Source organism: Platalea leucorodia, assembly GCF_965183815.1.
Source record: "Platalea leucorodia genome assembly, chromosome: 1".
Classification (NCBI taxonomy): Eukaryota; Metazoa; Chordata; class Aves; order Pelecaniformes; family Threskiornithidae; genus Platalea; species Platalea leucorodia.
The window spans coordinates 70,808,122-70,936,078 of record NC_138823.1 but is presented as its reverse complement, the minus strand read 5'-3'; the positions used below and the strand labels follow the sequence as shown (position 1 = coordinate 70,936,078).

General features: G+C 40.0%; 2 protein-coding genes across 5 annotated transcripts; both read right to left on the bottom strand.

The window, feature by feature from the left end:
- Nucleotides 1-11,669: 11,669 nt before the first annotated feature.
- On the bottom strand, nucleotides 11,670-40,666 carry CLPTM1L (CLPTM1 like). Of its 2 annotated transcripts, XM_082317010.1 has the most exons (17): nucleotides 40,454-40,666; nucleotides 39,656-39,756; nucleotides 37,473-37,662; nucleotides 36,478-36,620; nucleotides 34,415-34,493; nucleotides 30,374-30,491; nucleotides 28,160-28,254; nucleotides 25,939-26,023; nucleotides 24,154-24,257; nucleotides 21,498-21,563; nucleotides 20,343-20,393; nucleotides 19,618-19,700; nucleotides 17,841-17,875; nucleotides 17,480-17,535; nucleotides 17,354-17,398; nucleotides 14,605-14,720; nucleotides 11,670-13,800 (listed from the first exon to the last, which is right to left on the bottom strand). In XM_082317010.1, exons 1-17 carry the CDS (start codon nucleotides 40,628-40,630, stop codon nucleotides 13,716-13,718), a joined length of 1,629 nt encoding a protein of 542 aa, XP_082173136.1. In that variant the 5' UTR covers nucleotides 40,631-40,666; the 3' UTR covers nucleotides 11,670-13,715. The 2 variants fall into 2 exon arrangements, with proteins under 2 accessions (XP_082173136.1, XP_082173137.1); XM_082317011.1 differs by lacking the exon at nucleotides 21,498-21,563.
- A 3,666-nt stretch (nucleotides 40,667-44,332) lies between these two features.
- LPCAT1 (lysophosphatidylcholine acyltransferase 1) lies at nucleotides 44,333-111,788 on the bottom strand. Of its 3 annotated transcripts, XM_082314442.1 has the most exons (14): nucleotides 111,589-111,788; nucleotides 104,124-104,266; nucleotides 102,384-102,598; nucleotides 92,557-92,669; nucleotides 90,923-90,983; nucleotides 88,298-88,356; nucleotides 82,966-83,000; nucleotides 80,248-80,302; nucleotides 76,728-76,810; nucleotides 67,131-67,256; nucleotides 59,887-60,040; nucleotides 58,827-58,925; nucleotides 55,806-55,944; nucleotides 44,333-52,585 (listed from the first exon to the last, which is right to left on the bottom strand). In XM_082314442.1, the coding sequence occupies exons 1-14, from the start codon at nucleotides 111,703-111,705 to the stop codon at nucleotides 52,401-52,403; spliced, it is 1,584 nt and encodes a 527-aa protein (XP_082170568.1). In that variant the 5' UTR covers nucleotides 111,706-111,788; the 3' UTR covers nucleotides 44,333-52,400. The 3 variants fall into 3 exon arrangements, with proteins under 3 accessions (XP_082170568.1, XP_082170570.1, XP_082170569.1); XM_082314444.1 differs by lacking the exons at nucleotides 76,728-76,810; nucleotides 80,248-80,302; XM_082314443.1 differs by lacking the exons at nucleotides 80,248-80,302; nucleotides 82,966-83,000.
- Nucleotides 111,789-127,957: the final 16,169 nt, after the last annotated feature.

The window sequence follows — 127,957 nt, the reverse complement described above, 5'->3', positions numbered from 1 at the left end:
TCGGCTTTTATCTTCAGAAATGCAGCTTTGTAGAATCTCCTCGGTGGGTAACTCATGCTGTGTAGCTTCAGGGTGCTTGGGATGGTGTGAACCGCAGTCAAGAAAGGTGTTGGAGAAAGTTTTGAAGGTGTGGAAGAAGTTTTTGAAGTGAGTCTTGCTAGTTTATTACGGTAGATTTCCCCTGGAAGAAACCAGGAAGATTCCCTTCCAAGGAACCCCTTTTAGGATCAGCACTCCATAGAGGATCTGTCTGAAATAAGAGCAACTGTAGAAGAGGTTATGGCGGAGGTGAACAGAGTAAGCGGTAAAAATAACCAACTGGCTGGTCCTGGGCCTCTCATCAAACTCATGAACGAAGAAGCCAAACGGCTTATGGTAGTGTGTAACCTCCTACTCAAAACTTTCCTTGGTATCTGAAGACTTCGTGGTAGCAAACTTGATGCCAGACTGTAAAAGGGATTGCAATGGAGTTCTGGGGAACTGTAGGTCTCTAAGGCTGATGTTTATTCCAGGTAAATTAGCAGAAATAACAGAAGATGATAGGATTAGTAGATGCTGGGAGAAACAGAAGTTGCTTAGTCAACATTGCTCCCATAAAAGGGAGTCCTCTTTGAGTTCTATGAAGGGTTGGGAAGACATGAAAATTATGGTGATCTGGTTGATATGTTCTACTTGAATTTCCAAAAACCTTTGCAAGGAAATGTTATTAATAATAATTAAAAAAATGCAAGATGCTGGTACAGATATATTATTGTTAAAAGATAAGAAATAGAAGCAGGGATAAATAGTCAGTTCTTTCAGCTGAGGAAGATCCCCACCAGAGTCCCACATTAGTCTGCACTGTGTAACTTTCATAAATGACCCAGAAGTACTGTAAATAAGCAGTAAGTGGCGAGATTTGCTGATGGGATGAAGTTATTCCAAGCAGCAAGGACAGAAGCAGACTAGAAAATTGCAGAAGAACTTTACAAGACTGAGTAGTTGAGCAATTGGATGGCAGATGACATTTAATGCTGATAAATCAAGTACGGCACAGAGGTGAAACATATTCCTAGCTTCATATATAAAATGATGGGTACTGAGCTGATTAGTAGCACTCAGGAGTGAGACCCTGCGGTTACGTGAAACAAATAGGCATTGTGCTCAGCAGCAGTCAAAAAAGCAAATCACATGCTAGGAATGACTGGGAAGGAATAAAGAGGATGTCATTATGCCATTGCATAAATGCATGGTTTGCCTGCACCTTGAGTGCAGTTCTGGTCTCTGCATCTCAAAAAGGATGTACTAGAATTAGAAAAGCTTCAGAGAGGGACAATCAAATGTATGGGACAGTCCTGTATGAGCAATGACATGGTGGGCTGGAGCTGGAAAGGGGATAACTTGGTGGGGAAGGGCAAATGCTGCATGCCATGATCCATCTCCTGAAGCAGTTGGATATGTGCCCTGGGGCCTGGCAGTCCTACAGGTCACTCAAAACATGCTGCAAAGGCATAGATCACCAAGTTCCTCTCCAAATCCAACTCTCCTGCTCCAGCTGCTCTGTCCTGATGATCTATAACATACAGTCACAGCAAAAGACTCGGGCTCTGACTACCAAGACACGTCTGCTGATAAGGCTGCACTCCTGGCCCAGGGGGCTGTTGGTGTTAAAGATTAAGAACAGAGAAGGGTGGCATGCCGTATGGCATACCTTCAACAAACCCAGGACCTTTAGGTAGAGGTCCAGGCAAGATGGAGTCAGCACTCTACCAGGGATGTTGGTGAGGTGACTGTCTTCTGTCTAGGCTTCCTAGCTGGATTGCTGTGAGTCTCCTGCAGGAACATGACAGCGTTCTCTCCTTCCCAGAGACTAGAGAGTACCTCATCTTTGTGAGGAATCATCCAACAGCTCCCAGCATGGAGAAGCGTTTTTTTAGTTGTGTCTCTAGGTGAAGGGAGACGTTAGTGGCCCTGTGGCCAGGGACAGCCCTGTCCCTGATAGTGGTGGTGCCATGCAACCAGTAATTCTCACCAGTGGCAGGGACAGAGGTGTAGAAGTTGAGGGCCTGCTGAGACAGGGCAATTTGTACCTTCCCTTCCTCACGTGAAGCCTTTACAGACTAGGGAGTGAGGTCAGCATCCCGCTGCTCATTGACGACTGGCCTACTTTCCTTCTAAAACAATTAATCTCTTCCAGGGAGAAAAGCAGCTCATCTCCTGACATCAGCATGGCTGAGGGGTCAACTCCTTGGCACCTTATGGCCTTCAAGTTGAGGCATTCCTACATCACTCCCAGTTCAGCATTGCCTGCTTGCCAGACTCCTTTACCCCTTGACACAGATAATAGGCAGCAGATGGCACTCCCAAAGGAGGGAGAGTGATAACACCAGAAGGTTTCATGGGACCTCAGCAATGCTGTAACTGAAATATTGCACTGCCACTGCATACAGCAGGGGATTTGGAGATGAGGCTGGATTCATCAGCAGCTGCATCTAGGGGAGAGTAAGGTTGATGGCCTTGGTCTGACCTCTGGTGGGTCTATTTTGCATGTACTTCTCCCCTCCCCACATTGCTCCAAAGGTGACGGCACCCTCAACGTAGAATCCAGCGGTGATGTCTAATGCAGGTAGGCATGTGGCAAACACAAGGTTCACCGTTTCCTGTGAGGAACGTGTTCAGGAAGAAAGAAAGAGGAAGAAGAAGAGGAAGAGGAGGAAGACAAAGGGATTAATTCACCTTGAAATGACAACCTGACCCCTGACTGCCACGATGGAGTCCTCCTCAGCAGCCAGTGGGTGGACACTGGAGAAAGCAAGGGTGAGGAGGACCCTCTGTGAGATCTTGATGTTTAGGGTCTCCTTGAAGAGGTTGACATTGGTCTATGCTTTTCTATCAGTGGATCTTCCTTAGGAGGTGCAGCCCCAGGACCAGTGTACAGGGAAACAATTGGGTTGTGGTGGTAGTGAAGGACGTGCCCACAGCTGAGAACATGCTGGTTGCAGGCGAGGCTGCAACTACATGGCTCTAGCTCTGGTGGTGGCAGATCCATGTTCTCAAAGCTGGTTGACATGTCCATCGCAGATGGCTGGGTTGTAGGTGTTGCTGCAGGCTGAACTTCTGAAGAGGTCTCTTGACCCTTTCTACCAACTGTTGGTAAGTTCCTCAGTAAGTCCCTACCTGTGCCTCTTGCTGATGCCTTCGTGGTGGCAATGACCACAGCGGTGGTGGAGGGGGAGAGGAGGGCTGCTGCGGCCAGGATAAGGGGGTCTCTTTCCTCCTGTTTCTTTTTACAGGTACCACATGATTTTCTGTGTGTCTGCCGTTGGGCTGGGGAGAGAATTCAGGAGGGAGTGGGGGAATGAAGTGACATGGAAAAGGAATAAAGTTATTTTTTACAAGGGTGACTAAGGAAAAGAATAGAATCACAGAGTCATAGAATAGCTGAGGCTGGAAGAGACCTATGGAGGTGTCTAGTCCACCCCCCTGCTCAAAGCAGGGTCACTTAGAGCCCAGCAGATTGCTCAGTGCCATGTCTAATCAGGTTTTGAATATCCCCAAGGATGGAGACTCCACAAGGTTTCTGGGCAACTTGCTCCAGTGTTTTATCACCCTCAGAGTAAAAAGTTTTTTCACGTTTAAGTGGAATTTCCTGTATTTTAATTTGTGCCCACTGCCTCTTGTCCTGTCACTGCATACCATTGGAAAGAGTTTGAATCCATCTCATTTACATCAGCTATTTATACACTTTGATATGATCCCCACTGAGCCTTTCCTTCCTGGGGCTAAACAGTCCCAGCTGCCTCAGCATCTCCACGTTGTCAGATGCTCCAGCTCCTTAATCATCTTAGTGGCTGCTAGTGGCAAGTTTGCTGTGCTCACTCCAGTATATCCATGTCGTTCTTGTACTGGGAACCCAGATCTGTACAAATAATGAAGTCACAGTTCTCCTCAACAAAATTTATCCTTCAAGGCATACTTAGATCTTATCCACATCCTGCTTTACGGCCAGCTTCTGTGAAAGGGAGTTACCCTGGGAATGGATGATGATAGTGCAGTGATAAAAATAAAATGCCATTTTTATAATCCAACAGTGAAGTGAAAGGAAATAAGATGTTATGTTTAGGTCTAGCTTCAGTAATGACTGTTTAAAACACGCTTACTGCAAACGTGTCTCTCTTTTTAGAGGTCCCTTTGAGAAGACTGAAAGGAAACTGTTATGAGAAGTGTCACAAGAAGAAGAAAGGTGTCTTTCAAAAACCTGAAGCTGTGTTCAAACAGAAAAGTAAAAAACTAATAAAACAAAATCAGAATAGTTTGATGACTAACTTTCCAAAGCTGAAAGAAACATCAAACATCGGCAGTGGGACAGCTTGCCAGGAAGCCCATAGTGTAAAAGTAGAGAAGGAACACTTAGGGCAATCGTGGCAATACTGATGAAATTACATAAGGAACTTGAGGGGGGTCCTGTGTCAAATCTTTGCACACAGCATGATCTGTCTCAAGCTCAAGTACTACGAATTATGTTGTTCAATAGAGAGGAAATGTTCAAAAATCAGTGAGTCTCCATGATCAGATGGTATCTACCAGTGAGTTTAAAGGAACTCAGTGACTGAACAACTACCTGTCTCATGCCTGAATGTTTTGATATCACAAGCCATGAAAATATGATGCCAAGGATCCCAAAGGAGATGATGGGGACTACCTAATAGTAAGTCTGAGAACTCTGCTGTGGAAGTTGACTACCTCCGTAACAGAGAATGGATTTAGTGAACGCATTGATAACTATCGCATATTGGAGGAGTCAACATTACATTTGCTGAGGATGAGGTTATATGGTACAGAATATCCCTTTGGTCAGTTCAGGTCAGCTGTCCCAGCTGCATCCCCTCCCAGCCTCTTGCCCACCCCAGCCTACTCGTTGTGGGGGCAGAGTGGGAAAAAAGAAGTCCTGACACTGTGGAAGCACTGGTCAGCCATAGCCAAAATGTTGGTGTGTTGTCAACGCTGTTAGTCACGGATTCAAAGCACGGCACCGTACAGGCTGCTGTGAAGAAAGGTAACTCTGTCTCAGCTAGAGCCAGTAGTTTGTCAGAGTAAGACTCCTTAATGATCCATCACGTCCATCAGTCTGAGTCATCACTGACTGGGTGATCTTCAGCCAATGTGGCTGACCTTGGTCCCCGTCTCACCCTGAGGCTGCTGCTTGAGCTAGATCCGTACAGTCATATGCTGTTAATCAAGGACATCCCTCCAGTTTAAACAGCTACTCAGTGTAATCACTTTTTCGGGCTCCCATACCTGTCATGGCTTTCACCTGCTGTGGAATGAAGCTTTCCATGACAGTGACTTGCTCTCTTCTCTGCTGGGCTGCATCTTCAGCCTTGGTTGCCTTTACAGTGGTCTTGCTAACTGGAGGTGCCATTTGTTTCTCTGGCCGGCTTCCTGAGTTACAGAGCTCATCTTGCAGCGGGACATGTGCTGTGGGGGAACAAGCCCTTTCTAGCACTATTACTATTACAGTTACCAGACTTACACGGGTCTGGCTCTTCCCACGTGTCTTTATCCCAATCCTTTGGATCAGGACTCTCCCTGAGAGTTGCAGTGGTCCCTTCTCCACCTTTTAACTGCTTTTTCCAGGCCACTGTGTGTGTCTCGCAGTGTGCGTGATGGTGCCTGAACGGTGCGTCTCTGTTCTCACACCAGCCCCAGCCTTTCTGTTTGAGTCAGCTTCTCCCTTCTTGCCTGTTGCTCCTTGAAACAGATGTTTAGCCCTTCCTTCTCCTCCTCCATTTGCCTCCTCAGAGTCATGGTGTTCATTGCGTCAGACACACCCTGTGCTGGTCAAACTTTGAACTTTTCCCTTCAATTCTGTTTAATCAATGTTTAGTGTTGCTTTTCACCCCTCAGTCCCAATATTTCCTCCACAAACTCTTTGATCCTTTTCTCAGCCTCTTGGCTGACAGCCAGCCGTGCCCAAGTGCATTATACTTTGCTCTTCCTCGGGCACACTCTTCCTCACTGTCTCACACTGCCTTTCAGTATTAGAGAGTTTGAAGAGAAATTCATTTTCCATGTGTGCTGGTTGGCTGGGATAGAGTTAAATTTCTTCTAGCTAGTATGGGGCTGTGTTTTGGATTTGTGCTGGAAACAGCGCTGGTAACACAGGGCTGCTTTAGTTGCTGCTGAGCAGTGCTTTCACAGAGTCAAGGCCTTTGCTGCTGCTCACCCCGCCCCACCAGCGAGGAGGCTGGGGGTGCACAAGAAGCCGGGAGGGGACACGGCTGGGACAGCTGACCCCAACTGACCAAAGGGATATCTCACACCATATGACATCGTGCTCAGCATATAGAGCTGGGGGGAGGCTGACGGGGAGGCCGCTGCTCAGGGACTGGCTGGGCATCGTTTGGTTGGTGGTGAGCAATTGCTTTCATTTGCATTACTTGTCTTTCTTGGGCTTTATTTCCCTCTCTATTATTTTTTTTCCCTTTCTTTTCCTTACAATTTTATTTTTTTAATTATTATTTCTTTTTAATTATTAAACTGTTTTCATCTCAACCCATGAGTTTCTTTCCCACTTTTATCCTTCCGATTCTCCCCCATCCCACGAGGGTGGGGCAGGTAGCAAGTGAGCAGCTGTGTGGTGCTTAGTTGCTGGTTGGGGTTAAACCACGACACCATGGGTTCAGTCCCTACTGAATTACTTCTTTGTGCAAGCTCACACTGTGTTGACATGCCTCTGTTCATGCAGATGAGACTCATAAGTTTTGAGACCTCCGCACAAACTCGTTCCCTCTGGCGCAGATCTCTTTGTAGCCCAGGTGTAGTCTGTCGGGTTGCTCTCAGGCTTTGACTCCTACTTTAGTGCTGAAGATGCCTGCATCATCCACCAGTTTGCATCCAAATTTACTCTGCCCAAGTGCAGCATCTGTGACCTTGTTACATGGGAAAGGTAGAGCAGAAAATGTGTGCACAGTTGGCTCCCTAAAATTTTTATTTTCTCAATACTTTACATCTCACTGGGTTATTTTTTTTACTATGTGATTGCAGAGCCTGCAGTAGCAAAAGGTGACTCAAAAAGCAATGCTCTTCCTTTACCGGAGGGGCGGGGAACCTGCTGGCAGTGAAGAGGTGGTGTTGATCAGACACAGCGTCCTTACCTGGGGTTAATGCGGGAGCATTCTCTCCCTGTTGTAAATTCTTTCCTGTTCTTGTAGGGGGCTCTTGGACCATCTTTTATGCCTTGTAATCCTCTGCATTTTCACCATATATGGGAGGTTTTTCAAATGGGTTCTTTGTTTCATTTTTGTGTCCAGAACCTTGTTCTACCCAGCCCCTTGGATGGCATTCCCCGGTGACCATTAATAGACCATCTGCAGTTTATGTACCTGTTCTTGGGTGGTGGGAACTCTGCTCCCAGTCCTGTGCTTGTACCCCTGGGGGAGGCCAGCTGTGTAAGAAACAGTAAGTGTAACTAACTCAACTTTAATATCCTAACCCTGACACTTAAATCCAAGCTCACAAACCTACAGCATGGTGTTACCATACACGAAAAGGCTTGTCTCATTATACATGAGTATTTGAGGGAAGGAGAAAGAAAACCAGCATTTCCCTGCAGAGGCTGCTTGGTACCTGCCACCAACCAGGAGCACTAGCAAAAAAAGTGCCTTCCCAGGGTTACATTTGTATGTGTAATGCTGTACACGTGCTCTAAGTTTGCTTAGTTTGTGTTTGTGACTCGTGCCAGAAGGCAGAAGTGTAAGCTGCCCGATGCCCAATGTAAAGCAAGTCCTGCCCCCGTGGCAGTGGGATGAGAGTCCACGCACGCTAAACCTTAGTAGCATCCAGAAATGGTCCAGTGGTAGAAGAGCTCTGCGTGCTAGAGTCTAATTCTGCTCATATAAACAAAACACTTTCCTCAGCATTTACTCTTGGCCTTGGCAAACCGAGGTGTTACTATCTCACTTCAAAGACGGTCCATTCTGATAAGAAATTTTCAGCCTGACCCTAAAAAAGAGTTGTAGTTGGCCGTTGAAGAAGGGAATATCCTTTCACTTCTCTGCTGAGTCCTTTGGAGCTCTGCCCCGGTACAGTGATGCCAGGATACGTTCCCAAGAAAGAACTATGGAGCTACATTTAACCTGGGAGAAAGATGCTGGGGAAGAGTAATCTGAAAGAAGGAAAATATACAATCCTGCTGATAGCTGAATGTAAGAACAGATCCTTCAGCTGGTCAAATCTTCAGCAGAATGACGTACTTGTTTTGTATATAAACTAAATTAGCGTTTGCCACTGGGAGACTTTCAGTCAAAGACTGTGCTTCCTTTAGAAATGCAGAAGTCAGCAGAAAAGAGCAGCTTTTTTAAAAAGATTGTTGCAGACTGAGAATAGCTGTAGCTGATGAGCAGGAGAAGACCCCCATCCTTTCTGAATTCCTGGGATAGAAAACCAGAAAGTCTAAGGGACTTGTTTGGCATTCCAGCTAGAGGTATTTATAAGCAATCATTTAAAAACACAGCATAACCAAAGAACACTTTCTTCTTTTCCCCTCTCCCTTCCCCAAAAGGGATGAATGTGGTTTTGTTCCCTTTTTGTAAGCAACAGCTACTTCTTGAAATTCTAATTCTGTGAAGTGACGGGTTGAAGAAAGCAGTAGTGAAGGACATGGATGCTCGCAGAGCCTTGTATCTTCGTCTGCTTTTCGAACTGCTGTTCAGTGGAGGTTTTTGATAATAAGCAAACAGATCCATCGTATACTGCTGGTGCTTGCACATTTGGCATAACTAAAGAGGATCAGAGGTAGCCTGCATAAGGCTGCAGAGCAATGCTTACTGTGTTCCAGGGATAACGGAGTCAAGGTCTGTGACTGGGATTTTTTCAGATTGCACGATCCTCTGACACTAATCTTCTCAGATACCCAAGTTTAAGAAATCAGAGTCGGCTTGAAACAACACAAATTCCTGGTTCAAGTTTTTGTTCCTCCTATGTATCTTTGTAACGACTTCTGGGACGGCAGAGAGGGTGAGGCTAACCGGTTCTTTCTCAAGCAAGTTGATGAAGGGTTTGTGGGGTTTAGGTTTTACCAGATGAAACACTGCTTATTCCTTTCTATTCTCATGGTCAGCACTAGGCAAATGAAAGGCCTGCTTCTGATGGCGACTAAACAGCCGATATAGCAAGGGTTGAGAATTTCAGTATAGGAATGTAAATTGCTAAGTCCAGTTGGAAAAGTAGAGGCTGTACTCCAGTAGATCCTGGGGAAGTCAGTCCAAACCAGGTACCTGCGACGACTCTTTGAGCTGAAGCTTGCAAGTGATGCAGATGGGAGGTTGCAGGGCAGCGAGGAGGCGAAGCGTGCTGGATAGCTGCCGCTGGCTGGCCGCCGGCCAGGCATCGAGCGTTACGCGGCGCTGAGCTGGAGCTGTGCCAGGCCTGGCGTTCTGAATGGAGCGAAGCGCGTAGCTGCGTTTCCCAAGTCTGTGCTCAAGGGCTCTTGCTTCAGCGGCCAGGTGGTTAGCTGGACCAGAGCATGCAGATGAACCACGGCAATGAAACATCTACCCGGCTTTAGGCTGCTCAACACAGACTAACAGGTGGCTAGAGACTGCTAAAGGCAATTAATGCCTAATAAAAATGTTCAGAGTGAACTTTTCAAAGTCCAAAAGAAGAGTAAGATGGATGAAAACCTGGGAGACATCACAGTTCCCCCTCTGTACTAAGAGGAAATTCTTAAATGTGTCTATAATTGCAGGCGTGCAAGACTCCATTAGTGCAAGAACAGAATGGAAAACAAATCATCATAAAGGCAACCATCAAAGAGCTCTGTCTTAAGTTAATAAGGATTGTGGAGCTGTGGATAACCGAGGAGAACGTTAGGGGCCCAAAATGGAGAGGCTGGTACACACTACACACAAAACAGCTTGCAAAAAGTTTTATGGGTACCATACGGGAAGGACTGAAAGGAGAGAGTACTGCCAAACAGAAAGCTGGGAGGAGAAGGGGAGAAGCTATCCTGTTCTTTAAACTGAACATAGGCAGATGTGAGCCAGAATCCCCCAGTGTTAAAGTGTTTGTCTTCTGAATCTAAAGTGGTTTGTTCCTTTTGATTTATCAGGGTGGGGGTTAGGATAAAAGAAAAAAAAGAACACAGGATTTTTGGGGACCCGATATTAAAAGGAGCAGTAAGAAACAGGAGAATTGCATAAAGGAAAAACTGGAGCAAACTGATTACTCCAGATACCCTTAAGAAGGAGCAGTCATATTTAACGCAGACAGATGAAAACATGGGAGACAGTGCAGTTTCCCCTCTATACTAAGAGGAAATTCTTAAATGTGTCTGTAACCACTGGAAAAGCGCGTGGATCCTCGCAGATACAGAACCAAGCCTCTCCTAGCGTAAGAGGGGAAGCAGTCAGAGACTGTCGCTGGGCATCAGGGAAAGCTGGGCTCTTTCTGCCTTTATTTCTCAGCTCCTACAGCTAGATCTATTCCCTCAGGCACTTTTACACAGGACTGTCAGGAAAGCCTGATTACTCTGTAAGGGGCAAGGTGGGGAAGATGCTGTGCTGGTACTGGGTATCCTCCTGAGGTGCTTTTACGCCTGCGTTATTTTAGACCTTATGATATTGAAAAGCCAGAAGTTGTAATGTAAAGAGGAGCGGCATTACTAGTAAATGATCACGTTTCACTTCCTCAACACGAGATTTGTCTTCCGAGGAAAAAAAAATGGAAAATGTGATGTTTAAAAGCAGACAAATTACAGAATTATCTGTCTTAACGCTTCTGGTGCCAAGGTATAGATGCTGGAGCTGACAATTTCTGGAGCGTAATGCCGTATCAAAAGGGAACATATACTTGTGCTGAGTCTACGCATCAGCAACGTATACGGCACCTGCTCTCGCAGCGACAGCAGCGGAGCAGGGCTGGCTTCTTGCGCGTTGCTGCTAAGAGAAAAACTCTCTGTGCTGCTGCCCGTTTCGTAATTCATGGCTCCAGGGAAAAAAGCCGTAAGGCCAGAAGGTCACCTCTTGGAGAACGCCGTCAGCAGCGGGTGAAGACGAGCAGTAAATCGCAGGGTACGGCACTGGAAGACGTGTGTGGGCGTACGGCGCGCTCTCCGTAACGCAGCCAAGAGGCGCTGAGCCCGCGGAAAGCGCTGCCAGCTGCCTTTCATCGCTTACGTCCCTAGGGAACCGTGACTGCTGTGTTATTAGGCCCTCGTCAGTGCTGTGCAAGAGCATCTTCCAGAAGCACAGGATGATTTGCCCAATTAACTCTAAAACAGCCCCACACCCAACCCCACATCGCTCCAATATTTTAACTTCCAAAGCCATTACAAGATGAGCACGTGAGACGGTCACCAAGTTGCTTACCACCGTCACCCTTACTAGAAGTGAGGAAGTTTCTAAGTTCCTCTTGATCTCTTCAATGGATCACAGATACCGATAATCCGGCATGAGCTGCAACGCATCCCATGAAATGTTATATATAGGAAGTTTTTCTCCTGCATTAACCACATATAGAACCACATTTTTGTTTTCAGCTGATGTCATTTCCACAACTAGAAAGTTAAAACATTTAGTATCTCGAAAGCTACGCTGCTTACGTAGTTCTTCACCATCTTTCCAACAACAAACGGTAACTCTCTATCCCGTATGCCAAGTCTTTTATTTGGAAATGGAATGCATAAAACAATGACTTGAACAGGAAAGCCTCGCTCATTTAAAAGATTTAAAATGTCCTAATTTTATATTCTTTATGACTACTGTATGCGATATTATGAGGTCATTGTCATCAGAAATGCAGGACAGAATACCAATAAACTCACAGTATGTAAAGGTGCAAGTGATTCTTCAACAGCTACATACAAAAACGAGTGATGAAACATTAGAAATACCCGACTATGGTATCCTGGACTTTCAGGAGCTATTCTAGAAGAACCAATAACTTGATTGTTTTGAAATGGCACAAGAAGGGAATCTGCTATGTGCATTATTTATATCAGGAAAAAATTTCACACACATTTTACTATTGTTATGAAACAGGAGTCCCAAATTAGTTTGCCTAACAGCAAAGAGCTCCTTCCAAACAAATCCACATCAGGTACAAGATGACTCCTTTCCATTGCCAGTAGCATGCAAGGAGGACTTCAGTGTAAGACAGACTGTAGTTTGTGACAAAAGAAGTTAGGCACATTTCTGTATCTTTCTGGGACCAGCGTTATTTATACGTTCAGACTTCTGCAGTACCAGAACTGGGTAAAATCCACTTCATAAAGTAGTTACGGACTATAGATCTGTGTTCTTCAAGGTTATTAAATTAATATTTTCAGTCCATGACAAATTGAAGTTAAATAGCCTCGCACAAAGAGCATGCAATTTAATAAAGAAACTTAAGAATCATTAGGGTTAATTTGTAAACTTAGTGACCACAGCAAAACTAGAATTGGAAATTAGAATTCTGCCTTTTGGATTTTTTTTAATTGCATTTTATTTGCTGCTGAAAGGAATGCACTCTATATTTCACTTATTAAGAAATTTGCTTTTAAAAATCTAGGACCACGGTTTCTAGATATAGCTGTGAAGTTTGAATTTTGGTATAATAATTCAACCTGATTATTTTTACTAATTTGAAAGAAACAGATCAAAATACCTCCCTTAATGAACTGCTCCCATGGAATATGGATTTTAAATTGTGTGAAAGGAAGACACCTGTTCTTCACCAGGCTGTTTTTTTTTCCTCTGTATCCAGGTAGGTTGTCGAACCTGTATTGTGTCTGAGCAAAATCATTCCACTTGAATGATGTGTGCATCTTATAAACAGAAGGGGGTAGGGAGGGAGAGGGGAAAGACCAAGGAATTATTCCCTTTGAAACATGAGAGAAATGGCCTAGTAGGTCACTGGGGTACCACATGATGAAGAATTTAAGATGTGTTAAGAGACTTTCCTAGCACATAAAATGATTTGCATTATATGAATACCTGCTATGCCAAGAAATCAGAAGGTTTGTCAACAACGCAGAAGGATTTATAAAAACTTGGATACGTATTGAAAGAAATCATGTTACAGTTTTTTCACATCTTCATTCAGTTTAAGACAACTGAAACCCTCTGCCATGTTGTGGGCTAAGAATGTGGCAGAATTTGAATTTTAGCAACCCCATCTCTCTCATCCTATATTTCCAACAAATTTTTTTTAAGCTATGAACTTAAATGCCCACATACAACTTACAACTTTAATCATGATTTCTAGAATTTCCATTATCTCCATTATCAAATGAGAATGACTTGTAATTAGCATATAATCCATTATATTACACATTTGACAGCCTCCAGTTTGGCAATAATGCTTGCTTCTGCCGTAACACACTGGCTTGTTTTTTCACTTTTCATAGCCTAGTGGCACAGGCACCACAATTCCAGTTAGTGAGTTGTCTTAAAAACATAGATTTGGATATAATTACAATGGTCAGGACACTTAGGTTTTCACTGAAGAGAAGTTTAACTGCAGGAAGTTTATTTAATGACATCTGGGAGACTGTGGACCTTCTGAGGACAAAGAGGATCTTGAAATAGGAGGATATCAAAACTAGATTTTGGCAATATAGAAGATGTATTGTCCATGTAGTTCTGTCATAAGCTTTAAAAATACTCTCATTAAATAAGTTTTTCCTTCCTTAAGACCAGATAATACATGAAGCCAGTAAGAGTCCAGGGGTCAGAATCTTCTTCAATTCTTAGTTATTCTCTATGAGCTTTTTTTTTTGGCTTTTCTTCGTAAGATTCTCCATACTCATTCACTCTGCTCTTATCCACAGGATAAAGCCTGGCAGAAAAAACAAAGGATTAGTGACAATATTGTCTGCTACCTGGAGGAATTAAGCAGTTCTGCGCTGCTTAATTTTAAAAGTGAATTTCTTTCTCACCGTATTCTCTATTCCCATTTGTGGCAAAAAATACAACAGTTTTAAAGATCAGCTACAGATACATCAGCTTCTTCACATTAAGACTTAACCAGTTGTCTCATAGCAGAGCCTCTTAAGAGATGTATTAGCTCCCCTAAAGCCTGGCTGGATTATTTCTCAAGCAATCCAGGATACTTCTCAAACTTGAAACTAGTGTCCAGCCCCTATCAGAAGTTGTTGAGCTCTTGATTTCTAGAAAAAGAAGGGGACCTATTTTACTGCACTTATGTGTGATTATATAAACCCAAAACCGAAGCTCCCATTTAGTATTAATGATTAGATGTACATATCCATATGTTCTGGTACAATGTGAACTAGGCTTAAAATTCTTGTTTGCTCCACATCTAAATATTTATTCTTGGGAACAAGAATATACCTTCTGTAGCTTCACTTATGAACAATATTTCAATGATGACTGCATATAGCCTTCTTCCCCATCTGATTTTAGTTACTTAAAGAATCTGAAACTTGCCAGATACTCAACTTACAGGAGAACCTGATAACTTGTGTTTGGAAACTAGATAAAGAAGTATATATACTATGGTGTAAGTATAAAAATTCTGCTTGAAGTCTATCCCAAAGTGTTTCATAGTTCTTTATAGCAATAAGACTGCAACCACCTACAGCGTTGTAAAAACTCTGATGAATATTAAAGAAAGGCATACCATCTTTGGTAAAGATAGACCAGGAACACGACATCATCTCTAAAGCACGCCAGCCTATGAGATGTTGGCATAGTGATGATAAAAGCAAATATATCATCAATAAAGGTGTTGAATGCCTACAAATAAAAGAAAGTATACTTCAGTTGACTGTGAAGAAACTAAGTCATCTGTCATACAAAGCTACAGGAAACAGGCTTCCTAGAACTATATTTTTCAGTAGGAACAGAGACTATTTCCGTATTTCTAACAATACTTAAGGGTTATGCTGAAAAACTAATTAATGCAAACTTTAAAGTGCTTTAATGAAGACCATGCTGCTGTCTACTCCAGACCACACAATTATAGTTACAAGTAAAAAGGAAGTAGGACTACTTCAGGTAAGTAAGAGTACTGCCATGCGAAGGGAAAAACATGGATTCAACTTCAGTGAAATCTTTAGAAGAAACTGGTAAAAAACTTTCATTCATTCATTACTCAAATGATTTAAGATTTACAAAATGTCAGTTCACTTTCATTTTCTGTGAAAATTTGAAATTTGTGAAAAACTTGTTAATGTACTGCTCTTAAGAACATTAACTTGACAGCCTTGGAGAGATTTTGAAATATTTTCAGTGCTCTCCTGAAAGTAATCATCCAACTCTTATCCAAGACGTAATTTTCTACAGCATTTCCACTCAACTAGGCATACTATAGGTTCTGTTTCTGAAGCAATAATGAAATATTTTCACACTATTTCTTCCTGAGTAAGAAAGTTTAAATTCCCAGACATCTGCTGGGAAAGCAACGCAAACAGGCTTGGAGCATGCAAAGACAACAATATTTTGTCAGAAAAGGTGAAAGAAAATAAACAGAAGGGCAACTCCTCTGGATCTGGCTCTAGCCTACAGGGAGGACTAGAAAGCAACTTTTACAGTGCACCAGCTGTAGTACTCATCACATGGTGCAATAAACTGTTTCAACTTGTTAAAAACAGCAGGAAACAAATCCAGCAAAGAATACTCACTCTGTTGGGTTAACGAACTGAGTCAGTAACATGGCTTCTCCTTTCAATATCAGCAAGCTGTACATTAATCCATACCATATGAAGGGGGAAAATAATGTATCCTCTAAGCAGAGGACTCACTCTTCAAAATGAACCCATGTTTATATGATGAAACAAAGCATCAGCAGAAGATGATGGGTGTTGGGCAGGAGAGAGCTCTGAATAGTTACAACAGGAAATCTCTTTCTGGCAAGTCAAAACAAACCTATCAATCCACAGGGATCAAAGGATATGGACGGCACTTCTCAAGCCTGTGCAAAGAAGGTTTGTCATGCAACGAGAAAAACCTGGCAAGTTGGAAAAGGCGGCCTTTCCAAGTTAACACCCTAGTGAGTGATCCTACAATGATGAAAGGAAGAAAAAGCTAAATGCTCCATCCTTCAGGCACTTAGGCAGTCCTCATAAACCACTGAAATTGAATGCATCAAGGCAGCCCATCTAACAGTATTCAGTCTAGCTAGTTTTCTTTTGAAATTACCTCATTGGAAGGTAACTCCTCATAAAAGCATGAAGAGCATAAACGTAAAGACTACAGAAACTGAAACGTTAGACTGATCTTCACGTTTGCCAAGGTCTTCCAAAACAGGAAAGAGTTCAAATTAAGGAAAAAAACAAAGCTCTCTAAAACAACAATGGCAGATGAGGCCTCAGACTATACTTTCCACTCTTCAAAGTGCAGAAGAGAGCAAGCAACTTTAAATAACCACTAGGAAAAAGTACATCACCCCCTCCAAAGACCAATAAGTTAAACATAATTGAAAACATCATATACTTCTTTCTACATACACACAAGCCTTTGTTGTGGGTAGCCTCTGGCATCTTAACAGGAACCATAAATTCTCTGTAAGAAAAGGCTGTTCACCCAGAGAATTCTACTGCTTTAAAGGTTACTTGCTTGAATACTGTCCCTTTGTTGTCTATTTAACTGCTGATGTGTCTGCTCAGTTGTTGTATTTTGTTGCTGAATTAAAATTGTGGAATTACTTCACTAATATACCTTTTACTCCCCTCCTATTAAGAAACATGCTGATTTGCCTAGTATATGTCTGAAACACTCAATGTTTATTTTTATTTTTTTGACTGTATTTCCATATCAAACACTGTTTAGTTGCTATTCTGCTATCAGCTACATTTCAATCTGTTTTCCTAGATGCCCCACGATTCCTTAAAAATATTAAGGCAGCAGAAATTTGGGCTATTGCTGTAGGCTCACAGAAATGGAAAAGCTATGAAAGGCACTTCAAATTTTAAGATTTTAGTTCTTTTGTCCCAGATCATCTGTTCAGAATTGGACACCATGTCTTGAGCAGTTTTTAACAGTTTCTTTTAAAGTACTGATGTTCTGGAGAATTGTAATACATCGGCACAAAGGAAGAATAAATGAAAGCATTTATGAGCGGAAGCAGAAGAAAACATTAGTTTATACGCAGGACAAACATTTGCACCACCCAAGACAGCTGACAGTAGAAAAAACAATATTATCATCAAAACTAGGATGCAGGTATTCTCATTATATGGAAGTCATTATGAAACACAGAAATCAATGTTCCTATTTTTTTTTTTTAAGACATTTGCAACCAAACGTGGTTTTACTGTCAGTTTAGTTCTTAAAACAAACAAACAAAGCACTATCAGCCTTAAGCTGTTTCTCACAGAAAATTATTTCCAAAATGACTGCACCAATCTTTAAATTAGAGCTTTACTTACTTTGTATGTGAAAGCCTTCCACGGTAAGTGTGCAACAGATTTCATCTAGGATTAAAAATATCCATTTGTAATAAATTTTGGGAGAAGAGACTAAAAAAGTAGTCTTTTATCACTTTTCAATCTTACCTTGTAGTTTACAAACAGCTGGGGCAGCATAAACAGGAATCCAAAGGCATACACTCCTAAAGATAAAAGATGGAAAACTTACAGACAAATGCACAGTAGAAGTACATCACACAACTATACTTTCACAATTAGAGACTTACACTCATTTTCCTAAAGAGAGAAGATGCACCAACCCTTTTGTTTCACTTTGGGTTGATTCTTCTCCCTTTCTCAATCACTGTGATAATTTTGGAACCTACAGCCAAGTTATTACTCTATTTTACACTGATCCAGCTGATAGCAGTTAATTTCCTACTTTTGAGTCTTGGCCTCCATTTGAAGAAATATGAATAGAAAAAAAAAAACGTAAGAAGGGACTCACCATTGACAAAGCTGTTAATCAACCAGGAGTACCAGCTACAAACAAAGACGACAGCCCAGTTATTTTTTCACCTCAGCCAAAAATATGTAGCTGTACCATCCTCTACATGACTGTATGCTGACTAGTCCAAGAAATGGCTATGTTGTGAATTACTTTACACAAGAACTAAATACCTTGCATCTTCCTTTGATTAGGAAGGGCTCCAGAGAAGATGCTAGCAGTTTAAGCAAAGGATGTTTATCAGCGCATCCGACAAGTTTGGAGAGCTTTATCAACTGCTTTTATACTTTTTTAGAACATTCTAAGACTTCTGCACCCAAAATGACATCAGATAATACTTATCAAATTTCAAACAACAAATACCGTTCAGTGCAAACCACTATAGTAGGCACTTAAAAAAAAAAAGGTAAATACAAGGAATCCACATTTTTCACTCCTCACGTCTAAAAACCCCTTCCAGATGTTCAATGGAGCACAATCTCAGCAACATAACAGTAGTGTTACAGATAGTGGGCAAATTCCATCCTTCTGCTTGTGGCAGTAAGCACAGCTAGTAATTGTGATGCTCGGGTTACATAATTTAAAATTAAACTTGCAAGGCTGTGTTAGTGACTTGTTAATAGCAACATTACAGCTATAGCAGCATATCACTAATCCACAAGCATCTAAAAAATGCATCAGAAAATGCCTGCAAGATTAAAGGATAATCCACTGTTAAGATTACTTGTTCCATCACATTTCCTTAGCAATAGATTTAACAATGATAAAAATTCTCTATCAGTTGTTTTCACTTTCTTAAGCTACAGCTCACAGAACACCTGGCATATAATATTTTCCAGTACTGAATGAATTTAAGAATTTTGTGAGAAAAGCAGAATTTTTGAATGCTGCATATTTGTTACTCCTTACTAAGACAAGAACCTTTTGAAAAAATTATTTTTCTAATAGCCCAGAAATTGCCCCAGTTTCTAGTACAAGTGCTACAGCCCACATATGCAGCAACAGTAGCTCTTTCTGATGTTATTTTAAGCTACTGCCTGCTCTCCCTCCCATCCCTTCGGGGCCTAGGGGCTATTAAAAAATACGTCTGCATGGCCATCACCACGCTTGCGTTTGCAGATTTTTTCTACAACACAGTCTCATGGCTGCATACTTGCTTGCATCTCTCCAACACAAAATGAACTAGCTGAAAGTGGACAGGAGTTTCACCTTTTCATGAAATATTGAGTCTTCAGCTCTTGCTGAAGTATCAATATGTTGCTGTAAGCCCATGGCTCTAAAGGAATACAGAGTCCTTTCTTAAAAATGCTTGTACTTGCTTGCCATCCTAGCTATCATATTTAGTAAGAGAGGAATCTCTTGGTCGGAGCAAATAATTTTGGGACAGTTTTTGCTTCTTTCTGTTATTGGACAGGTTTCACCACTGAGCTCCTCTCATCTCTCCTGTCACCTCATCAGTCCTCCAAACATCAGTGGCAGCTTTCTTCCTTCTCTTCTGATTCACAGCTTACTCATGTATGTCAGCTATTGAATTCTATACTACAGTAATATCAGGTTACTTGCTAAATACAACAGCCTGTAGCTTACAGGACATTAAAAAACGAGCTAGACTTTTCAGCTTTATATCATATAGAACAAGGAAGTCTCCAGTTCCTAGCTTATGAATCAAGCAAAATAAAATAACTGATTTCCGTAACCCATCATCTCCAATTTACTAATACGGGAAAAATGGGGAATGCTTCAGTTCTGTGTAAGATTGTTTATAGATTTACAGTACCTTTTGTATTTGACATTCAGCAAGGAGTAACCTGCACCTCCAATACACAGTGGATAGAGCAAATATGACAAGTATTTCATAGCCTAACAGACAATGAAAATAGTTTGTTAGCTTACATTTTATATACAGCAGATTTGTCATGGCATTAACCAGAAGACAGCCACAATTTTTTTTTTCCTGAAAATCTTTTCCTATTTCCAAATGTCTACTATGATTTCCAATATGCTTCCAGTTCTAGAGAAGGTGGTGAAAATTCCAGTGCTCAGTTCACACCACCAAGGAACTTCGAGCATAAGCAACAAGAGGCAGCATGAAGATCAGAGTCTAAAAGTAGCTCTCTGCTTAACTGCCTGACTTCGTCAACTCCTTTCAGAAATCAGGAAGCACATGAACATTCCTCCAGTATAAATAACAAGTACAAATACAAATTTTCAAATTTGTGAATGAAGACCCTTTAAGATATTTCTCTTCAGATAAGTCACTTGCAATTCTGCTTCTCAGAGAAATGTTTCAACCAGATTCAGCTAACAAACAACCCCTTCACTGTTTCTTTTCATAAATTATTAGAATGAATCTTCACTATCTGATCATCCACATAATCATGATCCACTTGACAACTATGAGAAAATGGAAAATGCACTTGTAGCAACAAAGAGTGAAACAAGTCAATCAGCAGGCCACATAGATAGACTTTATAGATCAGAAGTCACAGGAGTCCCTCTTACCTGGGTATCATACTCCTCAGTTTTCTTTTCAGAGTCATTGTATGTACCAAACTGCAATACATATAAAATGTATAATCAAGTCAGAACTGGGGTAAAAAGCACTTGCTATTCAACTCCCTAAACAGAGATTTAAACTGCAAACTAAACTGCTTAGACATTACACTAGGTAGAAGTTCCAAGTTCTTATAAGCTTCTATACAAGAGTCATATAAATGCCCTGTGCAGCCTGCCAAATACAGGGTAGGTAAAAAGTTTAATTTTTCCCTTCATATTTTATGCCAAACATCCAGGACTTCTTTGCTTAGGAAAATGCCGTTGAGACAGCAGAGTTCACAAAGCAAAAGTAAAGTCAAGTGGCTAAGAATCTGGCAGATACAGAAAGCCATTATTAAAACCCATAACCACCTTCGTGCATGAAGAGGTCAGTTATAGATTATCTCCACATCTCCAGAAATTGTGACTGCTTAAACACAGTTCCATGAATACTGACAAAGGAACAACAGAGCTATGAGCCACCCAAGATACATAGACTTCAAGCAGCACAAAACGCCAGTACTTCTTGTGAAGTAAACACTGAAGATTAGACAACTGTTTCTCGTATCAACCAGGGAAATTTTCAATGTAGATTGTACTTTAAAGTGTTAATTTGAAGCCCAGCTGCCTCTGCATGTCCTGCAAACGGTCTCAAGACTTAAATTTTTACCCAGAGGATTTATCAAAGACTGTCCTGTCCCCAGAACACGTCACGTCTTCTACTAGTTCCACAATGGGGAACTTACACCTACAGCTTCATGAAAAATTCAGTTTCTCACTTCAAATCATGATGCCAGTTAAGAATGCCTTTCCAACACAGTGGCAGGAGCACAGTCCCACCTGTTAAGACTTAGCAGGACTGACAGAGGAGCTCTCAAGTTTCTCACACCATAAATACAGACAAATAGCTTTTTCTTCTACAGAATTCATCAAAGTTGTTAATAAATTTGAAAATGTTCATCCAGCTTTTGGATTAAGCCATCCATAAAGAGAAGATGTACATAGGAAACTTTTATAGTTTTTTTATAATCTTCATTTCACTGAAAGCTAAGTTGCACAGTAACCTGGAAACAGATGGAAAGCTCAAGAGTGTAATCATTAACAGCCCAATGTCTACTGTACCTGAATTTTGGGTCTCAAGCCTTGCCACTGGATTGTCATTTTCAAAGCTTTCTTCACTTTCCAGAGCTGTGATTAGCAAAAACAAAATGTGTACATAAAGAATTATCCAAAGGAATGTCTTATGCAGGATTCAGATACTCAGAATCAAGACCCCAGAATATCTGTTTTAAGCACCCACTGCATAAAGCAGCAACAGCATGACTGCAGCACACTGCCTGTGCCTCTATGCAAACCAAATGCTGTGTCACCAGACAAGTACAGCACTGGGAGCATGCACTATTAAGTCTCCATATCAGACGATGTACTTTAAGTGAAACAATGTAGTCCTTCCAGGATATCTGGATTGCAGCACTTAGGTGGGGGTTAGCGGCTCTCAGCACGAGCATGCACCCCAGGCCAAGCATTTAGAGAATTCTCCAGTAACCACCTGCCAAGCAAGTTTTTACATGCCTTCAAGGTCAGCTGGGATCTGCAAGATGAAGGTGGCTCAGAACTCCTAACAGTAATTAAGTGGGCACTGACATGGTGATCTCATTTCAGTAGTGGGCTACAAGCAAAAGTCAGTGAATCCACTGAATTGTCCGGCTACTTACTGTACAGCTGCAACGGGCTGACCCTAATGTAACCAAAGGTTCAGTGCACCCGAAAATTTACTTAGTGTACCCACCCTGCTATACAGATTCAACAACTTAGGCAATGCATTAAGCTCACCAGCAGAGCTATGCTCCATGAAGCTTTCTGTAGACAAGGTTTGTTTGTTTAACTTTAGATATACCAATATTCTCTTCTCACCCATCACATCTTCCAAACAACAAAGTGCAATACGGTAAAGACAATCCTGTACCATTATCTTTGATGCAAGTGAGAAAATTACTTATTACAGAAGCAATGTCAGTATTAGTACTGCATGAGAAACAGGTGTTAAGAACGAGTTGTGAAAAAGCTCTTCCCAGCAGACAAATTCCTCTGAGATGTATAGTGCTTATGTTCATTCTCACCTTGAGACAACCATGTTATCTCACCATCAGTTGAGAGGAGAGACACGTTACTTTAACAGAATCTACAGAACATTTCCCTTCCATTTAAGTGTCCCCCCTAGTCTTCGTATATAATCCTTTCAACCCAGTTCCCCCAGCCTGCAATCCAAAAGCAACATACTGGAAAATAAGGCACGTGAGAAAGACGATCGGAGCCAAACAGTCATAAGGACTACAGATCTCAGAGAGATGTATTTAACAGATCTTTGGGCAGCTCCAAGAAGAATCTCAGACAGGCACAATGACCAAATGAGATCTCGATCTGCCTGTGCTTAGCTAGTGGCAACTGAGAAATCCATCTTCATTATAAAAGAGAAATGCAAATTCTTAACAGTTTTAATTGACCTTAAATCCTGTAGCATAGCTGAAGATTCGTGTTACCCTAGCACACATGCCTGATCTGGTTTCCACTAAAACTTCTTTTAAAAAAAAAAAAAAAAGTGGTTTAGAGACCAGAGCTATTTCTTCTTCCCCACTAGAAACAAACAAAAAAAAGCATAATTTTTCTTGACCTGATCCATTTTTAAATCATTTGACACTTTTGAACTTCTGAAGTCTTTAGATTCAAGGATTTTTTAAAATTTAGTTATTTAGATATAGGATCAAAAGAAAAGATATTCTACAAAAGGAGCAGCATATATATAAGCATCTATATTTATCCCTGAAACTGTTAAAATTTCAGACAGCTAAAGAAAGTTTGAAATATAAGACTAAATTTCTATTTATAGGAACAAAACCATCACTAAATCTGATACAGAAAACTTAACACACAGAAATACATCAGACCTAAAAATCTCAACTTACTGAAAAATAATGTTAGTCAATGAAACGGTACTATTTAGGACACTACTGTTCATAGTTTTTGCAAGACCTTAATCTGTCTTATACAATAAGCTGAAATTTAAGGATCGCTTTGTGACTTTGCATTCAACAATTTAATCACTAACTAAAAATTCGGAACGGTTTTGTTTCCACAGGGATTATCTGCAACTGTAACAGATGTGTAGCCAAAAATTGCACATGAGAGTCCTGAGCTTATTTTTAAATACTGAGAAGTAATTAGATCTGCAAGCAATCTAGGTAGAGAGATCTCCCCTTCCCTATACTGCTGACTTCGTGCTTTACTACACATAAAGCAAGCTTCTAAGCAGTACCTGCAACCCACTGACTGGACATGATCTGCTGGAATGATGAACGCAGCCAGCAGTCTCCTCCTTCCCCAAGCACCTCAGTCATGGCCAGGGAGAAAGCTGCAGACCTGCGGCACTGCCTGATGGCACACAGCCGGCTCTTTGACAAATGTTTCCGTGAAGGCTTGTTGACGTGGTTATACATGCCCGGTCAGGAGTGATGCCTATCACATCGTGTGATAGGAAGGAACCTCAGCACAGCTCTATGTTTGGCTTCCACAATACCAGCTGGCCCATCCCAGAAAAACTTGCTACTTCCAGTTTAGTTATTTGATAAAGGGACACAATCTCCTCTACCGCTGAAAGCCAGTTAAACAATGATGCTAAGACAGCATACTACAACAGCAGTATTTTTCCAGTAACTAGTATAGCATTCTTTTTCTGTTGCTGCAAATACTGGTATTTGGTTCTAGAGCTTTAAGAACTCACCTCAATCACTGCACCAATGCCTGCTGGGATCAGTACCAATAAACTTGTTTGTTCATCCAAAAGGAAAAGAAATATTACCACAGTACTAAAGCACCGCCAAAGCACTAGATGGAAAAAACCAAAAATGAAAGGCTTATTAATATTTAAATGAACAGCTGAGATGACAGAAGACTGTTGGCCTATTTACTGTAATTCTGCCTTACGCAGTTTAAGCGTGAACTTCTCCTATATACACCTTGATACATAAAGTTGTCCTAGAAACAGCCAGTGATCTGTATACCTCCAGGCAAATAAGGAACAAAAACACTCTATGAAATCCTTATCAAAAAAGATTAAAGGAAATCAGAATATTTAAGGAAGACTTCTGTATTGCAGCAATTCAGCAACTGTTATGAACTACACTCATGATTCTTGTCTCCAGGAAGCTGAAAGGCTGTGAGGTAATGTAATGACAGTCTTTGAAACTCTTGCAACTAATTTCATGTTTGTAAATGTTAAGAAGTATATTTTAGGGTGATTTTTCAGGTTTTGCAAAACCTTGGATGCTTACAAGTGTCTAACAACTAATTCTTAGATTCGAATATCCATCCCCCTAAGCAGGAACAGAAAGAGAGAAGAGCTACAACACACTCAGACATCAGCAATTACACTGTACCATTCCAGAGCCTGTCCTTCTCCCTCAGGGCAAGAGGGAGATACAGGCAGAAAGGTGACTAAGGCTTGCTAAAGAGAGGATGGAACCATTAATTACTGCAGACTGATACTTTGATAGTAAGGTTAAAAACCCCTTTATCACTCAGTCTTTCCAATTTGACTTTACTCACTTTTTAAACTGGCAATTAACACTTAAGTCTGAAATTTCATGGACCATTTTGAATTTTTACTACCTTTTTGGCATAAATATGCCAACAGCAGTATAAATGCCTTACAAAAACAAAGGCACTCCGGTAAAAATGATAAGCAGATTTTCCACGAGAAAAACATGTTGCTGTTCATCGTAATTTAGAAAGCCTACTTTTCTTCACGGTATTGATACTCCTCACATGTTCTAATCAATCTGTATATATGATAGAATTAGGGATAGTCTCAGAGGTCAAGTGACTCCAGGTTTATAGTCAGAATGGAAAAATCTATTCGAAAAACAAGCACTAAGTATTAGCAAAACAAACAAGGCTGGGGAGTGGTGTGTTAAACCTCAAGCGTCCAGGGCTGGCTACTACCTTCATCTGTCTCTAGGAAGGCTTGGCAGGATGTCAGACCACTATGCTTCTCTCATCTTTCCAACATCCAAGTCAACTCAACCCTCCCATGCTCTTCCCCCTGTGCCCGGAGCTTCTACTGCTCCTGTTCACACCAAAGCCCAAATCAAACACCAGCGTTACACTGCAGCATTTTCCCTCCCAAATACCTACAAGGAACACATGGGACTCACAGGACAGCATTACCCATGATAGCACATTCTCTCCACCCACGGGATTTTTTTCTGATCCTCATTCTTTTCTCAAAGTATTTTTCTGTTCCTTCAGCAAAGGAAATCTGGTGACCGACTTAGTATTAAACTTATTCTCAACTCTTAAGACAGTCAAACCTCAGAAGTGACACAAGTGCTTAAAAGTAAGTGATACTTGAGCACAATCCTAACAGATGTTAGCCATCTTTTCACACACAAACACATCTCATTTTGCCATCTTGGTGAATCTACAAAGTTTCAACTTAGAATAAGACTAAAACCACACAGTATATATTAGATAGCACACACACAACACTTTGCATTCTGGCCCATACCTGCTTTTGTAGACATCCCAATCATGCTCCTCTTTTTCTTCCAAAAACTGATGTCATTTTTGAATGCAAGGAAATCAAAGAGAAGCTGCAAATAGCAAGAAACACACTCATTTGTTCAAACACGCACTAGTTAAAGACTACCACCTGAACTGTCAAAAATGCACTTAAGATGTAATTGCAAGGAAAAGCTGGTTTAGAAGCCTCAGAAATAAAAATTAAATACCACAAAAAGCTAAAAAGAAAAACTGTTTAAGAAGCCCAAGGCCCAAAAGCAGTGCAAAATGACAGGAGGAATTCCAGGTGCTGCTATGACTACAATGCTGCATCTGGTAAAGAAAGTTAGTGATCTAATACAGGGTAACACATGATAGAGGATGAAGAACCGAAGACCCTGAGGAACTGCTCACCTCCTTGGCAAACCAGGGAAAGCCACACTAAATTAGATTCAAAGTGCTTTGTGTTGGATCGATAGTCAATTTAGGCTTGGATAGTACCAAAGTTTTTTAAAATTTCTAAAATACAGCAAGTCATTTTCTCCTCTCTATTTCATCAGCAAAAAGTTGATCTGAACCTCAAGGACATTTTAGCATTAAATGTATTTGTACTGAGTATTTTTTCCAGAATTTTCGGTCTTTTTGTTCAGAATAGAATAAAATAGAATAGTTCAGTTGGAAGAGACCTACAACAATCATCTAGTCCAACTGCCTGACCAATTCAGGGCTGACCAAAAGTTAAAGCATGTTGTTAAGGACATTGTCCAAATGACTCTTAAACACTGACAGGCTTGGGGCATCGACCACCTCTCTAGGAAGCCTGTTCCACTGTTTGACCACCCTCTTGGTAAAGAAATGCTTCCTAATGTCCAGTCTGAACCTCCCCTGGTGCAGCTTCGAACCATTCCCACGCGTCCTGTCACCGGATCCCAGGGAGAAGAGATCAGCACCTCCCTCCCCACCTCCCCTCCTCAGGAAGCTGTAGAGAGCAAGGAGGTCGTCCCTCAGCCTCCTTCTCTCCAAACCAGACAAACCCAGAGTCATTAGCCGCTCCTCATAGGGCATTCCTTCCAGCCCTGTCACCAGCTTTGTTGCCCTCCTCTGGATGCATTCAAGGACCTTCACATCCTTCTTGAATTGTGGGGCCCAGAACTGCACACAGTACTCAAGGTGAGGCTGCACCAACACTGAATGCAGAGGGATAATCACCTCTTTTTACTGGCTGGTTATGCTGTGCTTAATGCACCCCAGAATGCAGTTTGCCCTTTTGGCTGCCAGAATATTTTTCAGTATTTCCTTTAAGCATTCACTGTCTTAAAAAAATGCAGCATGGATTCAAGAAATTCTTGGGTCAGAGAATTTTAGTGAAAAGGTGTGTTTTTTTAATTTGGGCAAACGATACACAAAAGAAAAAAATATCAGAAGAGCTAGTCCCAGCCTACAGATATCTTACAACCTAATAAACAGAATGGAAAAAAATAAATTAAAATGGCTGGCAAGTCTAAGGGTTTCCAGCCAAATTAATTTAATGTAATGTAAGTATAAAGAAACACAACATGCCCAGCAAGTTGTTATCTATCCCAGACTACGGGAACAGTATTGAGTGTAATTGTAGATGACAAAAATGTTCAAAGTAGAACAACAAAGTCTAAAAGCTGTTCATTAAAACAAAGATTCATATTTTAACCAAGACACACACAATGCTGATAGAGAGACACAACAACCACCATGCCTAGAGCCACAAGCTCTGCACTTTACAGTGACAATTTTTTGAAGAAATCTAGATCAGCTGATCTAAATTTCTCCAGGGGTTAGAAGTCAGAGACTCAATCCCTACTGTTGGTGCCTGAGCTATACCACTGCTGCAGTAAACTTTGTGATAACTCAGCTTAGCAGAAAATGTGAACCAACATTGACAGGTATATTAATTCTGGGGGCTTTGGTCCAGCAAAAAAACATGATGATAATGAAGTTAAATGCTTTATATTTCAGTCAAGACTGTTCAGTTTATACCTAGTTATCTCATATTTCCATCTTCTTTGAGATTTTTACATTAATTGGAAATATTGGAAATACAGCTGACTTGTACCAGAAACCTCTTCTATTGTTCTACCGAAATTACTATTTCCAAAGACAGTTCTCAATAAACGAAACAGCTGAAGTTCAACCCACCCCTTTTTTTTATTTTATATGCTGTAATTCCCCAAAAACAAAGTTTCTCCACTTACATGAAATGCTGCTACGAAGAACGTCAAAGCGAGAAAGTACAGGTTAGTGTCAACAAAAATTCCTTTTACTTCATCTGCATCCTTTTCTGAAAACCCTAAGAGAAAGAACACGTAATTTTGCAAGAAGTACTAGACAGTTAATTGCTGTTATGCTAGAGTCCAGTATGAAAGGAATCCTATTTCACATGCTTTATTATGGAATGCTTTATTTATATTATGCACATGCTTTATTAAGGAATCATAAATCCAAAACAAGATGTCAGCTTTATTGGTAAAATCCAAGCCTACCTATATTTTGGCTAGTTATTTGGCTTGCCTTAAACAAAGCCCATCAGTTACAAGCAGACTGATGTGCCTTTAACATGTTTTGTAACTACAACCCAAGCTGAACACCAGACACACAAATGGTGAGACACAGGAAGTCATTCTGGCCTGAGTGGGAAGAAAAAGGATTATTCAACTTGGCCTCTGAGCTTTTATTTGATATGTAAGAAAAGTGAGCTTCACATTAAAAACCAAAAAATGAGAAAAGGACTACACTGTGGAGGACAATAAAGGTCAGTGGGAAACATGGCCGTGTTTTCCAGGCAGAGGAGGTACTCCTAGGATGATAGGTCTTGATATATGTGTCCATCACAAGACAGCAGAAACATGGAACATGAAAATTTCAATTATGCCATTCTGAGGAGGCTCATGAAAATTTATGGAGAAGTGATGGTGGTCAAATGCCCCACACAAACTCTGAGCAAGCCGTTACTTGATTCTTTCAAGACAGTTATTTTAAGCAGACATACTTGTAGCTTTGATGTACATTAGCCTGAGCTAAGGAGAAGCAGCTGGATTCTACTTAGGATGACCTTATTCCTTACCCGCCCTCCCTTCCTCGACAAAACATGAGAAAAGCTTAGGCTGCAAAAGAAATGGAGAAAGTCTAGACTCTCAGGTAAGTTACATTGTATACAGGTACTGTGTCTTACAATACTACACTCTGAAACCAGTGCTGAACCAGAACAGACTTTTTTTTCCCAGAGGAATCAAGGCCTTAAATGTTAAGTTGTCCATCATAAAATATTAATTCCAAGATGACAGTGAGTAACAAAACCCTCTTCCTCTTACTGACTAAATGTTGGTGAACAAAGAACAACACTGAGTAGTATGGAAGCAGCATTACCCCTGCATGTGTCTCTTGGGAAACTAGTAGAATACTGCATCTATCTGCATTAAAAAAAAGATAAACTGGGAAGGATTTGAGAATCATTAAAATAATATAACACAGAAGCTTTTAGGATCTCTTGGCCTAAAAAAAAGTTCAAATTGCTGTCTGAAGAGCTCAAAAAGAGAGGATCAGAAAAAATCCTACATTCATATACATCAACACCAGTTCAGTTACGATGTAGTTCCTTACTCTAGCATAAAGAAGCCAACTACAGTCTAGTGAGAGAAAACTAAGTCAGCAAAGTTAACCCTGAAAATAAGATGCGGATTTTTAAGAGTGGTGATTAGACTCACAAAGGTGTGCATCAGCAGAACAAACATTTAAAGACTGTAAAAGCTTGGCTATGCCATCACCAACACAGAGCATATGAACTTCAGAGTGAAAGTGTACACTTACTCTATGGCACTGAAGCGAAACTCAGAATTTAGTAGTTTTCAAGAATGTAAAGCCTCCAGTTTATCTGAACTACCATATAAATTTGTAACTGAGCCAAAGTGAGAGGCGAGCCAGTTCTGAAGTGTCAGAAGCAGTATGATCAGAACCCAGATTCCTTAATCATGCTCAGCTTGAACCCAAAGACTTTGCTGTGCCTGCCTGTATTTCACTGTAGGTATACGGCTACAGTGACCAGCTATATCTAGCTTATATCAAAGCTTATGTAACACTGATCCAGCTTTTCTGTTCCATGGATGATAGGGAAAAACTGTGGGAAAATTCTCTCCTCTATTTTGGCCTCTTATGCTTTTACAGTAGTATTATCCAAATAAAATTTATTTTAAAAATGGTTAATTCACCTCTGTATTCTTGTTTCCTACCACATGTCAACATTTTATTTCCACCTTTACCTTAAGGTAAAACAATATAAGATCTGTAGCATTAAACCTTTTTACTAGCTAACCACAAAAAACAGAGTTGTCATCTATGTACTTACAAGAAAAAAAATTGAGTGGTTGGTTTTTTTTTTTTTGACCTAAGGTCATTAAAGATAAAAAACATACCAAACTGTTGGAGGGAGTACACAGCATCCTGCATGTGGATCCAAAATCGGAGTTTTCCAAGAGATATTTTGTCATATGACACTGTAAGAGGTAGCTCTGTTGTTGAACGATTTATAACCTGTATTTCAAAAAGACATAGTTTCATTTTTAATCGTAGAAAAATTGCTATAATTATTTCCATTCAATTTTTTAAAAATAAAGGAAAGTGATTATATCACACTATGATTTAATCACACAATTTTAAGAGGTCAGTTTGTTTTTTGAAAGGGAATAAGATCTTAGACTTCTATACTATGCTTGAAATCTGGGGTTTTTTTCCAAGAAATGCTAAATTAGCAGTTTGTTCTGTTAAAGTTCTTATAGCAGCCTCACTGTTACTGTATACAAATGCCTCTGAGATGTTTACATGAAGTTCCCCCTGCTGGTCCCAGCTCAAGTGGGAAAAGTGTGCTTAAGGTAATTGTCTCTTTTGACAGTTCTTCTCTGAATGTATATGCTAAGATTACCTAAGCTAGACAATTAAAAAAAAAGAAAAAATCCTATCCCAAAGGCCACGGTCACAACTTTATCAAATTGAGGCTGGTTTTGGGAGAAATTAAAGTTACAACAACTCATACCAAAACAACAGGTGGAGAAGCAAGACGATCCTACTTGCTCAGACTGGTGAAAACACCACAGCTAAAGCTAAGCTAGCTACCCTGCTTGTAAAACTTGGGATATGGGGTGTCACAGAAATCTTCTTCCTGCTCCAAGAGAAATAAATTTCAGCTCATCTTCCTCTATCATCCACACTTTAGTTATGATGAGAACTACCTGGGTCTTAAATTGCCTCAGCTCCTTCTACATGACAGATGACTGTCTCTCAAGTAAGCTTAAAACAAAGAAAAAAAAATTGTCCTCACAGATGTTAGAATTCTCTACAGCTACCTAGGTACAAGCTCAGGCAGTATGTTTTGAACTTTTAAGGATAGCTCAAGACTGCAGACAGGCAGGCACTCTGAATTGCAACAGTTCAAGATCTATTGCTCCCAGCTCCTAATTACTAGCCAATCATAATTCACATCTCAGAACTGCTACTCTACACTGCATCTGTTTCTACAGTAATTAATTAGCTGACACTTATCTGAGATGAATAGGCTTCTTCTGATCCTTATGTAACAGAAGATAGTTTTAGCCTCCCCATGTATCAGGCAGGTGTGAACTGGGGATTACGTTCACTCTCCCATTCACTCTTTTCTCCAGTGTGTACGAACAATTCTCGATCTCACCACCCCCCAAGACCCTGTAAGCTTTTCAGACAGTAGCAGAACACGCATGCATGCAAGGGAGAGAAAGGGGAGCTGAGAAAGTTTTACAAATGCAGCAGGGAGAAAGCTTGAGAAACTAGAATGGTGCCAGGGATCCCTGAACTGTCTGGAAAAAAAAACCCAAAAACAGAACAGGATGAAAACAACGTGGTTAGAGCTGACGGTAGAGAATGCTGGCGAGATTCTACAGCTGTTTACCAAAAGCTACATAAACACCTTCCAGGCTTCTTCTCCTTTTTAAAGGATGCCTATAATCCCTCCACTCTCATTCCAATTTCTCAGTCAATCAAAGATAGCATCAACATTTCTGGGAGAAAAGGAAAAATTTCCTGTGCAGGACAGATAAACAAAAATTTTGCAAATGCATGGGTAACTAACATGCAGCAAGTGCACTCACATAGACAAAGCACTACTAAGGAGTTAGGGGTAGCGCAGGGAGAAAAACTGGATTACAATACAAGACAGTGAAAGGAATTCTTCAACACCAAAAGCAAATTAAATGAACGTATAAAGATTGGAAGAACGAACTCTTCCTCAATGAACAATTAAAAGTCCCCAAGAGCTGCCTCACAGCCTAGTTGAGTGTAGTGGTTGTTAAGCCTCTGAAAAGTTATCAAACCTCTGCAATACAACCTACTCTTGTAGGATGGCCTCAGAACATCACATATTGCTTCTAGCAGTCTACTTTATCAGTACTACAAAACAGTGTGTAAATAAAGCAAATAAGTTCAGTGGTATGAATTTTGAAGTTTTCTTTTTATTAACTCAGAATCCTGTGCAATCCCCAAACCCCCAGCCTTGACAAGAATGTTTAAGAACATGAGGAACACATAACCTCTAGACTACGGTACTTACCATAGAAGACCTACATCTGGGTCAAAATAATACTCAGTTCGAAGTCTACGCAGCCTAGCCTAAGCAGGGAAAACGCATCTTCAGCTCCATGACTTTAGGTCGGGCATACCAAACAGACAGCATCTATGCCCCTATTTACAGTCAAACGCCAACCTTGCTCCACAAAAGCTGTATCACCTTCTTCCCTTATTCTTTCCTGCTCTTCACTTACCCCTCATTATCTCACAGTATGCGTACTATTAGACCACTGTTTCTGCAGGGCTTGCGAGCAATTTGGCAAGTCACTACTGAGAAGTCACATAAGCCAGTGCTGAAGGGGAAGCTTGCTAGTTTTGATGGAACAGTCTTTGCAGCACTGCTCAGGATCTTTAACGACTTTAAGGCAGTGAGTTACAATAGCATTAACCATGACATGCATGACAGCTGCAGGGATGTTACCAATAACATGAGAATGCTGAGTTTATTTGTGAACAGGGTACATGACTTGACCAGTCAGAAGCTCATATGAATGTACTGAACTGAATGAGCTGTGGTAAGAAACTTAAAGGACAATGACCACTGATAAAGACATCACGAAAGTATATCTAAAGAAATTCTGGACAAAACCATCTGCTACCAAGATTTGTAACAAATGCTCAGGAGTTTATTTTACCAAACAAGCTTGGGGCGGAGGGGATACAAATTCTTAAAGAAGATTCTCCCCAACACTAAGTAACAAAATTCTTTGTCTGAGCTGAAGTTAATGAATTGGAAAGACAATTTAGAAGATCTATGGAAAGTTTACATCTACCGAGAGTTCCATCTACAAGATGCTGAATCCAGGCATACTGATTTAACAGTTTTGAGACATTCCCCAAGACTTTTGTTCTCAGTAACTCTGATCGCTAAATTCCAGCCAGTGCAATTGAAAAGAACTTCAGGGCTTAACTAAGAGCTGCCAAGATGAACATGGTTTAGATGCAGGGGACTGCCATGTGTAACTTGTAGTAAAAGAACTGAATGATTTCCCACAAGAGAAGAGTTGAGCAAAAACTGAATACAGAAAATTCTATTTAAATGTATAAAAAAACACCTTTTTTTTGTTTAACTGCAGGGGCGACTGAACACTAGAACAGGTTGCCCAGAGAGGCTATGGCATCTCCATCCTTGGATATATCCAAAACCCAACTGGAAAAGGTCCCGAGCAACTTGCTCTAGGTGACCCTGCTCTGAGCAGGGGCGTTGGACTAGCAGTCTCCAGAAATCTCATCCGATTTCATCCTTCTGTAATTCCATTACTGAAGTTTCTAAGTTCTGATTTGTTTGAGTGCACAAAATCATTGGATGTACTGCAACACCAAGCTTTCAGGTGCTCAAGTTACTCTAACATGATAGAGAGCACCACCAGAAAATTTAATCATGAGTGAATTTTTTGGAGATAGAATAGCTACTGACTTATCTCAGTGTAGCTCCAAGTATCAGCTGTGTTCAGTATGCTCATTTCCCTAGAAGATATCAGAAGCCGCTCTGGGATGCTAACACAACTCCTTCAGCTTAGGGAGTCAAATTGCTCATGAGACTGCTCCCACCACAGCTGGTGCTGCAGCGATGTCCTCCATATCCACCCAAAAGGCAGAAGCAATGGAATCCAAATATCTTCTGGTGGAATAGAAGGGAGGGCTTGGCAGACACTTCTGCCAGAGGGAGTCTCAAAACCCAGATCCAGCCTCTGCAGTTACCACAGTTGACCACATTAAGTTAAACAGTCATTGATAGAGTCCTGTTGTGAATTTATACTTTTTCATTACAGCAAACAACCTATGACAAAATCTTAATTAAAACAACATGGAAGATTACTGTTAAAACTGTTAAATGTAATTAAAGGTATTCTATTACTCACCATCAAATCTTTCACTCTGTTGCTTAGCTGATCAATAAATAATATTGGAAGGTAATGCACTGTCTTCCCCAACTGAACCCTAGGATGTTTAAACATGGATTTTATGACTGTAGTGATCTAAAAAGAAAACTACTTTTATTCAAATTAGCACTCATTCATCACTTTCAGATCTACCCATGTAGATATTTCCCACCATCTTTTCAGGCACATTTTCTTTTAACACACAGCAAGGAAGAAGCCACTAGCCTAGAGTCTTTCACTGAGAGATGTCTGTATAAAAAATTAGGCATGTCTTATTTCTCCTTTTAGTTTGTTTTTACTTTTTGGTAGAAAGACTGAATAAGAAAAAAGAAAAAGGACAAATGAAATTGGTTGTGATGATGCTGAAGCTGTTACATGACCAAGGGTAGAGGAAATTAAAAAAGTTTATTGAGGAGAAACGTGCCAAAGTTTACTACTATATATTTGCATCCTTTGTCTCAAGTATCCCTCTCCTACCACAACAATGAGAACTGTCCACCATCTCCCCGACTCCTCTGCACCCCCAATGACATCTATCAGGTCAGCAACAGCGCGTGCTCTAGCTAGCATGGGACTATGAACATGATGGCTGGTATGCACACAGGAAGGCCAGTACTCCTGGGGAGAGTGCACAAGGAGCAGAAATCTTCTCTGCCTTCTCCTCAACAGAAGCTCTCGTTTGGATTGCTCTACCACATCACCAACCTGCATGAAACCAATAGAAACTTCCCAGCCTTTGAGCCCTCTACAAAATTGATCACGGGAAAGTTATTTAGCAAATTATGACCTATACGCAGTTGCGTTACCAGAATCTTAGAAAAGCATTTAGGCTAATACCCTGAGAGACAAATTCTTAAAGTTCTTCACTAGAAAGGCAGTTATCTACATACATTGTGATGTTCTCGGTAAAAGCCTATGGAACTAGCACAACGGACCTTTTTAAAGCCTGAAAGTTGAATTTTAGTTGTTCATAAAAGAAAGAAGTCTCTATGTGTGCTAAGAAAGACTGCATACTAAATATGCAATGGGCAATACTAATATAGAAAAGTACTAAATCGAGGCTCCGAAATACTGCTTCGTTATTTAACTGAAGAGGTTTAGGTTTTTATATAATAACTACAATCAAAGCTACCGTTAGTGGAATTGGAGTAAGCTATTTCATATCCAAACTATTTCCTGTATAATGCAATGAGAAAACAGCACTGATGCGTATCTAAACACGACCAGAAAAAACATCCTCGTTCATCAACCCCAGTCCAACTCCTTCTTGTTATGGGCCTATCTTACGAGTTACTAAGTTTACCTATTCTGGCTGGGAAGCTACCCCAGAACCCCAGGGTCTGCTGATTAAGCAACTACTTCTGGATTTAACAGGATACTTGTAGAAAAAGGCATCAACATACAGCAGCACAAGCCAATACAGCACTATTTATATGGTTAACACTGGAAGTAATTTAAGCAAGCTGTGAACAGAAGCTACTGCCTGCATTTAGTGGCCTAAAAACCTATCCCTGCTTTTTAGTATTTTCTTGAGAAAATGACATAATGTAGGAACACACGTCGTCAAAGTTAAATAAAGCCGATCATAGAGGGAGAAAAAAGATGTCACAGGAGACCAACTGTGCTTCTTCAGCACTTGCAGTTTGTACAGATAATTTGCTGATGAAGGATAACTAGAAAGGTCAAGGGACAGTAATTGCTTTAAAGGCCAGAAGTATGATTTGAGAACAAGGGGGTATGAAGTCTGCTGTAGCATTTTTCTTGTGTCTTTGTAGTTCTCCTTAGTCTTACTATGATAACTCCATACGAAAAAGTATTCTAAACTGTGAGCTGCCCAGGAACAAGATATCTTCAATAAGGTTTTCTAGTACATAATATCTTACTAATTGTCACTACTGAAAGGCAAGCGTTGAGAGTATCTATTCGTGTCTCCTCAGCGCCAATTTAAACATAAAATACTAAGGGAGGCCAGGGAGGATTTTTGAAGAAATGTGCAGTAAGTTCATAATAACAAATCTAGCAAAATTAAGTTATCGACTTACATCTTCATGTAACGGTGAACATCAGCAGGGAGGGATGATCCATCAAACACAAAATCTTCCACCATGACATTTAAGGTTAATCTTGACCTCCAGTGAGAGACAGGTTCATCTAGAGCATTCGTCTGTTTTTCTGCTTCAATTTGCTTTAAAAATACAATAAACATACATACTGTTAAACAATACAGAATTTTGAATAGGATAATACTCTAACTCACAGAAACTATGAAGTCATTAACTATATCACAAAACAGAAGCCCACTAAGAAACACTTTACCTTAATTTTGACCAGATCAAGTATTTTGCTCAAATATGGCAGAACGGATTGTAAAGGCCCACCATAATGTGACACTGAAAAGCTTCAGTGCCCATTCATAGCCTTGTTCATTAAGAATGAATATTCAGCTAATTAATCTTAATGCCTTAGGCATGTGGATACTAGTCAGAAAAAGTCACTTTGAAATAAGGACTGTAAAGTAATCAGATATTACTTCAAACCAATCAAAAGGATGTGGATATCAACCACATTAATTTGCGGGAGTAAAAAGATCAGACTCTTTGTTTTGAACTTCTGAGCTTCCAAATGCTGTCTAAAGCAGTGCTGAAACTGAGTACGACCTTAGCTTTCAGTACATGCTTATCCCCAGGGCATTCTACTTGCTTTTCTTTGGATGAACACCATCTGTTCTGACTTTTAGTGCTGGATGCTAGCCTCAACTCATTTTTAACTTTATTCTGACAGGATTTAGAAACAGCACTGCTGGCTACAGGTATATTTCAGGTTCCAAAGAATAACAGAGTGAAATTCTCAAGCTCCACTTAATATGAGGCGCAACAGCTATTCACAAGTATTTCATTAAATAACACTACATTTTTCCGCGCGGTGAGTCATCATAGCATTTGTCAAAGGATGTGATCTTATTCTCTTGAATTGAAGTGGAAAGTATGAACATCCTAAAGGAAAAGAAGCAATTTGACATTGGTCATTCACCACCTACCTGTGTGGCTGATTCTCCAGTGAGTAAATTAATCTCTTCTGGTTTAGGGACCATGTATGTGGTCAGAGGGCTCACTATATGCACCTGCTTACCGTCATGCCAAGGCAAAATGCCAGCATGATGAAGAAATATATATGCGTATAATGTGCCATTATTTCGGGTTTTCTTTGGTACAGAGACATTCACTGTCCTAAAATACAAAGCAAATACATTATGAGATGACATAAGACATGCTGAAGTATTTAGCTATTCCCTATAGGGATCACTGAAGATGTTCTGGAAGCAAGCAAAAAAAGGTTGGGGACATAAAAAAAAAAAAAAAAAAAAAAAAAAAAAAAGAAGAGACATTTGGGTTGCCTGGCACACAACAATTAGTTCTGGCTAATATGCCCTAATGAGCCATGGCTAGATGGGATCAATTTATATACTCCAGTATGTATCACAATATTTGCATTTCCAAAGCTTTACTATTATCTTAAGATACTTTAATCTTTCTCCAATTCATATTTTATTACCCTAGATAACACAGGACTGCATCATCAGTTTCTTGTTTTCCCCTGCCAATAGGTCATAGGGCCAAAATTATCACAGCACTTGTAGAAAACAGCCTTCCGTGTGCTGAATATGTGTCACAGATTGTATACATGATACAAAGTTTAAAAAGAAAATCACAAAGTTTTGCCAAGCACTTTGCATTAATAAAACATCTTCTCAGCCATGGCATGGCAAGCACAGAACTCTAGACAGGAGCCCCAAACTTGTCACTCCCCTTGTGCTAGCCAAGAAATCATCCTACTTGCAACCTTGCATAATGCCTCCTCTATTCCTGTAAATTTGCTCAGGTTACTTTGCTCTGAATACTTTCGATGGCTTAGCAGATTCTACCAGTAAAACAATTCTTATATTTTCAGGTCTGTCAGAGATGAAGCTTAATATGACCTAAACTGCAGATCAACGTGTTCTTTAATTATAGAAAACAAAGAATGTGAAAGAACCTGGGAGACTGCAACAACAGAGTCAAGAATAAGGTGACTATTTTAAACAAACAAAAAAAAAGCTAGGGAGCAAATATGAAGCACAAACAAGTAGTTCTAATCATTTTAATTGTATAGACACATACGTAAAGTGCAGTGTTACACTCAGAAATTTGTCTAAGGGCACAATCTTACTCCGTCTTAGCACCAACGTGCCTTCACAAGATCTCGAAACCCTAAACTACCAGAAAAAGAAGGTTTACTTTTACAATTATTAGCACTGAAACAGTTACAGAAAAGCATGTTACTAAAACACATGTAAAGAAAACACGGTTTGACTTCCAAGTTCTATTCCAGGTCTGAAGCCATGGCTATTAAGAACAAAACATCATGTACCTAGGAGACTGGTGACACGTTATGAGAGAAAAGTCTGAAGCATTTCCAGGCACTTTGACTTAGATTTTCACAATGAAAAGTCATTTTTAGTATTATAAGCAAAGCACGCTTTGTAAAACATTTGTCTATATGGCTGAAAACAGTACGCTGATCCAAACCAACCAATACTTAAGTTTAGCATGTCATATGCACGTTACTGATCTAGCAGAGCTAGTAAGATGAACGTTTAGACTGGAATCTGAATATGAAGATAGACAATGCAGGACAGCATTCAAGATTTGTAAAATCTGTAGGAGAGAAACAAGCATTTCTGTATTTACTAGTATAGCTTTGTTTTGCAAGCTTTGTTTCTTCCAGCTACGAGATGATTTTCAACGTAAGAAAAGTTTGTCTAAGAGCCTATTCCTCAGTGCCAGGTGAACTTAGCACTCCATTTCCATCAAGACAGACACTTTACCAATGTTTAATTCACGAAATATTCTAGGAACCTTTACATAAAGGGAAAAATACTGTTTTTATTAACAGCAGCACTTTGTCCTCAACTCTAAGGCTGAAATCCAACTAACATTTTCCTGCCTTAACATAAAAAACATGGTTATTGCGTTATGAAAACAAGTGTGAACTGAATAGCCTGTACAGCATGCAGAAATAACTTTAACCCCAAAACAAAGAATGCAAGAACAACTACTATACTCTTTTGACGCAACTATCACAAACAGTCTACACTGCTTCGTGCATACTTCCATACATGTAACTACTAGTTAGGATACACACTCCAGAATTAAACGAAGAACTCGTAGTTCAGATACCTACCTTTCAAATTTGGACTCAATATCAAAATCCTCCACATTCAAAACCAGATCTATATTACTCTCAGCACCAATGTTGGACCGTGTGGTAGTATACACGCTTAACTGGAATCAAAACACAGCACAGAGAAATCAGAGTACAGAAATATCAAATTCACGCACCAGTACGCTTAGGGTACCGATCTGTGTTTCAGCTTCACTAATCTCCCCCGTCACACGATGGTTACACACAGTGGGAAAGAAAACAATGTTCTCAGAAAAAAAAAAAAAAAAAAAAGCCTAAAGCCGCTTCCCGCTATCCCTTCCCTCCTTTTGGGGGCAGGAACACCGCGGAAGGCAGCGGCTCAGCAGGCCTCGACAGGATGACCTCTTCTTGAAGTCGGAGATTCCGAAGAGGCCGAGGCGCTCCTCCAGCCCGGCTGCTCCCTCCGGCGCCCGTGCCAACAGACCGACGGAATCCAAAACGACACCGCGCTGTCGCCCCCGCCGCGGGCAGCCCCCGGGAGGGCGGGAGGCCCGCGGGAGCCCCCGCCGTGCCCCGCCGGTCTCCGCTCAGCACCGCGGGGAGGGGGGCAAGGAGGGCGCTGCCCCCCCGGGCGTGACGGCGGCCCTCAGCCCAGCCGGCGCGGCGCTTCCCGCCCCCGGGCTGGCACCACCGCCCCCGCCTCCGGCCCGGAGGGGCCCGTTCCGCGGGCGCTTCGCTGAGGGGCCCAGGGCCGAAGCGGGCCACCGGTGCCACCGCAGGCCGGCCGCTCGCCGCCGCCCGCCCGCTCCCAGCGGCTGGCCGCTGCGCCCCGCTCACCTGCAGCTTGGGCCTCCGCGCCAGGTAGGGCCAGACGCACCCCGCCGCGCCGCCGCCCCCCGCCGCCGCCGGGCAGGGCCGCGTGTAGACGATGCCGTACATCACCCAGCACGTGTGCGCCACGTAGACGGCGAACACCCCCACCACCAGGCTGGTGAACGAGCTGCGGCTCAGCATGGCGGCGGCCGCCCCCCCCAGCCCCGCTCGGGATCAGCCCGGCCGCCGCGGGCCGCCCCGCCGCCGCCGCTCGCGCATCCCCCACGCAGCCAACCACCCCGCCCCGCCCGTTCTGCCGTCACTTCCGGCGGGCGGAGGAAGCGCCGCCCCGCCGCCTAGCAACCGGTTACGGGAGGCGCTCGGCCCGGTGACGGCTTGGCCCCTGGCGTGACATCAGGGGGGCGGCGCCCGCCGCCGCCAGGGGGCGCTGAGGGAGGGGCGTCTGCCCGTCGAGGCCAGGAGGGGGCAGCGGGGGGGCTCCGGTCCGCGTCGTGTTCTGGGCGCCGAAGCGTGGGGTGGTAAAGGGGGAGCGGGGGATCCTGTGCGGCCGTGAGCCCCTACCCCCCCCCCCCCCCCCGCAGCCGGCTCCCAGAGGAGGGCAGCAGAGACACAAACAAGTAATAGTAATAGAAAAAGTCAGCAGTCGCGTAAGAAATCACCTTCGGTGGACAGACTGAGGGGCAGCGCAATATGATAAAAACGAGCTAGGGAAAGGAAGGGAGCACCAGGCGCAAACCCAGCAGAGGGGAGGGAGCGGCGTCCCCCCAGGCCGCCGGTCGCACCGGGCTCTCGCAGGCCCCAGCGGCCGGGCGCTGCCCCTCAAGGGAGCCGCGAAGGCTCTTCCAGGCCCCGCGCCCGGAGGGGAAAAGGAGCGTTTCGTGTGGTCCTCACCTGTCCGCTCACCTGGCGTCGGCCAGGAGAAGGCGGTGACGGGGGCACGTACCGCAAGCACGCCTCGGCCGAGAGCTTGGGGCAGAAAAGTGGCAAGCATGCGGTAAGAGATGGCTGCCGCGGCAGCTCAGGCGCACCGGGGAGCTTGCCTGCGAGGCAGGCGAGCGGGGAAACGGGCACACGGGCAGGTGCAGGGCTGGAAATACCACCGGGGAAGGTGAAGGCGGGTATCTTCTTTAAGAGAAGAAAGCGGTGGAGAGTAATAGGAGAGAAAGGTGGGAAGACGAGGGTGGGGAGGGAGAAGAGGGCACGGTGTGAGGGCTCGCAGCTCACGCTGCTCCCTTAGCCGATCACGTCACCTGAAAAGACGCCGAAACGAGAGCAGCGAGGAAGGGCTGGCTGCGGATTCAGGCCCGCCGGCTCCCTGTTGAAGCCAGCACCGCAGCGGCAGGAGCAGCGGAGGGGGGCCCTGCCGCTGCACAGGAGCAAGGTCGGGGCTATAACCTGTCGCCTCTGGCAGGCCTCACGCTACCCTGGCAAGAAGCAGGGAAAAACAGGGTTAAAACCAGATGGTGTCAGGTAGGGGAATCTTTACCCTTGGAAGAAAGAAATCTTGCATGCATTTTGTGCATTTACACATCTGTAATATTTCATTAATAATGTAAATCACTTCCATTTTGTAATGAATAAGCGTTTGTGAAAGTGTACCGCATTCTGATAGCATCCTCTGGCATTAGTTAAAACATGTTCTAGTGTAACCTACTTTCATAAGTATAGAGCAAATAAGTTATTTGCATTTTAGAGCAAAAGAAAGGAAGAATATATTTAAGCAGAAAAACGTTCAGGTTTTAAAGCTTTTCTTTATAAGAAAGCATTCCACATTGCTGCAGGACCAGTAGGACTTCACTGAAAGAAAGAAATAGATTAAATTTTGTTTTGGGCAAATACAGTATTCTATCTTTTTTCTTACACAGAATGAAATTATACGCATTTGTTATCACGTACAGATGTCTATTCTTTCACACAAACCACTGCATGACTAACCTGACTTGGGCCAAAGAAGGTACTCAAAATCTGCATCCACCCCATAACTTGAAATTAGAAACCAACATTAAGAAAAACATTAACAAGTCTTCCCTTGAAATCTTCGTATCATGATGAACGTATGTCATTTCTCCGGTAAACTTTCCCAGTGTTTCACTTGTATTCTTAAAAATGTTCATATTAATGGTTCAGCTTATATCCATGGGACATCATTATGCCTTTTTCCACCCTCCATTATGAATTTCTCATGTATGTAGGTATCTGGAGTGTTGGATCATTTCTTGTCTGTCTCCTGGATAAATAAAAGTAGCCAGAGCTACTTCAGGCCAATTCAGACAGACTTGTTCTCCAGACTTCTGGAGCCTCTTTTTCTGAATCTTTTTTGATCTTTTGATATTTTTCTTTAAGCACAGAAAACAGAACTGGGGCCAATATCCTTGTCATCCTTAGGGGAAACAAAACAAAACAAAAAACCAATAACCAAACCAAAACCCACACACCCTTACAAAAAAACCCGAACACTCCAAACCCAAACAAAAAACCCTTAAAACCCTGTAATTTCATATTCCCAGTTGTCAGGTAAACAAGCACTGTTCCCCTACACACACTGCCACAGAGAACATACATCAACAAACTGCACCTAAACATATATGGACCCAGTCTTATTCACAATTATGATTTGTATCCTTCCCCTTATTGTAAATCTTGTTGTTTATAAAAACCTTAAATCTAAAAACAAAATAAAACAAAAACACCCAAAACCCAAAAAACCCACAGGAAACCAAACATATTTTGTTTCATTTTTAATTTGGCTTCACGCTGAAAATTCAATTTACAAGCCATTCATAAGGAAAATGTCCAGTTGGGCAGAATGAGCCATGATTGTATACTGCACATCAACACTTGTAGCGCATCATGTAGTTCCCTTTTAGTGAATCATCATACGACTTTTACAGTATAGTTTAAGTGTCTACATCATTTGGCTCAGTTCATCACACGCTATAGTCCATTTCAACCTATCAGACAACTAACAAGAAAAGAATGCTCAAATTGAGGTATTTCCTTTAAGAATTGACTGATCACTGGTATTCAGAGGTAATGTTAAATCATATAGTTTTAAACATTGAAAAATGTACAAAACCAAGTTCATTTTTAAAAAATATTATCCTTAGTCCTCCATGCATGTTAATAAAAAATATAAAAATCAAATTTGTAGCACTGAAGCTATACTTTTCGTTCTGCAAAAGTATTTCCACAATTGGAACCACAAGCTACAGTCATCTTTAGTACACTACTTGTTTTTGCTTTTCAGTTATGAAGTATAGTCAGTTCAGTGCAAAGGTAATAAGTCTATGTACACATACCATAGGGGCCATAGGAGGGACATTTACAGCAGAAAATATGCATTCAGATTATTATTATCCAGTAGCACTATATATTGTTACAGATTTACGCTGCATATCCAAGGGCTAGTACAACAAAAAGCTTGCAGCCAATACGCGTCTTTAAACACACCGGCTCTGCTTGAGCAGCCTTGAAGTCAACAGAAGTTGCACCACTGATGGAACAAGCACATAACACCTTGCGAGTGAGTTCCTACAGAACAGCTTCCTGCTCTGTCAGCACAGGTTTGCAACAAAAAGCATCCTCTTCGTGGCAGTGCCTAACTTGGATTCAGTAGCAGTAAGAGAAAATTCCAAAATTCGATCATGTAAAAGGTTAACTTTTTTGCTTTTGCATTTAAATTCTCAAGTGTGTTCAAAAACATGGCAATTTTTTTTTTCCAAAATATATAAATTATATCCTCAATGCAAGTTTAACAATAATTCAGGAAATCAAAAACATTTTTTTTTCTGAATTATTTCTCAGCTTGTTGATAACTCAATTTTAGTCTTCCAAAAAGATGAACTAGTACCTGCAATCAATTAGAAATGTATTGCACACCTGGAGAGATGCTGGGAATTACAAAAAGGTTTAGAAAGTGGTCCCATTGAACAGATGCCAAATACTTTCAGCACAATGCCGCAACACTGAAGTTGTATAGTACATAATACAAGGTTAGCAGATGCTTAGTCTTGGTCCTCCTCCAGGAAACAAAAATCTATCACTTCTAAAGAAATTTACTTCTAACATTACTGGTTTACAGAGAGCTCTTAATACCCTTAGAGCAATTGGAGAAAGCAATATAAACAAATCACCAAACACAACCAACCATATAGACAAGCAGCTGCAACGGTTTCGCTTTTTGTCTGAGTATATACAATTGCTAAGGAGAGATGTTCAACTTAAGGAATTCTAATCCACATATTTAAAAATACAATTTCATTTTTAGATGTTTACTTAAAAACTGCTTTTGTAGTCTGGAAAGTACGCACTGGCTAACCTAAACCTCCCTTCTGAAATAAGAAATATTTTGCTTGAACTTCACTATAAAAGAAAACATAGGGCAAAAATAGATACTTAGGGCATACAAGATCTTTACAAGTTTATTTCTTCAGCATTTAAAATACAAAAGTGTCTTCATGCTAGATAGTGAATAAAAGACATGTATTTGGGTTTTCCCCATATACATTCATAGACTTCAAAATAACCTATTATCAGATGAATTTCATTTCCAGTACCATGGTAGGATGAAAAGTGTCTGAGCTTCAGCCTTCTTCCGTATCCATGAGGAGACTTTGTTTGCAATCACATTTCTAGATGCTGCATTCAGAACTTGGAAGTAAACAGGCACACACTGAAAGTGACATAGTGAGTCGGAAGTCAATCCAATTTAAGGTTTCATAGTACTATATTTCTAAATTTAATTTCTTACTGTTCATAGGAACAAGGAGAATCTCATAAGCTCTTTCAGACCTGCTGTCACCTGGACACACCTGCAACGGTTCAAGCGTGGGACAAGAAAAAGCCATCCTTTACCCTGACGGCAGGCGCAAGCTGAAGCAGCACCCGGTCCCTTCACTTTGGGTGGCATTACCAGAACGTGACTTTAATATTCACCTGCTGCTTACGGCTCAGGAAGAAAAGTCCATGAATGTCACATAAGCTTAAGAGGCAGCGAGCTCTCCCTCAGGCTGCAACACACCCACAAAGAACAGACAGCGCAAGCAAGAGCAGGAGATACAGAAAACTGAGTTCACCGGCCCAAGAGGCAGAAAAGACCCTTCCGTACTGTGGGAAAAGGCCAGCGGCACAGCGAAAGCTTTGCTGCCACGCTCGCCTTGATGGGCTTTTCTACTTGCTGGTTCAGGACCAGAAGTTCAGCCTGATTTTTCTCCAACTGACTCTTTGGCTCAGAACTGGCACTCTCAAGTAACACCCCACTCATAATATCAAAATAATATTTTTATATTATTATTAAAATTACAAGAGTCATTATGCCTTTTCTCTTGTTTCTAACATTTTTTGGTCAAAGAACTGAAGCTTAATGCTACATCCACAGGTTATCATACAGCACCTTTTTTGCGATCCCTAAGCTAACCTCAGATAAGCTGGGATGTTCATATGGCCCTGTGCAATTTAGCTCAGAATAAAGCAGCATGACTACTATGTTGGTAAAAAAACCCCAATGAATAAGTCAATTAACAGGAATAACTTGGGTGAAATCTGTGCTAAGGTGATTCTACCATTTTCATTCCCAGAGACTGATCATTTGAAAACTGCAAATACGTCTTTTATCGGTTACAGATGGCCTCCTGAAGTGAGCCTGCACAGGAGTACTCTGCTCTGCCACTTTGCTAAAGAAAATGGAATAAGCAGGTGCTGCCATCACACAACTAGTGGAATTATTTTGCCTAAGCAAGCCTGCAAGACAATCTAGGCAGTGTCAATTGCTGCAAAAAGGTCTCGGCGTATTTGACAGAACCATAACCCCTTATTTTATAAGCCTCTTAAATCCTCTGCTCTCTTGGTATCACCCACTTGAGTTTAATCCCATTACACATGATAAAGCACGTCGTACCATCTGGGGGAAAAGCAGCTGTTTTCTACAAAACAAATCATTCCACCACTCGTAAAAGACAAAATAATATCTTGAAATAAACCTGAAAGGTTTCCTAGGGAAAGAAACCTGATAACGGAGATGCAGGCAATATTCACAGATGCAAGTCCAGGCACATCTAATGGATGATCTCTTTGCTGCTGCATTCTCTCAGTAGTTTTACCTCAGGATTACATAATTTAGGCCCATTTTGATGACAACGTGTTGGTGACTAACGTGTATACCCAGTTCACTGCCTTGGCTATAGCACAGAATGACTGTGTTTGTTCCTCAGGTGGTGCTGGAAGATTTTACCCGTAAGGAGGTCTGACAAGGTTCCTGTCACGGTTTGAATACTTTTTTCCAGTCTTCATAGGAAAAAGGCCAGGAGAGCAGATGAAACCTCACCGGCTGTGCTGCCGGTGACCAGGACATTACTTGGATACACAATGCTGCAGTACCTTCAAGAAATCCTCCTCTGACCAAAGAACAGCTGGCTTAACTTCTACCCAGCTGGGACTGCAAAATTACCTGAACGACAAACTTAGTCTTCCCGCTCATTTGTGAAACAGATCTTGTGATTTTGCTGGACTGTTTAATTATTAATTTAATTAATAATTATCAATGGCACTGATTACAAACTCTTACTTTCCATTTTGAACTGTTGGACCTACTCTTCCTCCTTTTTTCTAAAGGATCTAGCCATATTAGTTAGGTAATTGAAGTTTTCCAAATTAGCTGAAGTTCAAATACCTAAAAAGTAACAAACCATCTGAAGTAGTTGGTTCACAGGGAACTTCTGTGCTCCAATATGAGTGTAGGAGCAGAACTTAAATTTTGCTAATGTAAAACTCTTGGTCAACATATTTCTAGTTTCTTAATGCTAGGATACTCATGAAAGTGCTGCTAGAAAAAAAGCAGAGGCTTCACATTAAGCAAAACGCAACATTTTAGAAAGTCTTATATCCCACACTGACCTAAAGGAATATTGATCCGACTTGGTGAGAGGCTTTATCAGATTTTTTTTTTTGTTTTGTTTTGCATCCTAGTTCAGTTCCATAATATATGCAAAGCTGTGCTTATATAGTTTTTCTGAGATCATCGGATCTACAGCATGTGGTGCTCAAAGAATACAAGTTGCAGAACTTGAGTCTTTTTTTTTTTTTTTAAATGAGAATACCATTTTTGAAGGAGCAGAATATGACTAAAACAGTTAACACTAAAAGCTGTACTTACCACATGACAGTATAACATAGGAAAAATAAGTTAATGGCAATACCAAAGATGGCCTTGTAAGGGAACTCATAAATGAATAAAAATACAACTGCTTTAGAAAAATTTATCAAGCTATGCAAATGTTAAAGTGCAACAATCCCTCTTCCAGAAAAATGTTTACTACATATTATGAATAAAAACATATTCCAACCAGCCTAATGCTTAAACTAGCTAACAAACCTATTCAGTTTGCATGAAAACATTAATAAACAGCTATGTACAAAACTTGACTATTTACTGCCGGCAGCTTTGCCACTGAAGAGGTTGCATCACTTCCTCACCGCACACGTGTCTCCTTTTCAGCCTTTGTGACCTAAGGATTTATACTTTCAAAGTGGGATTAGCAAACACACGCACAAGCCTGGCTGCTTTTTATCATAGTAAGGTTATTCTAGCCGCAATAAATGCATTGAAACATATAGTGTAATTCATTGGTATAAAATTAAGTGTACAACTTAATCTCTCCATAAGGCTTACAAATTGCCTATAATGCCTTTTAAGTGTTATCTGCTTACAGCAGCGGACTCCTGTGAAATATGTACTAGCACTTGCCTTACTGTGGTAGAGACAGTGTTTTAAACATGCTTCGCACCTCCTAAACATTTGCTTGGGTTTAGTGGGGTTTTATTATGTTTGAAGAAATATAAATGAAGCAAACAAAAAAAAAGAAAAAGACACTTTTTAGATATGTTGGATTCTGTGATTTTCTGTGTTACTGTAAATAGATTCAAAATACAGAGTATACTTGTTCAACCATATCAGAATAGCAAAGCTTTGGCTGGGCCTCTCATACAATGTATAAAAATACAGTCTGATGCAAGAGCTCTACTGGCAAGGGATGGCAGTATTACATAAAAGCTGTAAAATGCTCATCAGGAATGTCAAATGCCTTCACACCCTTACAATTTTTTGTGTAAGGATCATTTATTAAGTTAAATAGTTGCAAAGAACGGAAGCAATTTCTTCATATGTCTCCCTGTAAATTTAGGGGCTCTTGGTATCACCAGTTAAAATAAAACAACGCGTTTGTAAAATCTGTAATATTTTAATTGAAGGCATTTACATGTCAGTGTTTGGTGAAGGGGAAAGGGAGTTTTCAATTCTACCCTGACATTGCAGCAAGCCACTGAAACTTGACTGTCACAACCCAGCTGTTCCACAGTTGGGTGCCTTTTAAAAAGGCTGCTTATGTGGGACTACGGCAACAGTTCAGCAGTCGGAGTTTGATAGACAAGTTGTAATGAACGCTGCTGCAGTAACGCAGTGTGTTACAGGTCTCGGACCTCAATAAAGTCCCGAGTTTACCACCCTACAGTAACATGGCCGTTCTGTTACTACGAGGCAGTCTAATATTACAGCCTTATATCCTACAGATGCTAAAATCACCCGAATTGCAATCATTAATCTCAGCTTTTGTGACATGATCTAACGACATTAATCTCAGCTTTTGTGACATGATCTAACAATATTTCCATGCAGGCTGATCAGGACTTCACCTTATGATTCATCCTATTATGTCTCCATCTCGTTCAACAATCTCACAAACATTACAAAATCTAAGTGGCTTTGGTTTTGTGGTGGGTTTTTTTGTTTGTTTGTTTTTTTGTTTGTTTGTTTTGTTTTTTTGTTTTTGTTTTTGTTTTTTTAAATGGTTGCTTCCACCAAGAGTACTTGCTCACCAAGCACACAGTGCTGGTCACTGGCCCTCTTCGGCAGCAGCTCTGGACCGAACTGACGCGCGCGTCTTTCAGTGCCTCTTCACCACGCAACGTGGCATTTGTTTCAGGGCCTGTCTATCGTAGGCTGCAGCACCCTTCAACCCGAACACTCTGCACAGCTTAGTTGCACACAAATGCAGTTATTGCACTTGCCACAATTAGAAAACAACTCCCTCGCCAAAATAAATATGAAACCAAATGAACCCTTTTGTTTTCGGAAGGCAGATCCCCACGTTACCTACACCATACATGCAAATTAGGCACACGCACAGTTCACCAACTTCAATCAGCTTGCTTTGTTCTTTCAGGGATGCGTACAGAGTATCTCTTCCTCTGGAGCTTCTCTCACCCCAAAGCTGTCCATGGGATACTAAGCTTACCTTTTTCTTCTTTTCAGACACGTGTCTCGGGGAACTCTTATCTCCTCCCCTGCACTCTGAAATTCTCAAATTCCCAAGCTCACACACAAAGCAAAAGATAAAGATCTTACACAGCCAGCTTGAGCCACGTGCCATAAAAAGTCTTGCAGAGAGGATGTGATACGCCCAGACTACAGTTCATGTGCCTTGCCTTACGTATCGACTAAAATACGTACTGTGTAATCACAGAAAGTAGGCCTCAGGAGGTATCCCTACGACCCTGGGGCATGATCAACAAAATCAATTGTCTCTCAGTTTCAAAACCTCCAGTGAAAGAAGGCTCCTCACCCCACCTGGAATGACCCATGCTCCTTAGCTAACTAGGTGTACTGTACAGAAATTTTCCTAATGCTTAACTTGCCTTTTAAATGAATAGCCTGTGTCTACCATCAACGTGGAGAAAAGACTGTTCCTATCTTCTCTATAACAACTTTTTCAATATTTGAAGATTGTTTTCACATCTTCCTTCAGTCTCCTTATTGGATTACAGAACACTCTTGATCTCTTTTTTGAGTACTTTCTGTCCTCCAGACTCTATCCAGCTACTCCCCGTCTTTCTCAGGTGCCCCAACATGAACGGGTACTTCAGGTAAGGCCTTATCACACCTTGGTAACACAGAAATACCACCACACTTCTCACAGGCTACACTGTTGATGCATCCCACTATGATGAGTATCTTTTCTGCAGCAATGAGTTAACGGTACTCAGTTTGTCATACTCTATACCATCCCTGCCCCAAGATGTTCTATGCAGCAATACCCACTCCCTCCTGTTTGTGCAGCTGACTATTCCGACCTAAATGTAGTTCCTCACATGCCTTATTTTTCCAAGGCATTTCTCCTATTTTTCATGATCAGTTTTAATTCAAATCTTGTCTGCCAGTCTGCTGCAGCCCTGTCAGCTTGCCATGTATTACCTAGATAAATCAAAAATGTAATTATTACTCCAAATGAGGACCTACCTTCACACACCCCACAGAAAGCATAATTTCTTACATTTTATTCCCCATACTCTTCCTATTAAAGCCAGTTTCAGTTTGGAGACTTGCCACATACAGTTAGGGATTTCTAAGGACATATTCCAACAACCTAATGAGCTTTAAAATACCTCCTGCTATAAAAAAATAATAATAAAAACATTTGGTATCAACAGATTTCCTTCTGCTAAAATTCCTCCCTTTCAAATCTAGTTTTAAATTACTCTAACATGGAAGATTCAAATCTCAACAGAAGTTTTCCAATCAAAAAACCATCATATTTTAGTGCAGCCCTACAAAATTAGTCACAGAAATTATCTGAAAGGTTTTGTTTGTTTGTAAGTAGAGTTGCCATTAGAGTTATTTTGTGACAGAGTCCTCCTTCCTACTCATTTAGGCTTTTGTCACATTTCCTAATCAGTGAAGCTCTGTAGTTTTATAACACTTTAAATTTTTCTCTAAGACCTCCATTGGTAATTAAGGCATCTGGCTTTACAAAAGGAAAGATAAGAAATGTTACTAATACAAGTGTTTTAGGTTGTGTTTTGTTTGTTTTTGTTCGTTTTTTTTTTTTTTTTTTTTTTAAACAGTTCTAAACTATTTTAAGCTTCATATACGTTATATGCAGTATATGTAATGTTGCTATAGAGATTTAACTAGTGTTTCTTCAGGATATTCTGCAACTTGTTGCTGGATTGGCCTCTGAAATAACTGCAACCTTTCCAAACTCGTGCTAATACAACCAAGTTTTCATAGTGTGTTCAGTGCTAAGTTAACTGTATATACAGGCTTGCCACAAAAGAAACCTGTGATTCCTGATGAATCTAGATTAAATACAATTGTGTAAACGTCTCCCATTTAAATGTTGGGTGGACATGATTTAAACTGATTATAAGAGAAAAGCACAAACAGTTTTGTCACGTATTTGCAAACAGTATGTGGCATGTCAGTTTGGAAAAAATTCACGTTTAATTGCATCCGGAAGATTACAGTAGAAAAGTGTTGGGGTGAGGGATAAGGAGCCTTTCCTTTTCATTCTACCATGGAATAGACTGAAAAAGAAACAATTCTGTCATTCAACAATAAAAAGTAATCCTTAGCAAGTTTTTGCATTATTGTTTCCAAACTGTTCACTGAAACCAGAACAAAGGGCCAAAATGTGCTTGCCTTGTTCAAGAGAATAATCCCACTGAAATCACCAAGACTGACTATGCAAATATGGACAGCAAAGTTTGGCCCCAAATAAACATCCCCATAACTAGGGAAAACACTAATCACCAAAGTGCACTTAACACCATAGTAGCTACAGTTTCTTTATACATGCACAGTTTGTGCGACACTTTGTACATGAAAATCTAGCCAATGGAATATAAATAAGTGTGCCGCTTCCTTTTAAATATGAACACTAATAATGAAGCACATTCACATTTTTGCCTTTCAAAGACCTTTTTGAAAAAAATAAAAACACCTTCCTCAAAGTAATCTGGAACATGTTGTTAAATATAGCACATATGATTCAAAGAACAGTATTAAGGTAGAAGAACTTTCACACACAAAACCGGTATTTGCTGTATAGTTGGAGTGACTTATGAAAATTCCAAGAAAAGACAATCCTCTCACCAGGAGAGGAAGGTAACAGTTGTAGTGTTAATTCAGTTTCTTCTGCAGGGGCTTGTTTTTATCTTCAGCGTTTTCAGGGCTGAAGTCAGTACAGATACCATTAGGGGCAGAAAGAGATGAAGTCTCCAAGCCACTCTCAGCTCCCATCTGATCAGCATAGAGATAGTCTTCTGCAAAGTGTGGGTGCAATTCAGCAAATCTGTAGAAGTCATCTAAAAAAAAATTTGTTGTTACACAGAATCAGCTCTTTGAAACAGAAGGACACTAAATTTGAATACTTACACATATATAATCACATGATCACTTGGGAGGAAAATAGCAGCAGTTAACATAATGCTATCCCCACAGCTTGTTTTAGCTTCTCAGCAGAAGTTTACCACATCCCCAGAGCCGAGATGCTGCAAAGAGTTATCTAAGCCCTTTTAAAACACTTCAGACCAGAGCTTAGCTTGTATGGTGAAAGGGTAAACAGGCTCAGATTTGCATTAAAATGCATGAGGAGCACCACATGCCCTAACTTAGCATCTCACTGTTCACTGGGGGAAGGGCAGAAGCCCTCCAGCTGAGGAACAATGAACAGCAAGAGTAGTAATTTCTTAAAAATCTGGGAAGTCTTTTGCAAACATGCCCTTTAATGCTTTGCACTTATAATTCTCATCAACCTAACAGCAGCTGTCATTGCTGCCTTCCGCTTTCCAGATTTCAGCATTTCAAAACTCCTAATATTTTAGAGCATAATATTGTGAGAAGATAAATAATTTGTAAAACAACTGATTTTAATGTTGGCTGCTAGGAAGACAATAAAAAGAGCAAGATTAGTTCCCGGGGGAGCAGGGAATCCTTAACATCAAGAAGTTATATTTTGTGTTAAAAATCTGGCATTAAAGCCTTGTCACAATTTGCCCACATGGCTGTTTATTCAGACATGATTTGAACGTAAGATACTGTACAGGATCCAGGTCATAAGAAGCTATTCTTATAATGTACACTGGCACTGGAAGAAGCTGGATGCGAACATTATCATCACTAACTCAAGTCACCTACAGTGTACCACACACAGCCCACTCAAATCCACTGTCTTATCCCAGAAGAGCTCACGATCAGACAATGCTGTGAGTTCCCTGGCGTGCAGCGCGGCTAACACCTGAAGTAGCCTTTCAGAGGAGTGGAGCCCAGTTCCTCCTGGTACAACTGGGCTGGTGTGGAAGAAGGGAACTACCACAGCTTTCCCTCTCCGCCATCCTTCTCTGTTTGAGACGGTGTGTTTTTCTCAGCATTGCAAAGGGCAAGGGAATGTTGTTTGTCTCACAGGGGCACTGAAGTTGTAGGTCAGCCCGGCCTCTGAACTATTGCAAAGGGACAGGTGAGGAGAATGCAATAAACAACTTCATCCTTCTGCAAACAAAAAAGTGGGTATCCTATATCTGCAGTTTGTATGGATCTCAAGTATTTTGGACCCTGTAACTTCAACAAAAGCGGATGAAGTTCAGGTCATGAAAACCAACACTATCATCTATGTTGGAAAACCTGTATGTACAACTGGCTGATTGATCATGTCACTGATAAAGTCTTGGGGGGGGGGGGGGGGAATCTTAAAGTTTTGATTTCTCAGAACTTGCCTGGACAATGCCTTCAGAAAAGGTGTAGTTTGCAAATTTTCCACCTCTCCTTTCTCAGTATTTAAGTGCAACAAATTGAGTATGTGGAAGGTTGCACATATTCTCAGGAAAGGCAAGAGATTGAATATTTATGGCAAGAACTTTCAATATAGAAATGCAATACCATAAGTGTATTTTCATCTTCTAATTCTCTACCACAATAAACTGGACATTTATTCTTACTATTAAGTGTTCAGATATGTTATAATTTCAGTCCAAAGTTTATATTCTAAAATGAGCACTTCTCTCAGGAAAAGATCCAAGCAAAGTTTCAAAGAAGTGATGTAAATACCATCCTACTTTGTGTAGCCTCACAAAAGACTACTCTTGACTGCAGGAAATAAAATAGTGAAAATGAGAGCTAAGCACTTCAGTGGCCACTGCTATGGCTCAGTGGTCCAGATTTTCTTGTGATGGGAACATACCGTGACCACTCAGGGGTGAAGTGCAGATTTAAACACAACTAAGTACTATTAAAGATGGATATTAAAATACGAATTCTTTGGTAACTCACATGAACTGTTCTGAGTTCACTTGTACACCATTTCAAATTTAGCTATTCTCAAACAATGAAGTATGCCAAAATTAGAGTTCTGCTAAGCTTACCAGCTTAGATTCAGTGCTGGTATTTTTTAAGCTGGGTGGTGGTGGGGGTCCTGTCAGAAATGTTGAGTCACCACCCAAATGAGTTAGGAGACAACAAGGAGCAACAGAGATAGGCAGGAAAAAGTCAATAATGTCAAATGGACATGGAAATACTGGGGACATGACAGGTGAGAGGTACAGAAAGGAAAGGGGTAGTACAGCAGGAATCAAGGAGGCAAGACATAGCAGTCAGGGAAAAATGGGAGGGCAGTGGCAATGATTCTCATTCCAATAACTCTAAAATAGTTCTGTGGTTGAAGCTTTACATGCATATTGTACAACTGAAACGTAGGAATTACTAGTGTAGAAATGGTGAGTTACTAACACCGATGTCTTAATTTCTAAGATCTTTACAAATCAAATACATACTAATTATCCTGAAGGAAAACCACTAAAACAGGGCATATCATAAGCACTTCTACTGGAGATACGCAATATATTGGCTATCAACAACTCCGATCATACTTAAATGATACAACTAAATTTAGAACCTTACTGCATAAAAGATGAAGAACCTGAAGTAACACACAAAGTACTTTGATTCTCAGCATAATCTATTCACCCAGATCTCACAGTTTTTCAAATGCAACTTTCTCGCCTCCATATCACCTGCATTACAGACTACATATTGAGCAGCCTAGTTAATACCCCCTCATTTCCACCCCCCACACACTCGTGACTTATTTTCAAACAGGCTGAGAAATTATTATAGGAGTAGAAAGTCTTATACCCCCCTACATTCTGGGAGGACAGAAATAGTGGGGAACAGATACAAGAGACAAAACAAAAGGACAGAGCTAAGATAGGTTTCTTAAAAATACATATTCACAAAAATACATGGAAGTCACAGAACAGAATATGCTGAGAGAGCTAATCCAGCTATTGCCTGACTTAACGTGGAAGGGAAAACCTCTGAAAACATGTAAACATGACATTTGATATTAAAGGTGAAACTCCATTTTTTTTTTTAAATGTAAATTTACTTTGTCTGCAGTGCTTTTATTATTAAAGTCAACAAGCCAACTAAAAAAGGTAAAGTTTAATAAAAATATAACTGGTTTGGTATATCTACATGAGTTCAGACAACTTTGACATTTTGTGACAGTTCAGAACCACTTCAAATACTTACCATATGTAATCTCTCCTTTTTCTTCTTCATCTACAGCTCTAAAAAGATGCGTAACATTAATCTGTGACACACCCATGGCAGTCTTCAGAATATGAGCTAAATCCTCTTCTGTTATAGTTCCATTTTCTGACTGGTACAGCTATGAATCAAGACAGCAAGGTAAATCATTGCAAAGCTGAATGCTAACTCCTATAAACAGCACCACACTAAGTTGTTATGCAAAATTAAAATTTGGTATTGGAAATTCTAGTCACTCTCAGATTGATGTGATCTAAGGATTTCTGATTAGTTTTGGTAAAAGATAGCATTGATTATTAGTTCACCTGTGTAGGCTTAGAAAGTAAAGCTTGCTATATTCACAAAAACACCCTATGTTTATGTGCCTAACCACTTGAATTTCAGTGATATTCAGAGACAAGACTGTTTAACACTAACATGTTTTGCAGATACGTAACTCAGGATAACTTTTAGTCCATTGAGCTACGTGTCCAAACTTCAAGAGAGTCTGTGGAATCAGGAGATATATTTAGGTCAGCCTAAAGCAGTTACTGTTTTGACTTGGTCAGATGTAAAACTCAAGATTTCCTGTGACCAAAATCCAACTGATTCGACAGCCAGTTTGCATAAAATGCCTACATCTAAATGGCGTTGTATTAATTGCTCATAGTCTCATTCTATGTTTGTATACGTACAGTGTTTTCCCCTGAAAAAGGACCTGAGTATTTCAAAACATCTGTAACAAATACAGCTTCATTAAACTTTCTAAAGTCAGTCAGTTTGCCTGTGCAATGGAAATTGAGACAGAAGAGTTTTCAAAACATTTTTGTCTCATTTTCAAGCATGATAACACTGCAAATATTGAACCATGTAAAAAATGCTATTTTGAAGGCTTCCTTTTAGTTTCTCTACATCATTGAGAAGATGGGAACTGATGAGCTTGAACAAAACAGGCATAAGGATGTGTTTTTCACACAAGCAGACAGCACACCTCAATGGAATAAAAAAAGTCAGTGGAATAAAAAAAAATTGAAGTTCTCTGGAAGACAACATTCATGCTCAAATCAGGAATCTTGCCTTTTCCTCCCTAGCACCTAACCTGCACATCGTTTCACAAGGAGTAGGGGCAAGGACAAGACACTTGTTTAATAAAACCTGCTATATTTTCACAGATCAAGTAGTCAGAAGGTGATACTTGAGGTAAGGTTCACAAGCATCATATTGGCAAGATTTACAACACCCTTTGGTTTCCTTAGCAATTAGGAAGGGAGGATGTAGCACTTACACTGGAATGCTGCTCTTAAGCTTGATTGCCATAATCCCCCCTTCTCTTTTAATTTTCCACCACTTTAGAACTCTGGTGGCTCAGTAACTCCTATTTTTCAAGTTCTTCAGCTATATACTAAACAATTCCACTTTGAAAACTTGCTCAGCTACATAAAATGTTGCACTTTATCCCTGAAAACAAATGACAGAGCACTTTGCAAAAAGTAGTACATGGCAGAGGACAGCACCTGTTCAAAGTCACACATTCATGAACTGGCTAGATCCTTCAATGGCTCCCAATAAGCTGTGTGAATATCTTACTGTACACAAACCCAGGACAGGGGAGAAGAAAGGATTTAAAAAAAAAAAAAAAAAAAAAGGTTCTTTTTTTTTTTTTTTTCTAGAATACTGTGAGCAAAACTTCCTGAGCTCGAGACCTTTTTTAACCCTTCCAATCATCACTAGCAGGATAAAATGAGCCATACCTGCTTCCCCTTGCTGAGCGCTTCCCCTTCTTAATACATGCATAGAACTTCTTTGCAGTTCTCCAGTTAACTTTATATTTTGCAATTAACCAAGGAACTCAAAATTACGTATTATGACTTGAAGAATAGAGCAGATAGTGAAGGGCAGAATTTTTCTGAGAAACAGTTCTATTAACTTAAATTTAGGTGCTTCCAAAAAGAAGATAACCGCCCAATCTGAGCTTTTCTTCCTCTAAAATGGTAGAAGCATATTGCACATTATGCATCACGACAGCTAAATTTCACTGAAATGCTACCTAAAAGCCACCTTCAAGTTTACTTTAAGCTTGTTCTTTTTAGTATGAAGACACAGAGCTGACCAAACAGCACCTGACCATTTTTCTGTGCCATTATATAGATCAAATGGAATAAGTCAGGGCAGAGACCTGTCTGCTTTCCCCTCAGAAATAGCAGTAATAGCAGCTATTAGAGGCAGATTTCCCCCAATATTTGTAGGAACTAAATATTTTTGTTCCTTCCTCCTTTGTCAAATTGGTTTGATACTGGCCAAAGAGTAAGAATGATAGATGTGAACACTAAATACGAACAACAGTGAAGAACCTGAAAACAACTACTAAGAGATTAATTAAAAAGTAATAAATCAAGGTGTCAGACAAACCCACTGGAATGGCAAACTAATATTAAAGTATTGCTGCTGTCACTTTCCCCAAAAGCCTGCATTAACCATCTATGCTGATGCTACCACAAACCACTGAGGCTAGAACAAGATCAGGAGCACTTCTGGGAAGCATAAAGTCTGGGCAGAGACTGCAGGACCAACACAGAAACACGGTAAGACTAAGAGGGAAAAAAATCTTTTCAAGGAGATAAATGGGGGTAAAAAAAAAATTAATCTCTATTAACATGTAGGAGAAGTTTTTAAATATTAACCTGAAAAATAAGATTTGATTGAAACATATAAAAGTAGTAAGCACACCTCATTAGCCTTTAGTTTAGAGGAATCAATACAAAGGACTTCAGGTTTGAGACTTAATGGCTGAAAGGGATTCTACTAGAGTTCCACAGAGAACAATTTCAAACTGCAAACTTCCATAATTTTACACAACTTAAACTTGCAGTGCATTCCCTCTGAACATGACCTCTTAATCTAACTTTCCATTAATGTTATTAAGTATTAGAAGGGCATGTGAAACAAGCTTCTGTTAAGTCTAGTGGCAGGATTAATAATTTCTAAAAATAAGTAAACTACGTAGAGGATGAAAATGCTGCTTACCTGAAATGCCAACTGAATTGTTTCCAGAGTTTTGGATGGCTTACAGACAACTGACAGAGCAATGACAAATTCCCGAATGTCAATTACGCCATCTTCATTCTGTGAAGGAAAACCTCACCTCAAAATACTGCAATTTGTCTGAGGATTTCATAAATAACTAACAGTTGCTAAAGATGCAGAATATTCAGAAAGATCATTACATATGCCACTGCAAAAAAAGTCTCACTGAAATGAATTACATCAGGGCAAGAACTTGGGTCATCAAAGCTCAGCAGGCCCTTTTCAGAGTCTCAGTCAGAAGTCATAATTCAAAGATTCTTGGAAGACAGTGCTGCTACTGTCACCCTTCATTTCCATTATTTAAGATTTTTACATTAAACCATCTGAATTACCGGGTTGAAATTAAAATTGGAGAACCAGAGGGCAAAGTAGCCTAATTTAAGCCCTGAATCCATGACATCTGTTCTTTGGTCTAAGAGAGAACACTGTGGACATATCCACTTCCTGGTCCAAACAGCACCTCATCCAAAGACAATTGTCATTTCCCCATTCTGACCGATTCCCAGAGGAATGAAAAACCGGCTCATTTGCCAAGTTTCTAGGTCCTTCAGGTTTCAGGCATCCTAAAAGAACAAGTGATTTATTTACAAGTAAGTGAAATATCAGCTAATAGGCATTGCATTCAGTTGCAACAAGCAGCAGCAGAGGTTTAGCCTGAATCCATCTTTCTTCCTCTTCATATTTTGAAAAGAGAAAGAAAATAAGAAAGAGAAAGAAATAAGGGAGAAAATAAGAAAATAAGAAATAAGAAAAGAGAAAGAAAATAAGTTTTGTCCAACTGATACTCCTTTTAACTTCTACCTGAATGAATGCTTTATTTAGTTGATGATAGGTGCTCTTACTTTGCTGAAAGGGAAACGCAGTAGGCAAATACTGTGGAAGTGCTCAAAAGCACTTAGCACTGGCCCAAATCAGACCTCAGTGAATTCAACTGGAACAGAATTAGGCTAAAGCGGAGTTTGCCAAAAGTAGTAAAATTTTTAAACATGATGTTTCTTACCTCATCAAAAAGTGCAAACATACTTTCTAATGTGTGAGAAACTGGAAATTCCAAGTATGCTGAAAATTCTTTAAGATCAACCTTTTCTTTTTTCATTTTCATGGCACTTGCAGCATATTTATCAAGATCATCTTCAAGTGTTTCTGGCTTCAGCCTAGAAAGCATATTATTTTTTCACATATCAAAAATAAACCCAGTTTTAACAATACAAATTTCAATATACCAAATGAAGCAATAGATGATAATGGTGTAAAACATTACAAGATCTGGAATCAGAATTACTAAGCAACTTTATTATAAAATAATGTATTCCTGTAATTAAGGCTCCCATTGGTTCTTGAACTGTATTAGAAATTACTGCAAGGGCGTAGGAACCCTGGTCATAAACTTGTGTCCTTTACTCTATCTTGATTATAAACCGTATGTGTAAGCAGTTCAACATGAACAAGAAACACAGTCTAGTACTAGCTAATAGATATCAGGCATGGAGCACCAGGTGGGATTTAGGTCACCTGAATATGGCTGTATTGTAGGACAGTAGCATAAACCAATTACGTTTCCAAATTTACTAATGTCACTGAACAGGAAAGACCTGGTGCATCTTGCCTAAAAGAAATCAGGGATTACATAATAGCGATTATACTGTTAATCCCGTTTGTCAGTCCTCATTTTCCACAGTCAGTCTGAAGTTGGACACCATTACGAGGTGACCCAAACTTATAGTAGTTAATACAGCTACGGAAATTCCCTTAGTCCTTCCAATTGCAAAACCAGATTTTGACTGATGAATGAACAGCTTTGTATTTATACAGATATCTATTGCATGGTGGTTGTTTATTTTTTGCGAAGTCGAGCTTCCTGTTTTCGCTTTGCAAAAAAAAAAAATCTTACTATGAATATAATAAGTGGTGCTGCAGATACGTGGGAAAAAGTAAATTCTCTCCCTAATACAACATCAACCAGATCTCGATCAGTAGGTTCCCTGTGAACTGATTTAGGGTAACGTGGGCATCCAAACGTTCTAGTCTGAAGAGAAAAGAAGCCAATAAACTCTTCTACAGTATTCTTCTGCAGTTGTCTGTTTTGCTGTTTGCTGCTGCAGACAAGGAAAAGCAGTTATTTACAGAAGTCACAAGCTCATGCCAGAATTGTTCCCAGACTGCAGCTGGGACTCCTCAGCAGCTTCCGCTCAGTGACAAGACTGAATAAAATCCTTAATATCAGCATTCTCAGGAGCTTCTGAAAAAAGGTAAGAGCATGCCTGATAGGAAGATTACCTGATACGTCAGCTCCAGACATTGATCGCTTGCTGAAATGACCCTTCCTAAAAATCACTGCTTTTAAGTAAAAACATAACTACTATGCTGTCTGCCATTACCTAAACTGACTTACCAAAAGTGTACCAACTAAACAATGCCAAGCCCTGTATTTCTGAATTATAAGACCTGAGCATGCAAGAAGTCTTCCAGAGACCCATGGCCCCTACAGAACATTCATATGCTCTCCATCCTGGCATTAAAGCACCTACCCTAAGTTTTGGTCCTAGACAGTATAAAAAGAACAGCAAACACTCCTCTGCAAACATTCATTTTCCATGATCAAGTAGAAAAGTAGTAGGAACAATGACAAAGGAATCCATGGAGGATTTGAGATGCATACAGAACTCAGCTTCTCACATGCAAGATTACATATAAGAAGTGTCTACAGATAATACATCCCCACTGTAGTAGCCGAAATGGATTTTAACTGTAGGATGAGGGCAGCTGGCATCCGAATCCTCCCTTGAGATAATCCACCAGTGACACAGAATACACAGTCTAACATCCGTCTCTAAATCAGAGAGATTTGATTTGCAATGAATTAACTCAAAATTCACCTTCTAGAACTGAGGGAGTACTCATTTGGTGAGTAGTATTCAAGACTTGTGAGATCTCCTCTTCACCAGTCAATTAAGTATGAAAAGCTAAAAAGTTTGAAGGTAAAACCCTGCATGGAAAGTAGCCTGGCTTCCCATGAATCTTACAGACATCTTGTGGTTTGGGTTTTGTAAATACAGAAAGAACTGTGAGCCAATCTCAAAAAGAGTATGTGGATTAGTGAGGCAAACTTACTGCTTCAGCTTGAGTATGACTGCATTGTACTTCTGGTAATCCAAGGTGGGATCCCTTCCCCCTAGCCCTTTCAGAATCAGAAAGTAATTGATGTGGATGACCATGACCTGCTGTGCTGAAGTCTTCTGAAGCCAAGTGTTCCAAATCCCACAATAGGTTCTGAACTAACGTCAAATGGTTTGAATGTCTCAATTCCTTTAAAATTGTTACTTTTATCCCAATGGAGGCTATAGAAGCTACAAAGCCAACACTGGATGTCTTTGCTTATGAAATCATGCTTGTTTGCCTAATGGCTTCCATGCAGGATCTAGGCTTTACGATACATAACATTATTTGCTGTTGGGGTTTTTTGCTTCATTTTTTAGACCAGAGCACACTACTGAGAATAAAAAGTCACTCCTGAGTCCGTGAAGATGGAAAGGACATTTTTCAAGATTAACAGCTCTGAACATTAAATCCTTCACAGCAGACTTCACAAGGAAAACCAGATCCCTGAAGGTAGGATATTTTCAGCATAAATACCACTATTTTTAGCAAGTCAGATGTCTTACCTCCTTAAAGCTAGTTTTAGCTGCACTTGACTATTTGAAAACAAACTCCTTTATTGCATGCTGGGAACCTGCCAAAAACTTTCTAGTATCTCACAGAGCTGGAAGTTGCATAAGAACAGCTGGATCTTGTAGCTAGCTACTGTAAACTGCAAGCTCAGAGAAAAATGCTCTAAGCCAGAAAAGCACAATACATTCGCTTTTATGTCGGCTGATGTTCTTCTGTGCAACTTCTTGTCATAATGGAGAAAGGATACTGAACAGCTGCAAAACTGACCTTCCGAATACTCTGGCACAGCCTGCCTTGATCCACAAGGCAGGGGTTATCATGGTTGGTATTTGCTATGTTAAGCCTGATCCGTGATCACCTCCTGTAATGGACAGTATTGCTTTTATCACGGATGCAGATGCACAACATCCTCCAGAGTTTTTTTTCTTGTTATAGATGATCTTTGAAAACTCTGAAGTCATGGCACTGTTAGTTAGCTATGAGGGGTTACTGCTTTGGGGATGCAAACCTCTACCGACAGTCTGGACCACCATTTCAGGCACACATGGAAAGCAGAAGTCTGCGTTGTAGTCTGGATGGTAAAGGCTACTGAGCAAGAATACACAGGCACCAGGCCTATGAGGTAATTATCTCCTCCTTGCAGATATTACGAGCCTAGAGGGGCATTGCCTAGCAGGATCCTCGTGGCCAACTGGATGAGATAATATTGGAGTAATGGTCAAAATGGAACTGCTGTTCAATTCAGGTCATTCTTTCCAAAATACTATGGTGTTTAAGAGACAGCAGAATTGATTCAACACAATTAGGTTTACTAACATTGAACTTCACCAGGGCCAGGGCGTATGTAAGGAGGTAAACCTTGCAGGCTTGCTAAGAGTGTAGAACATTCTTCCAGGGCAGACATCACTAGTACCTATCACATGGGTACAAGACACCAATAACACTGAGGCTCAGGAAAGCAAAGGAGATAGTTAAGGATCCAAAAAGAATTCCAAAATAAATTGCTGCCCATTGTTAAAGATAAAAATTACTGACTAAGAGTCATCTTACTGAGAAAGCTAAGAAATCTAGAAGGCAAGAACAGAGGACTTCTCTGAAATTTGACCTGAAAAAGATGATTTAGTGCAAACCATACCTTTTAAAAGAAGTGGACATTGAATCAAAGCCATACTGTCTTCAGTAAAAAGTACAAAGAACCGCAGAGTCTGTGTACTACATGCATACACCAGATCAAGAATCTGTCTAACCAAAGGGTCTTGTGCCACACATATACCAATAATAAAATGCACATTCACTATGATACCATATTATGTTCTTGCTGGACTTTCTATACTTATTTCTTTTTGACGCACAAAGTGAAAGCCAACTGCCACACTGGAAGAAAATGTGCCATCTTGTACAAGTATCAGTGCTGCCTAGCCTCGAAAAAAATAGGAAAAATAGATGAAAAAAAATCTTAATTTTTAAAGAATATTTGCCAAAAAGACTTCAAATGAATAAGTAAGATCAGGAAGTAGAAAACAGTGACTAAAACAGAAGGATGTGAGACACATCCACCCTTGCTAAATCATACCTGGGGTTTTAAAAGTGAAGGATTTGGGAAAAAATAATCATGAACCAATTAAGTAAATAAAGCAGTAGCAGAGTACTGAATGTTAACAAATTGAAGGGTAGACAGAAAGCAAGAGAAAAGAGATCAGTTTAAAAAAAAAAAATCAAGCACGGGAAAAGCAAACCAATGACGCTTAACCTGGCTAGAAGTTCGATGAGGATATCAGTACTCTCCCCTTCCCCCCCCACAAAGATGCAAAAGGCCTGGACCACTAGAATTTCTTGAGCAAAATTTCAGGTTATTATCAAGACCTGACTTTATAAGCCTCCTCTAACAGCAAGCAGAACATAGTCACTCAAAAATTTCTACTTTGGATTGCGATATATGCTACATTTGCTTTTTTTTTTTTTTTTTTGAAGACAGGAGAGATATTTTACAAAAATGAAACAATTAAAACTGAGAATAATCACAACTAAAAAAAATTAGAAAATCATTTGACTGAAAACTGGGAATTTTCTAAGAAGCTACTGATGGCCTAAAAGCCACAGTTCCATAAGAAAGGGGAACACCAATTGAAGCTAGAAGGTCCTTCTAGTTCATGGGCAAAGTGAATGCAGGAATTAGAATGAACAGAAGTTTGAGACAATAGGAGCAAGTCAATTCAAATCAGAACTCAAGGATCTCCTTGCAGGCAACAACCCTAAAGCAGCTCATAAAAAGTACCTCATAAAAAGACAGAAATGAGAATTATACTGTATTAACACTTTCTGAAGGAGAAGATATCCGAAGAGGTCTTTCATAAGGCACAAAATCCAAACAAGCTTTAATGTCTAGAACGTGGTAATAGATCCAGTCAAAGTACAAATAGAGAATCGCTTTAAACAGTGGGGTAATTAATTGTGGAATAAATCATCAAATGAAGCAGAGGATTTACAATGTATGAAAGCTATGACAAAGATTGCGTATAGCTTAGTAATCAGCTCATTGGTCAGACATAGATTATCAGGCTCAACAGAAGCATAACTACTTGAGGACTAATGAATGCAGACTTTGAGAAGATGAGACTATGATCAATTGATCTCATTGATACAGCAGTCATTTTACCACAGAGTTCAGTTTGAGGCAGCTGAGTTTCAGCCAGCTGTGACCTGGCAGCTGTATAGCTGTGTTAACAGAGCCCAAGCTCTTCATTAGATAAGCATGAGAACTCGTTGCTGTGGCTGCATGGCTTCTGGATTGGATCCCATCCAGCTGAGCACAGACTAAGGAAATTTTACAGACAACATTAATGAACCCTGTAGATACATAATGTGAACAGAAATAACACTCCAGTGTAACAAACTGAGGTGTAACTTGATTTCAAAGAATCTAAACCACAAACAAGTCTAGATTTGCCTTACTACAAAAATCTTGCATTTAAAACTGGATGTTACCTTGAAGGTATGCTATTGCTCAAAAACAAGTATTAAGACTGGATGCAAAATCCATTGGATAAAATTTACTGTTCCAGTTATTTAGGGATGTGACTGGATCATCTTAATGCCTCCCTGGCCTCAAAACCTTTGAATAAACAGCAAAATGACTGCATTGCCATCAAACATGCATTAGAGATGAAGTCATATTACAATCTTCGTCCAACTGTGCCAGAAAAATACCATTGTAATACCCTTCTAACTGGCACATATCCAAATCAAGACAGGATAATATTTCACCAATGTACAATGGCTCAAACCAGACAGAGAACTTTTGGGTTGTGGGGAACCTCGCTCACAAATGCATGTAATTGTTTTAGAGGCCAAAACAAAAACCCAGAAAAGGAAAATTTGAAAGAACAGCTTCAAATCGAGCAGACAGAAGCCAGACAATTTAACAAGAGGATTAAACTGAATCCTGGGATTATCAAGTACATAATAACAGATGTGGGTGGTTTTTTGGGTTGTTTTGTTTGCCTTTTTTTTTTTTTCCCCTTAGTACTGTAAATTCAGAGCCTTTGGAACAAAGCAAGAATCTTTGTTTCCCCTTAAAAGTCTCTCCTATCCTACTGGAAGTCTTTTCAGATGGAGGTCTCAACAATGAATTAATATATGCTTGTCATCTGAATGCATAATGTATGCTGTCCTACATTCCTTATTCTCCAATATATCTTTCTCTTCTTTTTTTCATTTATGTACACAAGCTGGAAGATGAAGGAAAAATTAGTAAAAGGAAATAAAGTACAGAATGGAAACATGAAACTATGCTCTATACTTTCAGGTGAGGAGACAAAAAATGGAAAAGGGTGTTTGTATATTAAAGCAGTTAATAGGATGAGTTTGTAAATTTAGTTTGTAGTTGTTCAACAGGATGAGAGGAGAAACAGGAGAAAAATTAGAAAACAGCAGCAACAAGTTCTACTATTTGGTTGATGTGAATTTTTTCACTGTTTGCTGAAGCTTGTCTGAAAGGTAAAGCTGGAGCGAATTGAAGCTATGAGAAGAGAGGAGCCACACTGCATATACTAAGCTACAGTTTCATTAGAAAGTCCATTTAGCAGTAACCTACTCAAAAGATCAACCACTTCTTTGTGCTTCCTGGGAAAGGGTGACCCCTCTGCCCTCACTATTATAACTTTAATCCAGTCACAAGACTGCTATGGCAGCACTGTTCTCCTTTCACAGATGTCACAGGAGAGGGCAATTGACTCTTAACTGTATCAAATATTAGGAGTCCCACAGTATTCCTGACCCTCTTCAGGAGGTCTCTTCTAGTTTTGTTCAGGAATGAACACTTCAGACACACTCTGCTCACTTTCCAGACTGAAAATACGAATTTTACAACCTACTCTACTCATTAGGATCTAGAGTTGCTGCTTGCAAGTGGAGAATAGTATTAGTTTAATTTTATATTAGTGTTTCCCTGATTGTAATATAACAGCATTCCATATATATTCATAAATGCAATATTGTTATATGGAGGGAAAAAAATATATAAACATAGATATATAATAAAGATGCACCTTACATACAAATATTGTATATGCTCACCCAAGGCTTCTCACAAGCTTTGCAAATTCTAAAAGACACGTGTCCGAAGGTAGACGAAGTTGTCCTTCAGCCAAAGCTAGCTGACAGTCTTCAAATGTATAGTCTGTCACTGAAACTCCCAACGCCCTTGAATAAACCAAAGAAATACAGTAAGCAAGAAAATCTAAGAAAACTGAGCAGAATCATCACTTTTTTTTATAGCAAGAAATCTTTTAACAATTATGCTCTCTATTCTGAAGAGCTATAAGGAAGAGCCCATAAAAGAAAGTTCACATACAAAGAATGAAATATGGTACTCTACCCATGACAGAACATCTATTCTGACTTTACAAGTACATGAAAATATAAAAAAACACAAGGGAAAAATTAGGCAGTGCATAGACTTTCAAATTCCTTAATATTTTCACACAAGTGAATAACAAGGGTTTCAAAATTATTAATCTAGAACAAAAAAATTTATTAATAATTATGTTAAATATTTGTATTATTATTATTACACTGAAATATTAATAAATCAATAATCACCTGAGCAGAACAACAGTTACCTTCAGGTAATATTAAAATTATACAATAGACAACATTTCTCTATAAAGAATGGCTAGAACAAAGTATAAAAGCAAGTAGAGTTAAACTCCAAGAAAGGTAGACTAAAAAATACTCCAAGTTTTTACATGCCAAACAATTAAGCATTCATTTTTGCTTTACTTCTAACTTGATGCTCTGTAGTAATAGCAGCACCAAAAGATACTTCAAGGAAATCCTTATATTGTAGTTGCACTGCATTTGCCGTGCCAAAGTTGAGAAAGACACTTCAGTTTGGAAGAGGCCTTTAAGAATTCAGTGTACAAACATAAGATGCAACTTAGAAAGCAAGCACTGCTCCATATGAGTTACTCATCTGCCATGTTTTCCATTATACTTGATTTTACTTAATTAGTACCGAACATTATCTGCTTTATGCAGCCTTTTCTAGTTCGATGAAGTCTTCATGAAATTTTTTTCTTGACTTACCTTCATTCTTTTCATCTACAGGTTTTTCTACCTTACTACTAACCACCTTTTCCATCTGTGAAGGTAATACACAGTAATGGCAAGATTGATACAAAACCCCAAGGCATGCCACAGTCATTTTGGCTTTGATGAAAACTCTGCATTCAATTCCACGCTTTATTATACACAGTTTGATCTGTAATGGCAGCTACCTCTCATGCAATAACCACTTAATTTCTGTTAAGTAGCCTCTTCCCTAGAATCTTGTTACAAGGCCTTTGAATGCCAATGTAAATAACATAAAGCCAGTTCTCTTTTATCCACCAATTAACTGTCAAACTTCAGGAATTCTAATACATTAGTAAGACATGCACTTAACATTAAAGTTATTGATCAGGGTTTCTCTCTTCTCTCCAAGGCTGAGAAAGTCAAAAACATTCAGGAATAACACCTCACTAACATATTCAAGCTCAAAAGTACCAAATGTCTTAAAAAAATTAGATATTATAAGCTACTTATGAATAAAACAAGGGCATACAGGGTAGTGATTTTAGATGAACAGCCTCCCCCTTGGAAGAAGAAACAACAAACAGGAAGGAACAAAAGGAAAAAGCCAACTAAACCAAAAAGACACAGGTACATAGAAAAGGCATCTTAAAATCCTGCAGACTGTTGAAGGCTAGATTGCCTCATATGGGTGATCCTAAACAATTAAATTCAGTTCCTCCAAATTTTTCACTTCTTGATCTGTTCCCATTTCATCACTCTACTCCTCCTATCAATAGTGTCCTAGTAGTATTTGCAAATCAGTAAACCACCTTAACAGAATGGACAAGAGGTTCTTATAATACCATATTTCATCCCATAGACTTATGGTTAACATAGTAATGAATGTTGTGTCAAACCCAGATGAAGAACTCCCCCAATGCTGTGAGAATTTAAATCCATTTCCAAGTTCCACCTGATTTAGAGATCTGGTATTGCAGGTCTTGACAATACTTGTATTATATGGTATTCAATATATAGTGTTGTATTATACAATACGAAATCATTGGTATTATACAATACAAAATCAATTTTCCTTGGACGAAAAAAGAGGGGTGGAAGAAAGAAGGAGAGTCTATCCTGCCAGTTTAGATTACTTCCTATTCCCTTCTTTTGTACTGTGTGCACGCTAGATCATCCTTATAAAACTTCCCTGTCAACTGTCAGTGAAATAGCTGAACTCCTAGGGCAGCAAGTACACGCTATTAGCAGTACAATCCAGAGCAGCTTACATGAAGAATGTGTAATAACCACAGATCTTGTCCAGCCAGGCACATTACACCAAATTTCATCAGATCTTAAGGCAACAGTAGATATAGCACACAACAGAAATACAGGAAATTATGGGCGATCACCTGAAGCATAGGGCAGCTACACAGAAAAGGGGAAGCTGGTTAAAAATAAGTTAAAAGAAGAAACCGAAAGGGTAAAGTGTTCGTTTGCGGTACAAAACAACACACCATATCAGAGAATCAGGAGAAGCGACAAGATACTTAAAAAATATTCTGAAAGAACAAAAAAAAAAAAAAAATCCAGTATGACTCGGCAACTGATTAAAGGTGGCAATTAAAATTAAAAGACTTTTTTAAAAAACACATCTTCTCTCAAGGAAAACAGAGAACGCAGACAAGTTAAAACATAGCCATAAGGTGGCAAGCCAAAGCAAGAAACAGTAACTTGTTAAAACTAAAAGCTAGAAGCTTTTCAAACACATCAAAAGAAAGATGACGAAGAAAGATCAGGCCACTCAGCCTGGGGGGAGGGTAGAAGCCTGACTGACTGCCATCCCAGAACCAATGCCAGGTTTAAATAACTTCTCCTAAATAACGATCCCCAAACATGCTGAAGGAGCCTAGCCAAAGAGGAATTTAAAAAACAAAAACCAACCCAACAACCAACCAAAACCAAACTTATGATACAGAACAAACTGCAAACAGAAGCAGGGATCATCTCAGACTCGGCCAAACCATAAGGGGTAAATATATCCTGCATCTTTTTACAGCTGTGTGCACCCCTTACAGAAGGAACGGTATTTGGGCCAGACTTACAGCGCTATCAGTACAGAAAAATTCCCACTACAATTAATGCCTGCATGTATGCCCAGTGTCAACACATACACAACACAGGATTGAGAAGGATAAAAGCATCTTCTCTTGCTCACCTGTTTGCAATTTTCCAGCCTTTGGACTTCCAAAGAAAAGCAAAGTGAACTGAAACAGTGTGTTTATATACACATCCAGATTTTAAGAATTACAAAGATCAGAAGTAAAGAAGAGGAAGAAACAACTTTTGCTCACAGTAAAGTTCAGTCATAGGATCAACCAAGGCCAGATTAATTAGAGTTCAAGGGGCTCTTGAGTTCAGAAGATAAATCACAAGCTGTATAAGGCTAGCAATTTAACACAAAAAGATTTCAGCTCAGAATGTTGAAGAAACTGAAGCTGGGGAACATAAAGTTATGTGACTAAGACTTGTGAATTTTTCAATTTCTTCGAATAAAGACTGGCAGGCTATACTTCACTGTAAAGCCTGGGCACAACTGCAACTCACAGGATTTTCTACAGAACCAGTTACCAAACTATTCCAACTTATCTCCAGGGCAATCTTTCTCTACTTTAATTCAACTGCTAGGAAAAAAAAAGACGATCATTTCAATTTGAGATGCAAATTGCAAGTGCAACCCAATGTTTTTAATAAACTAGGAATATAACAGCTGTTCCCATATCTTCATTTGGAAGCACTTTTTTTCCTCTTTTCTTCGTACTACCTCTGCTTTCACAGTCAGCTAACCCGAGCCTGGCCTTTTTAATGTTCAGCAATTTTATATAGCCAAATGTGCGTGTCTGGCTTGACATACCTTGAGCCTTCTTCCCTCCCTACCTTCCCCAAAATGCTGGCTATTTACCCTTTGTGATATCACACTACATGAAATTCCAAAGTCAGCAAGTCATTTCAAAAAAATAAAACCAAACCAAAACCAAACAAAAACACAAAAGCCTTCCTGCAAACCCAATCTGTTACACACAACAGTTGTACTTGTTATATCCTGACTTCTCACACCAAACAGCTCCCTATGTCTAACACTTGTGCAGTCATAATATAAAAATAAATTATCAACTTTCTCATTTTCTGCATACCAATCTACTACGCATGCAAAATTCTGAACATAAAACAGAATGTGACTGCTGTAATATTATGCAAAGTGAGAGAAAATAGTACAGGCAATATTGTGACATTCTGAATCTATGCTTCAACAAAAACATTTTCAAAATGTTTTATGTTGTTAATAAGCAGAACTGTGAACTAATCTAGAAAATATTCCGCAGGCTGCTCAAAAAAAAAAACCAAACCCTTTAAATCAGCTATAATCTTCATAGGGTGCTGAAAACACTAAAAGGATATCAAATCTGGTATTTTACTTCACTATCAGATGTTTAGGAAAGACAAACAAAACATGGCGAACAAATAACACCAGCTTCTAGTAGTCATCTGTATAGGAACTTGTGAACCAGAGACTATTTGTACCACTGTGTTTTAGAATCATTGATGGACCAAATTTTTTACAGTATATCTCAGCTCTGATGAATTCATTTTAGGCATCTAGCGATGGATAAAATGGATATCCTAAATGGATATCCTAAATGGATATCCTAAAATGGATAGCGAATACCACAATTTTGTGTATGTTTTAAAGGGTATTTCCATATACTTTCAGCTGTTCTACTGTTGAGTGCTTTCTATCTCTTCTGCTATGGAAAGTAACAGACTTTCCTTACTATGCATTTCCAGAACACTCATGATTTTACTGACCTTCAAAACAACGCTCCACTTTTTTTTTTTTCCTTTTTCTTTTTCTTTCTTTCCCAAGCTGCAGAGCTTTCATCTATTTAGTTTTGGAAGGCCAGGGCATATAGCCCCCTTTTCTCTCCTTGGACTACTCCTACTTTGTGACATTCTCCAAGCAAATGACAGTCCAGTCATAAAAGTCTGGAGTTCACATCCAGAATACAGTATCTCATGATGGTTTAATTTTTAGAAACAAAAAGAAGCTTCTAAAGCCGCATTTATCCCTCGTGTTAAGAAAATGCATCCTGTAACTGTTGGTCTTGTAGGTTTGTACGACACAAATCTTCAAGGGGTGAAAAATGAAGCAGGTTCTCTTTGTGTTGTCAGCATTCAAAAATCTAGTTCAATCCACACTGTTGCAAAATATTGCTTAACTTCAAAAAATTTATTTCTTCCTTGAGAAAATAAACTTAGCAAGAAGCTGCACAGAGTTAACCCTGTTCAGTAACTACATTTGCTTAAGTGCCACACTTGCAGCATTGACAGAAATAAACTGAGTGCACAACGTAGTTCTCATCTCCATTTTTGTATATGGCCTGAAACCTAAACAAATGGATGCTTGTTAACTCCAGCACTTCAGTAATTCCACTTGTACTGATCCTCATGCCTTTGATGGTATAAAAATGACAAAAGTCTTGAATTTCAAAGTTGAGTGCTGAGCATCCAACCAGTGCTTCTACAGAATCCCATATAAAACTTCAGAAAGCATAAGCACAGAGCACAGCAGTTTTTCCAAAGTTAGATTTAATTGGCCACTGAAAATACAACAAATAGCCATGAGGCAGACCAGTAAGCTACTGTAAATCCACATCCTCAAGGCTATTCCTCAGCAACTAGCATTACTGTATCACATACAGTAGCAGAGATCACATTCTGATACTGCCAAAGCCTGCAAGAAAAAAAGAGAATCTGGTTTTGACTATGTAGAAGATGCCAAAAGGTGAAATGGACACAGAAGACTATCTGTAATTTCTTTTGCCTTCACCAGCATGGATTCCTTTCTTGAAAGCAAAAACATAATCCTCATATGTCAAGCTGATGAGCGTTACTGCTTTAACAGTATGACATGCTCCAATAAGGGGAAAGTTATCCTGGCAAGGACTTGACAGAGAAAACATAAGGAAGACAGATGTTTTCAAGTTCCATGGCTAACGCTCTGCACTGTAATTGATTTGAGCATCTACTGTAAATATAAAAACATGTCTTTAAATATTTGTGTAAGTGGAGAAGAAAAACAAAGTTATTTGAAAAATACAAACCAGACTCTGACATTTTGGTATTTCTACAGGAAGTCTCCCTTTCTGGGCTCACCACAAAAGAAACTTCTAAACTCCTGACTAGTGTCATGTATGTTTTTATAATGCCGAGTTCTAACATCAGAAAGATCAGAAAAATGAAATGCTCAAATCAGGAATGCTGACAGAACTTCAGTTCAGAGGTGCTTACAGTTTTGAAAAACAAGGGGGCAAATGTGTCCGGTTTCCATCAGGTTTCAGTCTAAACATCTGCCATACGCATAAAAAAAATTAATGAAGTTGCAATATTTTAACTCGCGTTTTTCTTCCAAATTGTACCATCTAAACCATATTCTTCCCTATTTTGAAGGTAGTCTCTGTAAGAGAAACTACAAACTAAAGCAAAACAAATTGTGTTTATATGTTAAGTGTCCAACTGGTCTGTGCATAATTATCTAAGCAGCTTATATCTGTAATTATGGGTGAGGTTACTTTAGACTTGCACAAAAAGCCTGCAGTGCAGATTTTCACAATTAGCTGCCTGCACTACCATTGGCTTATCTGTGTACAAAATGAATAGTGCTAAGTACCTGCAACTACCTAGAAGCTGAGCAACTGGCACACGCCTTTTAAATATATTTGAGCCCTAATGGGTAGTAAGGTAACAAACTAACAAGTTTTGTTTTGCAAAGCGGGAGTGGAAGAGTTACCTACTTTTTCTTTAAAGCAGTATTTCTATACCCTAAACAGCACTTCGATTACTTTCCAACTACAGATGTCTTCCAGAATAGAAGTGCTAATGAAAACTAGGTGTTCAAGAATCTATTCAACAGGCAAAAGGCTACAATCCCACAATGAAGAGACACAACTAATATGTTCTTTTAGGGGGGAGGGAAAAACCCAAACAAACAAACCACAAAACAAACTTTAAATGGGTACCAGTAAATTAGAAACTATGATGCAGAAAAACAATATGGAAAGGTAAAGACAAAGTTGCAATTGATGCAGCTAAGAAGCATAAGACTGTTTTTAACCCATAGGGGAAAAAAAAAAAATATATAAACAGTGACATAACTTTTTACTAGCTGAGGATAATAAAATTGCCAAGAGGTAAAAAAAGCCGTCATATGCAATAAACGCTTTACATTAGGAAACAATTAAGATTACATATCTTACAAATAAAATGAAGTACTTTCCAATGCTTTAACAGTGGTAGAGATGTTCCCTGTATTACTGAGAAATTTTTAGAAGTAAATACTTGTGATGGCAAGGTCAGATGATTTGTTCCTAATAATTCTCAAAAAGCTGGGATTGAAGCCTCAAGTCTACACACTGACAATTTTACAACACTGTAGTTTGCTGTAGTATCCTGTCAAGTGCTTTGTTCAACACTTAACAGAAGCTGTTCGTAAGACAAGATTATGATGAAGGCAAACAAATTTCAGGAGTGGAAATCATATCTATTGTTGCACTCAGCAAGTTCTATCAATTCCCCTTGAAATCAGGGGCAAGACACAAGATTTTGCCGCAACACTGGTTCTAGACTCACAAATGCATTATCTGGGACTGCCACCTCTACTGCTGTAAACTATCCAGTAGGATTAGACTCTTCTTCCAGAAAAACATCATGGGGAATAAGGGGAAAGTAGGCATCTAAACAGATCCTGAAGTGACCTCTTGACATCAAAATGGTACGCTGTCACTGATTCAATCTTAAAGAAAAGGAGAGAAATCTAGATGAATCAGTAATACTGTGCTTTATTGAGCAATGCAAGGTGCAATGCTAGCACCAAATAGCACCTGAGGTGCTAGAGTTGCAACTGCTACAGCTCCAGAACAGACGTGACAGCATCTGAGCTGGTATCTCCCGCACCAAAAGCCACATGAATGAACTGGGAGCGTCTGGAGAACTGCCACTAGAAGTAAGCATCTGGAAGTGGTCAGAACTAAATAAATTTTGGCTATGTTGATGTTATTTTAACTGGTCTACAGTAATCCACCGTATCCAGGAGTCAGCATTCTGGTTTATTCCCATCTGCATTTTAACTTCAGAACTTTGATATCCTAACACATTTATTTTCCTTTCACATCAACACAGCATCTGCAGCCCTTTCTTCATCTCAAAGCAAGCCATATTTGCTATCCCCCATTCTGATAGTCTTCCCTTTAGACCTGCATCCCACTTCTGTTACCCCAAATGCCTAATTCTTCAGAGGTGGGAAGGAGAAACAAAAGGAAGAGGAAAATCTCTCTCTCCTCCTACACATACATAGAAGGGAAGGCTTTCAACATGCAGGTTGTTGTAAACTTCTGTAGTCTTTCAAAATTTCTGCTTATACGACACAATCCCTGTCATCTGACTGGAGTGGAGTTCAGAATGAAGGTTTCATAACACAGCCTTCTACCCAAAGTCTGAGGACAACACTTTTATGTAGTGCCAGCTGACTGGGTTAAATTAACTACAAAAGTCCTTGAGGCCACCGCAACTCTTAAGCCAGGTTGATTCACACAGATCCTTTTGCTTTTTCTTTTGTGAGAAATGTCATTTCGTACAACAGATCAAGTATTGATCTATTGCTATATTATAGGCCCAACATCCTCAAGGAAACGCACAGAGCTGGGTTCTCCTTATAAAACAGAGAAGAATTACCAGTTTCTATCTACAAACTGGCCTTTAGTTGAAACTGGTAACTTAGAAATGGAAGAAAAGTTACAAAAAGGAAATTAAGATTTCACAAGTTATTTCAAAATTAGAAGTAGAAAGACTCATAAATCCTTCAAGAGTTATTAATGATCATAGACCTGAGGGTTCTCTGTACATACTGAAAAGAACATCTACTGACTAACGGAAGATTTACTGAAAGGACAAAAAAAATGAATGAACAAGAGAGGTTAATTAAAAATACACCAGAAAAGAATGAAGGTCTGCATATTTAATGTTAGCTTTATTATACCCTATAGATAAGCGTTAAGCATCCTCACGTTAACATTCAACTTCAGTTAGTTGTTTGCATTTTATCAGTGCTCTATTTCCAACACAAGCAGCTTTCCTGTGCTTTACTGTTTGAAATAACCACAGGCTAACAATGAATACATGAAACTATTCTTAACCTCATTAAAGAAAAGTCATAGCTTAAAACGCAACCTCAGTAGCACAAAATTCAGTTGCATTAACTTACGTACAATTCAACTATACCTTTCTCCCCAGAGGACTAAATACCCACAGCAGCAAGCAGAACTGCCTTGTTACATGAAGACATGTTAAAAAACTAAGCAACTCCTACAGTTCCTGCTGTAATTGTGGCTCCCTGGCCTCCTCATAGAGGAAGGTGACTTCTATATAAAGCGATTTGTATACACTACTGCAGACTACAAGCTTCTTTGCAAGCAGGCAACAACACTGACTAGATTTCATGACATTTTCTTGATCCTAAAATTAAAATCACATATCTATTTTTATTCCATATTACAACATACTTACTCTGCCATTACACGCCTGACGTTATTGGCATATAACACTGGATTTTTTCTTTCTTCTTCTGAAGGAATATACACCGGTAGAAACTGCATACAGAGAACTGAATTATACCAAGAATATTTGACGTTTTAAACAATCTCTATTATAGCACTATGGTGAAAGATGTATAGAGTTTGTTGCTAGTTACAAAATTATATTAACACAAGGACTATAAAAAAAAGTAAAAACTGAATTCTTAAATGCTTAAGGATGCATCATACTTCTAGAAATTCATATAACTGACTCTGCTCATTTCTTACCTTGTGGAGTATAGAGTTTTATCTTCCTTTCATAAGTGGGATCAGGAATTTTTAAATAATTTAAAAGTATTAGTATTTTCTTGCACAAACATTTCTCTTACATCCTGTATTGTTCAGCTCTTTGCAGATAACCAAGAAAAGCACCTGCTACATGAACATTGTTCTATAGCTTAAATATTAAGAATTCAAATTCTCATGACATCAGGTATTAACTGTTCCCCCTGCACATTTTGAAATCATATATGACTGCACTAATGTACACATCAGAAGTGTTTTCAAAACCTCCAACAACAGAAGATAAAAAATTTCTCCTTCAAATTGGACACTGGATATTAATACTCAATTGAAAGAAAAATTCTAAATAAATGCAGATGGCCACAGAATCACAGAACAGTTGAGGCTGGAAGGAGAAAATTAAACCAGAACTGCTGGAGACCTGCAACAGAAAAGGCAGCTTTCAGAATGGGATGGCCTGTATGAAAAGACCTTCTACCTTTTGGCTGTTTTTATTGAAATATGATTTAAGCACCAAGATCGTGGCCAGTCTCACCTATAAAAACCCTCAAAACATCCCAATTCTGCCTAGTAACGAACTTCTCGGATAGAAGGAACAAGAAGGGATCATTCCAATTCCCACCCCTGCTCAGTACCAGACAAACAATTCCCTTAGTGCAACGCAATGACATATTTACGCACTAAGTGAACAAAAGGTTTGTAATCCTGTGGAAAGCTTCTGAAGTAGAAACCAAATTTGTAATAAGCTTAGTTATATTTCATATAATTACCTATCGATATTGCAAAATGGGAATTATGATCCAGAAATTTCACACTTGTCTTTAAAAAAGAAAGCAAGAATTGGGGAACAAGTATAAAAGTTTACAATTTAAGCAAATACTTCTCTAACTATGAAGTAAGCTCTATTTTCAGAGTCGCATAATGGTATGATCAGCAGTACCCAAAATGCTGCCGTTAGATGTCTGCCTAACTGTCTTAGGAGTATTCAGTGACGGTCAAATCTTTAATGTATTCTGGGGTTTGCTACAGTTTTCCCTGTATGCACAGCTGCAATTGAAAACATACGACTCCTGTCTTCTAGGTTTACGGGCAGGTACACCAGCTTGATATGATGTAATATACAAAAGGACAAAGACTATGAAGCTAACAGAGATGGAGACAACTGTTCCTTGAAGTTCCAAGCCCAATTCTACGTCTTTTACTTTGAGTTGCAAACTGCTATCAAGTTATTCACCCAAACACAGGGCAAGTTTGAATATGAGGCAATTTCAGAGGTGTTCTACATGTCTGTGCCTAACTGGACAGAAATACCACAATCACTTCGGCACCACTAACAAAACTAAGAGAAGAACTCTCAGCTGTTGCAAACGGTGATGGATGCATGAACACTGAAGCTGACAGGCCAGCGAAACAAACTGACATGAGCCAAAACAAACTACACATGCAGGTGATCACACACCCCTTCACAAGACTGCTTGTGCGTCAGTTCCAAGTACAGGATGGATGGATGAATAAGCAGGCCGATATTTATAGTAACCTATTATAAAATCTACATAGATGCTTGTTTCTCAATATGCATGCTGGATGACATGTATGGTATGCCAGAACATACATTATATGCAAAGAAGCCCAGATTAACAAACTTCAGATCCTGATTGCTGGCTGTTAGACCTTATGAACTATCATTTAATCAAAAACATACTGAAGTTGTGTTGTTTTGCTGCACATCTCCCTGAGTTATCGAATATTCAGCAGTAATTCTGGTATCGAGGCTAGTTGGTATTTGATGTATTCCTGTGCTGATGGAGCAAAGCAGGAATAAAAGCCAACAAACTTTGAAGACTAGGGGAAAAATATGACTTTGAACAGAGAACAACTAATTTTTCCTCTACAACGTTATATCTGCAGCACTTGCTTACAAAAACAGATTCAACAAGTAGCTCTCAAGTACCCTGCCTCATACTTGCAACCAGCCCTGCAAACAGCCCTGCTCCTCTGCCCTCTGCCTGCTCCTGCTTTAGTACAGAGTATTTCAGAAAGTTACTAGCTTTTTTTTTTTTTTAATATAAAAAAGAAGACCAAAGATGATAACTTGTCCTTGTGCAAGTTGTGTATGTGCTACAGACACTCAGCATCCTGCCAATCAGCTGGTTTGTCTTATCCCTGCATGAGGCAGTTGTTCCCTGGCCCTTCTACCAAAAACAGGCCACTGTTTTAGAAATAAGATTTTTTTATTAATAGCTGAAAGCATACAACTAAAGTGATAACAAACAACAAACTTCTACAACAGATACAACTGTTCAGCGGCTGGTATTCTGTGCATTCATTATTTTTGAGAAGAATTTACAGCATAAATCAGTAAACAGAGCGTAGCAATGATAAATACTGTGATTAGTATATGTTACAATAGTAACATCTATGTGTATGTAAATACGTAATAGTTCTTCCTACTAATTTATCCTGCCATCACTCAGAGAAAAGTAGCTACTTAATTATTAAAAAATGTAAGCAAAAGAACTGCAGAACATGTCAAATATCCTATAACACCTTTAAAACACCATACTTCTCCACAAAAACGTACTCTCTGTAAAATGCATAAGGACAGCAGTTTAAAAGGAAAGGTCTTAATTGTTTTTGCGTTTTCACTACAATAGATTTCAGCCTTAGGATCACATAGTGTTCTCCTCAAAACAAAGTTAAGAATATACATAAATTTTCTTTGTTTTCCAATTTCACATTCTGAACAGTGCAGCCTAATAAAAAAATGAGCCAGACATTCAATAACCTATCTGGCCTATAAGAAATCACTTACAATGATTTTTCTCTAGAAGATAGTCCTTAGTTTGTACACCAGCATTCACACACTTGGGTATCTAACACATACAGTTGGTATACTAGCTGGAATAGTGATCAGGTGATTAAAAGACAAGAAACTTGTTCACACACAAGAGTCTTTAAACACAGTCAGAACTCTATCTACTCAATTTAAATGAATAAGTAAAGCCTTAAGCCAAGTGGAAAACTGTATTTTGTTCACATTACATTTTCAGATACAGAAGTCATTTGTTTAAAACATAAGTGGTATTTTAACCTGTTTTTTACAGACTGTGTTAACATATAATGTTTGAATACAAACTTTTACTGCAGAATTAAATACAATATTATGTATTCTGATATTGCTCAGAATACACTGGGTTTTTTTTACTGACCTCAATTTCCACAGAATTGTGAAACTGACACAAAGTAAGCCACAGAATTTCTAACCTAAAAGGAAAAGAAAAAAAAAAAAAAAAAAGAAAAGGATGGAGGAAAAAATTTACATGTAGTGAAACAGTAGTACATTACGCTCCAAAGTCTTCAAGTAACATTCCTACTTATAGGTATGATCATATTCACATACAAAATTAACAGAAATGGTCTTTCAGAGTACTTCTATAATTACATTCTGTAAGGTGGAAAAAAAAGCAATTTACACTGAAGTTGCATCTTAAAAGATACCCAAAAGCAGGAAGACAAGTAGTAATATGATACACAGGTACTAACACATACAGTAAGATATGATGTATTCATAGTGTGTAAAGAAAGAGTAAGTCTGTTTCAGGAAAGTGCTGTATTCAGCATAGAGTTGGCAAGATTAATTATAACCACTAAGATTTTATCATTACCTTGGTTTGGAATCAAAGTTCATTATACTTCAGAAGTCTGTTAATGAAATGCAGTACATGTGTTTTAGTAGCCTAAGACACAAGATACTGGAATAAACTTGACCTTAAAAAGCAGTAAGATTCAAATCCAGGAAAGGATTTAGTAAACCTAAATTAGTGAGCAGCGTCAGTAGCCACATTTTATACAGTATTTAGGTAGTTACAGCAGTCAATCGCTGTGAGGGGAGGGCTGGTCAAAATCCTCTTAGGCAGATAAAGTGCAGTTCCTAGAAGCAACACCCTACTCGTTTTGCTATACACTCATTCAAGGCTGCAACAAGTTTTTCTTCCCTTCTTTCCTACTGAACTTCCAACATATTAAAGCGAAGTACAGGAGCAAGAACAACAGTGGAACTTGTGATCTGAAGTTTATGTCACTGACAGGAAACGTGGAAGTCTGATTTCTAGGTCCTTGTCCAAGAGCATTAAAAAACCCCAATAAGTTACAAGTAAACTTTTCTCTCTGCCAACTCTCTGTAATCCTCAAAGATTAAACATTAAATTATAAATGCCAATTTAAAAAACTGATAGAACCTGTATCTAACTCAAGTCTGATGTACAGAAAATTTAAGTTGCACACTATAGTCAATCTCTGTTTTCAAGGCACAGTCAGTTGATCTGCTCTCAACACTGTCAAACTAGTAAGAACGTTACTTTCCATAAGTGGAAAAAAGTGTATAGTTTCCATGTGACAAGTTTTCAATCCATTTCATAGGCCACACCAACTTTGAACAAACAGAATACTCCGGGCTGCATCAACATTTGCAGATTAAGTATTGGCTAACACTATGACAGAAAAAGAGACATTTGCTGAGAATGTGAAGAATGTATCAGTCTTAACAGTATTTTCTGCTAAGACATCAGAAATACATTTAGGTCACTCAGGAGAATTAATCCTAATTAAGTAAAGCTGTAATTTAAACTGACCCAGTGAATTTGCATAACATCACATGCTGCCTCAGATTCTGATTCAGCTTTAATTTAATTTAACTTTATTAGCAGAGGTCAGCACTTCCGAATAAGGGGTTCGTACACATTAAAGTGATCTGAGGCAACACACCTACAAGTTTCTTCCCTCTTCTTCCTCCTTCTATGCGTTCTTGACTCCTCAGGTAGGACACTAAGCTGGAAGTAAGCTACTCACCTTTCTCCCCTCTGCCTGAGCTAATTTGCTAGATGAACTGCAGTGCAAATGCAAGGGAAGAGGTAGGAACTCACAAGAAGAGAAAAGAAATCCCTGCGTGCAGTAAGTGCTGCAGTACCTACCTACTTCAGACACTATCATGGATTAATCTACTTCCAATGTGACAATTTAACTGAAAGCTGAAGTTTTAAAAGTCATCAATGATTTCCTCAAGTCTCCAAATCTAGACGTGTCCTTAATTAGACCTGGTTCCTAGTCCATTTGAAGGTGCAAAATTAATTGACAAAATTCTAAGTTACCTGAATCTTGGCTAATTCCAATGGTTTCCTCATTACTACTAAAATATAGGATCTCAGGTGGGACATTCAAAACAATAGTTCCCAAGGAGCAGGCTAATGGCAACCCACTAACCATAGCATCCAACTCCCCTTTACTTAGGGTTCAAAATTTCTTGTTTTGACCTTCATCTAAACATTTTAGAACTTCTACTCCAACCCCAACATGAAAATAATGCTAAAATATTTTTTTAAACAAGCACAAACTGCTTTATTTAGTATTTTATATTACACGAATTTGCTAAGGAACCTCTAGAATAACATTTTATTAAAAAAAAAAAAAAATCAAAGTTACATTTAGGCAAGATAATGGAAACAGTATCTCCAAATTCCCCGAGTGGGTTGACTGCTTCCATGGGACTAGACCAATTTCAAAAAAATAGCCATGCAGATTTTATACAGAAACACACTAAATCGATTTGCAGGCAATAAAATATGTAGAGCAGAAGCGAGTTGTTTTACTTCAGGTATGTGGCTACAAAAAAAATATTTTTGAAATAAAAACCTAAAGTCCATTCTGCAAACCACCAAAATCATAGCAGCAGAATTACACTGTTTATACCTGGATTCCTCTAACTGAATATCATCATAATTAGAGAATAACAGATAAAAGACAAATTAATCCCAAAGAATAATCCAATAACCAGCAATTACTACTTGACTATATACACCTCTAAGACATGTAAATAAAAACTAGTGAAGGAAAGCAATCATGATATAAGCAATAAAACATAAACCACTTACGCTCCTGGCCCTTGCCATGTCCATGTGATTGTATCCTAAGAAAAGAAGCGTGACAGTTGTGATTAATTATTGTACTTTAAACTTTTGTTACATTATAGATAGTATAACTGATGATATATGACTTAAAAGGTTTTCACAGAAACTTCAGTGCCCTCTTTCCAAACATTCTTAGCCCCAACAGGAATCAGCCTACCTTTTATGCAGCTAGGAAATACCCAGTAACCATCTCTTAAACACAGAATATCTATATTCATAAAACATTTAAAGATCCAGGGGTTCTTCTAATGCTGCTGTTAGCCTTGGAAAAAGGAACTCATTTACTGTAAGCTGATGTTCCTTGATATGCATAGTCCACGTGTATTTTCCTAACCCATCCTGCTTGACAGAGCGTCCCTCAAGCATCCCTACACTTTACTTGGACCTCCCAGCAATAGATATGAACACTCTAACACTTCTGAAGTGTTTGGTACCTGTGGAGATGACAAAGGAAGTCTGCTCTACTGACATGAAGCAGTAGGACAAGTAAGACCTTATGTCTTACCTCAAAACAGTATTTTTCCAGTTGCCTTTACTCACAGATGACATACATCCACCTACCTGATGCAAGAATCAAAAGGTACATTATAAGATGGCTAAACTCACCAATATATTCTCGGGCAAGACCAGCAGCACTTTTAGATGGCTGAGATGAACAATGCATAAAACACTAAGAGAGGACAAATAGCAGTGAAAGACATGAACAAGATGCAAACAGCAAAAATGGAACGGAGACCTGGAAATGAGTATGTAACAGGTGACAAGATGGAATGACAATAAAGGTCATCACATTTTTTAACCGTAAGACTAAGAAACAGAATAGGAAAAAACTGCCATACTTGGAGACTAGATTTAAGCGTAGAAGTAAGAATCCAAAAACCTGAAAATGAGTTCCAAGCTATTGTTCTGACCAACTGGGAAAAAAATGTACAAGTCATCAGTGGAAAGACAAGAGGACTCTGTAAATTCAGGTTTCTAAAAGACCAGATGAGAAAGATATTTCTATCAACCTTCTGAAAACATTCCAGTTCAGTTCTGTGCTACCATCCCAAACCATTTCAGACAGTTTAAGTGATCACGTGTGCCATGATCTTGAAAAATCAAGTCAAACTCATGTTTTAACTACCATTTAGAGCAAAAGGCTGTCACGAGTAAATATGAAAGAAAGCAACACATCCATAAAAGGTGAAAAATGTGATTAATGTGACAGATCAACAGCTTCAAATAAGGTCAATGTATCATGAATAACTACTAAAAATTTAAGTCGGCTTTCAACAATTATTTTAAATCAAACAAAATATGATAAAAAATGATTCCATCCCTACCAATCAACATACGTGCATGAAAATAGACTTCTCCACATGATCTTGTAGAACTTTACTGTCTATAGTTTTACCATTAAACTGTTTTGGCAATTTTGATGTGTCTGATAATACTGCTAGTAAACACGTTATGGGGTTTGGTTTCTCCACAAGGAACCTTTCATCTACAAGCCCTGATCATTGCAATGTAGATAGCCGATAATTTCTCTAATCAGAGACTGCATCTGCCGTATAGAACACCACCACAGCAGGACACATATCCAACTCAGCTCTCTAAATTGCAACAGTGTAGAAGGAGACAAAGAAAACGGTGAGCTCCATAAAGGTACCTTGCCTGGGCAATGGATCACTGAACAGTGAATAGGGATTTTCAGAATCCAGATATTGTGTTAGCTAGCTGGCAAGACAAACTCAAATAAGCCATGTATCTATCGGCAATCCTGCGAGAAACCCCCAATGTGAATGTCACAGCACACATGCATGCTTTTTCTCATCGAGAACATCAGGATGCAGCAGGGATGACTACTATAAATGCTACATAGTGGAAAACAGGATTCTGTTCCGCAAGAGGCAGACCGATTTTGTAGGAGACTCCTGCTAGCATATCCAATATTTTTATGATCAAAACAGCAAGCAGAAGATGGGAAGTGGTATTTTCCATACCTAGTTTAGCTACCATTTATATTTAATCACAGCTACCAGCTTATGCTTATGGACAGCATTCACTTTGAAACTTTTGCATCTAGATAATGAATCCTTTGAATTGTGTGGAAGTACATCTTTCATATAATTTGTATTTGACATAAGAAGATACTGAGAATCATGCCAAGCTTCAAACAGCAGACTGGCTGTGTTTTTACGTGCTCAATCAACCCTGATACACCAAAGCTGCACAAGAGATGCTGCCAAACCTCTTATCAAATAGCACAGTTACCTGTGGAAGACACTTGGACATAAAAATACATTTTAAATGGATCTGTGATATTTAAACAGGTACATAGACTTTCATAACTACCAGCACTCTAACAGAAAATTCAAATGAAGGAAAAGCTGTATACATAAGGAAAATTAGTGTCAAAATGAACTGCAAAAAGGATTGCTGAGGAACCTACGGGATGGAGAAATTAAGAGCATTTTTTTTTTAATTAAGATATAGGTAATAGCTGTCTAGCATCTAATAGAGAAAATACTACCAAACTAGATAAACAGAAGCAAATTTTGAATTTCAAGTCTAAACAACATTTTAAGCCTTAAAATTTCTTTCTGCTCATGCATCAAGAGGAGCAACAAACTAACATACCACTCCCTAAAGAAACATTGACGCAGGACCAGAGGCATCATCTACTGCAAACAATCACAAGCCCAAAGAAGAAAGGTATTCAGGGGGTAACCCTGACTAGAAAAAAAGTTCTTCATGGCAACCAGAACTAGATTTATTTGCTAGAAGAGAACTGAATTTACATCATCATTTTTTGCCACGTTTCAGTCCACCGCAGGACAGTAGTATTTTACCTACATGCTACCATGTTCTTGAATAGAATACAAGGAAACAAACATTAAGAGTCCATACACCTACTACATTCACCCCAGACTCTGATCTCTAAAAGCCTTCCAAAACAGTCAGCTGCACTCAAGTCCAAGACTGTTCTCATCTGTACTGTGGAACTCAGAGCTCTGAAGGTAGAACAGAGCAGGCAGTTCAAGGTAAAAGCAGTGGGGTGACTGCACACAATGCATATCTGGAATTCACTGGCTAAGCAAAGATCTTAAGAAATTAGTTTCTAAACCTAAAATTATAATATGCAGCGGGTCAAACAAGGCAACAACAGGAAGCCAGAGACAATTAAAGTTTGCTAGAAATGCTTAGTGTATTAAAACCAATGTTCTCTCCCTACTGTTGTTCTTGCTACCTAACTCTTAACCGCATCCTAACCAAAGTAAATCTCACCTTCATATATCACACCGTACTCCTTCCTCTCCTCATTCTAACTTTGCTGAAACTCTTCTGCAGCCCCTAAGCTAATCTAAAAATTAAATAGTAATAGCAGTTATTCTCCCCCCGCCCCTTAATGCTTAGTAGAAGCAGACCTTGGGAGGTTAAATGACTCAGTAAGGTACTGAAAACCTACTTGTTTTACTTTTTCCTAATACTTTTAATTGCTGTAAAGTTCCATAAGCAGATTCAGGCCAACTCCGATGGATATCTATATAAATATTTACAGTTTCTTTTATGACATTTTGCAATAATATAAAAAAAATTATGAAAAATTTCATTAAAATTTACATTCATTTACCTCAATGTAAAAAGCTCATAATTTCTGTTAATAGAGTATTAGGAATTTTTAATATTAGTTTACAAACATTGCATATTATGTACTACAGGCAATAAGGATATTTCAGTATGAAAATGGATTTTTTAAGATACTTGCAAATTAATGTTTAATAGCTTTATATTGTTTGATATTGTTATAAATGTTTACTATTAACCCAAAGTAACAACGTATATTAAGTATGACATAAGGCACGCACATATTTGCAAATTAAGCTGGCAGTGCAATAAAGGTTTAAAAATATTTTTTGAGAAGTATCTTCCTTCTTGAAAATAAAACAATTACGTAACGAAAAGTCCCAGGCAACCTGCTACAATGCACTTAGTACTATGTAAGCATAACAGGCTGCTGTACTTGTTACAGCATCCACAAATATAATTTTTGGGTTTGTTACTGTGAACTAGTTGACTGCCATCACACCTTGTCTCAGTCAAGAGCAAGCGGTGGTCTATGTATATTAATTTTGCCTAGGTTCTTTTATTTTTTAATCAAGCATATGTTTTGTATCAACCTGTAAATTGACATAAAGAACAATGGATGGAAACACTTTAAAACATAAGCACTCAGGTACCAAGAAGAAACAAAATCATGCCTTAGATCGAGGGGTCGTTAATGGGCTAGTCAGAGAGAGATGACATGAGATCTTCTGATGTGACATGCAAAGAGGCAAAGTAATCCTTATTTTACTTCTGACACTCCTCCCATCCTCCCTTAAATAACTTCTATTTTAGAAAGGGACAGACTGGACCTGAAAATAGCCCCAGAGGGTTCAAAAAGAAACTTCCAAGTATAAAATCTAGCAAAGTTCACTAGGAAGCATCTTCTAATTAACCAAGGAATGCAGACAGACAGGATTCTGGCTGCAGTAGAACAGGATAGTATCTACACCAGGTAAACTGAATAATAATATTAAAAAGAAAAAAGAAAGTCCCTCTTTGTGCTTTCATGTAGGCTTGGTCTTGAAGTAGATCAAGTGAGCTCTGCCTTTATTTGTTTGCCTGTATGTTTACAAGCATTTGTAATAATTGTTTAATTTAGATATTGTAAATAAACACTATAATTTGCACGTATAATTTACGTGAATCTGATGTATGTTGAAGGACTACTCCAGATTAGCTAGTGTCTAGCATTCCTTAGCCAAGTGCACAGTGAATGTAAAGCGTGGACAATGAGACAGCTTATAAAGGTGCTGAGGTCCCCAACACATTATTCTATTATCATATAGCTAGTTGTGTTAATTTGTGACTAACAACCCCACAGGCAGGAGGTGCAGAAGCATCTTCCAGCAATAAATGATATTAAGAAAACTCTCCAGCACACACTGCACTAACAGGGAGCACATGGGAACACAGATCCTAGACAGAAATTGAGTTTTGTCTTGTCATTTGTACAGTATTTCTTGTAACAACCTCAATAACTTTCAGAGCACTGTTTTAAAGGATTAACCTAATAAAAGCAGAGACATTTAAACTGTCTCAGTTAAGACTATTTATATTGCTAGAGGCTTAAGGAATACATACTTAGCCAATAAGCATTTATTAATGCTTTCCAATTTTCTAAATCTAATTATCTAACCTAAAAGATTACAGAAGCGCCAATGTATTTAGAGGAAAATGCCCCATATTTACTGCAAGCTGAACTTACCAGTTTGTTTGGATAACGTAAAACCACTGGCTGTACAGGAACTCCAGGAATAAACGCTCCTAGAAGGCACATATGACACATCATTACTTTATAGTGCATTTTTGTGCAGAAGAAATTTATTACAGTAAAGAAAAAAATTATACAGTTACTGGGCTCATATGCATAGGAATTAGTTGATAGTGAAAAAATAAGATCCAAAAGTAGCCTCAAAAATAATCTAAAAAGCAAGCACTGAAGAATGACAATGTATACCTACCTTTTCAGAAGATAAATAATTAAGGATGCTTGCTGGCATTCTCTAAATTATCCTCTACCACTTACATAAATTGTCCTGTACACAAGTCAAAGCCCAGTACCAAATTCAGCTTGATAAATGATTAAAAAATATGAGTATGTGCAAGATAGTTAAGTCAATATATTCCCTGTAGTCAACAGTATTTTTTGGTGAAGAACCTAAGCTTTCTTGTGCAAAAGAAGCTTTCTATTTTTAGCTGAGCAACATCAATTTATAGGAAATTTATCATCTCTGAAGTAACAGAATTAATTTAACTTCTTTTCTCCCACTTTAATTCCCCTTAGAAGGGCTTATTTGTTTATTATGTAGCTATGGAAAACCCAATAGTTAGAAAGTACTGAACTAGAGCTATTGTACAGAAGTATTGCTTCATTTCATATGAACATTATAGTTCTGATAAATAAGTAGCACAAGATCTATAAAATGTCATTTGCTAGTAATTTTCTTGGTTTCTAGCACAAAGATTAGGTAAGCATAACTATCTTGCTCAAGATTTCTCTAAACATCTTTATCTTGAGAAAACAATAAAGACAGTCTTCACTCCAACTATGTTTTTGATAGCAGTTTACTAAGTTCTGCCTAATATTTTGATTGAAATTAAGAACTGAACGATGGAAGTATACTGTATTCTTAGCATTACATTTGCTTTACAGAATAATTGCATAGATGTAAACGAAGTAATTGTTAATGGAGTATAAACATCTTTAAATGAAGCTTGTCTGAATGGGATCCTGCAGAGATTTGGTTCTTGGCCCAGTGGTACTTTCTATTCAGTCTCCAAAAACAACAGCCTAAGCAACTTTTGAAAGAATCCGCAGATGACAAAATCTGAGTCGTAGATGACAAGACCACCATTTAAACAAAACTAGACTAGTTTGCCCTGTATGACTAGCTTGCACAAACACAAAACCAAAAAAACTGTGTAGTAAGAGCAAGGAGTGTGGGCCACATGAGTAGAATGGGGAAAGGCATCCTGAAAGCAGTTACTTGAATAGAGACCTAAAGTAATTTGATATAAGCAAGGAATTTTGAGGCAAAGGATTTCTGGGAGGCTGGATGGATACAGAAGCAGGTTCCAGTAGGAAAAGTGAGACAGTCAAGAGGCAGACAGCAGCATGTATTAGATCAGAGGAGAGGAAGATAGAGTGGGGATTTGAGGCAGGAAGTATATGGTGCCTGGAATGTCAATGGCACAGAGGGAAGGCAGGAAATCAGAGCTTTAATGAAGGACTCAGGCTGGTTTTCAAAGCATGGCCAGGATTCAGGTGGAGAGAGAGGGAGAGTAAAGAGCAAAAAAAGTGGATGTTCTCCTAACCACCACTCATTCATCTAAAAAGGTAAGAGCTGAGAGGGGAGGAAGAAAAGCTTTTTGAATGTTTGTTCAGGAGACAATACTGAGATTCCTTCAGCCAAATGAATCAGTGCAAGGAATCAGAATGCTGACTCATTGCATGATATTCTAATAGCGATATGTAAGTTGTAAGCAACACAAAATATAAGACACACAGTAAGACCAGAACACATTGAGCTAGGCAGAAACCTAGGAAGAGTCAAAAAAACACATTCACAACTGCATTGCTCACTGTAGCCTCCGCATTCACCGTCTCCCTACCTACATCATAAAGGCAAGTTCACATTAAACGGTGGTGGTTCACTGCAGTATTGGCATTTCTGCCTATTGTAACTGCAGTTTACAGCTGCAACAATGTTCAGTGTTATAACCTCTACTAATTTGATAAGCTAAAAGGGTGATACTAACTGAAAAGAGCTTCGAATGTGGATGTTAATTAAAAAAAAAGTAAAAAAAAAAAAAAAAAAGACAGCCTCTGCAACATTGCTATACTGACAAGATTATTGTGCCATCTTCACCAGAATGCAACTCAACAAAAGAGTCTGAGAGGAATCAACCACATACAACACAGCAACAAATGCTGCAGCAGCCTGAAATAGATACATGCTGATACCTTAAGCTTTATAATGTATCTAAATGCTGCACGACAGACTCAAAATAGGAAATGGAGGGGGCACAAAAAAAAAAAAAAAAAAAAGACACAACCACAAACAAAAACCCAGTAAGAAACATCAGTCCTTCAGCTCATATGCATCTCAGAAGCCAAGAAAAAAAATCTGAATTATCTAAAACATTTTGCTCAACAGTGAAACTACAATCCTTTTGTAGCATCAGAAAAATTCTATTCTATTTCCACCCTACTGCAAGATTTTAAACTCCACTTCTGCAACAGCAAGCAAATTACAATGCAAGTGGTATTTCAGAAAATGAAGATACAAGAACATTCTGTAGAGAACAGAGAAATGAGCATCATACCTACCAGGCTTGAATGTAATTAGACAGGATCGGTTTGTGCAAGTGCCCTCTGGGAATATCATTATCTTGAAGTAAAAAAAAAGTTGACTTTTAAGAATATTTCAATGTGGATTTATTTATAAACACATCTTTTCAAAGCTAACGTTAACTGATTACAGTAAAAAAAGTTTTCAGGGAAGACCAGCTCAGTTAGAGTAAAAAAAAAAAAAATAGTGCTCAATAGAGAAGTCAAGTAAGGTTCTGTCTTAATAGTCAAAGTATTTTTCTTTATCTGTGAATTTGCCTCTTTCTTGACCTCCGATAATAATTCTATTTGACTGGAACACTGACAGCAACCAGAAATAGTTGTGAGTACGAGAGAATTTTCACAAAAGGTTTTGCTGCTGGTAAAAATATCATATTCTGTTTTGCACCAAAACAAAAAATTCCTGCTCCTAAACTACCTGCTTACAGGCTAAGAAAAGGAAGACTTATTTTCTTTTTGCATTTATTACTTTGTGCATAGATGTCAGAATGATAGAGGCTGAAAATATCTAAACAGAATCCTACAAGGCAAAAAAATGCTCAAGTTGAACTGAATTCAGAGGAAGAGGTTAGATTGTAAAACAAACAAACAAAAAAAATGTTTGACAGCAAAAAGCCAAGAACTACTGAAATTTTGTTGAGTTATAGAACAAGACATTTAAAGGAAACAAATACATATCATAAGGGGACAAAGCAATGGGCTAGAATTAACATTACTAGTTTTACTGCCCACTCTGGTACTAGCTTGCTAGATATTCTGGAAATCACTTCAGCTCTGCAACTCAGTTTCTTCATCTGTTCATAAGAATATTTACTTTTGAAAGTGCTTTGAAATCTATTGATGAAAGTCATGATGTGAAAGCTATATATCACCTGTCACATTGTTTGTAACTGTTTATAACGTTTCTGCAGTCCCGTATGCGGACGTAACCACTGTAGTAGTAACAATGCCATGAAAGACATACTGTATCTTAATCTCAAAAATTCACAAGAAGAATGCTTCAAGTTTTCAAAATAATCACATGCTTCTAGAAAATCGAGACCTTAGGTAGACCTTAGACCTCATCCCTTCCTTGTCATTACTTTCTTCCAAGGCACATTATAAATAGTCATATTTCAGGTGCAGAAAAAACCCTGAGCCACTTATTTTAGCAATGTCTTCATCATGTGGTCCAACAGAGATGTACTCTGGTTATTGGAACATCTGAATTGCTTGGGCTGTCTTGGCCAGTATCGCATCTCCAACAACGACAGTGTGCCAAAATCTTGAGAAGGGCAAGAACACACAATACTCCCCAGGTATTCTACTGAGCACCTGATTATTTTCTTCTTAGAAGACTTTCAAGATCTGCTGTGGTCTGTCCATTTAGTATCACTTAATAGAGCTGTATTCCCATGTACTTACCCAGTCTCCTCTTGAAACACACTGCAATGAAAAGTTAGTGTTTTGTACAGATAAGAATCTTATATTATACCTTCTAGAAAGGGGGGGGGAGGGGGAAATCCCACCCCTCACAAACCATCTAAAGCATCCCACAAGGAAAAAAGTAAACTGCAGATCCAAAGCCTGGAAATGCCAAATACCATCTGTCACACAGAAGTAGTATACAGTACCTGTGGCCATTTACCATCAGACTGAGCACGTCTCTTTATCTCTTCAACAGTTTTCCTGCGAGAATCCTGGTCTGACCGAGATACAAAAACTGGTCGGATGTATTTGATTAGAGCTGAAGAGGAGGGAAAACAAAAACAAGCAGAACAGCCTTTATTTCCCCCTTGTTTGAAAAAGATCGCCCCGCAGCAGTCCTCTGGACAGAAATTTTGGTACAAGTACATAACTATTTTACTACATTACACTGCAAACTTAAATATTTAGCTGAATTATTGCAGTTTTATTGAAATATTTTCTTGAATTCCTGTGAAGAAAGCCATTTTCACAATTTTGGCACTTTGTACTTGTTAAATTCTTAATAGACCAATACACATACATCACATAACTTAAGACATGATTGTACCTGTTATGCATAGTTTTCTGCAACAAAGCAGCTGTGGCTGACTATAGGCCATTTCCTCCTACCACAAAAACCACAAAATCTATAGCCACCCCCAACCCAGCAAAGGAGCAGGAACCTCCCAAGTGTTTCCAAAAGACATCCTGCAGGTCAAACTGCCACTGTTTTTAGAGCTTTTCTCTCCTATGACAGCTCAGCTTCACTGAAGGTACACCATCAAAGATATTCCATACATGGATTATGTTACCTTTTCTGAGGAATCACCATGATCAAAAGAAAAAGCATGCTTATTTTCTGAGCTGTCACCTGTTTGCCTGTTTCTCATACTAGATGAATCTGATCTCAGGCACCCTCTTCCTGCCTCAGTGGGAAACCTCTTATACAGAGCCAGACACAAAATGAGTGTGAGCAAGAATCAGAAACCAATCCACAATATCCTCTCCATGCATGTCTGTCACAAGGACACCGAGGCCCACTTACAAAATAATACGTAACATATACAACTCTTTTGCAATGTCAAAAAGCACTACAAGAGAAGCATCTTCAAATATACTACTTCACGTTTTTATTTAAAAATAAAAAAACCTTTTTATCATTTTTGTATCTTGTAATCTTATTCGAAGGTTCAAAAGTCACTAAATCATTAGCTATTCTATTTGCCTAAAATACAAATATAAAATACAGTTTTCATATTTCCAAATACCGTGAGATGAGTTCACTGACACTAGTTGTATAATCTTCTTTTGTCAAGGATAGACTTGCTGTATTAATGGATCAGCCAGTGCTTAAAGTGTGAAGAAAAAAAACCAGCATAAGGAATTACAGTCCTGTACTCAGCAAAAGCTGCTGATTCTGGTGTTACCCCACCAGCAGTTTAGTCAGCTCTCACCGAAATCCTTCTATGGTTCTGTGAAACTAATCCATCACACCTTACAGCAAGTCCCCAAACATTCAGTCAGTCTCTGAAATACTGCTTTTATCCCACAAGTTGCTGAAGCTTAGGAGACAGTACATCAGAGAAAAGTTACCATTCTCTTGCACTGCTTCCTACATGCCTGCTCTTCGACAATATCCACAGAACAATGATTGCTAGGGGAGGCAAAGATCGTCATGGGCCAGCTGGGGTTGCTGCTGTAGGAACGTTGAAAAAACAAAACAAAACAAAAAAACCCCGAAACAAATAAAAACCCAAAACAAATCACAAAACAACCACACACAAAAAACAGGAAAAAAAAACAAACAGAACATAAAAGATGCAAAGGAAACTATGCCTGGTTTCATAACTCTGTTCGTTTTCTTAGTGATGCTAGTCCTGAGTTTCCCCTACTGCTGCAAATTACCATTCTGTAGCAAAAACATTATCAAGTAAAAAAAAAAAAAAAAAAAAAAAAAAAGCAAAAAAGACTCAAACATCCTCAGCCTTCATCCGGAAGGTTTTTTTACATTAGGCCCAAATGACAGAATTCAGGTTACTTCAGGCCAAGGAATGAACAAGATAATTCCAGAGCTCCGAGGCTCATATCTGAGCCATCACTATTTCAACACGTAACATCAAATCTTAGCCTAATGGAAAGACAGTGTGATCATATTAAGTCTTACTTCCTTAGGGATCAGATTAAAAAGCTTACAGAATTCTTGTTTTAACATTAAACAGCAACTTAAGATCCTGTAAGACACCAGCTACCAGGCCCTTAGTGGCTAAGTTCAACAATTTAAGTGAAATTGAACCTCGCAGTCATGAGTAAGAAGCTAGGAAGGGAAGACTAGCTCTGTACCTGCCTTTCCTCATATACTCTTTTCATAACCACTTTTGAAATGAGAGCATAAGGCTACACAGACCTTTACTCTCAACACATTTTCATGTCCAGTAAATAGACAGGAATCTGAAAATTCAAAGGCTGTACCAAGTTGATCTGTGCAATAAACAGTCAGGAGCAGGGCCAAAGGTCTGTAAAGAGAAGCTGAGAAACATACCAAAAATAGATGGACAAGACTGCAATCGTAAGTCAGGTCAAAACATAGGGAAGCCTGGAGACAGCACTGTCAGGCAGTATATATGAGGCAAGGAACAGGCAGAAGTAGAGCAAAGTCGGGGAAGGAGCAAAAAGCAGCATGTATGAAAATGCTTTAAACAGCTGGCACGCTGGGCGACTAAAGGAAAAAAGCAAAACTGTGCAATACGCTCAGTAAACAGAACATAATCTGAACCTTCTCTGCTCATCAGTTTAACTGTCCAAGACTGACTGTAACCGGGTAGTGAAAACCACAGCTCAAGCATTCAAGAGATGCCGAAAGAGGCGCTTGCCCATCTCCTCTCATTCCATTAAAAGCACCTTTAAATTACAAATTCTAGTGGGCAATGGTAAGACAATCCCTCAATTCACAAAATTGACCTTGCCAGTGACATTATTCCAGCGTTTTCTCTAGCAGTGTCAGTTCTACTTGATGTAGTCACTCTCATCCCCAATTTCACTCATCACAAGTGGTCCTGAAGACAGCTGACACATGCTGTACTCCACCTTCTTATGCAGGTGCCTGCAGTTTCAACAGTACTGCCAGTAATTCATCAAAAACTCTGCCTTGCAGGTCAGCCAGAATGCCACAGATACACTAACCAATGGAAAGTTGCTCTAGCATGAAACAATCTTTTTTAAGAGAGCCTGCAAAAATTCAGTGTTGCCTTAATTGCAGGGTGGCAGCTCCAACTCATTTCAGAACCATAACTCCCATGTAATCATTTCAAGCACCAGCTGATGCAAAAAAAGTTTCTCTCTGATGAGCTGAACACACACAGTTGGTGTCAATGAACTTCTCAGGATAACAGTAAAGAAATAAGGTATCTCATGTCTCTATTTCCAGGCAAATGTGTGTGAGGAAACCTTGTTTCAAATCAAGACATGAAATGCTATTTAACATACAATAGAAGAAGTTATTGTAACACACCATTTAAATTATGCTTGACAGTTACAACCATACAGTAGATAAAGCTATACTGGTAGCATCACCACTGATCTACAAGGCGTGAGAGAACACAAAAAGCAACAGAATGGCAGTGTGGCACTAAATACTGTTCTTCTAAAGTGTATCCACGCACACATTTTTAAGTAGGCAGTTACAGTTTCACCACTGTAGAAACAGCAGAGTGACAGATCTGCTTCAAGAGTAGAGAATGCTGAACCTGAGGCTTTCACTTGGCCTCTCCCCCAAACAACATAAAATCCCATCACATACGTTCCTCTGATACACTGAGACAGCAGCCTATAGAGCCAGTACAAACTGGCTCTGTTTGCATATAACATGGAGGTAGGCTGTATAATACAGGTAGACTTGCACTGGGATATCTGTTTACAGTATTTACTCCTTGATTTTTCCTACTATGGGAAAAAATACAGACCATTTTTCTAGCAGTTGCCCTCTTGTGCATTCTGTATTTAGAGTTTACAAAAACATGAAGGTTAAAGGCTGAAGAGTGCTACCTTGGGCTTAGTTATTAAGAGTTGTCTTACTCAAATGAATATGCTCACAAAGTTCTGAACTCACACCTTTTCTAATGAAGTAATATCTAATATTGAAAATGCTCTTTTCTGGAGAGAAGAGAAGAAATCTGCACAGGGCTCAAAAGTCTTCTGAAGGTTATGGGGAAAAAAAACCCACTAAGGTTCCAGAATCAAATGACTTCCTGTGTATATGGACACAGAGACCTTAAAATGGGGGGGGGGGGGGGAAATCAAGCCCACACACAACAAATACACAGTGTTGTATCAATGCACAAAACTGAAGTCAACTAAAATTAGGATCTTTTCCACTTGGAGTTATATTGTTCTTATGGAGATAGCGTTATTGTAGTCATGGTACTCTACATGAGATTTGTAAAGTTAGTGGTAGTATCTTACTAGAGCACCAGTCATACTCAGAAATACATACTTTTTTCATCCAAGCCTGAACCAACCACTAAAGCTAAATACATGTCAAGAACTTCTTGGAGTTTGACTAAATGCTTAGCAGATGGACCACCTGACAAAAGAGATACCTGGTATAGAGCCAGTGTTAATGGGAAAGTTCTTCTCCCTATTTCAAAGAGAAAGGCAGGAAACATGCAGTCTGTAGGACAAGGAGAGGTCAGTAGTGGGAGATAAATAATCAGTATTCTCTTTAGCTGTAACAGAAGTTGGGTTGGTCTTTCAAAACATGATCTATTTCCTTTAAGGACTTCTTGAAGGACAAAGACCCTTTTCATATCACAAAGATTGCTGTTTGCTCTCACACCTGCAGCACCTATATGAGGGCATGGCTGTATGTTTTAGCTTCCTGCTCCCAGTCTATGTATTTTATGAAGGCAGTCGTGTTGGTTTGCAGGTTTCCTATACACTGTAGTTTGTAACTTCCATAAATGATATTAACTAGGATGCTTAAAAAAAGTGATGGTGGTTTAGGCATTCCAGCAGCAGTTTAAATGAAAATAAATTGTTACTGAATTAATGGTGGGGGAAAAAAAAAAGAAATCCAACAAGTCCAGGATTCCAGCCCGAACAATAAAAGCATACCTATAATACACAGGTGACAGTGCAACAATTTTAAGTCTCTCCAAGAGAGCTCCTGTGAGGACTGAAATATTCCAGGACCATCCGGGTGCCCACAGTCTGAAGGAAACAATGAATTTTGAAATGGAAGTATTTAAAGCAGAAGATGAAATGGATAAGCTTGGCAATAACTTCAAGGTGCTCCTCAGTACTGGGGAGCTCATTTGTGTACTCGAGGCAGGCTACAATGCCAACACAGCATTGGATGTTGGCATTCCAGCCGGTGACCTTAACAGTGTTGTAAGCTGCTGATTTACAGCGTATAAAGACAAGTCTGTGACACCTTCACCTTACAGCAGGTTTTTCCAAAAAGGGCTTAAGGACTGTTTTGATAAATCTCAGAAGTATTTAAATATGAGATCCTCACTGAAGAACTATGGGTCTACCACGGTTCTCTTCCTTGTGTGCTCTGGAAGGGGGGAGGCAAGCAATTGGGGTGGAGAACTGGAGGATTAGGTTGCATAACTTCTCACAGAGCTGATGAGTTAAGTAATTGGGCATCTTAAGTTCTGAGATGAAAACATACCCAGCTACCATAGCATAAATATTTCCCACTGAATTACTTATTTCTTGTCTTTTAGTCATGATGCTCAAGTAAAGGCCTATAAAGCACTTTCAAAAGATGAGCCTGAACAAAAACTCCTAAGTTTACTAGATGTGGGGAAGAAAAAAAAAAAAAAAAACCAAAAAACAACCCACAATAGAATTGATAGCTTTTACAGCACAGTACAATTCTCCCTTCCTCTACATCTCTTCTGTATTCTGCCAAGTACAAATGACCTCCTTCCCCTTTATAAAGTTAAGCTAACATATCCCTCCATTCATTTCACAGGTACCAACTTACTCTCTTTTTCAGAGGATGAGGTTACAGATGTTGAGAAGTTACTTGAAGTTTAAATTAGCTTATAACCTTAAATTTAGTTTTTAAAAGTTCAGACCACAGAAGATCTTTGAATCACAAAAGTTGTCCAACAAAATCCCCACCAAATCATATTTACTGACAAATCCCTTTTCCTTCTTACTGAAGTATTTCTGCAGTAGCACTGACCACTTCTGCAATGAAAAATAACTTTTATCCAGGTTGCTTTACCACTCAAAAGTAAGGCAGTGAAGTGTAACTATCCAGAATTTATGGAAAGAGCTTGTCCTGACTTGAACTGGGGTCCAGTAGACAAAACAGGAAAGTTTAAGTACCTGTGCTGATGAATGAATTGATAGAACTTCTTCAGCCAAGGTACAATAGATTCATAGATGTCATCTTCCCTGGGCTGCACACTTTACACTAACGTGGTCCAGAGAACTTCACATCTCCAACCTACCAACATGCTGGAAAGCCATTGTGCAGAAAGACACATCCTTCTCCAACATTGTGGTGATATGCTCCATCTGTTCTGCCATTCTCTACCTACCAGACACTGATTTTTTTGATGATTATTGAAATCTCATTTATATTTGGGCAAGCAGTTCCTCCCCAGAGTTTGTTAGCCTAGTGTGCGTGCCAAGTGGGTAATTCTCTTCACTACTGACCACTAACTGAAGAGGTCATGATTCTTCCATCAGAGCAAAAGAGCATTATTTTATTTGGCTCTTCTTTCCTTCGTTTTCTTAACAAGAAGGAAGTTGTCTGAAGGAGTCACAAGACTTAAGTCTGCTTCTGAAATTGGACTTCGTGGTCCAGGAGAGCTGCCTTCAAGTTAGAAAGCAATAAAACTCTCATACACTAGAAGCACTTGTGGAATACTTCCAATCCCATAACGAAAAGGCTTTTAATCATCCAGACTTAAAAGTGGATCAAAAAGCTTAATATTCCATGACTGGCAAACTAAGGGTACAATAATACAGGCAGCTGCTCCAGAAACCTATTAAAATACTTTCAGGACCAATCTTGGTAACCAGTTAGCAATCAGATCTTTTTGTGCCTGCTAAAGCACCTGATCCCTCTGGTACACAATGTACAATGACCTGATAAACACTGTCATTACATCAAAAAGCCAAATTACTTATATTATATTTGGATATTCTTGGATATAGTTTGGGTTTGAAGGGACCTTTAAAGGTCATCTAGTCCAACCCCCATGAAGATGAAGTAGATGAAGATCTACTCTTCACCCAAAGTCCTCATCCTTGGAAATTATCTTCAAATTTCCTCTGCTGCTTCATTTTTTACATGCTGAAAAGTCTGCTTACAGAGTTAAATTAATGTACTTCATTCAAAACTTCCCAGAAGATTCTGAATGACCATTAACAAGACTCAATTAAGAGACAGCAAGGTTAGGATTATCAATGGCTGGCTCCAAAACTTCACTGGAGATGGTACAAGTTTGCAAGCTTTACAAAATGGAAGAACAGAATGGAAAAACAATTCTGACCTCCCTGGGATAAATTCTAGATGAATGTCTAGAGTGTTGACAATTCACCACACTATCCAAGAAAAACGCGACCACCTTTTCACAGATCGCGTAAGAGAAATACCAGTTGTCCAATAACATGAAATACATTTTTGTGTGTGTATGCAGAGAAGTGTAAATAACATTGGAATTAAAATACTAGATCAAAGGAGGAAAGGATAGTCAGTAGCATCTGCTTCACAGAAAACCTCTTTCAAGTAGTAAAAGGAAAAAAAAAAAATCCCAACTTCTCTCCACTGGAAAGTTTTCACTGAATTTCAAGCCAAACTAATCATTACAGTGATTACTTACCTCTCTGTTAAGGTCTATTTACTTTAATAACACAAACTGCTGTAATTAATGTTGCTCATATAAAAGTATTCCTCTAAGAAAAAAAAAGTTTTTGAACTCTGAATCCCAGTTATGGCCTTTGCCATGCCTCATTTCCATCACATTTTTCTGAACACTTCATAATGGACTACAGAATTTTTGCGGCTGCATAACATAAAGCAAATGCAGTTATACAGGACAAAATACTCATTTACTTGACTGCACTGCACATTCCAGTAATATTCCATTAAATCACTGTATGTAGTTTTCTGGGTTTTCTGGTTTTCTGTAACTGGTTTTGCTCACACGTTAACAAAATCAAGCAAATAATTTTTAAAATTTATTGCAATAAATCTAGACTTTCAATTGAATCCTTTAAAAGTTACCTTAAAATTAAATTAGGTATATAGGAAATAGTTTGAACTACTCCAACCCAAACTATATCCAAGAATACTGGATATGCATTATTTGTGCTACAGTCAGTGTAACTACAACTTCCATATCCCTACAGATTCTCCTCAGGTTTTCCCAATTGTCCCCAGTTAATCTACTACGTAAGATAGTTAAGCAGCTACTATAGCATTCTGTCAAATGCCATTCTGCCTTTTCATCACATTTCAGTAACACAACATGGCCTGGAGTTACCTCACCTCGCTTGGGTCCTCCAAACAGTCCAGCTGCAAGTAAAGGAGAGCTCCACATGGCCTACTTCATTTTGCTGAGCTAGCAATTATTAAACAGTCAATTGAGTCAGCTGACAAAGAAGATAAATCTGCCCCTGCTTCTATGACTGGCCTGCTCCTAAAGCCCAAGATGGCCTGGATACACCTATACTGTACAGGAGTGTCAGCATGCCATCTCACAACAATATCTTCTTTCAGTATTGGACAAAGGAGTTCAATTTCTTTTTGTTTCACACAATGCTAATTTGTATACATTTGTTTTTAAAAATACATGCCTACACCCTTTTTGTTCAAAGCATCTATTAATTTTAACACAGATTTTTAACTGCCACAAACTTTTACTAAACTCTAATAGTCAGATATTCAATGAAATTGAGATATAGCTACAGTTCTGGCCTGAGCTTTACATGATACAAAGAGACCTTCATAACAAGATATTCCATATTCCCTACATGAAGCTTCCAGATGTAACCACTCACCATTTGTGGCCATGTCTCAGCTTCTGGTTTTGAACGTGTCCTTAAAACCACATTGTGTAATGAAATTTTAGGAGGATGTCAACACCAACAGCCTGATTCCACTTAGTTGAGAAAGAACTCAAAGCCTTTGTTTAGACTTTTAAATTAAAGAGTCCCTACCCAAGGTGAAAGTAAAATCTTTTGTCCTTTTTATACTACCCTTAAAATCTACACAAAGAGACACAGGAAGATTCTTTGAACTTTGCTGATACATAGACACAACATGGCAGGTTTCTCCAAAATGCTTCCACACAGACTTTGGTTAGAAGTCTACAAGCCTAAAAGCTTACACATTTTTTGGCACAACTGCACCAAAAATCACAGGTCTCTCTCAAGCCTTTGTGAGAATCTACACTGATCATTCCAAAGACAGTATTCAAACACTACTGGACTTGGGCATCTGCATTTCTTATGACTAAATCTGAGTGTGCAACAATCTGCTCTTGTTTATCTCTCACACCCTGCCTGAATCAAACTTATTGATGTATGAAGGATTAGCAGCACTCCCTCAAGGCAGGGTACCATTCAGAGCAAACAACATTCCTAAAACGCATTTCTGGGACGACACCCTAACTCGCACCAAGAAAGAAGTTTTGATGGACTTTCTCTATAGCCCCATCCTAATTTGCTTTTCTACTTGTCGGGTCTTAAAATGTTGCAGTTTCACTGCAAATTTAACCATGAGTTCTATAGGATTGTTTTGACTTTGTACAATGATTCAACTTTGGAGAAAGGAAAAAAAAAACCCCAAACACATCCCTCCCCAATTTTTTCTATTGACAGTCAAGGTAGACCAGTAAAAAAAAAAAAAAATCTCACCATATATTATAGCAAAATTTTCTTTGTGTTTCAGGCTCTCATACACAACCAGTGAACTTCCTAAGTAATCATTTTTAATTGTTCTTGAAAAATTAAGTATCTACCAACTTACTTCCCCAAACAGGAATATCTTTGCTTTCTGCTTTCATCACAATGGAGGCAAAGGTCATAGTTACTGGAATGGCATCAAAGTAGGAAGAATGGGGAGCCACAGTTAATATTGCTGCTTCCGCCGGCAACGCCCGTCTGCCTTTTACATTTATCCAGTGGAATCCACCAGCAAGCCACATCATTCTCATGATTGCTTTCAGCAAAATATCCACTATCCTGTAAAGAGTTGAGAAAACAGTTATACTGCCACAGGAATACCTTAAAATAATGAAAAGAAAAACGTTAGATAAAAACTTTATAAGCATGACAAAAGCACAGATAGGATACGCTGCTTAAACAGAGCGGGAACACTGCATAGACCTTTTGCTTTCTCTTTCTCTGCAAATTTAAGACCACTTTAAAGGTAAGATGCCATTCAATTTCATTTCATGCCTGAATATTAATGCTTTTTAATTACAACAAAATTGGCATTTTTATCATTAATTTTGATTCAGACTATGACTGTTGAGTTTCTCCTATACAATGTCTAATAACACTTCCGAGTAACACCAAAAAAGCTCTAGTAAACTGAGTCCTGAAAAATGCTATTAGGATATTACTAGAATGCAACAACCCTGATTCTTGTGTTCAAGTTTACCCACACAAGACAGTGGAGAAGCATAGGGCAGAGATTCTCTAACACAGAGGTGCCTACAGAACACATCTGTGAGCTTCGGAAACATTTTACTTTCTTCCATTTTCCCCATCTCCTTCTAAAGTGGGGTTTGTTTGTTTGTCTGTTTTTTTGGCAGGGGGGGCAGAGGGGGGTTGCTTGTTTTTTAACCTGACAGTGAGAGAAACGTTTACTTTGAACCAATAGAGTGCAAAAACCAAACACTACAAGTTGTTACACCCACAGGGACTGGAGGCTGGAGAGCAGGGTGACACTGACAAGTGGACAAAACGGGAGAGGGACAATCTAAAAAGCTTCAAAATAACTACATGCAAGATTGAAGGCAGTCCATTATTCCCTTAGTCATTATACTGATATAATTCCAAATGAAATGTAAGGTGACATGCCTCTGTGGTTCTCAACCTCCTTCCCTCCGGTGATGCAAAATACAATCAGCTTCCCCCATGCTAGTGCCAGCTCCTAATTTTGAACTTCTCTACAGAAGAGGTGATACACTCCTCCTTCCTTGCTCCTCAAACGGCAGTTTTCATGGATGGGTGAACACTAGCTTACATTCTACCTCAATTAGCATTCTAATATCAAAGCAAACACAGACTTATTAACAAGCACTAAAGCACAGGGCAAGTCCTCAGAGAATCAACAGAAGTTTTGTCAATTCATCACAGGGTAGCAAACAATGGGGTGAAGCAGTTCAAAACAACAATTTAGAACATGAAATCTGGGCACATTCTGCAGTGTCAATCTTCATAACAAGAAGCTGACATTACGGGAATAACTGAAATCGAAGGATGTCACAATGAAGCTTCACACTACATCCTCAATAAAGATAAGAGGCCAGAGATGATCAATTTTTCTCCCTGTAATTCTTGGGTCACCTAGTAAATCAAACAGTGGAGGTATTTTTAGTTTCCCATCTGAGGAAAGCGTTTAAATAATAATTTTTATGTTTTTCTTTTGAAGAGAAAGGCAGGTCTATGGGACAGATATCAGGTATTTCCAATCTTCTCTACTTCAAACTGCTGAACTAAACAATGATTCTGTCAGTATTTCACCACATCAGTGACTCACTTTCGCCACCAGGAGAGGGGCTTTTCAAGCTCTTGCTCGTCAGATCCCATTGAAGCAATGAATGCAAAAGGCCAGGCCAGCAACATCATAAAAGCAGCAAAAAAGAGTCGGATAGGAAACAGAGTCAAGGTCATGAAGGCAATCTGCAAAATCCAAAACATAAGCGTTATTCTAACACAATCTTGGACTGAAAAAGTCAGTGATACCTAGAAACTGATGTAAAGTCTTTAACTTAAAAATATCTAATGTTAAAAATAGCAGAATACACTTCAATTCCAAACAAATAATTGTGGCGTATGCTGTTGTGGTTTAACCCCAGCCAGCAACTAAGCACCACACGGCCACTCGCTCACTCTCCCCCTGGTGGGATAGGGGAGAGAATCGGAAGGGTAACAGCGAGAAAACTCATGGGTTGAGATAATGACAGTTTCATAGGTAAAGCAAAAGCCACGCACGCAAGCAAAGCAAAACAAGGAATTCATTCACTGCTTTCCACGGGCAGGCACATGTTCAGCCATGTCCAGGAAAGCAGGGCTCCATCACGCGTAATGGTTACTTGGGAAGACAAAACGCCATAACTCCAAACATCCTTCCCCCTCCTCCTCCTTCTCCCAGCTGTATATGCTCAGCATGATGTCATATGGTATGGAATAGCCCTTTGGTCAATTAGGGTCAGCTGTCCCGCCTGTATCCCCTCTCAACTTCTCGTGCACCCCCAGCCTACTCACTGGTGGGGTGGTGTGAGAAGCAGCAAAGGCCTTGACTCTGTGTAAGCACTGCTCAGCAGTAACTAAAACGCCCCTGTGTTATCAACACTGTCTTCAGCACAAATCCAAAACATAACCCCATACTAGCCACTATGAAGAAAATTAAGTCTATCCCAGCCAAAACCAGCACACATGCGTAACAATTTTGTATTCACCAATCTTAATTAGAGCTGAAACACAGCACGCTCTTTAAAGCTAATGCAGTCTTAGCCTTCCACACTTCTTCAGACCCTATGTTTGTCAGTAAATACATCTGCATGCTCTTTTCCCTTTCTGCAGCCTCACATTAAGTAAATATTTAACATGGGTGTGTTGTAAATCTTACTGCACTACAGAGAAGTCAGCCTGTCACAGCAGCTCCCAGCCAGAGATGTGCACTTCTTCAGCAGGGTGCATTCACATGGCAATACAGGGCCCAACCTGGAAAGCTCTTCCAGGACGGGGCAGGCACCAGTTACTCTGCTGTATGTTCTTGGAACTAGAAGCTATGGGGAACCGCAGTGGCGAACACCGTGCAAAGACAGTTTGTCTGGACAAACATCCGGGCATGGATATGAGTTTATGTTCCAAGCCTGTGCTAACAGGCACAGTCCCCTGAAAGACAGAGGTTTTCAGCAAGTTATCCTTCCCTGGGAAGCCACAGTGAACCTAGCTGCTTCTGCATCTCCTCCCAGCACTCTGGTTCTCAGAGAGCCCATTCCCAGCCAGCCAGCCCTTTGCCTTCAACTTTGGTGAAAAACATGTCATGTTGGAACTTCTCCCACAGTAGGGCCTTTCCTGAGCTGTCTGGAGTTGTTCCCAACTGTCCTCCAGAAAACACAACTTAGCAACTATCTGTGAAATGATCCACTTGCTCCAGGAAACAGTTCCAGAAGCCAAGAGTCCCAACTTTCTCACTCAAAAGACAGGAAGAAAGAAAAAAAAACTCTTGAAGTGGAGGAGGGTACAGCTTCAGATGACTGGCTAAGGGAGAGAGAAAGAACTGAAAACTGTTTGAAGCTGCCTGGGGTAGCACCAATGCTCCTCAAGCTGTGCAATGGAGGCTAGCAGAAGATGAAGATGACACTATGAAATAGAAGGGCCATGTAAAGAAAGAGAATTCAAAAGGAAATATGCTCCATATTCACAGGTGCACCAGATGAGGTAGAAAAGTACTTTTCAGCATCACAATGGCTTGGGCAAGGATGAGTAATGAGGCATACAGTGCTGTCTCATGTTGTGCTTAATCTGATGCATCTCCAGGCTGCTGTGGAAAGCATTATTCATATTCTTCTTCTCTTCCCTGATGCAGATCTAGTCATCTTGCAGCTCAGTTTTCCATTGATCAGTTCCTGCTTCCTCTCACTTCCCGAAACAGCTCAATAACCGATACACCCTGTAGCTGCACAAATCTGTAGATCTAGGGTAGAGGCAGGGAACACACAGCAGGAGAAAAGCCTAAGCTACCAGCCCGCTGCAATGCCAGATTTTATAGTGATGGTTCAGACTGGCACCATGATCTCATAACGACCATGGCTTCACTCCCCAAAACAGGATCCCAGTTCCTGGCTGGACTGCTTCAGTTTGCAGAATTGGAAGAAAAAGGATTTTTTTTCTTAGATGGGCTAGTTTCCCAGATGACCCAGTTCAACTTCCTAAACCGGCAATGGTCAGATGAGTGCTGAAGTCATACCAACTCATGCAACTCTGCATCCATAGACAAGACCACCACATCTAGCAGCAAATAGGGGAGCATTCATCTGCAAACTGGAGAAGAGAGAGCAGCTGCCTTCTAGGCTCATAAGATACCAACTACCAGCTGTCAAGAAAAAACGGAAACAATGCAGGTGAGGACACAGTCCTCTGGGATTCACACCCTCTCCCTCCCACTCCTCAAAGTCTCCTATACCAGGGCAAAGCTGAACAGCAGGTGACTAGTGGTGAGCTATTCAGTCCTTTGCATCTCTGTAGCAATCCTTTGTATCAACATCACTTTAGAGCCACATCGCAGAATGGAAGCAGTAGTTGCATCCGTAAGGTAGTGAAAGATAGCCTAAGTGTGTAGAAAAGGCCTCTTGGTCTTCTATGTCCAGATCCAACAGTGGTGGAAATGGCCAGTGAGAAGCAGTTCCACGTACACAGGTGTATGGGGTCTGGCTGTGACACCAGCCTCTTTTTTAGCAGGTGGTAGCATAGTACCTGTCCACACAAGAAATTTGGTAGGAGAGTGAAGAAGTATGTTTGGCCCCTGAAGGAGGTTAGGAATCAACAAAGACACTAATATTTGAAAAGTAGTTCAGTCTACATCTGCATTCAGACACCCTCCTGGGTAAGAAAACTTCTATACCGTAAAACCTACGTACAGTAGTAGTGTCAGTGTCAGACAGAAAAAGGGACAAGATCCTGTCCCCACTGGCCATCAGAATGCAGGAGACATATATTCCCGGTCTGACCTTGTACAGACATCTTATTTTGGTGATCGTATTACTACATATTGAGGACAATCACCCAGACGTTTTCTATTAAAATTACAAATTCTATCTGGCAATAAGTCATACATAACCACCTGTGTTCTGAGATACATTTAAAAAACCCTAAAGGTCCATCTGGAGCTGTACCTTGGGAGGTTCAGCTCATGACTGATTTTTCTCAAGAGGGGTTTGACTACAGCTCATTTCACATTTGCTGGTCTACACAATCCTACTTAGTTTTTCAGAAGTTGAAGTGTATGCTGTGAAAGACCCATGGAGAGCAGGAAGGCAGAGGATGGCCTTACAGCTTGTAACAGAAGGCTGCCCTGAGAAACTGTACTCTACTCTTCCATCAGAAGGGCTTCAGTCTGATGAAAGGCAAGTCGCTTAAACTAAACAGACAATGTATGTTCTCCTCATTTAGAGGCTCTGCATTCAGATTTCAGTATGAGCTTACATTGAAGGCATAAAATATTTAAGTTCTCCAAAACATCAGGTCCTACATATCTAAGCACTGGGCAAAAGAGTCACAGAGTACACTTGTTTCTCCTTCTGTATGTCTCAGTTTCCTGTCTTGAAAGACAGTACTATCTCTCTCATGCACAGAGAAGCTGAAAAAATGCATCTTTGAAATTAGCGATACAGCGAGAAACATCATTAAAAACCAGTTTATTCACAATAAAATTTCCATGACTTATTACAAAGTAGTGGTCACATTGAACAAAAAATAGAATAATGAACTGCACATTTAACATAGTAGAGGTTTTGATTTTTCTTTTAAACATATCAGAGACTACGTCTTGCCCCACACTTTCACTTCCTCACTATTATCATCCCTATAGCCTCAATTCACCAAAGATGGCACTGAAAGAGCTAGGAACTCATCCCTCAACAACTGTCTTACTACCCGCTTTTCCACTCTGCAAGTTCCCTGATTGACACAATTGTGGAGATAAATACAGTAGAAATTTTCATGTGCAACTAAGCCAATCTAACAGATCATTGCTGCTAAAGAGGGTGGTCCTGTTCACTCTCCCCTCAATCCTCCCCTTGAGGCAGCTCTAGCACTTATCTGAGCTTGCAATGAGCCAATACAGCTCATTAGAGTGAAGAAAAGCAATCCCAGCAAAAGAAAACAATCAGAATACAGAAAAACACCGTTGCCTGCTGGTTTAATGAGCCAAATCAGCTCACCAAGGCACCAAAGGAACACCAGCATTGGTGCAATAAAAGGGCCAGAAACACTGGAAGCAAGGAAAATGGCATTGTATTGTGTTTTTAAGCGGCAGGGAAACAATGCTATGAACACTTTGTGACAGCTCCAGTAATGCTTCTGCCTGTTCTGCAGAGGTAACTAGAATCAAGAGCTTTGACTTATGCGATAGGTGCCCAGAGGATGCTAGGAGGAACAAAATTCATGGTTAATGAAATCATGTCTGTCTTTCTTCCAAAAAGGATCTTTTTATTGTAGTACTGAAATAAAACAGGCAGCTTCAAGAATGACCCCCACTGTCACTCTCAGATCAGAGTGAAATAACCATCATTTCTACAGGAAGCACTGGACTCGCTTCTCAAATAGTCTTACTGCTTTTACACTCCTGTTATCTCCCAGTTTTTATAAAGCAAATAAAAGATGATGTGAATAACTTCTTGGCACTCAAATGGATTTCTTTTTGCTGCTGTTCTTCCTTTTTGCGGTTGTTTCGTCCTCTTACTTCCTACTTTTTTTTTTCACTCCCACAGTCTCAGGCTGAAATGTTCTAAAATGCATTTACTTTGAGTTGTATTAATGAGCAAAAAAGCTAATCTAACCTCTTGCAGAGTGCAGGATGAGGGAGGGATGAGGTGGTAGTGAAGATAATGCGGCTATCTGACAGACCACCAGCAACAGACCGTCAGACAAAGCAGTCTTCTTTCCCAGTCCCCTGTGCTCACCAACTTTTTCACGTACCTTCAGTCCTCACATGTTCCTCACCTTCCTTGATAGGCTTTGCAATCCCAGAATTCACCCCTGTTAGATTCACAGCGCGGATTAGAAAAACCTATGACACAATATGCACCTACAGCTGAACAGGAAGTGAGTTCAGCTGTAATGCTTTATACTGTCATACCAAACCCTTAGTAACAGGCCAGGATTCTATGGAAGAGAACGCACACTGCTGTAATTGACTGTAAAGCAGCCTCCCCATTCAAGAAGTCTCCTTTCTGGGAGAGCAACATTTCTTATAAGCGGAACAGTTCCCCAGCTCTTCTTTAACAGCCCCTATCTCAAGCACAGCTTTTCTTTTAATCAGCAAAGAGGTTAGGAGAGCATGATTAAGGCAAAGAAGAAAATCTATCACAGTTCTCTATGTCAGCTTGTGTGCTTTTTTCTCACATAAAACTGCAGAAATAAGAGGTTGAGAAAGGCTGGGTTAAAGAACTCTGTGCCACTGTACATCAATAAAAGATTGCTCACTTAAAAAGCAAGACCGAGCCACACTCTTTGGTGAGGCTATTCCTTTGGTCTGCACACTGTAAAAAAAATACAGAACTTTAAACACATCTTGCAGTTTTCATTGAAAATAACAAATCCTTGAAATCCAATGGCAAAGCTCATGTCTCATACAGATGTACAGGGCAGCCCACACAGAAGGCAGGTATGTTTTATGACCAGTCACTTTGCTGGCAAAGCGGCTCAAGGTTTGTGAGGACTAGCAACAGCTCAGCAATGCCAGTAGCTCATATGAGACTCAATACTGCAAAAACTGTGAAACTGGTACTCTGCCCTCCCAACAGTACTTTTAAAATTCCTTATAAATAGCCAAATAGAAAGTGACATTAAAAAGATACATTAACACTGCAAAAATAAAACATTGTTATTGTTATAATTAGATACAATCTTAGTCCATAGGAACACATGCTATCTTTGCTTCTCTCTGCTCCCTAAAAGACTTCTACCTCATTAATTACATAGAAAACATGACTTAAGGAACAAAGTAGGGTTACACAGAAAAGAAATCATTACAACTACGTGATTTATTGAGGAAGCTCTAGGTATAAACTGAACGAGGCAAACGACACAAACCTCTTCTCCCTTCTCCCATTCAAACAATTTATCAGTAACCACTGAATTCAGCATTTAACTGTACCATTCTGGGAAACTTGATTAAAAAAAGTAAAAACATTTTCTACTGGAGTCTACTATGAATTCCTTGGCTGCCAGATACGTAACATGAGGCACATTCCAGTGTTTTGTAAATCAGGCCATACATGTCTTAGGTTAAGTATCTGGACAGCAACAGGGCAATGCAACAATGAACTTTGCTCAGAATGTAAATTAAATGAAAGGTGGATCTAAAGCACCTTGATCAGAGAGGTTCACTATTAGTGGATCTTAATTTCCATGTTGATAGGTGCTGCAGGCTGTCAGGCCCCCAAAACAACAGCTTTAAGGAAGTGAAGTGTTACCATGATGAAAGTACCAGAAATGGCCAACCCCTATTAGGTGAGCCTTTGGTGGCATTTCTTCATCCAGCAAGTGACCCAGAACTTATTGAAAGCCTAAGACAAGGGCCACGCACTCTGAATATCCAACCACCCACTGCTCACAGTATGAAGTGAGGCAGTCAGTGGCACGGAGGAAACAAAAAAAAAAAAAAAAAAGCCATGCAACTGCAAATTTGCATTTTAATACCGATTCTTGCCATCTCACGCTACCTGTGCAATGTATAAATTATGCCGCAGGGATTATTTAGCCAGGGGCCAAACTTCAGATGCAGGGGATGCCTCGGCCTGGGCATACCTTAACTTGCCGCCGGAAAAGACTGCCTCCACAGGACTGTTCCCCTGCCCCCCTCATTTAAAAAAAACAACAACAGAAAACCATTTTTTTTTTAAACAATGTTTTTTTTTAAAGAAAGCAGCGGCGGCGAAGCGAAGGCACACGCCCTCCCAGCGGCGGGCGCTACAGCGGCCGTTGGCCCCGCGAGCCCCCGCGCCTCGCGGCCGCCCCCAGCCCCCGCCCGCCCCGGGCACGGCACCGCGCCGCCGCCCCCGCCCGCCGCAGCCCCCGCAAGCCCGGCTTCCACACACGCACCCACCCACCCACCGGTTTTCCCCGTTCCCGCCGCCCCCGGCGGCTCACAAAGCGCCGGCGGCAGGGTGCCCCCGCCCGCCGCAGGAGGCGGCCCGCCAGCCGGTGCGCCGCGGGGGACGCGCGGAAGGAGGCGGCGGGAAGGGGGGAGCCGGGCCCCCGCACGCCCCTACCTTGGCTTTCTCCAGGGGGCTGAGGCGCAGCTGGTGCACGAAGGGGCTCCGCGGCGGCGGCCCGCGCTCCCGGCTGCCGGCCACGCAGCATCCCCGGCCGCGGCTGCTCAACTTCATGGCGGGGCAGGACTAGGCGCGGCCCAGCACGGCGAGGGCGCGGACGCTGCGCAGCGACCGCTAGTCCCCGACTAGCGGCGGCGACGAGCGGGCGGGCGGGCGGCCACCGGCGGCCAGCTCGCTCGCCACTAGACGCCGGCCCCCGCCCTCCTGGGGGCCGCGCATGCGCCCTGCGCGCCGGCTACAGCGGCTCGGCCGGGCGCCGGTTTCCGCGTCGGTTGGGGGGGGGCGGGCGTGGGGGGCGCGCGCGCGCTCCCCTTCCCTTCCCCGCGTGGCGCCGCGCGCGCACTCGCGCGCCCACCCACCCGCCGAGCGCCCGCCGTTTGTGACCGTTCCCCTCGTGGAATGCCGGGAGAGCGGCCCCGCCCGCCCCCCCCCCCCGCGGCGCCCCGCTCCCGCCGGCTGCCGGCCGCCGCGGGGGAGGCTGAGGGGGCACCGGCGGCCGGGGCGGCGAGGGGGGACCTGCCGCCGCCGCTGCTCGTCCTCGGGTGCGCCGCGGGGCCGGGGCTGGCAGCGCGCTGGGGCCGCAGGCCGGGGGTCGCGCTGGGCGCGGGGCAGCTGAGGGGGATTTTTAAAACAACTGAAAAACAAAAGGGATAGGGGGCATCTCCGCGCGGCGGCGATCGCTCTTCGATGCGATAGCAGTAACGCCGCGGGCGGTCGATCGTATGGAATGAACATCTTTGCCGTACCTGGAAGAAGCAAGATGTTGTACTCGCACCACGAGGCGAGGCGTGTGTCAAGTCTACGGGGAATCTTCTCTTCCGAGCAAACCTGGACGTTTTTTGATGAAGAGTCTAGCTAATTTGCGCCCGGGGGTCTTGACAGAGTTGGCTAAGGAAGTATCTAAGTTTGGGGTTTAATAAATCTTTAAAGAAGTTCTTGAGAAGTAAAAAAAGCACTCGCGTTCTCCCCGCTTTCAAAAGATCAAACAGAATGACCTGTACAATTCTTGACTGTTTAGCTAATCAACCACAGGCAAACCAGTAGAAAAGGTACATAAACCGTTTGATAAAGAACTATGTAAGATAATCCTTAACATCAATCATCTCACAGGTCTCACAAAACAATTCTGATAGCCTTATTCAGTGACATTTAAAGGTAAATTGATAAAAGCAACTGCAAAAACATTGTGACTCTACAGTTCCTACAGTTAGGCTTAGAACTGCAAAATGGTCTCCAAATCCTATGGTTAATATCATTTATACTTCTAATGGCTAATGCTATTAAATGGTTAATGACAGATTAATAGTTTTTGACTTCTGAAAGATCAGAAAAATTTTCAGAGGTTAGTCTTCATGATATTGGGATTTCTGAGGTTCTGCAGGCTCAGCATCTTTCAAGATCTTTACCAAAGATCCAAAATAAACTCACTGTTAATAAAATCCGTGAATGTGCTAAATGGTAACTTTGGTAAACTACTGTGAGAGCAACTGCAATGTCATCTGGACTGCTTAGTAAAATTAACACTTTCAAACAGGCTTTTACAGCCAAATCTGTATATATTTTGCAAGAATACAAGCCACGCCTCTGGAATGAGAGCTTGTGTCTTGGAAAAGATCATCTGAAACCAATTTCAAGTAAACTATTAAAGATAAGGTGCCAGTGCAATGTGTTCAGTATGACTGTTGGATGTACTACCAGGATTAGCGTACAGGAAACCAATTACTATGTTTGTTAATGAGACCGATACTAGAACAAGGTGTGTAGCTTTGACATTAAAGATCAAGTGGTGCAGAAAAGACCTGCCAAAATATTACAGGACTGGAGGAAATCTGTTACAACAATACATTTAAAAAGCTACATCAATTTAATTTGTCAAAAAGGTCTGCAAGAGTTAGCCTTACTGCAGTGTTCAGATACCTTCACAAGGAAAAAGTACCACATGCTAAAGCCTTTTAAAATGGTAGAAAAAAATGTAGAACAATCAGTGGTCAGGAGCTGGGATAACCTAATGCAAATGTAGCTGTTTTAATCGTAAACAAGTTCCTTGGTTCAGTTTGGGACTAGTGATAAGACTTACTGGCCCATGGTCAAAGTATGTGATCCAATGATCCCTTTTAACCTTAAACTCTCTAAAGTATTTCAGCTGCATTCCAAACGATTTGGCTGCCCTCTCCTTTGCTCCCTCTCCAGTGACTTCAAGCCAGTGGTTAGTTCCGCCATACGGGGCTGATCTCAATCATAAACGACAGATTTCTTGAGGAATGAAGCAGGGCCCGCACACCGCCTGGCCAGGGAGGGGTCCGCTGTGGCTCCCCACGGGGATCTGCCCGGCTTGCCAGCCGGTAGAAGCTGTCCTGTCGGGTCAGCAGGCAGGAGGTGGTGGCCACTGGCTACCCAGCATGCAGCCCATCGGAGGGCTCTAGCGCATGCACTCCTTCCCCATGCAGTAGGCGTAGGACGCGGGATGTGATGAGGGTATTGGAACAGGTTCAGCTGTGAGATGCAAGCAGGCTTCTTTTTAGTCCTGCTAGTTGTGTTTTATTAGTATTCTAAAGCCAGCTTCCAAAAGTGATCTAATATTATTAGTCACATCAGAGTTTTTGGTATTCGTAGCATCTTCCACAACTGTAAAATCCAGTGGAGTATTAGACACTTGCCTGTTTCTCTAGCTCTTAAACCTTCACTATTAGAGCACCTGCTCTGTATTATTGAGTGCACAAGCAGTTATTCTAACTTTTTATTACTGCTTTCATGGGTTTAGTCTATTATTTTCTAATTACCACATCTGTACCGCCTGAAAGAGTTTCCAGGACACTTTGTAGTTTTATAGAACTCATTTGTTGGGTAGGAATAATGTTCCATGAGTTGTAATTTGATGGCCATCTTCTAGGTTGTTTTGGAGTCTGTATGAACATATATGAACTATTAGGAGGTTAAGAGGTGCTTCCCTGGATTTTGGTTTTCATTTGTTTTCTTTAAAATTCTGCTGTGATCAGTATAACTTAAGACTGATAACTTAAAATGTACAGCCTAGCTTTCTTAAATTTTCAGGAATGTTTTTCCCTGTCTCTGTAGTCCCTTTAATCTGTAATAGTAAAAAGATGGATCTAAGCCCTGTTTCTTGTGAAAGAAAATTTGCCCAGTGAAGGAGCTGAGCGTGAGCCCTGGAACAGGGCAGTCCCATGGCAGGGCAGAATAAATCACACTTACACGACGCTACTGCTTTCCGTGCCTGGAAAGTTTATTTGGATCCTTTCAGAGGCACATGATGAAACTTGCCCCTGGAATATTATTATACGACCTTGAGAAGATGGGGGTAAGACTCTGCAAGTGTGTATTAAAAAAGGGCAGTATTTTATACTTATAATATATAGCATAATATAATTATTTAAAAACAAGTATTTTTCTTTTTGTGAATTAATTTGGAGATTGAATAAAGTGCATCTATAGTATTGGGGTTTGATTGCTACTTTTTCGTGCAAATCACAAAAAAGCTATAACTATGATGTTGCTGTCAAGGCTGGCATATGCTACATAGGTCATCTAATAAGGACTTATAAGGACACAAGAAGCGGTGATAAATTTATTGCAGGATTTATGGAATCTACCTTGCTTCACAAGAGGAGAAAATGTGTGATACATTATGTTGGATGTAAGTGTATTATGATACAACTGGAAAAGGAAATGTTGAAGCTGACTATCATGAGAATAAATTGCAGTAAGCTCTCAAATAATCTCCTCAGGGAAACTGTGGAACCTGAGACCATTAAAATGAGAGTGCACAAACATATAAGTGCCATTCTACCCTGGTGCGCAAAAGCTCTAATTGGTCCTTTCTGTCATTCACTTATATGATTTATAGGGAGCTGTACAAATAAGAGGACTCGGGTATAAAAAGCATACAAATATTAATTATGAAATATGCTTCTGTGAGCCTTGAAGTGGGAAAAGGAGTATTCAATATTTAACATCTAAGCTGAAGTGGTTTTCTCTAAATCAAATAAACGTTTAGAAAAAGCAAGTATGTTGACCACAGCACTGAACTTTATTTAAAAAAAAAAAATATTTTCTTGCCTAGGAGAAGTCCTTGCTTTGATTTTTATGATGGTCCTTGACCTTGATGGCCATTTCGTAGAATCAGCTGATACCCATTCAAGCACAATTCAGGTACATCTCCACCCTTAAAACTTTTCTACAGTTGATTTCACATGTTCCATGGGGGGGGGGAGGGGTTGTTGGGTTTTTTTTTCTTTCGTCCTTTCTTATTTTTTCCCTCATGGCTACCATTGCAAATCTACTCAGTGTTTAAACCAGGAAAGGTTTTAAAAATATTTGAAAAAAAATATTCTGCGAAGAGAAAAATCAAATAAATTCATGTTGAATTACTAGCAGTACTACAGATTTTGCAATGAAAATGTGCTCAAGTTTTTCTTCTGATTTGAGAGGAAATGCAGAATCCATCCGACTTTTGAATCAGGAAAGGAATGGCTGGAGTTAGTGGCAGGGCTGTGGGAAGAACAGCAGTTTCTTGTTTTGGTAGTGCTGTATTATCTTGGATGTGTCAGCCTGAAGACATAAGAGGCCATTGTGACAAAAAAAAAAAAAGGATGAGACCTCCCTCATTCAGGAATTATTAGGAAACAATTCAGGGTTTTCAAGAAATAATTGTTCACTTAATATGTACTTTTCACCTCGGGATTCCCAGTGTTGTAATTCACACCTGCCCTTGGCTTCAGCAGTTGCGAACAAACTCATCAGTTCCCATCTGACGATGGCCTCTCAGTACTGGAGCAGGAGAAGGCCCATGTGTTAGGTGTCACAGAGTCTTTGCCAGGTGCTGAGCAGTCCACGGTTGCTCACAAACGCTGCCCCTGCACACCACTGGCAAAACCCAGCATTATGAGGGTGAGGGAACTTAAGGAGCAGTGCCTGCTGATTCCATCCTTCCCCCGTTGATGAAAAGCAATTTTGGGCAGCTGGAGGAGCCTTGCTCAACACTTTCAGAGGCTGATCCAAGACTGTGGAACAAATTGCCCTGGGATCTGAGATCTGCCTCATACTCGATCACTTGATCAAGAGTATCCCAATTCCTCTTGTGTATTTTATTTCTCCCTTTATAAGTTTTTAGACTGAAACCCAGAAGAAAGAGGCCATAGTGGTTCTGGTAATATCTCACTGACCTTTACATGTACTGGTTTGCAGGGATGGTTCAGATCTAGACTAAACTCCTCTCAGTTCTCACTTGAAAAAACACATCCTTGTAAATGGCTGCACACACGAGGTGCATGAAGATAAAAATAGAGCACAGATAAAGGGGACTAGGTACAAATTAAAGCAGCAAATGTTTTCAGTGCTTTACTATGCTTGTAGCCCTCTATATCTGTGTTCCTTTCTTTTTCATCTTCATACACCTTCTTCCTCTTCTTTCTCTGAATGTCTTAGCTGAAAACACTTTACGTTTCTAGTCCCAATAGGAAAGAGAAATCCTAAGGAAATGAAGCAGTCTCTCCCTGACATAAGATAATCTTGGAAGGTAAGGAATTAAACCCTTGAATATTTTTCTGTGACTTTTCAGGTACCTCTGTGGTTTGCAAGTAGAATATGCTTGCTCATCAAATTCTACAGATGTACTTACACTCAAAAGAAGCAATTTTTCTCTGCCCATATCTAAAGCCTGTGCCCAGGTACGCAGCATGTAAAGCTCCATATGGCTGTCATGGTAATTTTTGCAAGTTGGAGTACTAGCTACTGAGTCAACATTTTCCATCTTCCAGATCACGTTATATAAGGTAGATAAGAACATCTTTCTGCAGACTCCACACTTGTATCTTTGTGCAAATATTACAATATCTTATGAAAACACCTTTTGAATTCCAACACATTTGAACTTCGAGTTTGTACATATTCTCTTCCACTCGCTTCCTATGATTTCTCATTTCTAAGTCACTACGTATTTACAGAGGTTTTGTAGTATGCAACCTTTATTTAAAGAGCACTAAATTAACATTATTCAGAAGATGAGTAAAGCGGTATCCAAAAGATTTATTTTAGGAAGCTTTGTGCATTATTCATATAACAAAATAATCATGGAGATTGCTGATAAGGTGGATCAAATTCATATAAATGAATTCACCAGAAGCAGCCTTTGTGAAATTATTACCATGATCCAATCACATCCAATACCACTTTCCAATCACATGAAATGCTTCATTTAATTTTTCTGAAGTAGTAAAGTCTAATATGTTTTAAATATTTATTTACTATAAGCTAGTAACACTGGTTAAATATGCAAAACATAACATACAAACATTTTATGCTTTTGGAAGTGCAAATAGGATGAGCTGCCAAAAGATCCCTGGGCAAGAATGTCCAGATTCAATCTGTTGCCTTGGGAGGCAGATTATAGGGAGGCAAAATCACAGCCTGTAGTGAAAAAGAGACCATATGGGACTCACAGTGGTGCCAGTGGCTTTGTGCCCAGCTCATGCCCCTGCCCATGCCAGCTCCCTGGCAGCTGCAGCCCTCAAATGAGACAGGGCAAGGCAGAAACAGGCAGCCATCTCTTTCTTACCTGTATGCCTCTCCCCACTCTGCTGGGGGAAGAGGGAGATAAAAGTAAGCATGTGTGCGTGCGTGCCTGTGTGTCTGTCTTGGTGGGGAGAGCGGGGATACACTGACTGCTCTCCAGATACAGATGGACACACAGGTCTTCCCTGGGGTCAGTAAAATCCAGGGATCGTGTGAAAATACAAAATATGGCTGTGCAACAATAAGTGGTTTATTCCGATTGCGTTTGGCTTCCACAAATAAGAACCACAACGGGCTGCACCTGTGTATCTGCCAGTCAGGATAACCCAGAGGCAGGACAGGACGCAGGGAGAGCAGACGGTGTAGCCAGTAGAACCAAGTAGGACGATAAAGAACTGCCAAATACAGATATGTTGCTTCAGGATGCGTCATTGACTGCGTCATCCAGTGGAATAACCCATCTAAATCTAAGCATATTAAGTTCTCCAGCGAGTTTATTAATGTGGGCTAACACCATCTGTTTGTAGACACACAGCATTTTATCTCTCATTAACATGATACAGCAGTTAAATTTAGATAGGCTCTTGTATGAGCTGAGTATCATTTAGCTGTTCTTCATGCTATGAATGATTTCTAGATGCTGGAGTGGTTAATTAATATGATTGATTGTACCTAACTTTTCTACAGCTTTTCTTAAATTCAAGATCATATAGCCAATAGAAAGACAATTCTTTGAATACAGCATTTTGTGTTAGTAGCATTTCAGTGGAAGTATTTTAAAACAGTGAGCCATGATGACAAACGACAAGGATGGCAAAACTGAATGCATTAATTTAATGTGAAAGTTTAAAACCCCATCAGGTAGTGACAATTACTTGGAATGAATCAGTTATATATTGCGTAGCCCTTTTCTATACTAATCTTGTACTTGGGTTTTAACACTTTTTCATTGGCTCTTGCCAAAAGGTAATTGATTTTTTTTGTCAGTTGTGTAAGGTGGAAAAAATGGTACTAGGTACCCAGTGATTAGTTAGCAGGAACTCCCTGGTAGTGACCCTTGCTTGATTCATAGTGTGCTATTGATGGCTGGATCAGATTGTTTTCCCAAAGCTTTGACAAGGATGGATGGATCTTAGAAAATCTACTCAGTGGCAGAGAATAATAGACATACTGATGGTCCACTGAACAGCCCCTGTTAAACAAAATGGCTTACATGAGGTTTAAGCTCATCTGTGTGACTTCACACAACTCCACCCACCACCACCAGTAATCACAGGTCAGCCAGCAGAGGATTTGCTGAGGGAGCAGGGGAGATTATTGCCCCTGCACATTGCCAGTGACACAGAGCTACGCACATGCTGTACCCGGGAAGCAGCGGTAGTTGCATGCCTGCGTGGTGGTCGTAGCCCCTCGGTGGAGCAGCCCTATCTGTATCCTTCAATTCATGTGCTGTAGTTCTCTGGCTCACATCACAGTGAGCCAGAGAGAAGGGAAACAGTATTCAGAGATGATGAATTTATTAAGAGGGGAAGGGGATCATCAGCCCAGAATTAGCTGATCCTCCCAACACAGCGTTCAGGCTCCCACTCATGTCATAAGCATGCAATTACATGGCTCTCCTGTTTGGATTGAGCACGTGTCTGCCCCGGCAGTCCTTCGCTTGCAGCATGCGTGAGATTGCTGCCAGGGTATCACATCCTGCCTTCATAAATGACACTAGCCTTTAAGTGAGGTTTCAGCCAGAACACAAAAGAATATTCCATGGTCTGGAAAAAAAAACAGCTGGTGAGAAATTTGGAGTCTGAGATACTCTGCAGGATTCATAATTACATGCACTTAAGGAGGTTTCTAGTGGTAGATGACTCTAACCCTGCAGAAAACAATATCATAACAAGATTCAATGACTGCAAGTAGAAGCTAAAAGCATCCAGATTCAAATTACACTTGGAGAAGAGGAGATTTGGGGAAGGACTAATGAAAAGAAAATAATTAAACATTCAAAGGCTTCCTTTCAGATGCTTATATCTCTCCCACTAGATGTTTTTAGTAAAGATTTGATGTCTTTCTTAATAGAAATAGAAATTAATGCAAAAGTTACTGTCTGGGATTTGGGGCAGAAGTTATAGAGATGAGCCTAGGTGGTCATGTGGTGTTCTACCATTGCTCCAGAAGTGGTGGACTTTACCTCTTTGGCTAGGAAGTTAAACTAATGAACTGCGCAGGAGATCTAGCAGCAGCCAGGGACTCGGGCAATGGTCGCAGTCAGCATCAGAAAGAAAAAGCAAAGTGTGACAGGTAGCCAAGTTGAAATATATTTCAGGGCTCAACCGCCCTAAAAATCTCAAGTTCCGTATCGGTAGCATCAGTGAGGCTGTTGTTGTCACGTGAAGTGTTGTCACGTGAAGTCAGAGAATGACAATGACTTAAAAGGAGGTTTCTCAGAAGACAGCTTTTTCTTCAGATGAACTGCTGCTATGGTGTAAAGCATTTTTTTCTCCTCCTTTTTAACTGCTCGTTGGGATTCTTCAGTAAGCATGGGAAAACTTTATTCCCGTAACTTTGCCTCTTGTGTGAAATAGACTTGCAGCCTTCTGATGTCTGACATGGTGAACAGACTCTTCTATACTGCTTTTCCAAAAATGAACCACGCCAGAATCCACAGCGTGAGGAACACCCTCTTAGCTTGGCCTTCTTCCTTGTGATGAATGTCAAATTCGTAGTCATCGGCTTATTCTCCAACTTGCAAGAAATATAGCTTGGTAGCCTCCCAGTTCAGCAGAAGCTTTGCAACTGCATCATGTTCATAAAAATATAATATATAATAATAATTTATTTATATTCATGCACACAAATGCATACATCATACTTTCAGTTCTTGGTCTCAGTCATTTATCGTGTAAGAACTGGTTACATGCAGGTAATTGGTTGCCACAGCCCACATACAAAAACTGTAGTCTTATATCCCTGTGCAAAACATACAGGTCGATTAACCCACAGTGTCTTGTGTTCTTCTGTGAACCCCCCCAAACCTCTGTTACACTGGCACGTTGCTCTTCTTCACTCGGGGCTGCTGCTTAGTGATCTTTCCTCATAGAAAAGAACCCAAAGAGGATCAACTTCATTGTATTTTGCAGTAAAGATGCATTGACAAATTGTACAATAGGCATTTCTTTTATTGGTTTTTTTTTTAGCCAGTCTTTATATTCTGCCACATTTAATCATAAGTCATGGAGTATGCAGCTTTTGGTTTCAAGCTTTTTTCTTTGGAGGCTGAATTTTTTTACACACACAAATCTGTTGGTAGGATGGATAGAATTTGATTTTTGTTGCCCCAGGTTCAATAAGTTTCAAAATTCTTGGTATTTCTTGGTGCATCTCCTTGTTCCTGTGTGATTTCCAGGCAGAGTGCTTTTATATAGGTAGCCCAGACAGGTAGCTAAATCTCAACAGTTCTCACCCACTACCATTTAAGTTGGGGCAGGGTCATTCTGCAGCAATGAATGAAGGACCTGAATTCTACATCTGCATGTGGAAACTCCTGAAAGGAGGAGATACCAGAAAGTGTAGCAGCAGTGCATATCTGTCCTCCTTTGATGGATTTCAAGTGACTAGCAATTCCGGCGAGCTGGCAGCAATCACTGAAGAGGCTGCAAATCTATTTACGTTGACCTAATAGTCATGTATCGGTGAGCATGGGGGAGGCTGCCTGGCCCTTGAGAGGGCCTTCAAGTTCAGGAGAGCACAATAAGCTTGCGCCATATTTTCATCACAGGCTCCTCAGACCAGTGTGAGTCAATCCACCAGGTACGTGTCTGGTGGAAGAGGAGGCATCAGAGAGCCTGATGGCTTTGTAGGTAATGGAGTGAGCCCAAAGGCTTCTGCTGTGGAATAGAAACCAACGTCATCTCAAATCCCTGGTGAAGAGAGCTGAGCATAAGACCTCCACCCCTTGCTGCAATGAAAGGTGTTTGGCTGCCATCTCTGCAACGACAAATACGCTGTGGCAACAGCAGCTTCAACACTTCTCTGTTCTGTATTTTGAGCATTTTTCTGAGCACTCAGTGTCCATGATGCGTCTCTTTAAGGACGTTGCTTTACTAGGCGCACAAGCGCACAATCTGTAGCACAGAGTCAAAGCTCAAAGTGGTAGGGCAAAGCGGGCTGCCCCCATCAGTTGCAGCATTTCCTAGAAGGGGCATCTGCAGTTCAAACTTCTAGCAGCTTTGTCTGTCCCTTTCTTCTATACGTCTTGCTCACCCACAGTAGGCTAAATGGATCTGTCAGCCTCAACCTCAGAGTTCTTCATTTGTCTGTCAGTGCAGATTTCACTGTCAGTCAGCCTAGGGCCAAGTTCAGCCATTCCTCTCTTGTAGCAAAGTAATTATTAAAGGGATTTGCAGCCTAGAGGAGAAAACAAACTGCCGTTCCCTATTAAGAGTGATAAACCAGTCGTACTGTAACTACAGATTTCTCTGTAACTCTGACAAACAACAGAGAAGTATTCTTTCTGTAAATAAACTTAGTATGTTGGGTACATGAATCCCATCAGCAGCCCACATGAGTATGTGGTATTTCCAGATGCATTGCAACACTGGGTACTGATCCTTCATGATGGCAGCGTGTACTACTGTCACAGCAATGATTTATCAACAGTGCTCTGGTTACGGCAATTTTAAATACCGATCTTCCAGATGTCAGAGGAAAATCTTACATCCTGAAGAGAAATCTCACTTTAGTGAACCATAGCAGCAGACTTTTAAGGCAAAAATTTTGCTAGTGCTGCCAGCTATTGGTCTGTTCTACCAACCAGTGGTAGCTGTTTTGAGCCAAAGACAAGAAGTTCTTGCAAAAAAAGAGCTCTTTGGGAAGACTTCATGTAGAGGTGTCTGCTCAGTTCTAGCTTCTTCCACCTCACAAATCTACGCCATCAGCCCTTCAGATAGTTGCATAACCTGAGTTTACAGCAGCTGTGACCAGGCTTGTGCGTGTCTGGAAAGCCTCAGTACGATTGGGGCACGTGTGGATGGTGGCTGTACACAGCACATGGTGAGTCTGGTACTTTCAGTTACTGCCTAGGCTGTTGGCAATACCTGTTTGCTCTGCGTCGGCCCAGCAAGCGCAAAGTTCCCAGGAACTGGCTGCAGTTGTTCTTCACGCACCCAGTGAGCGTGAGGTATCCCCAAATGCACGTGAACCAACTCTGCTGCACACAGATAATGTGTTGGACTTAACTATGTCTATACCTTTTTGTTCTGTACTAATTCTTACCTTTCTTTTCCCATCTTGGGACTTGATGGTGCTTAAGCACTTTTAAAGTGGACAGATTTTAACGCTTTGAATCTCTCACAGGGAGATATTTTTTCCTATCTTCAATCATTTTTGCAGCTCATCTCTGAAATATCTCCAGTATTTCAACATCTTTCTTATGTATGTTGCTGGTACCAGGTTGACTGATGAAAGAACTGCTCAGATGGAAAGAAGTAGGGGAAGGAATTAGCAGGTGTTATCCAATAATTCAAAGAAATGAACGCCTTTTTTGGGTTCAATCTACACTACAATGTCTGCCAATGGAATAGCAAAAGTGAGTATCTGTGTGGAACATTACGTAGGGAAAGTGTGGGGTTTTTTTGTTTACCTGTCAAAAATGAAGAAGATGGTAGCACCTTATGGCACCAGTGGAGGAGGTAAAAAGAATTGCAGCAAGAATGAAGATGACCGGATAAAGAAGCTGCACTATATATATATATATATATATACACACACATATACATATTGTTTTCCTAAAGTGGCTTTCTGAGAGATGGTGTGTCTTCATGAGCCTGCTTTGCAGAAGATGTCTTAGAGGCGTCTTACAGGCTGTGTGAAATTCTGCAGCTGAAGAAAGCATGAGGCAGGAAGGCCAGCCGCTGCTGTGGGAAGGCTGGAGCACGGGCTCAGCGGACTTGTGCCTGTTGGCTGGGGCCGATGGGCACTCACACAGCTTGGCCAAGGCATGCTGCCAGCTCGTAGCTAGGGGCGTGGTCAGGAGCTGAGGGTTACTGGGAGGAGAAGTTGTAGGAAAAGGAGAACGAGATTGAAAATTTTATGCTTGTGAGTTCTTAGGAGAGGCGAGGAAAGAGCAAAATTACTGCAGCTTGGGGATCTGGGAAGATGGACTGAGAGCTGCAAGAAGCCACTACACGTTTGTTGGTTCACGAGTCCAGGGAACAACTTGTTTCTCCCCTTGCATTGCAGCAGGTTAATCCGTTTATGGCTTTTCTAAAGCTAGGAGCACCATCTAGTGGAAACCTATGCTGGTCCAGCAAATAACTCAGACTATTTCTAGAGGGTAAGAGAGATTTTGCCTTTACACTAGAAGTGTATACATTTGCTTTTATTTCTGTTTACAAACACAGGAGAATAGTTTAAGTCTAGCATCACAAATCAAATGAATTGCAAAAGTGTTTTTATTCTATCCTCATTCCTATCTAGCCACCGTTGCTATCAATTTTCATGGCCATCCTAAAAATACGACATACCCCTTTGCGAAGTCCTTTCTTTTTAAGTGCTGTGGATTCCCCACTGCTATACTTAACATTTGGTGTTTTCACGTTCATATTACAGTACTCAGTGTAACCAACTCCCTTAGACTCGATTTATGTGCCTGTAAATGTCTGAACTAGGACAGAGGGGTGCAGAAGAGCCTGGTACAAATGTAGAGTCTGTATTCAATGGAAAATCAGCACAACAGAAAACCATACTAGGAATTTCAAATAATCTATAGAAATAAATGTTTATCCTTTAAATTCCTATGTTTTATCTCTAGTAGATTTTGACATTAGACTCTCAAAGCTGCTTCCTAAGAAAGATATGTATTTTCTAACGTTTTATGAGGATAATTTTGCACTGAGTTATAAAGAAATATAAATAAGTAAATGAACTGCTCCAGGCTAGAAAAGAGCTCTATGAATGTATGAGAAAGAGTATGATAAAGATCCCCTAGTTTTTTACTATTTTCTCATAATGTGGCGATTAGAGCACTTTCAATGAAGGTGCCAAATGGCATATTTAACAAAGATGAAGTGCCTTTATACACAATTTATAAACAAAGTTTAGAATTCATTGTTGCAAGACATTGTGGAGACCAGAAACAGGTTAAAAAATGGGATTAGGCGTATTTTTGGAGGATAGGCCTACTGTGGCTGTTGAACACAGCAGTTCAGCTGCAGCCCTGGAAATCTCCTAGCTGCTGCTAACTGGAAGCTGGTAGGATTTATCAGTCTTAAGAGGAGAGGAGTGGCTGGACTGGTACAGATCATGGGCCAACTAATCCATTTTCCTGTCTCCAACAGTGTCCAAAAGGAGGTGGCTTGGGAACAATAAAAGCAAATCTATAAAATACTTCCATTTTAAAACTTCCCAGGCTGAGAGTATTTCTTCAGTCTGCTGTGGTCTCTTTTACAACACTCAGGATCTTTTAAGCGCTTCTGCAGCCTCCATTTGAGCCCCATCAGACTTCTTGCAGCCACAGCCTCTTGGGTGAGGAGTTTCTCAGCTCTCCTATCTGCTGTGGTGAGCCACTTCCTTTTGTTTGTTTTGAACATGGCTGCTACTAAATTAATTTGTTGGCTTTTGCTGCTTGTACTGAACGAGACAGAGAACAGTCAGTCTCTTCTCCATTCAGGATACTGCAAAATTGCTCATGGTGAGCCCTTGCTGTCCCCATATGTTACTGGAGCACTGCTCCCAAGCTCTGACTCTCCCTGGTGCACTGGGGCATGATGAAATTTCAGCTGATTCAGGGGGTGTTTCCACTGTGACATAAGGCAGACTGCTCAGGGCTGCTGTGGTCCTTTTCTCTCCCCGACCTCTTCCCTGACCCTGCTCCTGGCTGCAGGCTCCTGCCTCCTTGTGTCCTTGGACCAGCATTGATGCCATTCAAGAGCTGTGCCTCTAATAGCATCGGGCTGCATTACCAGCAGTTCTGGAAATGTGGTGCAGGTACCCCGGGCTGGATTTTCTGAGAATGGGCTGACATGAAAGCAAATAGGCTTGGAAAAAAAAAAAAAAAAGGCACAGGTTGCCCAGGACCATGGCTCAGCTCATAAACTCTCTAAGACCTGAGATGGCTCTGCAGGTGCTTCGCCTTCCTACTGCAGAGTCCGCCGAGTGTGGGGTCCTCGGGAGAGGGCTGAGGGTGCACAGGCAGCAGCGTATCCCAATGGTGCAGTTGAGCTCAGCTCAACTGAGCTCAGCTCAATTGGCTTCCTGGAGCCAAATAAAGTATATCTGCCTTTGGAGCTGGACTCAGCCATCCCAGACTTAAACAAACATGATGGTACTACATGTCTCTATTTTGCCATCTCTTTATAAATGTAATAACTAGTACTATTACCTAATTTAAGCTTTTACTAAGACAGAAAAGCTTGTAGACCAAGCGGTTTGCTTGAGACAGATTGGCAACCTCAGCGCTAATATTCATGTAATACATTTTTTCTTTTTTTTTTTTCTTTTTTTTTTCTCCTTTGCTTCTCTTTGTTGCTCTTCCAGACTCTGTCTTTCCATAACTTTGTCATACTTGCAATTTGCTTCTTTCCAGCCTTATGGATTCACCTTGCTGTTATGTACTCAGCAGAAAAGAGTATGTTAAGGATGGGAAAGTCTATCTTTTAGTGAATTTGGTGTATCCAGGTCACTGATGTTGTTGCAGCTGAGTTGGCTGTCTTGGGAATGGAGTAGTGCCATTTGAAACAGCAGCTGCTCCTGTCTGAGCCTCCAACCTTGTAAGTATGAATTGTGCCTGTGGCAGCAAAATTAATGGCTAACATAAAAGGAGAAATAGAAAGCAGGTGGCCTCTTGAAAAAGGAGCCAGAGCTTCAGGACCACATTTGTACTGCAGAGCACATCATCAGCCATGCATTTTCTTTACCCAAGTATTTTCTGTAACCCTTTTCTGTAACCTTACTCCTTATTTGACCCACAGTTGTCCCAGAGGCCCATCCATCAGCCTGGGAAACTTGATATTAAAATATAATTAAAATGAATGCATTCAGACCTCAGTAAAAAGACTGCAAAACCCTGCAATGTTGCTCATGTCTATTCATTTATATTTACTGTTCTGATGCTTTTATTTTTAAAAGCAATCGAGTCATGAACACGTCTATCCTCAGAAGAATATAATGCCATCATGCAAGGCAGCATATAGTTGAAGTCTGCATCTTCCTTTCTAATTACAGTGAGTGATGTCCCTTTGTTGATTCAACTCTATTTTTCACTGAACTTGATCAAATACATTTTAAATTCCTTTTTCAGAGATGAGCTTGAGGCACAGAGATCAGGCAGAGCTATGAATCTGGCTTTGTAACATCTCCATTTCTTTTCAGATTTGTAGTCTGATTCACTACACCGGGGGATCATTCCCTAACAGGGGCACAAAATGTGAACCTTTTACTTTTTTAAAGACCTATTTTAAAAAGCTGCCTTTTAAGATAGGCGAGGTGAGCTACCTAGGGGTTCTTATGTGAGTAAAAGCTGGCAGACTGGGCAATCCATCTGAATGGATAATTAATTCACATAAGTCTACATTATGAGATACACACTGATACTACAGAACAAATTATTTGTAACATTTTGTAAGTACTAAAATTAATGTTGTATGAATTTGTCATTTCAACAAAAAAGTTATGGATTGTTTGTATTATAATTTCATCTTGTTAATGTAAAAGTAGGAATTTTGCTTTCCCTGGTCTCTTGGGAAGCAAAAAACCAGTGTATCTAATTATCTGAACACTCAGGAAC

What these genes read in the sequence shown, in the direction of transcription:
- CLPTM1L (XM_082317010.1), bottom strand. Translation starts at nt 40,630, where the DNA reads ATGCTGAGCCGCAGCTCGTTCACCAGCCTGGTGGTGGGGGTGTTCGCC. An exon ending in ACAGAGTGAAAGATTTGATG is followed by an intron (nt 30,492 to 34,414) that starts GTGAGTAATAGA and finishes TTTGAAATACAG; the next exon opens with GTTATAAATCGTTCAACAAC. An exon ending in GCTTGAGACCCAAAATTCAG is followed by an intron (nt 20,394 to 21,497) that starts GTACAGTAGACA and finishes TATGTATTGCAG; the next exon opens with TTTGGTACATACAATGACTC.
- LPCAT1 (XM_082314442.1), bottom strand. Translation starts at nt 111,705, where the DNA reads ATGAAGTTGAGCAGCCGCGGCCGGGGATGCTGCGTGGCCGGCAGCCGG. An exon ending in GCCCCCTGGAGAAAGCCAAG is followed by an intron (nt 104,267 to 111,588) that starts GTAGGGGCGTGC and finishes TGGATTTTGCAG; the next exon opens with ATTGCCTTCATGACCTTGAC. An exon ending in AAGCTTGTGAGAAGCCTTGG is followed by an intron (nt 60,041 to 67,130) that starts GTGAGCATATAC and finishes TATGCTTTCTAG; the next exon opens with GCTGAAGCCAGAAACACTTG.